The sequence below is a fragment of the Polypterus senegalus genome, chromosome 2 (genome assembly GCF_016835505.1).
Source record: "Polypterus senegalus isolate Bchr_013 chromosome 2, ASM1683550v1, whole genome shotgun sequence".
In the NCBI taxonomy this organism is placed as follows: Eukaryota; Metazoa; Chordata; class Cladistia; order Polypteriformes; family Polypteridae; genus Polypterus; species Polypterus senegalus.
The window spans coordinates 123,520,156-123,664,334 of record NC_053155.1 but is presented as its reverse complement, the minus strand read 5'-3'; the positions used below and the strand labels follow the sequence as shown (position 1 = coordinate 123,664,334).

The 144,179-nt window shown below is 39.6% G+C and overlaps 2 protein-coding genes across 7 annotated transcripts; one reads left to right on the top strand and one right to left on the bottom strand.

Annotated features, from left to right (window-relative positions):
- The first annotated feature begins 40,843 nt into the window (after positions 1–40,843).
- On the top strand, positions 40,844–107,414 carry LOC120523318 (interstitial collagenase-like). 6 transcript variants are annotated; one of them, XM_039744530.1, is made up of 11 exons: positions 40,926–40,970; positions 52,707–52,822; positions 58,706–58,947; positions 69,127–69,275; positions 69,412–69,537; positions 77,143–77,304; positions 91,484–91,613; positions 98,899–99,032; positions 103,023–103,182; positions 103,297–103,400; positions 105,896–107,414. In XM_039744530.1, exons 3-11 carry the CDS (start codon positions 58,799–58,801, stop codon positions 105,994–105,996), a joined length of 1,215 nt encoding a protein of 404 aa, XP_039600464.1. In that variant the 5' UTR covers positions 40,926–40,970; positions 52,707–52,822; positions 58,706–58,798; the 3' UTR covers positions 105,997–107,414. The 6 variants fall into 6 exon arrangements, with proteins under 6 accessions (XP_039600462.1, XP_039600463.1, XP_039600466.1 ...); XM_039744531.1 differs by lacking the exon at positions 40,926–40,970 and adding an exon at positions 46,988–47,000; XM_039744528.1 differs by lacking the exon at positions 52,707–52,822 and having other exon boundaries at positions 40,844–40,970.
- A 2,798-nt stretch (positions 107,415–110,212) lies between these two features.
- mmp13b (matrix metallopeptidase 13b) lies at positions 110,213–125,502 on the bottom strand. Its single transcript, XM_039744527.1, has 10 exons — positions 125,336–125,502; positions 124,703–124,941; positions 123,779–123,927; positions 123,357–123,482; positions 121,772–121,927; positions 117,155–117,275; positions 115,674–115,807; positions 114,139–114,298; positions 111,965–112,068; positions 110,213–110,640 (listed from the first exon to the last, which is right to left on the bottom strand). Exons 1-10 carry the CDS (start codon positions 125,441–125,443, stop codon positions 110,540–110,542), a joined length of 1,398 nt encoding a protein of 465 aa, XP_039600461.1. The 5' UTR covers positions 125,444–125,502; the 3' UTR covers positions 110,213–110,539.
- Positions 125,503–144,179: the final 18,677 nt, after the last annotated feature.

Genomic DNA, 144,179 nt, shown 5'->3' with positions numbered 1-144,179 from the left:
CTGTGATAACTCCAACTGGAGAAGAAACAAGTCCACAAATAATTTAAGATGTTTATTATCAAAGTAACAAAATACTCAAAAAATATATGAAAAATGAGTCAAAAGGGTTTACCTATAAAGGCAATGCACAGCATTCAAGTCCCAAGACAAATCTAGAGATCCAAAACCATAAACAGATGCAAATTTTCAGAAAATCTTGCAAGACAAAGGAGCAGAATACCTTCAATACCACCATAAAGTACCAAAGCTTATTTGAAAGAAACTCTGGAGCTTGCTTTTGCAATATGAATACATTGGCTGGGTGCAGTCCCCTGACAATGACGTCCTGCATCCTGGGGATCCACCCACAAAATACAAGCAACATGTTAGAAAATATACACAAAGAAACTAACCAATCACAAAATAAAATAATATTGATATATAATACATAATAAGACAAAAAATACAATAATATTTACATAAACAAATGTAACTAAAACGTCAAAAATGAACAAAAGACATAAAAAAATTGAAACATACACCAGGAGATGAATTCTGTATTAAACACTACAAATACAAAAGAAAAAGAAAAAACATACACAAGCAAAATAATAATTTTATACTTGGCTTGTTCTAAATAATTATTCACAATGTTGGACTCTGCCAGAAAAATAAGAAAATATCATTGAAATATGTCAGTAAGGACACTTGCTTTTTTCACTGCCTTTTTTGTTAGATGAGTTGCTGTCACTGCTTTGGCTGTTATCTTCACCAGGTGCTGTTGGGGTGTGTAGAAGTGCGGAGTGTCATAATATAGTAATGCTTTTTATAACTTTAATGTTCTTTTTTTATCACAATAAACCAATCAGTGTTTAACATGGATGTTTGCCCCTCCTTTTGCTAGAAATTTCTGCAAACAAATTTCTTTTCAGATCCCATTAAATACTTTTTGTACAGACTAATAAAGCATAATGATAGAAGGCAAGAATGTCTAATGAAAAGCAAGCAATGCAGTTATAATAATGATAAGTAGAAGCAGAACATAAAATAAGAAATTTTAGAAATGAGACGATACCATTCAGTCCAGCAAGCATGTTTTTTTCAGCTGATACAGTAGGTAAGATGTCTTAATATCTCATTTAGAACAGTGCTGTCTGTGAGGATCATTAACACGGGTTTATCATTGTCTGGTGATAAACGGCTGTTTTTCATGGCATATACAGTAGTCATGCAGGTGCTCAACATACACATACAGCTACTCCTTTGATGGTGGTAGTCTGTGCAGAGTGTGGTGAGGGCTCTGCTGGGAGTCCTAGGATGTAAAACACATGTAGGTCCAAGGACTGATGACATGCAGGTATTCTTGTGAGATGGCAGCCAGGTTTTGTGTAACGTAAGTAGTGTTACAATTATTGGATTAGTTATAAACATTTCCCAGTGTCGTCACCACCACCTACCTACTCAAAGCATCATGATGCACCAACATTGATGGACTGAAAGCCAGAAGTCTACGTGACCATCATCATCAAGTCCTTCCATGAGAACCCTAAATACAAAGAGGACTGTTTGACTTATGTTAGGTAGATTGCCCAGAGGGGACTGGGCGGTCTCTTGGTCTGGAACCCCTACAGATTTTTTTTTTTTTTCTCCAGCCGTCTGGAGTTTGTTTTTTTTTGTTTTTCTGTCCACCCTGGCCATCGGACCTTACTTATTCTATGTTAATTAATGTTGACTTATTTTTATTTTTTATTGTGTCTTCTATTTTTCTATTCTTCATTTTGTAAAGCACTTTGAGCTACATTTTTTGTATGAAAATGTGCTATATAAATAAATGGTTTTGGTGTTGTTGTAGGTGCATGCTTAATCTGCCTAAATGTAGTGAACAACTAGCTGTATATGGATGTTGTTTTTTCAAAAATCAGAAAGATGTGAACATAATTACTTTTTATAATGTGTGTACTTCAATATATACTGTATGTGTGAATGTATATGTGCAGCCATATAAATATATATTACATCTTTATGTAGTGCACATAAATTAAACACATTTGTACAGTATAAATGCCATATACTGTATGTGCAATATATGTGGTCCAGTATAACAATATTATTTACAATGAAAAATAAGTATAATTAATTGTATATAGTTGCTGTGTGTAGCAAGCATATGTTCTCCATCCATTCATTATCCAACCCGCTATATCATAACTACAGGGTTACAGGGGTCCACTGGAGCCAATCCCAGCCAACACAGGGTGCAAGGCAGGAAACAAACCCCGGGCAGGGTGCCAACCCACCGCTGGACATACACACACACACACACACACACACACACCAAGCACACGCTAGGGATAATTTAGAATCACCAATGCACCTAACCTGCATGTGTTTGGACTGTGGGAGGAAACCCATGCAGACACGGGGAGAACTTGCAAATTCCACGCAGGGAGGACCCGGGAAGCAAACCCAGGTCTCCTAACTGCGAGGCAGCAGTGCTACCCACTGCTCCACCGTGCCTCCCCAGCATATGTTCTAATTTGTTTAATTATTTTAATAATACTTTGTTTCAGGTTTTTATTTCTCATTACCAGAATTTCAAATTAGGGCACATAGTGTTCATCCTCTATTGAATTCCATGTCTGGCTGTTACCTTTGTGAAGTTTGCACATTCTCCATGTATCTACAAGGGTTTTCCTCCACATCATCAAAGTGCTGCTGCATGTTAGTTTGATTGGTGATTTGAAACTCTGTGTGAGTGTGTTTGTGTTTATGAGAGGGTACTAACTGGCAGCCCACTTGACCCAGAATTGAATTAAGTGTGTTTGAGAATGCCATATTTTTAATCTATTAGTGACTGCAGTTCTAGGATAACATTATTTGTACTTATAAATGTGAATATTGGAGCAAGCAAGTAAGAAAGAAATGAGTTCACAATACAAAAACTTAATATTCCTCCAGCAATGTATGGACATGCGTTGTCCATGCTGGTGATTCTTTCAGACTATTATAACTTTCCATTTTCATCCATCCATTCGTGTAATATTTAAACAGTCTTATATACCAAAGAGATTTATGGGGTGCTGGAGCCCTGCACAACAGCAACTGTCACATGGCAGTGCACATTCCAAAAGCCAATTCAGGATGGTCATTTAAACTTACTGCCTTGGCTTTAGAGTGTGGTCAGAAAACCAAAATATCCTGAGAAAATTCTATGGGAAAAGACAAATGTGTCGACCAAAATTACGTGCTGAATTCTGAAGTCCATCATCTGAAAAACTCAAGTTGTGGTTTCAGTGAAAATCCTGGCAAAAAGCGAGAAACAAATATCTCTTGGCATTTAAACATTTAATGACGACAGGGAGAAAAAATACTTTGCCAACCAATCAAATGAAATTAAATATTTTGCTGGCATAAAGTGAAACAGATGATACTTGAGGCTACAGATTACAGCTTTTCAGCTTAATATTTGAATTAGTTTGTTTGAAAGAATATGCAATGGAATAGGGAAATGCATGTCATATTGTGTGTTTATGTCTGCCGTAAGATGCATGCTCTTGAGAATCCACAGAGAAGAATATTAAATACAGGGAACATATGGCATATTAGTAACAGAAAATGCAAAAGTTCTCCAGACTTCCAACATTCTGATACAAAACAGATGTTCGTTGTGGAAATCTTCTTGAAACAAACTTGTACAAATACTCAGATGATGGCTTGTATGCCCAGAGTTCCAAGCTTATTTTTATTTATTTAGTAATGTGCTCACAAAAGCCATCTTTCAGGATAGGAAAATAAAAAAAATCATCAATACTTTATTTCTTGTTACATGCAGTATATCTACCCAATAAACTATAAAACAGCTGTTATAAAATAGAAATTCAATAGATAAGTTTTATTTGTATAAAATTTAACACACAAACACATTCACTTCATATACAATCTATTAGAATGTTAAAAAATGTCAACACAACTATTCTGTCATGATTTTAGAAATTAAAAAATATATATATACATTTCCTTTTAGTCGTTAGTGAGGATGAGTAAGTATGTGACTGTATTCATGGCTTATAATTGTCTTAAGCATTCCCAATTATTTCAACATATCTCACACACCACTAGTCAAAAACAAATAATGCAGCACTTATTACCAAGAACACCCAGAGCTGTATCTGTATGATCTTTGCACTCTTTGAAACCTTAATCCATTCTTCATTACACATTGGCTCAAATTCTACTAAAAATGATTCTCAGTTGCGTTACAGTCAACATTTTGGATAAGCTTACTAAGGGTCATCTCCTTCTTGATCTAAAGTGTTGCTTTGACTGTATGTTTGTGGTCTTGGTCTGATTACTGCCCCGCTCTATCTTTGACAGGTAACGTGGCTAGTAAATAATAAATAAACATAACAATATTAACAACAATTACATACAAGATAGATAGATAGATACTTTATTAATCCCAAGGGGAAATTCACATAATCCAGCAGCAGTATACTGATACAAAAAAAAAACAATATTAAATTAAATAGTAATAAAAAAGCATGTAAAAGCAGACAATAACTTTGAGTAATGTTAGCATTTACTCCCCCGGGTGGAATTGAAGAGTCGCATAGTGTGGGGGAGGAACGATCTCCTCAGTCTGTCAGTGGAGCAAGACAGTGACAAAAGTCTGTCACTGAAGCTACTCCTCTGCCTGGAAATGACACTGTTAAGTGGATGCAGTGGATTATTCATGATTGACAGGAGTTTGCTTAGTGCCCGTCGCTCTGCCACAGATGTTAAACTGTCCAACTTTATTCCTACAATAGAGCCTGCCTTCTTAACAAGTTTGTCTAGGTGTGAGACGTCCTTCTTCTTTATGCTGCTACCCCAGCACACCACCGCGTAGAAGAGGGCACTCGCCACCACTGTCTGGTAGAACATCTGCAGCATCTTATTGCAGATGTTGAGGGACGCCAACCTTCTCAGAAAGTATAGTCGGCTCTGACCTTTCTTACATAGAGCATCAGTATTGGCAGTCCAGTCCAATTTGTCATCCAGCTGCACTCCCAGATATTTATAGGTCTGCACCCTTTGCACACAGTCAAATAAAAATGGAAAATAATTTAAAATAATGAAAATAGAAATTAAATATACAGTAAGACAGGGAACCAACCCTGGCTGTAACATAACAGACAGATTTTGGATGGTTCAGTATTCTTTGCATTTACAAATAATGGGCCAAACTGCCCTTTTGGAAACTTTAAAAAATACTAACTTTTTCTCTGTTATAGAAAACAGAAATGAGGTCCACATTATGTACTGAAGGATTTCTATTCACTTATGGACAAAGGATTACTCTTTAACCTCAGCGCCCATATAATGGGTACTCCTGGTGGGACTGATCTATAAGGCTAAATTAAAAAAAAAATTCATTTACTCCTATAATTAAAGTTCAATATTTTGCCATCAAAATGCTGTTTAACATGCCTCATTACATTGTAGCAGTTTTTTTTTCTTCTTCTTCCTCCAAACTGGGCATTCTTGAATGTCCTGATTCAGTTGTATTCAATTTTACTGAGAGGTTATTACTATTAAAAAGAATAAACAATACCCCATTCAGCATTCTGCCATGTTTGGTCACCAGATATAATGATCATAATGTCCATTCTGGAGTGTCTTTATTCCCTTCTCACCAATTGGATGTTGGGGTGCTGCAACGACACAGTCACAGTTTAGATGTTTTCATAAATGCACTCTGTCATGTATTAGTGTTCCATTCAGGATAGGTTTGTTCCTACTGATGAAAAGGATTTGAAAGAAGCTTGAACGTACAATAGACAAATGATTACAAATGTGTTGAACAGTAGATACCTAGAACTTTTTTGTCCCCAAGGGGAAAATTGGCATTTATTACAGAAGCTCTATAAATAAATACATACATAAATAGGTAGATGAGTAAGTAAATAAATATACACACACACTTTTTGGTCTGAACTAGAATGACTATGCAATATGTCCATAAACAAAAAAATATACAGTTTAACCAACAACACAGTCATGAATTGTCCAGAGTGAACCACTCACTCAAGTTTTGCTTTATACCCTGTGGTAAATTTTCTGTCACTACTGCATTGATCAAAGGTATGTGCCATACTTTTTGTTATCCACTAGATGGCAGAATAAACCAGAAGTAACAAAAATACATTTTTGCAGCCTCTTCATTTTTAGAAAGCAACACTCTAATCTGCAGATTTTGGCTGTCCTTTTTATTGCAATGTCAAGGGGAGCCAGCATCTATTCAAGCAGTATAAAGAGCAAGATAGAGACTCTTGATGGGATATAGGTCTGTCAGAAAAACACTTTCTACTCTGGAACAATGTAGGGTCAGCAATTAATTTGACACACACATCTTAAGGCTGAGCAATTAAAGAGGAACACTTGAAGAAATCCATTGTAGATCATTCATTCATAAAATTTAAGTCCACTGATCTGGAAGACATGGACTCCAAGTACTGTGCCATTATTTTGAAGACTTAGCACTCACTTTATCTTAAGCATATCAAACCTCGTGACGCAAATCTTTCAATCCTGAATCCTTTGTATACTGTACACATGGAATGTATCATGTACTGTGACTATCATATTTGAATGGTGGAATCTTTTTGTTCATAGGATGACCCTGTGGCACACTGGTTAGTGCGTTTGTTTCACTGCTCTGTGTTTCTCCTTGTGTCTATATCAGTGATTCCCAATCTTTTTCCTGTGGTGGCAAACTTTTTATAACTAAAAACTTCCTAAGGCACTCCACTATTCCACTAATCACAACAACATTACATCTAATATACATACTCAACTTTCCAAATGAATGGCTGGTTACAATGTGGTTAAGATTAGGGGTTTGGGAGGTGTTATGAAGGTGTTGAATAATTAGACTCAACTTGTGACTTCACAGACTCTTTAAATACAGTTTTTTATAGGAACTGCAGTTGCTACAGGTTGTCCGGTAAGAACAGTCAGAAAGAGGAGCTTTCCAAATAATTATTTATAAATTATACAAATCCATGCCTCTCATATCTTCTAGAAGCTGTTTACACCAGTGTTAGATAATAATGATTATATATATGATACTGTATACTGTATGTGTTTGTGGTTTGTTCTTAAGGACGCACAATGATTAAGTTTCGTAGATTATCCTGGAATGTGATGAATATGATATTAATCCTGCTGCAGAGAAGAAGTTGTTGAAGAAGTCTATCAGAATGATTACTATAGAAAATTTAACAAGAGATGCCACAAGTCAGTTCCTCCAGAGTTGGCTGATGCAATAACCCTGGGGCAGATATAAACTCCAGGCCTCATGCATAACACCGTGCATAGAATTCACACTAAAACATGGCGTATGGACAAAAGCGGAAATGTGCGTATGTTCAAAAAAATCCAGATGCATAAATCTATGCATACGCCAACTTCCATGTTCTTCCACTGCATAAATCCTGGTCAGTGCGAAAAGCAACGCACGTGCATGTGCCTGCTGCCAGTCCCCAGCTCCTCCTAGAATTACACCTTTTTGAATATGCAAATCAATATAAATAGCCCTTAAGCTCAATGTTCTGTGAAAAGGCAATGGCAAAAGCACGGGGGAAATAGAAGAAGTTCAGCAAATACCAAGTGGAGGCAAGGAAAAATGTACTATTTGTTGGTTTAAACAGTGGTATAAACAACAAAAGGAAGTTGATCGAGTGACATAGAGTGTCGGAGAAATTAAAAAGTTCAAGTTCACAAAGTCGCACAGTGCCCGAAATAAAAAAGAAGCTGTCAGATATCAAAGGAAGAGTACAGCGCAAGACAGGAACAATCCCTGAACTAGCTAGTGCTGCGACACAGTGTCCTCACATGTTTAATTATTAATAACTAGCAAAATACCGGCGCTTCGCAGCGGCAAAGTACTGCCTTAAAATTTTTATTAAGAAGAAAATTAAACCTTTTTAAACTGAGGGAAAATATACCAATAATTATTTGTTAAGGTTCTCTTTGTATACCACATTTTGAGTTCGGCTCTCCGGTTGTAATATGACCAAGCTGTGCGCTGAGCTTACTCTTGAGCATGCAACGTACAGTTGGCCATGTGAACAGTAATCTTGTTTCAGATTTCACAGCTTGGATTGCTGCTGTCATAATCAGTTTGAGTTTCATGGTTTGTTTCAATTACGGCAGTATTTGCAGGACTTGTGTTGAAGTGACATTCGGCATCTGTTACGTGTTGTAAGCACACAACCGGTTTCATCGATAACTTCACATCCAGCTTTTGAGTGTTTAAACATTCATAAACATCAAAGTGTCCACTACTAAAATCGTCACCTGTCAATCTAAGATGTTTAAGAGGCATTGGCGGTTGTCGAAAGGTGTAAAATATTTGGCCATTTCGGTACACTTGAAAGCAACAACCGAACAATTCAGCGGCAGCCATCAACTCACATGCAGAACCATAGGTGAAGGGCTTCAGCATTTTACTCTTCTAGTGCTCCTGTGTAGAATAATTATCTCCTGTACCGTCATAAGTCCACACCTTGAACCTGTCCCAGTCATTCAATACATAAGACACAATGTTCCTCCGGATATCAAGAGTGAGCCTGATATGGCTGTGCAATGTGTAACAAAGAGAATGGAAAAGGTAGGTGCCATTTCTGGGCATGGAAACCACTCGGTAAGTGACAGTTCTTTGATCGATGGTGATGACCTTGATAGACATGTTAATGGGGGTACGGTTGGACCGATAAAGGAAATGGTTACATGAACAATGTAAAGTAAATCTAAAATACCTACACAGTAACTAATAACAAACAAACAAACAGCAGAGAAGCCGTAGATTAAATAAAAAGGCTGTAGTTATCAGCAGGGAGACGTGAATCCCATGGCGAAGCAAGGAAGGGAATGTAGAGACCGGAGTGACGGACGTCCTTATATAGGCAGGCAGCCAACAATTTGGGAGGCGTTGGGATGGGGGACTAACGCCGCCTCACACGGTGACGGAGCTGCAGGCTATGGACATATATATGTACGTAAGTAGGATTCAGTTAGCGCTGGGAACCCGCGTACCAAATTTCTTGAACATGGGCCCATAAGTAACAAAGACCGTTGGAAAGTTCAATATGGTGGGCGACAGTGGCGTCATACCACCGAAATAAGTACGTACATTGGTTTCGGTTAGTGCAAGGAAGCCGCCTGCCAAGTTTAATGAAGATTGGGCCATAAATAAGAAAGTTCAACATGGCGAACGTTGTCGACCATTATGACTGTTACGCGTAGAATTTCGAAATGAAACCTGCTTAACTTTTGTAAGTAAGCTGTAAGAAATGAGCCTGCCAAATTTCAGCCTTCTACCTACACGGGAAGTCGGAGAATTAGTGACGTTGGAAAGTTCATTATGGCGGCCGACAGTGGCGTCATACCACCGAAATAAGTACATACATTGGTTTCGGTTAGCGCAGGGAAGCCGCCTACCAAATTTCGTGAAGATGGGGCCATAAATAAGAAAGGTTAACATGGTGGACGTTGACAACCGTTATGATCGTTACGTGTAGAATTTCGAAATGAAACCTGCTTAACTTTTGTAAGTAAGCTGTAAGGAATAAGCCTGCCAAATTTCAGCCTTCTACCTACACGGGAAGTTGGAGAATTAGTGATGAGTGAGTGAGTGAGTGAGTGAGTGAGTGAGTGAGTGAGTGAGTGAGTGAGTGAGTCAGTGAGGGCTTTGCCTTTTATTAGTATAGATATACAGTAGATTATTTAAATGATGTTAACATTTCATCTATATAATGTAACTAGCAAAATACCCGCGCTTCGCAGCGGAGAAGTAGTGTGTTAAAGAAGCAATGAAAAGAAAAGGAAACATTTTTAAAATAACGTAACCTGATTGTCAATGTAATTGTTTTGTCACTGTTGTGAGTGATGAGTGTTGTTGTCATATATATATATATATATATATATATATATATACACACACACACATAAACATATATATATATTTACATATCTATACATATACACATATATACATACATATATATCTACATATATACACACACATATATACACACATATACATACATACACACACATATATACACACAAATACATATATATATATATATATATATACATACACACACACATATATAAACATATATATACATATACATACATATCTACATATATATACACACACAGCTATTTCGTATCAGTGCAATACGCTGCTTGTTAAAACGGATAACTCCCGCTCTTACGTGCAATAACAAATCAAATCATTCAGTTGTCTTTGCTCATATGTCATTTTAGAGCTGGTCGCCTGGCATCTTTTTTGGCCACAAGTTCGTTTCTGTTTGGTGTGAGGTTCTGTGTTGTGGAGATTCTCAGGATGGATTGCAGGTGCTCATCAGTGAGGCGTCTCCTGTGTGCTGTTTTGTTAGTCTTTATCACTGAGAAGAGCTTCTCACACAGATATGTGCTACCAAACATGCACAAGGTTCGAGCCGCATGTAGACGGACTTTTTTTGTTCATCAAAGTCACCAAAGCGCCGTGCAAACTCAGTGCGCAGTGCGCTCAGTTTATCAGCAAAGTGCGTATTTGGGAACACCGTAGTGACGACTTGGTTTAACAGTACTTGGCAACAGGGAAAGAGGGGCAAGGTGAACTGGTGCATTTGTGTCTCCCATAAAAGCAGCTTCACTTGAAATCACTTTGTGATTGTGCACGGGTTAAAACGTCCGCTGAAGTGTCAGATTCTTATTTAATTATGCTGTTTTCTGTATCTTCTGAATTGCATTCAGGTTACCCTGATGCAAGGCAGCTGAAGCGCTGCATTATGGGATCTGTAGTTTATTGTGTTACCAGCGCTTCATATACCGGGCTTTAATAACAATAATACAGTATATAAAATGATCTCGCGGGCGGATATAATTACACGCCGGGCGGATGTGCCCGCGCCCTTGAGTTTGACACATATGGACTAAATAGAACTTGAAAAGATATGTTTTTTCAAATGTGATCGCGCAATTCAGATAGAGTTGACGCACTACAGCCTGCATGCCTCAATGAGTCATCCTCCCCTCGCTCTTACTTTTTTACCGTTCATCTAATGAATACACTGAGTATGGCTTTACCAAAACAATCATTGATGGCGAATAAAGTATCCATTATTCGAGTATGTAGAGCGGGATATATATATATATATATATATATATATATATATATATATATATATATATATATATATATATATATATATATATATATATATATACATATATATATATATATACCAGCGTATCGCAGCGGAGAAGTAGTGTGTTAAAAAGGTAGAAAAGAAAAGGGAACATTTTAAAAATAACGTAACATGACTGTCAATATACAGTATTTGTTTTGTGAGTGTTACTGAGTGTTGCTGTCATCAAGGATTTGATTATCATTATTTCTTTCAATCAGGTTCGTATTTGTAGGATGTGTTGTGTTCAAGTTACATTCCGTGTTTGTCAATCGTTGTAAAGATGACAGGTTTCTTTCATCGATTCGTTTCTTACTGCATCAATAAACAGCTCGTCTTCTTCTTTATCTGAGACCTGACACACTGCATGCACGGGTTTTTTACACTGTCTTCCTTTAGCGGGACATTGACTTTTCCACCGTGTGCTTTGTTTCCGCAGTAGCTGGATTTATGAATATGCTTATCAGGCGCTTCATATTTTTGCTGCCTTTTCAATTGTGTAATTCGGTTTTGTTCAGCGCTCTTTGGAACTGTTGCTTTTATCTATGCACTGCGTCAGTTCACGTGAGCCGCTCGGTGTACATGCATCGAAGGTTCCCAGCTGCGCTGGTGCCATCTCGTGCTATGTCCGTGGCTGTATTTAATGTTACCTTAGTCCTGGCACTTAAAACTTTCTCTCGCAGTTTCGCTGAGTTTGTGTCAAACACCACCCTGACCATCTCATCTTCCTCTCCATAAGCACAGTCCTTCACCCGTGAATATTTACTCGTGGCAGTTTGCTATTGGATTGCCGCTGACGGACGGCCTTATATGGGCAGGCACTAAATTACAAGCAGCGCAGCCTGTCTATGAACTTAATTTAAAGTGTAGGTTTACATCGTGCTTTGTTTCCGAAGTAGCAGAACTCATGAATATAGTTGTATATGTCACTCGCTCGCTTCTTATTGTTTCGCTGCCTTCTCAATTATATAATGCATGTTTTCTTAAGCGCTTTTTTGAGCTCTTCCTGGTTTTCTATGTACTGCGTGATTACGTGGGAGGCGTGATGATGTCACACGAAACTCCGCCCCACGGCGTTGAAGCTCATCTCCATTACAGTAAATGGAGAAAAACTGCTTCCAGTTATGACCATTACGCGTAGAATTTCGATATAAAACCTGCCCAACTTTTGTAAGGAAGCTGTAAGGAATGAACCTGCCAAATTTCAGCCTTCCACCCACACGGGAAGTTGGAGAATTAGTGATGAGTCAGTGAGTGAGTCAGTGAGTGAGTCAGTGAGTGAGGGCTTTGCCTTTTATTAGTATAGATACACATATTTTGCTGCATTTCATCTTAAAAATGATATTGTCATCATATGTAAATACACGCTTTATGAAGTGGCTCAGGTAATATATCGCTCAATTACGCGATAGATTTGAGAAAATTCGACCTATATTAAAAAGTCACATGGAAGAGGCGCAAGCAGCTCAGGCCCGCTATTATGACTGTGGCATGATGCTCTGGGAGTGCCAACCGGGGGATCGGGTCATGGTGTTGGTTCCCACCTCACATTCTAAAGTACTTGCCCACTGGCAAGGACCAAATGAAGTTAAGGAGAGGAAAGGGCTTGTCGACTATTTGGTGAAACAATCCATTCGTTGGCCAAGTGAGTGGATATATCATGTGAATCTGCTGAAACTGTGGAAGGAAAGGGACCCTGACCCCTCCTCCAGCCAGCCCCGCTCATTCTTTGCTCAGACCAACACACTTAACTTTGACCCTAATCTGAGTACCCGACAGAGGTGAGAACACTAAGCAGTTATATCATCCGTCCAGGAAGTGGTTGATGAAAAACCTGGAAGGACCTCTCTGATTGCCCACGACATTGTGACCGAACCCGGGGTTATAGTGCGAGAATGCCCCTATCAGCCTCCCGAGGCAAAGAAGGCAAAAGTGGAATTTGAAATCAGATGCATGCTGGACTTAGGAGTCATAGAGGAAAATTATAGTCTCTGGTCCAGCCCAATAGTCTAGGTTAGTAAGCCTGACGGAAGTTGGAGGTTTTGCAATGACTTCCGCCGACTTAATCAGGTTTCATAATTTGATTCTTATCCTATGCCTCAAGTGGACAAACTCCTTTAGAGGCTCAGACAGGCAGAATTTTTGACTACACTTGACATGGCCAAGGGGTTCCTTTAACGGACTCTGCAAAGGTTAAAACCGCATTTAGCACCCCTAGCAGGCACTGGTAGTATCGTGTAATTACATTCGTGTTACATGGGTTCCAGCGACTTTCCAGCGTCTGGTGGACAAAGTGCTTCGACCCCATAACACATATAGTGCTGCCTACCTGGATGACATCGTCATCTGTTCCAGCACATGGAAGGAACACCTACAGCACGTCCAAGCGGTATTACGGACGCTGGGTGAGGCTGGTCTTCGTATCAATCCAAAAAAATGTTTTTTGAGTTGAAAGAAGCCAAATACTTGGGCTACCTGGTGGGTCGTGGTACTGTAAAGCCACAGTGCTCTAAAATAGATGCATTTTTGAAATGGCCCCGTCCACGAACCAAGTGGCATGTCCAAGCATTTCTCGGACTAGCTGGGTACTACTGCCGGTTTGTGCCACGCTTTTCGGAGAGAGCTGTGCCCTTGAGTGATTTAACAAAGAAGGAGTCTCCTAACATTGTGGTATGGACTGATACGACGGAAGCTGCATTCAGTGAAAAGGCCCTGACGTCAGCACCTGTTTTGAAAACACCTGACTTTTCGCTTCCTTTTATCCTCCAGACGGACGCTTCAGACACAGGCCTAGGAGCAGTGCTGAGCCAAAGCGTCGATGGTGCTGAACATCCCGTCATGTTCCGGAGCCAGAAACTGTTGGATCGGGAAACCAGGTGTGTGGCGGTGGAGAGAGAGGCTCTTGCGATTAAATGGGCGATTACACAATTGAGGTATTACCTCTTGGGTCGTGAGTTTACACTTGTCACAGACCATGCACCTTTACAGTGGATGGCCCTGCACAAATAGTCGAACCCGTAAGTCACTAGGTGGTTCCTTGATCTACAACCTTATAAGTTCTCGCTCGTTCATCGGAAGGTTTTTCTCCATTCCAACGCTGATGCTCTTTCTCACATTCACTCTGGGCTGGGGGCTGTATTGTCACACACGCATGTTTAGGAGGCAACTAAAGGGCTCGAATACATGTAATTCCACGGCGGACCAGGGAGTGGCGAAGTGCACTAATTCTCCCTCTCGATCTCTTACAGACCATTCTAGGGAAATCCCGCCCGGATCAGGGGCAGCCAACGACGTCACGTCCGGTTCTAGTCCTAATGACATCACTTCCTGTAATGGCTTTTAAAGCCACCATCTTGTTCATATTGAGTTAGTTCTGTTTTGGACTGAATAGTGTGAACATGGATCTGATTATTAAGAAGTTTTGCAGCCGGGAACAATTATACAGATGGCTGCCCCAAACCTTCACAATGTCTTGTGATCTTTATTGTTACAACGGTTAATTTCAGTGTATTTCATAAAGCCGAGTCAGGGATGTGAATCTAAAAAAGAAAGGGAAACCACATTGGAACAAAAGCATTGCTTTGATGCTGGGTGCCGCCAGTTTGCAAAACCGTGAGGAGAACTTGCGTACACCAGGGATTGATCTAGCGTGAAAATGTGCGTGGCTTTTCACCTAGTTTATTTTTATACATCGCAATGTGAGCATGAATACGGGTGTACGCAACATTTTTGTGTGTATGCACTGTTTATACATGAAGCCTCAGGGCAGGGAAAAGGCTCTTGGGCCAATCCCTTCAGGACTTTACAAATTGACAGATTATACTGTAAAATTACTGGTGGTGCAGTGAATAGAAAACTGTAGGGGACATTCAGGGTTGAAAACGGGAAATGACTGCAGCTGAATTGCGAATCTTTTCTATAGGAGATTTATCCAAGTGACAAAAACCTGTAATGCAATTGCCTGTCCGGTGGAGCTACTGAATCATCGAGCTACAGAGCTCTGCAAAAAAGCTTTTCTAAGATCAGTGTTCATAGACACAGCACTAAGTGAGTACTTTGGCTGCATCTCCCAGCTGCTTTATCCCCTCACCCGCATGTCTCTGTATCAGAGGCAGCTTGAATGCTCACTGTCCACTGGGCCTGTGAGACTTGCTGGTGACCACACACCCAGTCAGATGCACTCTAGCAGCCAGGAGTCTGAAGTGCTCTAAGTGCTGTGTCTGCAACATAGCGATCGCAGAGCTGCTTTTATGCCAGCTTCTCCAGGAAGTTCTGTCCTCCTCTGACAAGTCTCGACCACCTGAGGAGCTTGTCCCTGTTAGGTGCAGACCCAGGTGTGCCATACTATTATTTCCACGACACACCTGGGTAACTCTCACAGTGTACTAAGGTGTTGCAGCACTGGTTGAAAAACACTGGTCCACATTGATATTTTCACCATTAACTGATTTCCTCCATCAACAAAAGACATGCAGTTTAGATTAACACACTCAGTGTGAGTGAGTCTGTCCTGGGCTGACTTGTCTGAGTCGATTCTAACATTGAATTTAGTGCTCCTGGAATGGGCTTCCATATCCATAACCATATCAAGCTCAGGTCTGATCAGGAAACTTTTTAGTACAGGCTGCATGTTTATGATTTCCATTGAGTATAATGTTGCATAAAAATTCTCAAACACCTAATTCTAACCTTGACCCATTTAAGCATCCTCTGTGTGTGTCTGGAGTGTGAAAATTTTATTTGTTTTCTTTTAATATACAGTTATGCAAAAAAGTAAGTGCCATCATGATCTGTAGCTGCCAGAACCACATTTAGTGACAAAAAACTTGAAGTAATCATTTGCTGTTTGAGTTTATCACCCTCTTTCATTGAATGTTGGCCCATTCTTCCTCATACACACTTTTCCAGATCATAGGTCTTTTTTATGCGCCAGTCTCTTGAGGTCCTGCCGTAGGATTTTAACAGTTGATGTCTGAACTTTGACCTCCAAAAATTCCATTGCTTTTTTGTTAGACATTCGATTACCTGGTATTCTTGTGATCATTGTCCATTTGCATGATCAAGTTTTAGGTAGGCTTTCGCTATCAAACAGATGGCCTTGTATGTTTCTGTAGAACACTCCATGGTGGTTTCATTGATTACTCTACATGCCGATATCAAAACAATCCCACACCATCATTTCTTTATGCGCTTTATCGTTGCTATGACTCCTTCTTGGTAAAATGCTGTGTTTGATTATCACCAAACATTATGTTGTGCATAATAATCAAACGCCTGCAGTTTGTCCAGAAGTCCTTGTTCCATAAGTTGTTTAGTTCTTTGGCTTTTTTGTGGCTACCCCTCCATGATAACCTTGCTTACTGAGTATTTTTTTAATGTTAGACACTTTTAACTGTTAACATTTACCACATTGATCAAGGCCTGTTGATCACTGGATGGACCTTCTGGAGTCTTTACAGTTTTCAAGATCTTTGATAAATTTGGTGGGACACCTATTCCTGGTAATTGTCTTGATTTTTCTCCATTTGTAAAGAACTGGATGGATGGACTTCATATTCTTTGGAAATAGACTAGACCAAACTGTCACAACATCTCCTTTGATGTCAATGTCATAGAACTTCCTGAACATCACCTGACTCGTATAATCTACTTAATTGATAAGGAAGTAATAAGGGTGTATTTACGTTACACATATGGCGTCAGTAAGTTGGCTTATTTTTATTTTTATTGAATACATAATGGCAACTAGGTTGTCTTAGTTATGTGTTGTTTGTCGCATCAGGTTAAATCTAATATTAGACTGGTGACGTCCAGATGTTCCTTTGTGTAAAACCATAAGTTTTTTCTTTTTGACATGATTGTACATGATGTGAATGGCATGTTTTAAGTAACACTTGTTTGGTATTTTAAGTACACAAATAGTGCAATGCAAACTGTTTTTTTTAAAAGATCGGGGGTGGCTTTGAGATGAAGTTTATGAGTTTTGGAAGTTTTGCTCAACATGTGGAATAAGATTTTATTCAACTTCTCAGGTACACTTTGAGGGAATTGCACAGAAGTGCTCATTAGATACATTTATTGTTGGAGACTAACTCTACTAAAGTCATCTGTAATGAGACAGCATGTAATAAAGCTGTTGTCTGCAAAACGTAAAATGAGTTAAAAAAACAAGAGCCACATGTAATGCCTTAACATATACAGTATAACATTCTCAATCCCATATATAACCAATGCAGAAATCTATCCAGAAATCTATCTTAGAAATAATCTTTGTCAAATGTATGTACATTTTATGTTTTTTTCATGTGACTTTTTAACTAGTCTTTATTAGTTCAACATGATATATTTGGTTGTCTTTATAGCTCTATCATGAGCCTAGAAGGGGAACTGTGCTCAAAAGATATTTCCAGGCTGACGTCTACAGTATGTTCAATTTAAGGCTCTGTCACATTACTTCAAATTTTCTTAAATCAAATGGTGACAAAACTGAGGTTCTCCTCATTGGTCCAAATTTAACATTATCCAAAACTGATCATTTTTCATTTGTTATTGATAATTCCTTTGTCTCCCCTTAACAGTACTTTATCCTTTCAGTCCCACATCAATAACTTATCCTGGTCTGCATATTTCCACTTGCGTAACATTAATCGTATTCGCCCTCCCTCACTCCCCACATCACGGCTATCCTTGTTTATAGCCTTGTCACTTCTCGTCTGGATTATTGCAACTCCCTTTTCTTTGGTCTTTCTCGCAAATCTCTTTATAAGCTTCAGCTGGTCCAGAATTCAGCTGCCGGCATCATTACTAGAACCCCCTCTATTCACCATATCACTCCCTTTTTGCAGCAGCTTCATTGGCTTCCAGTTCAGTTCTGAATTCAATTAAAAATTCTCCTACTAACTTTTAAGGCTATCCACAACCTTGCCCCTCCATATCTGTCTAAACTCTTCCATGTTGCCATTCCCTCCCACAACCCCAGATCCTCTTCCTCCATCCATTTGACTGTCCCCTTCATCCATCTTACCACTATAGGGAGTAGAGGTTTCAGTTGCTCTGCCCCCCAGCTCTGGAACTCACTACCACCTGAACTTAGAAATATTGAATTATTTTCATTTTTCAAATCTAAACTTAAAACTCATTTGTTTAAGACTGCTTTTTCTCTTTGATTACAATTGCTTTGTCTGACTTTAATTTTTGTATTTTACTTTTGTTTATAATCATTATTTTATCTAATGTTTGGTGTCCTTGAGTGTTTAGAAAGGCGCTTACAAATAACTAAAATGTATTATTATTATTATTACACAACTTTGCAGTCACATACTTCATTTACATAATTTTAACAAGATGGAGACAGTCACAATTCACTCCCCTGACCACCAGTTGTGTAATCTGACAAAGACACCAATTGGGTTGTACTTCTAGACTCCAATTTCCATGCCACCCTGTGGATGTTGTAACTGGGTTCAGCCTGGAGAAACACAGCCACATACTATGTGGGGGAATGAACTGCTCCTGGCTCTCACGCTAGCCCAGATCATTTATCACACCTCTGAATGTAAGGCGTTCAGGCTAGGTCAGGTCTCAATTCCCACCATCCTTCCACTATAAAACCCCCCCGCCGTCCCCCCCTGGTCCAAGCAAGAAATCATCCTCTATTCCAGCTGGGATGCTTGTCCTTCCTCCATGTCACTTACACAAGCAACTCAGCAGATTTACCATTAGCAATGTACAGTGTGAGAGACTTCAGTTACAGTTCCCATTTTGCTCAAATTCTGTATCACACCACCCACAGTCTTTCTATCAAAACTTTTTAGTGATATGTTTAACTCAAGGAAGAAATAGTTAACAGTTAAAGATGATGTTTTGCCCTGACTGTTTATCAGGTAGGGCGGCACGGTGGCGCAGTGGTAGCACTGCTGCCTCGCAGTTAGGAGATCTGGGTTCACTTCCTGGGTCCTCCCTGCGTGGAGTTTGCATGTTCTACCCGTGTCTGCGTGGGTTTCCTTTGGGTACTCCTCCCACAGTCCAAAGACATGCAAGTTAGGTGGATTGGCGATTCTAAATTGTCCCTAGTGGGTGTGTGTGTCCTGCGGTGGTTTGGCGCCCTGCCTGGGATTGGTTCCTGCCTTGTGCCCTTTGTTGGCTGGGAGTGGCTCCAGCAGACCCCCGTGACCCTGTGTTTGGATTCAACGGGTTGGAAAATGGATGGATGGATGTTTATCAGGTATGTGGGGTCCTTAATATGAGCAGGTCTAAAAATAGATTTATTTATTATTCACTTGTTTTACATTTTACCATTTCAGTGTTTGTTATTTTGATTCCACTTTTTATCTGAGGAGTGCTGGTGTTAGACAAAACACAGTGACTAAGAAAACTGACTTCAGATGGGGATTTCATAAATTTCCTCATGTTTTTATATGCTTATCAAGACATCTGTTATTGCACTGAAAGAATCATTATGTTATTTTTACCACAAATGGCAGTAAGTAATTTTATTTAAGCTTGGATCATCCTTACGGGAAGCAAAATAAAAATGAGGATGTTGATGTGCAGTATACTGTGCACAGTGCATAAAAGTAGAAACACCCAGGATTGAAGCATTTTATTATTGGACTTTATACATAGAGGGTTTTTTTTCTGTAATTGGTTTCAATTGGCATGAGGGAGCAGTGATTAGTGTGCCTGTCCCACGTTGCTTGGATTCAAGCTCATTTACCAGATGGACTAGGGCATCTTCATGTACTCCATGCATTTCTAAATGGTTTCTACACAGTGTTATAAATCATATAAATAGGTCTATTTGCATATTCAACTTTCCAGGTAAATAGATAGGAGACACTCTCTCCAATCCAACCATCATACATAGTCTGTGATGTAACTAAAAAGTCGCTTACAACTGTAAAAAAAATGTAGATTGCCATGCCAATACTCCAGATTAATTGGGCAAAACTGTTAAGAGTGATTGGGTGGGATTTAAGGTAGTGTGCACTTCAAAGGTCAACATGCTACAAGTTCAAGATTACTGTCTAGAGTACAGTCAAATTATTACTTGCTGACCTGACTGACATGCAATATGTTGCCACTCCAGCTTTATTATCAGCAAGTACAGTCATTCAGACTTGAAACCAGTAGTGTGCAATTGATTGTTATTGTCATTACCTTGTTTTTAGTAATCAACAGCTGCTTGACTTACTAGTTATGCACCATACAACCATTTATTTCAAGAGCATACATTTTGATATTCATTCATTCACTTTTTTTCACATTTTCTGAGCTCGATAAGTCCAATGCTGGGCAACTGCACATCTTCCTAACCAACAATGACAGCCAAAATGGAAGCTGACTATTTCAATGCACTTTTTTTCCATGCAGAATGTTTGCCTCATATTATTAGTTTAGATAATCAATGGTATGCTCATCTTTATCTGTTTGATCAGATGGGCTTCTCTTATTGCTCTATGGGCAAGCAATATTAGAAAATTGCCAATTCATCGCAATTCATACCTACAGATTAGTAATTTCAGCACAAGTATATTTTTATTCATTACCAAGTTTCTAATTTTAAACATTTTCATTAATATTACTGTCTGATATTTTGTAAAATCATTAGACCTTTTATCCTCTGTCAGTTTTATCCTGCCTTTTTTCTTTGCCCCAGGCCACTACTAATCTGTTCATATCTCTACCTAATATGTCTTCCTTCCTATTTAAATGGACTTCTCCTACCAGAACATACTACAATCATTTTGAAAAACTCCATACTCCATAAACCTGTGATTGTCTATCCTAGGAGATAATATTAACTTCATTTTAGCTTTTTTATCATTTACCTGGACTGTAGCATGTTATCTGCTAAACTTTTGTAAAGACCACTTTGTCAGTTCTATCACTAACCTTTTCACTTATCTTTTAATTTAATCTTGCAGAATTTTCAGTCTACATGTCACCTATTCTAATGTGGACAGTGACCACTGGACCTACCTCAACCCTGATGAAATGCAGAGGGAGAGATCTCCTACCTTTACTCCATCTATATATATAAATCACAAAGGCAAGACACCCATGGAAAGACAAGAAAACCATGAAAAGCACGCCGGAAGGGGCATGGATTCACTAAGCTGCCAACAAGTGAGACACCTATGGCACACGCAGGAAGGAGCCCCGCCCACCAACTCCAAGACCATTAGATACGACGACAACTCGCAGGGCCACGCCCACCAACTCGGACGCGAGAACACAGAAAAAATAGTGTCATTTATATTCGTCTATCGTAGAGGCCACATGCAGTGCAGGTCAGGTTAATGTTTCTCACGGAGGTGAATCGCCATATGCAGTGTGTGAAACGGTTTGCGAGGGGGTATCCCATGGGATCTTTAAAACAATCCTTTACAACGGAGGTTAAAGCACAATGAAGTAAGCAGTCTTTAAAAACTGAGTTTTCGGTTACGACGCATGACCGCGTGCACCATAGCAAACTGTTTTACACGCTGCATACAGCAATTCGCATCCGTGACAAACATGCGTCTTCTTAGATGCTCCTGCAGGAACACGAAAGACGTTTCCCTGCCCACCAACACTCCTTTTTCACCAGCTGGCGTCTACCCTAGGCATTCACACTGCCTGCTCATTTGCCCGGACGCAAAAACTCACCCACCACCCAGTTAGTCACTTTCATCTGTGGTAAGAGTCCACATGCACGTCTGAGCGTTTGTTATGCCACGGGTTCACTATTGTGTTGTATTTTGATCTTTCCAGAGTTCCATCCTGTCATTCACTTACTGTTGTATTCTCACACCAACCCATTTTAGACATCTGTGTCTTTCCAGAAGTGTTTAGCATTCAATAAATAATTATGCATGAGATTGACCGTGTGTCTACTCAGCGCAGAGAGGCGTGGGTAAGCCGTTGAACCCCATTTGGGCTGCAAGTCGTGGAAGTCCCACTAAGTGTGACTCATATGCTCCCACTCATTACGTCCCTACCCTTTGTACACACCCCCCTCCCACCTCGCTACTACCGTGGTCGGGTGTCTTGGTGGATTATATATAGAAAAGCAGCCAAAACCGAGGGGTATCCCATTGGATCCTTAAAACATTCCTTTACAACTGAGGTTAAAACACAATGAAGTAAGCAGTCTTTAAAAACTGACTTTTCGGTTACGACGCACGATCGCGTGCACCATTGCAAACTGTTTTACACGCTACATACAGCTATTCACATCCGCGACAAACATGCGTCTTCTTAGATGCTCCTGCACTTTGTACACACCCCCCTTCCACCTCGCTACTACCGTGGTCGTGTGTCTTGGTGGATTATATATAGTAAGGCAGCCAAAACCGCACAGAGCAATGAAAAGTCTAGAGTTCCATCTTTTCATTCACTTTCTGTTGTATCCTCAAACCCTCCCTTTTTAGACAACTGTGTCTTTCCAGAAGTTTTCAACCATCAATAAATAATTATGCAGCGTTTATTATGCCGCGGGTTCACTATTGTGTTGTATTTTGCTCTCTCCAGAGTTCCATCTTTTCATTCGCTTACTGTTGTATTCTCACACCAACCCGTTTTAGACAACCGCGTCTTTCCGAAAGTGTTTAGCATTCAATAAATAATTATGCATGAGATTGACCGTGTGTCTACTCAGCGCAGAGAGGCGTGGGTAGCCCGTTGAACCCCATTCGGGCTGCAAACCATGGAATTCCCACTAAGTGCGACTCATACGCTCCCACTGCTTGCTTCCCTACCCTTTGTGCACACCCCCCTCCCACCTCGCTACTACCGTGGTCGGGTGTCTTGGTGGATTATATTTAGAAAAGCAGCCAACGACTCAAGTGACGAGTTGGAGGTGGACACATGAGCGGGCAGTGCATACTGAACGAGAATTCAGCAGACTAGCATGACGGAGGGAGCTGAATGGACGTCCTTCTCCTCTCCTCCCGTTCCACACTCCACGCCGTGCACCCCCATCCCTCCATCTGGCAAGAGAAGGCGCGAACGCGTACCTCCAATTTTGATTTGATTTGATTGTGTGTTGGTTCGTTCCGTGCATTGTTACAATGTTGCTTTTCTTGCTGATTTATTACATTACCGATTTTTCAAATGTTAATTTTCTCCCAGTGCTTAAAAATTATTAAAAAATGGGCCTGATTATGCACGTATGGTATGCCGCGGGTTGGCTAGTATACTGTACAATACACTGTATGAAACACCCTTTTGTTGTTGGATGCCTGCATGTTTATCCCACAATACTACAACAACTACTACAATTACTTTTTCTGTGTTGGAATAGAAATTACCAATTTAGAGCTACTTAGACCTGCCTACTACATCAAAGGTCACTATCCACCATACCAAATAGTTGGAAATAGGTGAGCAGCTCTAACTCTGGATTGATTTTATTAGTAGAATATAACATGCAGGGAAAAAACACAAGCACTTCCTTCATGTTCTCTGTAAAGGGGAATCTGGTGTCACTGTGAATAGCAGTGTGTTTCATGTTGTCTGGGATGTTGGCATGTCTGCTGCCTGGCTGGCATGCAAAATCCCACCCAGAGTAGCCACTGGTGCACACCTCAGGCAAGATAATATTGTAAGGAATGGAGGCTGGGATACTGACGTCAGTAATCAGCCAATCCTCAAGATAATGAATAGTAACAGCCTTTGTATTAGAGACTCTAACAGGGTTGTTCTGGAATTTGAGTCTAGACCAGGGGTTCTCAAACTCAGTCTTGGGTATCCTCTGTGGCTACAGGCTTTTGTTCCAATCAGATTCACTATCAATGATAATAACTGATCTCATTTAATTGGTGGTCTTTTTTCTCTTCTCTTATTCTACATTCAGGAAAGCACAATAGTATGATTTTTACATTTATGAAATATTTAGAAATATTTCTATTTTTTCAATATCTTTAAATGCTTAACTCATTTTTTTCTATTATATTATTTTGACCTTTTTCTGTGTAACTGTATCCTAATAATTACAATTAAAAAGAAGCAGAACAGACACCTGGTAAAACAACACTGAATGATGAAAGGCTGCAAGTATGTTAGCATCAGACCACTAATTAGTAAATAATGGATTTAATAACCAGAAAATGCGTAAAAGCACATTGAAATTAAAGGATGAAAATATTACTAAAAAGTAAAAAATACATTTCCATATAACTGCTTAGCAAACCTAATTTAATCTCGTCATGTAATAACAGACCACTTCATTAGGCTAGCAGTCCAATTAAAAACAGAAGTTGGTTGGAACAAAAACCTGCAGCCACAGTGGGTTCCCAGGACTGAGATTGAACACCACTGGTCTAGGCATTCAGCCCTGCCTACAGGAAAACTTGGAGCAACATGGTGGAATGGTCTCTGGGCCTTGTTTGCTTATATTTGGTTGGTACCAGAAAGCTTCGCTAACCTTTAAAAGAAGCTCATAATGTTACCCTGGAGGAGTCTGGAGTTGGGAGCCAGGAACAAATAAGGACTCCTTACCTATAGAGGAGGTTGGTATGTCTTCTTCATAAAAGACAATGAGAGACAACTGAGAGGTGTAGAAACATTATATTAAATTAAGGACAAAGCAACATTTAATTTTAGATATGTATATTTGTTACGATTGAGTGTAATGTTAAATCCTTACCTTGTCTGCTTTTTTTGTTATTACTATATAAACAAAATGTATTATATTTATTTATTATTAACAAAACATCTATTTTGTCTACTATGTGTTTTTCTTTGCAATATTCTGGATTTGAATAAGATGAACAGCTCCCCTAGTGGACACACCTGTAAATAAGTTTACCTTATCTGTTAAATAATAATTATAATAATAATAATAAATAATAATACATTTTATTTATATAGCGCCTTTCCCATGCTCAAGGCACTTCACAGAATTTAAGAAAGAATGGCAGGGTATACATTATATAGCATTGTACAAACCAGACAAATAAATAAAGAAGATTAAGACAGTAAATTCAGAGAAAGCCTAACAGACAACATAATTGATGGTCTAGAACACACACACAGGTTACATGAGCATCTTGACAGAGAGGTAAACTGAGAGAAGAGTAATAAAGTCAAGTAGAGCTAAAGGCCTTCCTGAACAGATGACTTTTGAGTTGTTTTTTAAAAGAATTCATGGAGTCAGCTGACCTGATTAATTTTGGTAGGTCATTCCAGAGTCTGGGCACTATACAGCTGAAGGCCCTGTCACCCATGGAGTGTAGATTAGTGTGGGGCACAACAAGATTGCCAGAATCAGAGGACCTTAGTGGGCGGGCAGGCACATAGTGATGGAGAAGATCACTGATGTAGTTTGTCACAAAGTCATTTAAGGCTTTGTAGATTATTAGTTGAGTTTTATATTCGATTCTGTAAGACACAGGGAGCCAGTGAAGACGGAGCAGGATGGGTGTGATGTGCTCACTGCTGGTGGTTCAAGTAAGGACTCTTGCAGCCGAGTTTTGAATAAGCTGGAGCTGTGATATAAGATTAGAAGGGGCACCTGCCAGTAGGGAATTACAATAATCGATGCGGAATGTGATAAAAGCATGGACAAGTTTCTCAGCATTAGAAAAGGAGAGGAAGGAGCGAACACGGTATACGTTATGGAGGTGAAAGTAAGAAAGTTTCATAATGTGATTTATGTGGATGGAATAAGAAAGGGAGGAATTAAAAATGACACCAAGATTCTTTGCAGTAGAGGCAGGTCTGATGAGATCACTGCCAAGATGGACTGGGAAGGAGCTCATTTTATTAAGTTGCACTTTAGTCCCAATTTGCAGGAGTTCAGTTTTGTTGCAATTTAATTTTAAAGAGTTCTGCTCCATCCAGGTTTTAATTTCACTAAGGCAGGTTGTGAGCTGAGAAAGCTCTGATGAAGTTCCACTTTTAACATTGAAACAGAGTTGAGTATCATCTGCATAAAAATGATAACCCAGTCCAAAGCTACGAATAATATGGCCAAGGGGAAGCATATAAATACAGAAGAGAAGAGGGCCGAGGACAGAGCCCTGTGGAACTCCTTGTGTGACTGGCATTGAGCTGGATCTGCTGTTGCCAAGACTAACAAACTCTTGCCTATCAGTCAGATAGGACTTGAACCATTGGAGGGCAGTGCCAGAGATACTCAGCATGTTCTCCATTCTGGACAGTAGAATGTCATGTCTGACCTGAGTGTCAAATGCTGCACTGACATCTAACAGAATTAATATGCTGGTTTGTCCAGAGTCTGCTGCCATAAGCAAATCATTGGTTACCCGTAGCAGAGCAGTTTCACAGCTGTGCTGCGCCCTGAAGTGGTTAAGTGGTTAAGTAGTCGGTGAGCTGGGAGGCTACAACACGCTCAAGAGCTTTTGGCAGGAAAGGTAAGTGGGAAATAGGCTGAGAAATTGTTAAGATTGTCAGCATCAATACCAGACTTTTTTAACACTGGGGTTACAGAAGCTTATGAAATACATATCTCATCTTCACCACATAAGACTTGTTGTGTAAGCATAATTGAATTAAAAAAAAATGAAAAAAAAAACAGTGAGAAATTTACAATGAAACATATAGATTGCGATTCAGCAATCACATACTCTTTAGACCTTTTTATTAATTATATAATATGGTAGTATAGCGGAATTAATGAAAGGGGTCAAATTAATTATTTACTTGAATTTCACTTTTTTTACTACATGTTCTTAAAAATCAAGGGTATTTTCAGTTAAATCCCACAAAGTTAAAAATATCTTATTAATAAATATTCAATTTGTATATAACAGCATAAAGGTAAAAAAAATTGCAAAGCACATTTTAACCACTCCTCTTGTGAAATGAGGTATACGTTATGGTTGCTCTTATAAAAATGTACACAATTAGCCACATTTAGCAGCTCAAAACCCACATGAAATAAAGGGCATCTTATCATTTCATTTATTCTTATAAACATCTTTCAATTATACATCAGAAGATTGTGAATCATAAAATTGCTTAAGGCAGAAAAGCATGATACCCTTCCGGGAACAGATGAAAACTGTGCAGATGCAGGAAGTGAGTCACTACTGCAGAAACTGCTGTGTAATGTTTTTATACGTTTTAGCTTGTCAGGGAATTTGTAGTTGATCTGACCTTAATTAGCTGGGTCAGGTGTTCTTGAATAGAGTCTGCATTTTATAAATGTACTACTGTGCATTCAAAAAGCAAATACTAGTATAAGCAGTTTTCATGTACTGTAAATATAGCAAATGTTGCAATATATTTGCTTTTTACTAAGAGAGGAAGTGCGGGAAATGCCTTTGCCTCTGAGGAAAACAAATTCAAATCCCAGCTGAGGTACAGTGCGGAGTGTACATGTGCTCCCCATTCCTGCTTGGGTTTTCTCAAGATGATTTGATTCCCTTTTCCATTCAGAAGTTGTGCATATTTGGTTGTGTGGAGACCCTAATCTGACACAGAATGAGTAATTACTTTTTTGCTTGTGCTTTGCTTTACAAAGATAGGTACCATCATCTCATAAACACATTTTTGATAAATTGGTTCAGAAAATGGATTGATTGATATATCACAACAGATTTTTGTGTTAGAACAGTGACCACTATTGGTAACCTATTGGGTTCATGTCTGGGCTGGATTGCCTCCTGTGTGAAATATGCATGTTCTACATATCTACCTGAAGTTTTTCTAATAGTCTGAAATATGTTGTTCAGCTAGACATGGTCTTTAAAATGTTATGGTGAGAGTAAATGACTTTCTTTAAGTGTACTCACAGTCCCCTCTGGCAATCCATTTAGGGCAGACTGACCAGTACAGATATCAGGACAACTTGTTGTGACGGTTTATGTATTTGTATGATATGACTGATTATTTCCTCATACTTTCTGCAAATATTACACTTGTTCTTATCCTAGGGCTTCAAGATGTTCAGCTGATGGCACATGAGGTTTTGAGTGCTCTTAGTCTCCCCAATGAGCCCAGGGCTGTTCAACCATGTTAAATTTGCAATTATGTTCACAAATTGTGTGTCAAGGCCACAGATGTATTGGCCAAGCAATATTTTATGTAATGTTTTATAGCAGCATGATTTTCTTTATATGAACAATTTTCTTGAGTCTCAGCTTCATTGCAGATTGTATTGGGTGGCAAGTTCCTGTATTATTATTAATATTGTTATTATTGTTGCTGCAATTTCAATTTCAGCCTATTGTCAAGGTTTGTCTGAATTTTTATTCAGTGCCTATGAACAACCCCTTGGTCATTGTTATGTCATGTCATTTCCTATCCTGTTTAATCAAGACCTAGGATGCTTTGGAGCCTATCCCGGCTAGCACAGAGCGCAAAGAAGGAACAAATGCAGTGCAAAAACACACTCTCACACATGCATTAGGGTCAACTTAGCATCACAAATTCAACTAACCTGCATGTCTCTGGACAGTGCGAAGAAACTCATGCAGACAAGGGGAGTAGTAATAGGAGATCAGTATCAAAAAAGTCAAATTAAATCCACTGTGATTCAATGTTGCATAATAATCATATATGAGAACTTCCAAGGGGATCATGTCCCGGGTCCTCCCTGCGTGAAGTTTGCATGTTCTCCTCGTGTCTGCATGGGTTTCCTCCGAGTACTCCGGTTTCATCCCACAGTCCAAAGACATGCAGCTTAGGTGCATTGGCGATCCTAAATTGTCCCTAGTGTGTGCTTGGTGTGTGTGTGTGTGTGTGTGTCCTGCGGTGGGCTGGTGCCCTGTCCGGGATTTGTTCCTGCCTTGCGTCCTGTGTTGGCTGGGATTGGCTCCAGCAGACCCCCATGACCCTGGATAGTATATAGTGGGGTGGACAATGGATGGATGGATGGATGGATATTCTCTCATAGTCATATTCACTGTGGTAGGTGCTGGCAGGAGTGAGGGGATCAGGTTCAAATTTATATCTGAAAATGTTTTTACTTTGTTATCCTCGTCCTATTTTTTAAAATCAAATAAAGAAATTTGATTATATATATATATATATATATATATATACACTGTATATATATTGTGAACTTTGACCTGGACACAGACAGACGGACATCTTTGTTTCACCCAACACACGTTTATTTACAAAGTCTATTTACAAAGATCACGTGCACCACAAACCCCAGTGCCTTCTGCACCGATTCCCCAAAGTCCAGGGCTCACAGTTCCTGTGCCTTTCTTTCCTGGCCACCTCCAGTCCTCTCTCCAGCTCTGTCCACTTCCACCCGACATCCACTGCTGACTGAAGGGAGGCGGCCCCTTATATATGCTTCCCGGACGAGCACCAGGTGTTCCCAGCATTCTTCCCTTGGCCACGCCCCAGCGTGGCGGAAGTGCCGGCTGTCCTCCCGGCAGCTCTCCGGGTGTCTTCCAAAGTCTTCCCCCTGGCACTTCCTGCTGTGGCGGAAGTGCCGGGCTCCCGGGATAATCAGGCACTGGGGCGCCGCCTGGCGGTGGCCACGGGTCCCTACAGGGATGGGCTTCCAAGCCCTCTACCCGAGGCCTCCAGTATAACCAGGACGGACGCCCCCTCTCAGTCTGGAGGAGGCACAAGCCCTCCTCTGGTCCTCCTGGCCCCGGCGGGACCACAATATATATATATATATATATACAGTATATATATCGTCATCTACATAAATAGTCTTTTCTAAAAATATAAAATGAATTTTCAATATATGAAGTCACTGTCTAAATACAACGTATAGAAAGTTAAAGCTTTATAGAGTTAATTCTAAATATATAAGATCAAATTCTGAATATATCAGTCAGTTCTGAATAAATTAAGACAAATTCTGAATTTATAATAATAATAACTATTATTAATACATCTACAGTATATACTATATGGTAGTTTGTACATATGTGGTTTGCCATTGATTTTTTCTTTGTTTTTTATAGCTTTAGTCATGTTCATGTTTCACATTATGTGATTTTTTTTTTAATAATGTAATTTGCTTTGTGACTAGCATGACAGTTGTCATATAAAATAAAGACTGACCGATTGATTGGCCCAATTGCCACTGATAGTTGCTGTTGCCCCACTGCAATAGAAGAGCTGACCACTGCTGTTAAAAGTCAATAAATCTTTGATTAGTCGTGAACATTTTTAAAAAGTTTGTATCCCAAAAGCACAAACAGAATTAGTACATGACTGTAAAACAAGCAGAAACATTATACACAGAATTTGAAACATTTTCGGCATTTTTTGAACTGTCTTGTGTTCCAGCTCCAACCCACAAACACATTATTTCTGCAGAGACTGTCTCAGGTGAAGTCAAGTGTAAGATGAAACCTGTCATCATATCGTAGCTATCATGCTGGCTTTGAGCTAATAATAGCCTTAGAGAATAAGGAACCAATCCTCCGGATTTTAAATGTTTTAGTTGTAAAGCCAAGTTTACCTCTGTAACATTTAAGACACAAATTCTGGCAATGTCTATTCATTTCAATATAATTTATACTCATAAATTAGTGCAAAAGGAAGGGTGTTAGTAAAGGGTGCCCTGCTCTCCATCTCATTTCAGCAAGCCTTCTTTATTTGTTTTGTCTTTTCATGTATAGGGTTCCAAACTTACCCTGTTACCAGCAATTAAGTCATTCAACTGTGTAAATCCAATCCAACTCTCCTGAGTATTTCAAAAGTGAGTAACTCCCACATCAGGTGAATATGTTTGAACAGACTGATGTGAAGAGTTATTTGTGTTTGTAAAGTTCAAAGGCTTTCAGCGACACATCAAGTGAAGCAAATATGCATTGCTTTTAAACATGGACCTTGGCATCAAATTAAAACTGCTGACAAGAATAGATTGTTTGTTATGTGAATGGTATAATGACAATGATGATGATAATCTGAAATCGAATTTCATACTGTACATGGAGAAATTCTGTGCAGGCTAAAGAATCCTGGAACAGGTGATATTGGTGGTAGCCTTAGGCACGTAAACACAGAACCAGTCCAACACATAAGATAAGATACAATAAGATAAGATAAACTTTATTGCCTGGGGGAGAATTGTTTTGTTCAAAGGGGTAAGCAGATCTCACAACACTTTATAACTCTAAACAGGCACAAAGATAAAGTAAACTGACATATACTGTATATAGGAACGTCTCAGAGGAAGGAGGTCTGAGTTATTTGCCCTCAAGAGGCATCTTCTCGGAACTGTGTAGGGATATGATTAAGAATATTAGCGACAGCTCCCTCTCTTATCCTGGAGTGGTGCCATATATCTGAGGTGAGCCGATAAGATGATCAACAGATGTGCATGTGTGACTATATATAGTGTCACATGCATTACATTATCATAATTAAGATAATTACATTATGTGAATGTAATTCTTTGCCAAGACATGAGGGGCTACTGTGTAATAATGATTTCTTTTCTTCTTTCCCTTCTGCTGGAAGAAAGGCTGGCGTATTTCCATCCATGACATCACTTCTGGGGTTACACCACCTGGATCTACCTCTTCCTCTCTGAATCCTACATAATAGGAAGCAGCACTTTCTTGGGCTCACTGAGTGAACCTCAGAACAACTCAGCCTTTTCGCACTGTACAACACCTTTTTTATGCCTTTCACGTATCATTTAATATACGGGGTTTGCCTATGGTGCTCCAGACCTCTATCACTCTCTTGTGTGTCTTTACTTTATATATATACATATACATATATATTGCAAATTTCCCCTTGAGATTAATAAAGTATCTATCTATCTATCTATCTATCTATCTATCTATCTATCTATTGTGAACGCTGGCCCCGGCACAGACAGACGGACAGCATACTTTGCTCCACACACTTTTATTTACACTAATATTATTTACAATACGTGCTCACGTGCACCCCAGTGCCTCCTGCACCGATTTCCCCAAGTCCAGGCCCACAGTCTCTTGTGCCTTCCTGGCCGCCTCAGTCCTTCCTCTTGCTCAGTCCACTTCCACCCGACTTCCACCAATGACTGGAGGGAGGCGGCTCTAAATAAGGCCCCGGATGAGCCCCAGGTGTTTCCGTCTCTAGCCGCGCCCAAGCGTGGCGGAAGTATCGGCTGTCTTCCTGGCAGCTCTCGGGTGCCACACAAAGTCTTCCCCGGCACTTCCTGGTGTGGCGGGAGTGTCGAGTTCCCGGATAATCAGGCACGGGCGCCGCCTGGCGGTGGCCACGGGTCCCTACAGGGCTGGGCTTCAAAGCCCTGTACCTGAGGGCCCCTGCCTAACCAGGACGGATGCCCCCACTCTGTCTGGAGGAGGCACTCGCCCTCCTCCGGTCCTCCAAGCGTCCGGCGGGCTCCTGCCCGACCGGCAACCGCCGGGATAAACCGGTATCGAGCGCCGCCTGGCGGTGACCACGGGCCCCTACAGGAAGGGCTTCCATGCCCTCAACCCGTGGCCCCAACAGAACCAGGACGGGCCCTTCGCGGTCTGGAGGAGGCACAAGCCCTCCTCCGTCCTCCTGCGTCCCGGCCGGGCTCCTGCCCGGCCGGGGCCACAGTGCCCCACCTAGCGAGCGACACGTGGGTCGAGCGGCACAACCGAAAGGGCAGCCGTCCCCAGCGAGGCCCTACTATGTCCCCAGGGTCCAACACGGCACCCTGGGACATCTGTCTTCGGCACCCTCGCCCGGCGCAAGCGTCCCCTGTGGTCTCGCGCGCTCGCCCGCCGTTCCCCAGCGGAGTCACTGTAGGCCTCCCGGCGTGGAGCACTCCAGCGGGCGCCGTTCCAGGCGGGCAGGTCCCGTCGGCGTCGGCCTCAGCGCTCGTCGGGGCTTGGGCCTGTAAAATAAAGGAAAAGAGGGCCAGAAGCACTGCCAGGACACTCATCCCGGCGCCCTCGGTCTCCGTATCGACCGTGCTCCTGCCCCCTCCGACAGCCCCCAACTTGCCTGCTGAAGTCCTCCGCGCGCAGGTTCCATGCCAAATAGTCTTTTCTAAAAATATAAAATGAATTTTCAATATATGAAGTCACTGTCTAAATACAACGTATAGAAAGTTAAAGCTTTATAGAGTTAATTCTAAATATATAAGATCAAATTCTGAATATATCAGTCAGTTCTGAATAAATTAAGACAAATTCTGAATTTATAATAATAATAACTATTATTAATACATCTACAGTATATACTATATGGTAGTTTGTACATATGTGGTTTGCCATTGATTTTTTCTTTGTTTTTTATAGCTTTAGTCATGGTCATGTTTCACATTATGTGATTTTTTTTTTTTTTAATAATGTAATTTGCTTTGTGACTAGCATGACAGTTGTCATATAAAATAAAGACTGACCGATTGATTGGCCCAATTGCCACTGATAGTTGCTGTTGCCCCACTGCAATAGAAGAGCTGACCACTGCTGTTAAAAGTCAATAAATCTTTGATTAGTCGTGAACATTTTTTTAAAAAAGTTTGTATCCCAAAAGCACAAACAGAATTAGTACATGACTGTAAAACAAGCAGAAACATTATACACAGAATTTGAAACATTTTCGGCATTTTTTGAACTGTCTTGTGTTCCAGCTCCAACCCACAAACACATTATTTCTGCAGAGACTGTCTCAGGTGAAGTCAAGTGTAAGATGAAACCTGTCATCATATCGTAGCTATCATGCTGGCTTTGAGCTAATAATAGCCTTAGAGAATAAGGAACCAATCCTCCGGATTTTAAATGTTTTTAGTTGTAAAGCCAAGTTTACCTCTGTAACATTTAAGACACAAATTCTGGCAATGTCTATTCATTTCAATATAATTTATACTCATAAATTAGTGCAAAAGGAAGGGTGTTAGTAAAGGGTGCCCTGCTCTCCATCTCATTTCAGCAAGCCTTCTTTATTTGTTTTGTCTTTTCATGTATAGGGTTCCAAACTTACCCTGTTACCAGCAATTAAGTCATTCAACTGTGTAAATCAATCCAACTCTCCTGAGTATTTCAAAGTGAGTAACTCCCACATCAGGTGAATATGTTTGAACAGACTGATGTGAAGAGTTATTTGTGTTTGTAAAGTTCAAAGGCTTTCAGCGACACATCAAGTGAAGCAAATATGCATTGCTTTTAAACATGGACCTTGGCATCAAATTAAAACTGCTGACAAGAATAGATTGTTTGTTATGTGAATGGTATAATGACAATGATGATGATAATCTGAAATCGAATTTCATACTGTACATGGAGAAATTCTGTGCAGGCTAAAGAATCCTGGAACAGGTGATATTGGTGGTAGCCTTAGGCACGTAAACACAGAACCAGTCCAACACATAAGATAAGATACAATAAGATAAGATAAACTTTATTGCCTGGGGGAGAATTGTTTTGTTCAAAGGGGTAAGCAGATCTCACAACACTTTATAACTCTAAACAGGCACAAAGATAAAGTAAACTGACATATACTGTATATAGGAACGTCTCAGAGGAAGGAGGTCTGAGTTATTTGCCCTCAAGAGGCATCTTCTCGGAACTGTGTAGGGATATGATTAAGAATATTAGCGACAGCTCCCTCTCTTATCCTGGAGTGGTGCCATATATCTGAGGTGAGCCGATAAGATGATCAACAGATGTGCATGTGTGACTATATATAGTGTCACATGCATTACATTATCATAATTAAGATAATTACATTATGTGAATGTAATTCTTTGCCAAGACATGAGGGGCTACTGTGTAATAATGATTTCTTTTCTTCTTTCCCTTCTGCTGGAAGAAAGGCTGACGTATTTCCATCCATGACATCACTTCTGGGGTTACACCACCTGGATCTACCTCTTCCTCTCTGAATCCTACATAATAGGAAGCAGCACTTTCTTGGGCTCACTGAGTGAACCTCAGAACAACTCAGCCTTTTCGCACTGTACAACACCTTTTTTATGCCTTTCACGTATCATTTAATATACGGGGTTTGCCTATGGTGCTCCAGACCTCTATCACTCTCTTGTGTGTCTTTACTTTATATATATACATATACATATATATTGCAAATTTCCCCTTGAGATTAATAAAGTATCTATCTATCTATCTATCTATCTATCTATCTATCTATCTATCTATCTATCTATCTATCTATCTATCTATCTATCTATCTATCTATCTATCTATCTAAAACCTTGGTAATCCATCACTCAGTTAGCCGTCAGTCTCCAGGGAAAAAAGCAACTATTACTACTGCCACACGATATGCTGCAAGCTGTGCACATTGGAACAATTCTCTTTTTGCTAGCACATAGTGTTTTCCCCAGCACCACTTGTCATGCCGCATTATATATCTTCAGCTTTAATAGCGTTTCATAGCTTTTCTCTTTTGTTATAACTAAACTACTATGCATTGTTATGGCTGATAAGCATATGTGTGTGGTGTTGGAACTGTCACAGAAAATTTTAATTATTAAACATTTATGAAACAGCAAAAGTGCTTCAAATATTGCTTCAATTTACAGAGTAGGAAGAACAACAGTGAACAATATAAAGCGTGATGCCAACAAAATCGAAAAACGTGTCAAAAATGGAAACCAGTGACGGTTATTTTATATTAATGTTAATGTTCTTCTGCATTGTAATTTTCTATTTATATTCTGTTACGTTATGTTTTTTAAATATATTGTGATGTGTAGGCAGCTTGTGATGCCATTTGTGGGAGCAAAAGGATGGAATGCTGGGTAAGTAATAGAACTGGGTGAAGGGTTTCTGTTCTGTGAGGGATGGACACACCTCTTAGGTGCTGAGTGACAGGTGAAGTTAGGAGAAAAAGGAAGGTGCGGCAAAAGGATACAATAAGCAGGAGTGTTGGCTGTATAGAAAAAGACAATGTGAGTGACAGGAGATAATTATTAGTAGGAAAAGCTTTCTTTTATTGTTTTGGAGATGTGCTCTGTAGCCCAGATAATTGAGCATAAGACAGGGCACCATTTGTTATGGAATGAAGACTCTAAGTAAAATGTAGAAAACTCCAGTACCTCTGAGTTGTATTTTCTTATTATGTCTGTCATCACAATATTATATAAATTAATTAATTTTGTTAATACTATATTATATTTTGTTAATATAGTTTTTTTGTTGTAAATAAATATGACTACTCACTAAATTAATCTACTGTATATCATTTTTAAAGTAGCTGTTCTGTTATCTGTCTTTTCTCTTATTTGTCACCCCCGACAGATAATCAAAGTTTTACTGTATTATAACACTAGAGGGCACTGTCACTCCTCTAACCCAACAGACAGACACTGACAACATGAGTTAAAAGCACCAAGAACACATCTTATTCCTTTTCTTTTCTTCACAGTGCTCTCCACCACCACAGCCTCAAGCAATAAACAATTACACAGCACATATACTATTCTTTCTCTGTTCTCTTTCTCCTCCACACCTCCCAACAAGCTTTGTCCAACTCCACCCGACTCTGGCTCCCTGCTGGGTTCACAGCAGTCCTTTAAATAGTGTCTGTCCTGGACGTACTTCAGTCCTTTTGATCACGTGACTTGCCAGCACTTTGGGTCGGATAGAGAACTGATGTTTTTCTTCAGCCTGGAAGTACTTCTGGGCTTCTGTTCCCATGACATTCTAGTACTTCCGGGTTATGTAGAAAATAAGAGTGTTGAAATCCAAAGTCCATGATGCCCGGCAAGATTCTGGGGCACCGTTATGCAGCAGGGAAGATGTCATTGTGCGTCTGGGGGGAGGCAGTGTCCCAAAGTATATGCCTTCCCCCATCCTTCCACTCTTTGGCCAGCCATCACAGTATATAAATACTGTATATATAGATACAGTATACACATAAACACGCATACACATACACAAACACACACACTTATATATATATATACAATATATTGTGACCACCAGGGGGTGCACAGCTCCCCAAACACCTGACACAACAGACTGAGGCACAGCACAGTCTTTATTCAGCTTTTCTTCATTCCCACCAATGCAGCACGGCACAGTAATAAGCACAATCCCATACACTCTGCTTTCTCTTTGTCTCTTCTTCTCTCTCTCTCTTCCACCTCCACTCCTCCCTCAATCTTTGTCCTCTTCCTCCTGACTCTGGCTCCTTGAATGGAGTGACATGGCTCCTTTTATAGAGCACCTGGAAGTGTGTGGCAGCAGAGTAAGTCCTGTAGAGGTTGAGCTTCCATGCTCCAAACCTGTGGCACCATAATAAACCAGGGGGACTGCCCAGGTCCTTCCATCATGGAGGCATCCCAGCTGGGTAAGATCCCCAGCCATCTGTCACAATATATATATTATGACGAATGGCCTGGGCCATTACCCTGCCAGGACAGCAGCTGGGTTGAAGGACAGAGACAGAGACCATATTTAGGACAATATGTTTTGAGAAACAATAGAAGGAAGACACCCTAGGTTACTACAGAACCACGGATCCTGGCAGTTGTAGTTTGGAACAGCCCTGTTGGGTTCTGTGGGTGCCACCAGGGGGTGTTGCAGGTACAGATGAATCAATTGCGGTATCACTTCCGCCACACCCAGAAGTGAAACTGGAAGAAGGTCAAGAAACACCTGGAGCATTTCCGGGTGTGCTATAAAAGGAGCTGCCTCACCTCTAGTCGGAGAGCCAGAGTTGGGAGGAGGTGGACAAAGCTTGCAGGAGGAGAAGTTGAGAATTCAGAGAAAAAGAGAGAGGAAGAAAAGGACTGTGTACTGTAAATTTGGTGCTTCCTTATTGAAGAATAAACATATGCTGTCTTGAACATGAATACTGTGTGTGTCTGTGTCGGGGTTGGGGGAGCCGTTGAGGTTGCGCCCCCTGGTTGTCCACTACATATGTGTGTGTGTGTGTGTATGTGTGTACAGTATATATATATATACACAGTACATTATACTGTATATGAAACAAACCCCAAGACTAAACTGAGTTTAGTCAGTGCATGACCAATTGGTCCAGGCCCTCAGCCAGAAGCAGGCTTGCAGCATCCAGCATGAAAACAATTTCAGATACTTGAAAAGAATAGTAATTTTCCAAATAAGACATTGTTTTTAGCATATGATATGAAATTGGGAGAAAAAAAAGATAAAGTTGAAGGTTGTTGAAAACATTTTAACAATACACTACATTACGAAGGGAAGCTTATTCCTCATGTAGAACAACATCTGGTGGGGCTGAGCCCAAACAGTCCTTAAATCAGACACACCACTGGTAATTTCATATTGATTTGTCTACAACAAATAACAGGATCCCTGTATAGTCTAAGCAAACATCCTCTTCCCAGTGTGACAGATTGGGAGTGTATCACTCCCTTGAACCCCTGTCCACGACTCCAGACACCAGGTAAAAGTCCAAACAATGACTTTATTAAATTGCCACAGTGCACAAAGCACCCTCTCCTCCACTATATTCATAAACTGTCGCAGGCGGCTGGGGGTGGAGCTCAGCCGGGACGTCCAGGAGGACCGGAGGAGGGCTTGTACCTCCTCCAGACCACGAGGGGGCGACCGCCCTGGTTGTGTTGGGGGCCACGGGTAAAGGTCTTGGAAGTCCAACCAGGTAGGGGCCTGTGGCCACCGCCAGGCGGTGCCCCGGTGCCTGAAGAAACCTGGAGCCCAGCACTTCCGCCACACCAGGAAGTGCTGGGGGGAAGATGACAGGGGACACCCGGAGGGCTTCCGGGTGTGCAGCCGGCACTTCTGCCACACTGGGGCGTGTCTGAACAGCTGGAGCCCATCCGGGTTCCTATATAAGGGGCCGCCTCCCTTCATTCAGGAGCGGAAGTCGGGTGGAAGAAGGACAGAGCTGGAGAAAGGACTGGAGGCGGCTGGAAAGGCATTTGGATTGTGAGGCCTGGACTTTGGGGGATCGGTGCTGGAGGCACTGGAAAGTGCACTGAACTTGTAAATATTATAAATAAATAATATTGTTATTTTGTGTGTGTTGGGTGAACAACGATGTCCGTCTGTCTGTGTCCGGGCGCCCTTTCACAAAACAAATCACAATAATACACAATAAACAATCCTCCAACTCCCAGACGCGTTGCCACCCTTCCACCCAGATCAGCTCACCGTCTGGGAGCTCCCATAGTCTTTTTATTCTCCCTGACCCGGAAGTGTTCCCAATCCCCAGTCCATGTGATTCAATATCACTTCCGGGTCAGGTACAAGTCCTTCTTCTTCACCCCGGATGCACGTTGCTCTTCCTTTGATGCACTTACGGGTTATAGGGCACAAAGAAGTCTTCGGTCCTCCCTGCAGCTCCCTCTTGTGGCCCCTGTGGTATCCAGCATGGCTGAGGATAAAAACTACAAAGTCCATGACTCCCTGCTGGTCTTCGGGGCACCTCCATACTGCAGGGAGGGCTCCATCTGGCGGCCTGGGGGTATTGGCCAGGATGACAAGCCAGCCAAATGCCACACCAGGTATGCAGACCCTCACAAGAAAAAATGTGCAAACTCCCTACATACACCATCCAGCTGCTGGAGTTGATCCCAAGCTGCTAGAAAAATATATATGTTCCACATTATTAAGAGAAAACCCTTTCAGGCTGAAAATACAATGGACAGCATTACAACACTTGAAGGCAATAACCAGGTAAAATTCTTTTGAGATATCCAGCCCTAACTCTAAGTATATTCTAGATGTAAAAGTTTCAACAGAAAACATTCTTGTTACCAGCATAGTTCATAAGATGGTGGACAATCATCCTAAACATGTTGGATTCAATACTGATCAAGCAACTTTATTAATAAAGATGGCATCAAGAACAGGTAGAGAATGTAGGTGATAGGAAGCTGCCTTCAGAGTGCTGTTCTTGGGGAATCAGTTAAACTGCCCCTTTAAATTGATACTAATAATAATTAGGTATGTTATTTATACCAACACACAGTAACTATCTACATGAAGTATATACGTTTGGTGTGGGCTTTTCTTTAGGTGTTCTGATTTCCACTCATATTTCAAAGATCTCATAGTTAAGTTAATTAGCAACTCTAAAATGGCTCAGTCCACAGGCTGATCCCTTATCTCTATTGGCGAAGACTTAAACTGTGGTCCTACACTGAACTGGATTAGTGGTGTTAATAATGTTATGCCATGTTATTTTTACAATTGAGCGCACTTCATCTTATTAAGAACTAACTTAGGTGCTACATGGATTTAATGATTTTTATAAACGATTTTACTCTGATTCCCCTAATATTTTAATTTGGAATGCAAAGAACATTGGAATTCAAAGAGGTGTGATGTCTCAGATGCTTCTGTTGAATCCATTACACTTGCTGTTGTTCCAAAGCAATATTGTTCCAATAAAGCAAAGAATATTTATGCTGTCCTTTTCTCTGGTCACCCATAAGGACTCTAATGACTCTTGGTAATGTACTAAACTGGTTTCTTCATTCCATCCTGCTAATAGTATAGATCTAGCTGAACACTGACCGGCACAATTAAGCTTCTTGTTTTGATGACTCTAATTGAAGATAAATCCTTACTCCAGTACGACACATGAAAGCAGTCCTATTTATTTAAACCTCCAGTAAAATTCTGTCGGATGTTTTGTCAGTTTATCCTATCCGCCTTGACCCTATCTCATAGTTTAAATGTCATTTTCTTGTTTGGACTTGAGCCACTATATGGTGGGCAGGCAGTTACATCTGGTTCACTTGTATTTAAAGTGAGTGCTTGTAGGCTGATAATAAACGGTGGCTAAAATCAAGGGGCCCTGAGGAAGATGAGTAATCGCTGGATCCCTTTATATGTTTGTTTGGAGCTGTCTTTTGTACTAAGTGCACCACTCTTCTCTGTGAGGAGTCAAGAGGACAATGTGAAATATGCAGAGGTAATTCAGTTTATCACTTTGCAGAGTATTCATGCATTTAAGAGATGTCCTCAGATAATTTTGAGGAATGCAATTGAAATTTATAAATGTAAACCTTGGGCAGACTGACTCTGACACAGATCAATGTGTCACACAGTAAGTGTCTTTTGTAAATTTCAGAAATTGCTGTAAATTTACTATACAGATTGATATGAATTTTTAAAGAATGCACTTATTGGAAATAATAACTGTTACATTTACTTTGGGCTTTTCAAGAGTAGATCTTGCTTGAAATATGGCCGCTTCCATCTTATGTGTATGAAGTGAACACAAAGGGAGTGGTATAGTGGACTTTTTTTTATTCTTTTTTTGCTATTTTCAAAGTTAAATATTAAATATATTTTCATTTTGGAGTGTGTATTGCTAGTTTAATTACATAATATCTCTCTAAGAAAGTCAAAGTTAGTAGTAATCATTCAAAAAATTTAATTTGCCATCTTATAAATATTGCATGACACTAATTAAAGTGAATTGCTGATGGGCAACATAGCCATGCGGTTGCTAGATCTGGTGCCTCGCAGCTCCAGGCACCAGGGTTTGGCATTCTACCCTGGTCATTGCCTATGCAGAGTTGAGCAGTGTCCAGATCTCTGATTATGTCCAAATCACGTAGATATGTCTGTGCTATCACTAAACTGAGCCAGTGTAAGTGGATGCCTTGCCACAGACTGGCATCCTGTCCATGGTTAATTTTGCCTTGTGCCTAAAGCCTTCAGGATATGGTCCTCCTTCTCACAACCCTGCATTCAGCATAAAAGGCTGTGTGTGGATGAAAGGATAATGGCTGTTCAGTAATGGATTAATGTTTTAATTCTTCATTTGATGACACTGAATGGTTTGCATACTGAGCGTGAAAATATCAAAATTCCACTAGATCTTTTCTTATAATTTTGTTATTTTTGTTTTCTTCGTCTGTTCTCCCAAAGTTGATATTCATATTCATGTCTGTGGAATGAGTATACAACATATAATCAGTACTGAGTATGACTGTTATGACTAGGCCTGGAAATGAGGACATTTGGGTGAAAAAATGAGGACATTTGAGGACACCTTTCCCTATGATGCCATAATACGCCTTTATACAGTCTTATGGTTTTTTTTAATAATATAAACCTTTAATAGAAGTTTATTACTATAATTATGACATGGTGGCCACAATCACAGTTACTGGCAAACTAATAAGCCATTAAATATTTTGAATACGTCAAGCCACTTAAATTGTCATTTTGCTTGACTTCTTCATTCTTTTATATTTTTCCACTGAAGCTGTTTTTCTCAGTAAATCTGGGTTCTTGGATAAATATGAATAGAAATCTTTACAAAGCATGCTATTAAAATTGAATCTTAGGAGCATTAGCCTCTTAATTGAATCTGTTCTACTCTTTGGAAAACAAGGATATTGCTGTTCATGTAGTCTGTGAACCTCCACTTTCTTTTTGGCATAATGAGTATTCGTGAATTTATGTAAATGAAATAATTGTGAAAATATTATTAAATTGCTTGAAGAAGTGACTTATTACTTGGTCAACTGATAACTAAAATATATTGCATTTATATAACAGAATAAATATGTGATTTTTTTTTTATTTAACTGAAACTTTAATAGTTTTATATTAATTATAAATCCATTTTGGAACAACAGGTGGCAATAACAATATTTTCCATTAAAATATTACAACGCGGGTGGCACGGTGGCGCAGTAGTAGCGCTGCTGCCTAGCAGTTAGGAGACCCGGGTTCGCTTCCCGGGTCCTCCCTGCGTGGAGTTTGCATGTTCTCCTTGTGTCTGCGTGGGTTTCCTCCCACAATCCAAAGACATGCAGGTTAGGTGGATTGGCAATTCTGAATTGTCCCTAATGTGTGCTTGGTGTGTTTGTGTGTGTCCTGCGGTGGTTTGGCACCCTGCCCAGGATTGGTTCCTGCCTTGTGCCCTGTGTTGGCTGGGATTGGCTCCGGCAGGCCCTTATGACCCTGTCTTCGGATTCAACGGGTTGGAAAATGGATGGATGGATATTACAAAGCAGCACTTACACTTAAATACGACGGACTGTATGTGGATGTATGAAATTTTTTGTTTAATGAAGCTGCTGAAAGAAGAATTGAAAATAAGATCTCACATAGAAAACCTGAAATTGTCATTTCGATTTTGAATAAATTTACTTAGTTACAGTGTATTAGGATTACAAATAAATTAATGAAAGGAACAACATTTATAATGAACTACCAAGATGGACGGATATTGACTGTTCTCGTCAATATTTTCATTGTTTACTATCGGAATGGAAGTGAAGATTCTAGGGAAAAAAGTGTGCTTACTACTTGCGCAAATGCAGTGTGCTTACTACTTGCGCAAATGCTAATTGGTGTATGGCTTTCCATTTTTAGCAATGATAAAAATATGGAAATTTTCAAACTGTAGAAGCCAAAATTCCAGACATTTTCAAAATGTTATAAATTCCTCCCAGACAGTCATTGGTCTGTTAAAAATGAGAACAAGCCTAGGAAAATGAGGACCGTTGGCAGCCCTAGTTTTGATTGTTAGTTCAGAAGGAGCTCTCATTCCAACCTGAGCAACATTGTAAATTCCCGAGATTACAGAAGCAAGTGAAAGATGTAAAGTAACTGCTCATGAATTATATTAATGTACAGTCAATCCAGTTTTGTTAGCTACTCCAAATAAATTAATGCTGTACAGAGTTTTGCTATTCACAAGGGTTTCGTGAGGGCAAAAGCTGCACCAGGATGGCATAGGACAGGGTCACTGTCTGGAGATGAGATGAAGGAGAAGTCCTGCATGTGCCAGTGTGGAAATACAGGAACCTCTTGGGGTCAGTGTTTCCTGTGCTCTTGGCAGTTGCACATACACAAGGAAGAGATAGTGGCGGAAGCTTTCCTTGAAGGCAAGTGAACTAGCAACTGTCCCAAAAGCCTCAACCTTTACTAACAGAGAGACCATGGCCAGAGAAGGGAGGCAAGAAATGCCTGCTTCTGAACAAATGGCATGGTGCAGGAACACATGGCACCAGATGTTGCTTCAGAAGGGTCACAGATGTAGGGATACAAGGGACTACAAAAGGGGATTGAGTCTTGGTTTCCCTGAAGCAATGTTATGGGAAATCCTTAACCCCTTTAAGGGATCCTGGGAGTTTTCTGTACCAAAAGCTTTACAGACAGGTGGTAAGTTGGGGTGAAGAAACAGACGATGGGAGGTAGACAGGCCAGAGTTTGGGGACTTCAGAACAGGAGTGGTTGGGTATGGTTTTATGATAAGAAAATAGGTGAGCAACACAAGTGGTAGATATGAGTTCAAACCAAAATATTGCTCTAGTTTTTTGTTTCTGACAATTTGCTTTCTCCTTGTGTCTATCACTCTTGTCTATTAATTTGTTATTAATAGCATCTTTTTGTTTCTAATAGGATGTTATTGTGTAAGTGGAAAGCATTCAGAAAGCAACCCCAATACTCAAAACCCCCCAAACCTCTCAACAACCCTTCAAAAAACAAACATAAATAAAAGCTCAAAATAACAGTGAAAAGAGTTGTGAAAACACAAAGTATTGTGATTTTGTCAGGATCTGCAGTGGCTGTCGATGATTTTTAAATGCAAAACATGGGTTCAGAAAATGGTTGTAACTGCATGAGTGTTCACTGTGAATGACTGGCAGCCCAACTCTGGTTCCTGTCAATTGCCCCATCCTTCCAGGATATAACAAGGTTCCTGCAAAACTGAACTTGATTAAGCAGAGTCAAAAACTGATAAATGGAGGGACTGATGAATGGAAAGGCACTATATAATAGATAGATGTGAAAGACACTATATAATAAAGGCACTACATAATAGATAAATGCTGCTTTAGTATGTCCTCCAAAAACTGAGCCCCCATCCAACTTTTTTTACCATCCACCACTGACAATAATAATGAAGTGAGTTTTGAAGGACTACAAAGTCCTACTCTCTATCACACCGCTTGATAAATTATTCCATGGCTCTGTTGTTCTTTTGTGTGAAGAAGATTGTGCTACAGTATATAACATTACAGCCAATCTGCCTTCTCGATTGCTTCTGTACACTGTCTAGGTGTAGATAGTGATGAGTCCACTATGACTTCTAGATCCCTGTCCTACTTTCAACTTTCAGATTTCTCATTGTGTATTCCAAAAAATTTTAATTCATAGATGTAATAAATTATATTTACTTACATTAAATTTCATCTGCCACATATCTGCCTAAGGCTGCATGCTATCCATATTCTAGTTTGGTATCGTAATTGAACAAGCTTGCTGTTTATATTCTCATTCACAGCATTTATATGACCCCTGAGGGACACAACTTGTGACATCATCTGAGTCTGATAAGGTTCCTCACACTGCAATCCTTTGCAGCTAGTGTTTGTGCTTTATATATACTGTATGTTAGGTAAGAATTCCAGTAATAAACTGGAGTACTGGTGAACAAGACAGGATGCTATAGAGTAGACAAGTCAACATGGTGTAGTGCCTGACCCTTCTTCCACATACAGGTGAACAACATGAGGAAGACAATGAAGACACAACTTTTCGTTTATTAAAAAGAAGCCAACCCTAGTATAAAAGTATTCTCAGCACAGCCTTTTAGCCATTGTGCTGATGGCTGGTAAGAAAAGTGTGTAGAGACTGAAGGAGCAGACAGAAAAAACGCTCGCCTGGCAGAAGGATGAAATGTTAGAGAGTACAGATTAAAACCCAACGAGCTAAGAAGGGGAATGGCTTTGTCAACCGAACTACAGTAGATATAAACAAGGTATGAACTATTGATTTCAAGATGTGTTCCTATAATTATTCTTTTTTTATTAATTTATATTTCCCTGTGTACTAATTATTAGCACCTATATTTCTGTCACACCTTTTAAAACTTGTCTGAGAGAACTTGGATGGTGCATGGAAGGCTCTTGATGATTGGTACACTTACTGTACATTTGTTAGATAAATGATCTCTGATTGTGTGTTTTTCGCCTCCCATGCTTTAATCTGAAAGAAAACTTTTGGCAGGTTAAACTATACATATGGCTTTTTTTAATAACAAATGGTTATTGCAAAATCAGAAAACAAGAATCTGTCTTAATAACTGCCACATACTGGCACCTGGTGACCTCTGAGTGCATTGCATGCCTGATTTTCAACATTCATATTTAAAAAGCCAAGTAACTTGCACTGCTCATAGACTACAGATACAGTGCAGCATGCAAGTGAATCTCCATGTGCTGTGATTTAAATGTGCCTGCTTCCTTTGTTGGTGGTCAAACACAATAGGCTTGTGCTCCTCTAAATAGAGGATATGAAGACATTCTCCTACTGAATTATCCACCATTATTATTAAACTAGCAACTTGGCGCGCGCTACGCTGCGCGTTGGATGACCACAGTTGTAGGACTCAATCGTAAGGACCTCTCGTCGGGTGTCTCATTGGCACGCTTTTGCCTCTTTCTTTCGCGATCACGGAGTAATCTGTCTTCTCTCTCTGTAGGGGTTTCAGTTGCCTTTCGTTGTGCGGCAGAGACACGTTGTTGAGCTTATCTGTGTGAACACTGAGCGTCCGTTTCTTGCGAGCGACTGTCACACCTTTGCCTCTTTCTTTCGTGATCACGCTGTAATGTGTCCTCTCTCGCAGCAGCAGGTTTAGTTGTGTTTCGTTTCGGCATTGTTCCGTAAGGTCTCCTCCGTACAAGTGCACATGGGTAGCTGAAGACAGAAAGGCATAGTGAAACACACGAATTGGTGACCAGGGGAACCATCCAACTCAGACGCGGGGCTAGAAATACTCAAGTGCACATGTTATTTATAATTTTTTTTTTTTTTTATGAACTTCCCCAAAAGAGTTGATCCTTGTAAAAAGTTAATAGTATATGAACAATATAATCAGTTGTAGTACGGGCGTTAATTAGCGTCACACCTCATAACCTGCATACACCACATGTTTGGCTGTAACCCCAGAAGCGCGGTGGACGCTGTAAGGGTAGGTTGTGGTTTCTGTTTCTTTCTTGATTTTTTTTTTTATTTCATTTTATTGGTTATTTAATAGGCAGAGGGGAGAAGACGTTAATGTGACACTCTGTCTATTTCTTTACTTTTGTTTTGAAAAGATTTTCGGGAACAGGAAAAATAAAAGCAAAGGGTAAAGAACGGAGGGCGGTAAACAGGAATTCTGAGAGGGACGGACTGGCGCTTTTCTACGGGGCGGCTATACAGCCAAAAGGAATGCGGACCTGGACACAGACACGGACACCGCGCTGGGCTTTTATTATATAGATGATCAGTGGTCCACTACACAAAATAAGGGCACCACCTCATAACATCATTGATTGCAAGCCACAAATTGGACTGATAAGAAATACACCCTTAGAAAAAAAAACAACATTCAGGATATTTCTGGTGAATTAAAGGTTTTTCAGCTGTGATGGGCTTTTTTCTCCTGCCAGGTAATCTGTGTTTGGATTCTGAGGCTGGTTACTTTTTGGCATCATATGGTACATATGTAAAAGAAAGAAGGGTATATAATGTATATACATATATACTGTACATTTTAAATAGAAAGGCACTGTATAAAACAGATAGATAGAAGAATCCTCCACATTCATTTATTTGTGGTTCTTTCTCATTAAGATGTTGTAGGTGCAATCAGGCATTCAAAATTCTCATTTTAGTATTTGCTACTTCTGTAAAACATGTGCTCCTTGAACTTGAGCCTCTAATTTGACACATATTACATTATTATGTACACACCATGTAATAGATAGATAGAATCCACCCTTTCTCTATTCCTACACCAGCTGTCAAATGGTGTCATGGGGCACTTTTAAACTTGCCCAGTTACTCCATCTTTGTAGGTGGTGAACCAGTATATCTGACACAACAGGCAGTGGTTCTGATGTCGTGTAGACATTTCATGAAATGGGGTCAGATATTGCCTAACTACCAAATGGAAGCTGGCAGAGAAAAAAGTTGTTCCAGGGGTGAAAGTACCTTCTTGATGTAATTGGTATGGTTAGACTCCCTTTGTTTAACATCAGAGATGCAAAAGAGAAATTCATACCATGAAACCTGCATTTTAAAAATTTGGCCTCCATTGTTGGTTAGATAGATAGACAGACATATCTTATGACCAAATCTATCATCTGGACCAACAGCTTTATAGCTTACAGTCTAACATCTCAATCAAGCCATACTACCTGAATAGAATAGCTTTACTGAACTAGTGGTACACCCCCAAAAAAGTACTTTTCACTGGTCTGGGAACCGCTCTCATGCTTGATTAAAATGAAAACACATCTGCTGGACATGATACCAAATGACATCTTTAAAAAAAGAACAATTTTTATATTGAAGATAAAAAGAAAAAAGTTCTCCTGCTGAGCAGCTGGTAAAAATGCTTCCAGCTTTTAATTTATCATCGTCATTTTGAGTCTTTAGTTCACTTTCCAGTGAAACCTGATACAATAATAACCAAGAGAGCTCAAAAGACAGCATAGAAATGTGGTCTGGCTGCAGGCAAAAGTAGTATTGTTCAAATACTGTCATTGGACTAACATGGAGAAGGCATTTACAAAGTCCAGAGGAACACTGTGGCTACTGTATCTCATTTCACGTGACTACTTAGTCAAAGCCCCACACCTGTGTTTAATTTTAATTCAATTTTTGCCTCATTTTGTTACCTTGCCCAAGGCACTGTACAGATTGTTCAAATGAATGCTGTCTGTTGTGCAGCTGTGGAGTTAGCTGTTTCTGCAATAATCAACTGCTTTTGTGGGAATTTTGTTTATTGCTCTATTGTTTGTGTAGAAGTTGTGATTTCTTTTCTTTTACGTTTCAGCATTTCAATTTTTATTTTTAACATTTGCACTCTTGTATGTGCTAGAACAGCTCTTATTGTAGATCAGTACACCAACCAAAGCTGATTTGTGCTTTGCACCCATTGCTGCCAGGATGGGCGCTGACTTTCCCTAACCATCATAAGGAAATAGATGAGTTATTAAAATCCATTCATTCATTATTCATTGGGTGTTCAATATAAGATCTGTATGTGTTCATCAGAAAGAAGAACAGTGCTAAAGGAGAGCCTCCTGTGGTATGCCTCCACACCCAGAGAATGACAAAGAGAGCACAATGAGAACAAAAAGAAAGAAGGAAAGCAGCTATCTTGTGTTTGCCATATCACTATAGGATAGAGAAAAGCAGACTGAGACTGTGGCTGAACTTGCCATACCAGTAAAACATCCATGAAGTACCCAGCCCTCTCAGGCGGCATGTTAATTAGCTATCAAAATGCAGTGAACTTGTAATACTTTTGAAATTGTGTTGAGAAGTTGTGAGGGAATTGTCACCCTCCAGACAACAAGATGTAGAAACTACGTTGTTAAGTGTGACAAACAACATAATTGTTGTGAAGTTTGCTTCATCAGAGGATATCAGAATGTCATTTACAACATGAGAGACTGCCATTTTTGTACTGTGGCTGGTGTGACAGCCTGACTTGAATTTCTCAAATAAATTGTGCTGTGTAAGGTCGTACTGAAGTTGAGTGGTAACTACTTTTTCAAGTATTTTAGAGATAAAGGTTAAATTTAAGATTAGTCTAGAATTATTAAGTGTATGTGGGTCTACCACAGGCTTTTAAAATAATGGTCTGATAAGTAACATTTTTAGTGCATCTGGAACTACGCCATTCTGTAATGAACTATTGATAATGCTAAGAATGGGTGCTGCCAGAGCATTGGTTTTGTTAGGACTGGGTCTAAGGAACAAGTAGTAAGCCTAATTGTAGAAAGTTATGACCAAATTAAAATTACTAAAGTGTGTGCAAAGTGAAACAGTGTTTGCCAATCCAGTATTAAGTGTGCACTGTTAATGCCCATTGGTATTCGCATTGTATTTCAGAATTCCCATTTGTTAGATTAGCCACTGTTCTAAGCAGTACGAAACGATTGCTGCTACCTGTTAATGTAGAATAGTAGTCTGAGCGGGCTATAAAGAGGGCTTTTTTATATTATTTAGCTCTCTCTGTTCATGCAGTTTGAAAGACCTGCAGCTTCATTGCTCTCCATCTACACTTCGGTTTTCAACATTCTAATTTAAGAGCTCGAGCACTCTCATTAAACCAGGATGAGATTCTACGTGTTTTAATCAGTTTTGTTTTAAGGGGAGCTACTGTATCTAAAGCTTTTTCAAAGTCACATTATAATTTGATGTAAGCATATCTAAACTGTTTTCTACAATTATGCTTGAGTTTCTCAAAATATCTACACATTTTGAAGTAGAGTTACTATCTAGATGTCATACTGTCCTTGTTTTAATCTGTGAGTCTATTGATAAGGGTAAAAGCAAGTAACACATAATTAAGTAATGATCAGAAATAACTTCATTTAATGGAGTAATATTTAAATATTTAATCTTAACTACATAAGTAATAATAAGATCAAATGTGTGATTATGACTATGAGTTGGTCCATTGACAATCTGGTAAAACCTTACTGAATTTAACAAAAAAGTTAAATATTTATTGAAAGTGTCAGTTTCCACCTCTAATCTTTATCGTCAACACTAAATGGATGTAATTTATAGCTAAAATCAAATAAAAGGCTGCCTAATTCAGTCACACACAATGAATATGGTCCTGGTGGTCTGTTTTAATATCTAATATGAGTGCCTCAAAGAATAAAAATTACATTTTTAGAGGCAGTTTGTAGTTCTACTCACAGAATTATCCCAAGGCCACCTCATTGACCAGAATCCCTTGATTTATGAAGGAATTTATGCCCATTTGGTGATGCCTCAGCTAAAGGAATAATGTCAATTTTACTAAGCCAGGTTTCAGTGAGAAGACAAAAATCAGAGTGAATAGTAAAAAAACATGAACATAAAAATGATAAAATATAACCAAAAGCACATTAGATACGTCTCTATCATGCTACTTGCAGGTTTTAATTTTATAGCATAAGTCACTGTGTTAAGGTATTGCTCTTCATATTGGCACCTGGCTACCTAGACTAGCAAGAAGAGGCTTATGGGTGTTTGTCTTTGTATGCCCTCAGGAGGTTCCATCTGAGACTGTCTTCTAACCTGTGCCAACCCAGTAGCAATTGTCTTGCAATAATTTTGCAATACTAATTCAATTCAATATATTTTTATTAAGTGCATTTTGAATTATAAGTCCAGCGCATCTTACAACATGGTGTGAAAATAAGTAATCAACATAAGTTAAGATAAATAACTTTTTTATATGTACAGTATGAAATATAACATACTGTACATATTACATTGTGCTATGTTGCAGCCTTGTGATAAAATCAAAATGATTTTTTTCTCCACATCAAGTAACACGCAATACTCCACAAAGACAAAGGGAAAACAGGGTTCTAGAAATGTTTTTTAAGTTAATAAAAAAATAAAAATAAAATATCACATTTGGGGATTTTCTACCATTCTTCTCTGCAGATCCTCTCAAGCTCTGTCAGGTAGGATGGACACTGCTGGTGGACAGCTATTATCAGGTCTCTTCAGAAATGTTTAATTAAGGTCACATTTGAGCTCTTGCTGGGCAACTCAAGGACAGTCTTATAGTTGCTTTCTGCTTAGGGTCATTGTCCTGTTGGAAGATGAACTTTCGACCCTGTCTAAGGTCCAGAGCACTCCAGAGTAAATGTTCATTAAGGATATCTCTGTAATTTGTACCAGTCAGCTTTCTCTCAACTTTGTCTACCCTTCCAATACCTGCCTCTAACAAACAACCCATGGCATTACACAGGTGATAAACTCTGCCTGGTTTACTCCAGACATGACGGTAGTCTTGACCACAGAATCTTGTTTCTCAGAGTCTGAGATTCCTTTAGGTGCTCTTTTGCAATTCTAAGTGGGCTTCCATGCATTTTATTATTGAGTAGAAGCTTCTGTTTGGGCACTCTGTCGTAAAGCCCATATTAATGAAGTATTGCAATGATGGTTATCCTTCTGGAAATTTCATACAGATTCTCTGGAACTAAGCCAGTGTGACAATCGGGTTCTTGGTCACCTCTCTTAGCATAGCCCTCCTTCTGCAATTTCTCAGTTTGGCTGGGTGGCAAATAGTAGAAAAAGCCTTGGTTGATCCAAACATCTACCATTTAAGAATTATGAAGGGCAGCTATGCTCTCGTGGATCTTTTGCCTTCCCCAGATCTGTGTCTTAAAATAGTCCTGTCTCTAAGCTCTGCAAGCAATTCCTTCAGTCTCATGGCTTGATTTTTGCTCTGATGCACATTGTCATCTGTGGGACCTTCTATAGATGGGTATGAATCTTTCCTAAACATATCCCATCAATTGAACTGGTCACAGATTGACTCCAAACAAGATGTAGAAGCATCTCAATGATGATCAATAGAAAGTGATGCACCTGGGACAAATTTTAAGTGTCATAGCTAAGGATCAGAACACTTGATTCAATGTAATATGTGTTTCTAATTAGAAATAAATTAGCAAAATTTGTAAAATCCCCTCTTTGCTTCATTATTCTGAGGCATTGATTGTTACTTGATGCAAGGAAAAATTAATTTAAATGATTTTAGCACAACATTGTAAAATTACATATTGTGAAAAAAACTGAAGGAGTAGGAATACTTTCTGAATCCAATCTATGTTACATGACTACAACACTTTTTCCATCATCTGTATTTTCTTTCTCTTGGTTACAGTCATGGAAGCATATTCTGGCAGTATTGTTCCTGAAACTGGCTCCTACTTACATATCAAGTCTTATCAATGCTATTTAGAGTCACCAATCAACTAGAAAGCATGTTACAGGATTTTGGTAAGAAATCAATACAAACATGGGGAAAATGTGTATAAAAAAAACTAAAATAGATAAAAATAGTCCATGTCTGGAGTGAGTATGTTGGCTAAGCGGTGGAGGGAGAATGAATCATTATGAATTAAACTAGCTGGAGTACCCAGCGTTGCCCGGGAATGTATAACAGGTGAATTTACCAAATGAAAAAAACAGAACATAGAATTAGATCAAACAGTTTTGTGATTGAAATTTTATTGTAATAGGTAATATAAGTGGTTATTCCAGAGCCCCTGGATACAGTATATTTTTTGTTTTGCCATATGGTGTAAAAGTTAACAAATTCTGAGGATTGCCCACTCTAAAACATGATACATAGAGTTGTGCATGTGAAAAGCATGGATTTTCCAAATTGATGCCTTTAACTTGCAGTGCTTGGCCTTGAGCGCTATTAATTGACTTGGCAAAAGCCAAACGAACAGGAAATTGTAGTAGTTTGAAATCAAAAGGTAAATCATTCAGAATTAGAGGAATTGTTGGTATGAAAACATCGTCACGTCATGCACAACGCTTCAGACGCCCTTGAAATAGACTTTTTTATGGCATCGGAAGTGGACTTTTTAATTCTACGTCTTTTGTTCAGGGGCATGGGTATAATAGCGAAAAGCAGGACAATTATAATGTGTTACATGGTATTACGTACGGAATAAACACCACAGTGAGATGAATGCACGTTATTTACAATATGTCGCAAAGCGAACAAATAGCACCAGTCAGTCAGAAAGACCAAGACTGAAATCATACTGTGAGTCGGAAAGCGAGCAAATAGCACAGAAATACGGAAAGCCAGTGGGTTGATCACGTTTTAAATCCATACGGCAGTTCTCCTTCACCCGATGAAAGCAGTCGGCCTACTCATACTTGGACACTGTGAAACGGGACCCAGACACAGACAGACGGACATCGTTGTTTCACCACACACACGTTTATTCACCGCAACTATATACAATATTTACAAGTTTTTAGTGCATGTCCCAGTGCCTCCAGCACCGATCCCCCAAAAGTCCAGGCCTCACAGTCCTTTGTGCCTCTTCTTCTGGCCGCCTCCAGTCCTCTCTCCAGCTCCGTTCTTCTTCCACCAGACTTCCGCTCTCGAATGCAGGGAGACGGCCCCTTTAATTCCACCCCGGATGGGCTCAAGATGTTTCCCGGCACTCCTCCTTGGACACGCCCCTGTGTGGCGGAAGTGCTGGCTGCGCACCCAGAAGCCCTCTGGGTGTCTCTTGTCTTCTTCCCCCCAGCACTTCCTGGTGTGGCGGAAATGCTGGGCTCCAGGGTTCTTCAGGCACTGGGGCGCTGCTTGGCGGTGGCCACGGGCCCCCACAGGGTTGGGCTTCCAAGCCCCTACCCGAGGCCACCAAAGGAGGAAGCACAAGCCCTCCTCTGGTCCCCTCGGGCGTCCCGGCTGGGCTCCACCACCAGCCGCCTGTGACAACACTTATTCCATCTGTTGGAAATTTAAAGAAACATGGTCATAAAGGAGCCCCATCCACAGTTTGGTGGCGATCAGACACCCAGTGTAGATTTATATGGCGAACAAACAAATATCAGTCAGAAAGCCATCCCTTTCCCCAGATGTTTCATCCGCTTTTCCATCAGCAGCCCTTCTCCTGTTGGCAGACAGCCTGGTTTCTCTTTCTTGAGATGACTCATAGGGGTTTCCCTTTCTTGAATAAATAAATTACGGGTTTTTCAAATTTTCATTTTTTTCTCTGTGCTTAAAACTCATTAAAAAAAGCTTTTACAGAGAGCAGTTTGTAAGGCTATAGTGTGAACTCTTGCAACGTTAGTTTTCTCTGTTCAAGGTTTTCTCAGTGTTATTCAGTTTTTTTACATTTAGTTTACTATTACAATGTACATTCTATGGTATAATTGACAATTTTTGTTCTTAAAAAATATATTTATATACGGCTTGTATGGTCCGGAACGGATTAATTGTATTTACATACAATCCTATGGGAAAATTACTTCGGGTCACGACCAAATCGGGTTGTGACCAGAGTTTTGGAATGAATTACGGTTGTGACCCGAGGTTCCACTGTGTGTGTGTGTGTATATATATATATATATATATACTGTATATATTGTGAACGATAGGGGGCACTCTCGCTCCCTTGAACCCCTGTCCACGACTCCAGACACCAGGTAAAAGTCCAAATGTTGACTTTATTTTTCTTCCACAGTGCACAAAGCACACTCTCCACCACAATACTCATATAAATCAACAATTCTCAAATAAACCAATCCTCCAGCTCCCAGACGCGTTGCCACCCTTCCACCTAGCTCAGCTCATTGTCTGTGAGTTCCCATAGTCCTTTTATAATCCCTGACCCGGAGCTGTTTCTGCCCAACAGTCCACAAGTCCTTATTCCTTCCGGGTCAGGGTAAATAGTCCTTTTCTTCAACCCGGAAGTCTGTCGCTCTTCCTATGACGAACCTCCGGGTCACAGGGCACAAAGAAGCCCTCGGTCCTCCCTCCTGTGGCCCCCACGGCGTCCAGCAGGGCTTTGCATAAAAACTCCATTGTCCATGATGCCCTGCTGGTCTTCTGGGGACCTCCACGCTGCAAGGAGGGCTCCACCTGGCGGCTTGGGGGTATTGGCCGGGATAAATGGCCATCCATCCTTCACAGTATTCCCCCCCCAGCGACGAATTATTATTCAGAGCAGCCTGCCCCGAGAGGGAAGTCTTCTTCCAAGAGGACGTCCTGGTTGAGCCTTGATTAATACGAACATCTTGGTCCCTGGAGAACCTAGGGGGAATATTATTCCAAATCGACATCTTGTCTCCCTCTCTCCAAGGACAAATATGGCCCAACCTTCGGCACCCGTAACACTGCCTCTGTCCTCCTGGTATTCTCCCCCTACGGGACTGAAAACAATAAGGAAATGTTAGGTCCTCCCCTTTTACTGGGAGAGAAACCCCTGCCGCCTCTAACGGTGCTTTCTCTATTTCTGTCTCTTTTTCTTTCTTGTCAGGAGACCTCGGTTTAATCTTAGAGCCCTCCTGTTTAATCTGGGGCTTATATACAGTCTGGGTCTCTCTATTACAAGAAGAGAGCCCCTTTACTGTCTGCACCCCTCTTGATTTACAAATTACGGTGGCGGCGTCTTAAGGGCCGTCTCGCTCCGGGAATCAGCACTGTCTAGCTGCCCCGGATCGATTAGCCCTTCCGCTGACCACTCGGTTAACATACCGGCCTCTCTTGTAGGGTACACCGTGTATTGGCACCCGCTACTTATTAAACGCGGGCCCGGATCACACCGCGTCCCTCTATTATGTACGATACGGGTCTCGCTTACCTGTATCGCCGCATCATTTATTACGGGAGGCTCCCACCAAATCGCCGCACGTAGGCCCTCACCTTCTCCAACGGCTCTCTGGCTGCCGCTCCCAAATCCCCGACGATCTTTTCAATGGTCGCCAGGACCTGTAAGACACTCGCTACGGGCTCGATTAGTTTTTCGAGCTCCCGCAAGTTTATATAATTATTTATTTCGACCGGCATAAGACTTACTTCCTTGTCTGTCTTCTCTGCCGGCTGGGAGCCAATGAGCACGCCCGCTTCAGGCATGTGCTCTGACGGGTCTCGCGGAGGCTTCTGGGACTTGGAGTTGTCAGAGGGTCGAGTTGCCTTCTTCGGCGAACTGCGGTCTGTCTTTAATATTTTTGCGACATCCTGATCAGCTACTTCCCAACCCTCCTTACCTTCTTGTGGGTTGAGCGATGCCTCGCTCGCCTCCCCCTTCTCCTTCGGAAAGACCAAGTCCGTTCCTTCGGGCTTGAAGGTGCAAACAGCAGGACGCGGAGCTCCTCCTTCCCAGAATGCACCGGGTTTGCTACCGTGTCCCTCGTCGGCTGCCATCATGCGGAAGTCGACTTCTAGGCGCTCTGGCTTCAACAGGAGAAGGCCGTCGTCGTCGGGGCAGTCTCCTTTTTCCCTCGGAGCCTCCAGGTGGTCATCTCCAAGGTACATGCACGGGACAAGGTGAGAAACAATAAAAGGATTTTTCATGTCGTTTCTCGGCACGTACCTTAGAGGGATCGTTGCTTCCTGGAGGTTTCTCCGGACTTGTAAGGCTTCTCCTTAACTCCTCCCGAGCGTCGGCCATTGCACCTACGGCACTCCCGCTGGCGTTGTCGATTTGCTTGCCCTTCTTCTTTCCCATTTTGGACTCGGTTTTTTCGGGTTTTGGCGATGCTGTGGTGATTCCTGATTCCGTAGTCTTCTCGGGGTTCGTTATCCACAGAAATATTTTATTCAGGTCCTGTGCAAACGACGCTAGAGTATCCTGCCGACTACGCCACTGTGAACGATAGGGGGAGCTCTCGCTCCCTTGAACCCCTGTCCACGACTCCAGACACCAGGTAAAAGTCCAAATGTTGACTTTATTTTTCTTCCACAGTGCACAAAGCACACTCTCCACCACAATACTCATATAAATCAACAATTCTCAAATAAATCAATCCTCCAGCTCCCAGACGCGTTGCCACCCTTCCACCCAGCTCAGCTCGTTGTCTGGGAGTTCCCATAGTCCTTTTATACTCCCTGACTCGGAGGTGTTTCTGCCCAACAGTCCACAAGTCCTTATTCCTTCTGGGTCAGGGTAAATTGTCCTTTTCTTCAACCCAGAAGTCGGTCGCTCTTCCTATGACGAACCTCCAGGTCACAGGGCACGAAGAAGCCCTCGGTCCTCCCTGCAGCTCCCTCCTATGGCCCCCACGGCATCCAGCAGGGCTTTGCATAAAAACTGCATTTTCCATGATGCCCTGCTGGTCTTCTGGGGACCTCCACGCTGCAAGGAGGGCTCCACCTGGCGGCTTGGGGGTATTGGCCGGGATAAATGGCGCCATCCTTCACTATATATATATATATATATATACATATATATACAGTACTGTATATACAGTATATATATATATATATATATATACAGTACTTGACCCAAACCCTAGACACAATATCACCCCACACAACTCCTGGTTTAAAATTACTGTGCACACAGCCATAAATACCTCTCTTTCCGCTCCACCAGTTGAGTGTTGCCCACTGCCTCCTAACTCTGTCTCCCTGATGTGAGGCATTGGCCTCCTTTACAAGTTGAACCTGAGAATACTGTCACTGCACTGTTTGTTGGTAACTCTTTTGGGACCCCATGGAAACCAGTGTTCTCCTTCCCCAACAGTGCCCTCGGCTGGCACTCAAGGACACCGACAAGGCTGCACTTCTGAACTCCAATTCCCATGCAACCTTTTTGGAAGTCCTGGTTGGGATCAGTCTGGAGGAGTACTGCAACCTTTTATGTGGGGGTATGAACTGCTCCACGTTCATTCAATCTGTTCATTATACCTTGATCCCAGAAGGACAAAGATTACAGAATGCTCTGGCTGGGTTGTGTCTTAACTCCTGCATTCCTTCTCTCATGGCCTCTAAGGTGTGCAAGACATCTGTCTCCATACATCTGTGGCACTTACAATATTAACTAACAAACAGATGCAAACAGTAATAACTAGACTGGTTTACAGTCACCATTTACAATAACAGCATGTCTTTGGACTCTGGGAGGACACCTCAGTCCATAAAGGAAATGTACTTGAATACAATAAAAACATGCATCAGAGCTTGGTTGAAATAATCTGACTGATTTTATCATCACAATTATTACATTATGCATTATTTCTGAACCCTTTACTTAATGAAATGTATTCACTCTCTTATACAGTATTTGTTATTCAATTTAACTATTTTCTGTGAGATTGGACTCGTATTAAAGTCAAAGAAAATGTGTATACCTCCAGCACCAGACACACCTTAATTCTATTTCTTCTGTATTTTTTCTTATGCAGGAATATCTGAAAAAGTTCTATAATTATAAACCAGATCAGGATCGTGGAAAATCAAGACGGAGTACCAATTCAGAGAGCTTTCAAGGAAAATTAATGGAAATGCAGAAGTACTTTGGACTCAGGGGAACTGGAGAGCTTAGTGAGGAAACACTAACCACAATGAAAAAACCAAGATGTGGTCTGTCAGATGCAGAAGATTATGGAGACTCTACAAGATGGAAGAATGTTAATTTGACATATAAGTAAGTATTAACAATGACAGTCTATTTCACATTTACACATGACAATTGTCAAAAGATTGTCATAGGCCCCATTACTTATATTTGTAGGCTGTAATGTATTTTTTTTATTAATTATTTTTTTAAACATATCTCTCTATATCAGGAGGCTGGACTCCTTTACAGAACCACTTACAGGCAACTAACAAAGTAATCATGAAAACAGTTTCACTGTTATATCTATCCAGCAGAACTGTAAAGCTTCACATACCAAGTAATTATTAAGATTTAAGAGCTGCATGATTAATTTGAGATTCCAGATTGGCCTCATATAAGCAAGTGTGGGTGTGTGCCGAGTGCACCCTGTGGTTGGCTCACCAGAACCTAAATAGTACACTGTGAAAGGATAAGAAAATGCATGAATGGATGGATGTGCAATGAAACAAGAGCATGATGAGAGCTATTCCAGAATGAAAAAGCTAAAATCCCCTTTTGGGTCAAATAAAGTACTCTTTATCTATCTATCTATCTAATACATAGTGTTTACATAATAATGTAATATGTTTCAAATTAGTGGCTCAAGTTCAAGGAGCACACGTTTTACAGAAGTAGCAAATACTAAAATGAGAACTTGGAATGCCTGATTGCACCTACAACATCTTAATGAGAAAGAAGCACAAATAAACAAATGTGGAGGATTCTTCAGCCCTTTTATCTCTCTCTCAGTAAAGGAACCAGGTAGGATCCTGTTCACAGAATTAAACAGGCATGATCTGATATTGATTTGATTACGGAATTTAACTGATTTTATCAGTAGGAAATTAAAGATTAAATAATTGTGCACATTTTATTCCTATAAATGGTTAGGCTTTTTTACTATATGTTGGTGTAGATTGTCCTCCTGTATCTCCCTGCGATTGCTGTACTCATTATATTCACACCATTAAAGCAAAAAGTGAAGAAAATTGAGACGTTTTATTGGTGAAGATGGTCTCTGCCTGTTAATGTTTGCATATTATAATTTACTCAGTTAGCCAATAGAAGGGGTCATTTTGCTTCACTTCTCATCACTCTACTACCATTAAAAAAGCAAAAAGAAAAGCAAAACATAGTTACAAGAACTGTGGTGGGCTGGCGCCCTACCCGGGGGTTTGTTTCCTGCCTTGCGCCCTGTGTTGGCTGGGATTGGCTCCAGCAGACCCCCGTGACCCTGTAGTTAGAATATAGCGGGTTGGATAATGGATGGATGGATGGATAGTTACAAGCACTGTTTTTCTAGTTTAAAGATTTTTTTTTTTAGTTTAAGTGATTGATTTTATTTAACTTTTAGTTTTTTGCCAACTTTTAATTTTAGTTTTTCATTCTCTTTTGTTTTCATTTAGTTTTAGTTTAGTTTTTCAGTAATCACCTTTTAGTTTTGGTCACTCCAAGAATGTCCATATGGACACAGTTTTGCAAGTGTAAAACACAGTTTTCTTTATAGTTGTCAAAATGTATATCATTCATGTTGTACCTATCAACTTAACACATACAATTTTACTGTCTGTGACAGAATGCCATTTTCTTCTGATTATCTGACAGTTCTGGGCTACCAGTATAATATAATAAAATAAGAAGCATGCTCTGATTTCAAATTTTACTGTAACCTGTAACTACTTTAAGCAAATGGTTATTTAATTTCAAAAATACTTTCTGTATTACTTTTGAGATTCCGTTTGTAAACATTAAGATCACCCCAAACATATACACTTTTTTTAAATTTAATGCTGACTATATGTCATCTACCCATTTTAAAACATTAAAAGGCGTCTATTTTAACAGAATTATTTTTTTGCTTATTTTTTGAAATACTGTTGAAGTCACTAGTTGAACTGTGTTAATTACAACAATGGCAGAAGTCTAGATCGAGAAAGTTGTTCCATGTATATACTGCATTTCTGCATGCACACTGTTTACATGAAATACTGAAAATCTGTTATAGCTACATCTCAGATCATTCACTTAGTGTCGCAGTGCTACCCTCATGTACAGTATAAAAAATATGTCCATGTAATATTCACTTGTTTGTCTTTACAAATTGAATTGAACAACCATTGCTTGGACCTTAATATGAAAACAATCAGGTATTCTGCTATAAAATTTGCTTTCAAAACTTCAATGAATGAGCTTCTGTTGTGGAAAATATTTACCGTAGATACTCGCGTATAAGTCAAAAAATTTATGCCTTAAAATTCATTCAAAAAAACAGAGTTGACTTATCCACGGGGCAACACAATTTTCCATAGAATTTGGGTAATGGCACAGTGCACAGTGCTTTTATTTAAAACAGTCAATTTAAAATCAGTGTTCAAAGTAAACAGTGCAGTGATTCAAAAGAACTCTTCATTAAATAAATAATCCATAAAGCAAACGTGGAGGTTTAAAAATAAATAAAATAGAAAAACAATCCTTTAAAAACCCGAGGTTAAAACATTGCTGGAAGCAGTCTTTAAAATCAATAAGCCCGGTGCCTCTTTTAAACTAGCGTCTCACCTGCTTCTCCTGGTTGGGCTTTATAGCAGGCGAGACGCGCTCTCAGAAGCTGTCCTTTCTCACACACACACACAGGTCTGGAGTCCTCCCAATCCTGGCTTCGGTCTGGCACTCATCCCTGGCCTGACACTTGGAACCTTGGCATCCAGGACGCTCACACAAAGGACTTCACTTCCAAGCCTCCCGACTCCCGCTGCTGTCCTGACCTTACGCGGACAGTCTTTTCTACTTTGTTCACTCCCGCTACATGATTGCTCAGCGGGACCGACTTGTACTTCGACTCCCGGGTGTCGGCCTAACACCCAGACTTCCACACAGCTCTCTCTCTCTCTCTCTCTCTCTCTCTCTCTCTCTCTCTCTCTCTCTCTCTCTCCTGCTTTCTCCAGCCACCTCCGTCTTTCTTACTCTTCCTTGTTTTTTTTTTTTACTTTGTTTTTCCTTCCTCTCTAACTGACTCGCGCTTCTCTTTATATGCAGAGAGGACATAGCAGCTGCAGCACATTAGCCACCTGTGCATTAGGTGAGAAACGCCCACACGCAGATCACCCTGCGGCTCGCTACAGCCACCATGCCCCCACGCTAAGCCGCAAGCGCAGTGATTATTTATTTAAAAACTAAAATGCCCTTTGCTAAGAGAGCTGTGGATCCATAACACTACATAAGCCTTTGCTGGAATTTCAAGCATTGGCTGGCTGGTGTACGCGGTTTATGAACAGATATGGGCTGTGCCTTCGTCAGCGAACAAAAATCGCACAGAAGCTGCCGAAAGATCTAGAAGAAAAGGTCAGTTCCTTTCATAAATTTATTATCAAGCAAAGACAAAAGCATGACTTTGATCTCAGTAACATTGGTAACATGGATGAAACGCCAATGACATTTGATATGCTGGGGGATCAAACTGTAGCAGGTATTGGTGAGAAGACCGTACTTATTATGTCAACGGGCCATGAAAAAACCCAAGTTTTAACTTCGACTTATGGGTCATAAATTTTGTAATTTTCGGCTTAAAAATACACTTGACTTATCTGCGAGATCGACTAATACGCGAGTATCTACGGTAGTGTGGGTTTGGCTCCATGCTCCCATTCGCTGTTCGGGAGTCCTCCAACCCAACACCGTTGGTAATGTCACCGATGAGCTAGACAGTGAGATAACATTTGAGCAAAGGGATGGTTCAAAAAGGTGCATAGTGCTTTTATTAAAAATCAAATCAACAATAAAAAAGCAGTGTTTAATAAAGTGCAGTGATTCAAAAATAGTTCAATAAATAATCCATAAAAAGAAAAACGTGGAGGTTTAAAATTCAATAAAAAGAAAATCTTCTTAAAACAACGAGGTTAAAACGTTCAACAGGAAACAGTCTTTAAAATGATTAGCAAGCCCGGTGTCTTCCACTCCATCGTCTCTCCTGCTTCACCCATCTGGGCCCCGAAACAAGTGAGACGCTCACTTTGCAGCTGACCTTCTTTATACCTGCTTCTGCTGTCAGTTGCCTTACCAATCCTTGGCTCCAGTCGGCTCCTCCGGACAGCAACTTGGGAATTTCCCACGACCAAGGCTCTCACGCAGGGAACACCGCGTCCCAAGTCCCGACTCTCGCTACCTTCCGCGGAGAGTCCTGCGCCTTCCGATCACTCCTGTCCTTCATATCTAACTCTACGGGAGCGACCACAATTTCTCCCAGGTGTTGGCCAAACACCCAGGCTGCCTTCAACTGCCTGCGAGCGTTTACTCGCCTGCTTCCTGCTCCAACCTCCGTTTACTTCTGTTCTTTTACTTTTGTTTTCTGATTGATCTTTCTGTTTTTATCTCTCCATAACTGACTCGTACTTCTTTTATATAGCGAGGGGTCATAGCAGCTGCAGCATATTAGCCACAGGAACAATCACGGATGTGGGCAGCCCCTCACCTGTGCACTAGGTGAGAAATGCCCACACCGCAGATCGCCCCGCGGCTTGCTACAACTACTACGCCTCCTCACGAAGCCGTGAGCGCGGTGATTATTTATTTAAATGGCCTTTACTAAGCGAGCTGTGGACCCATAACACCACAGGTAGTAAATAAAAAAAAGCTTTCAGTCATTGCTATAAATGAAATCCAAGGATGTCTTATATTACACCAACTGCTGGAGGCTCACTATGTGAGCAGCAGAGCCCTCCATAGCAAATCTGGCGAGGCTTAAGAGAACAGCTCCTGTTATCACTTAGGTTTATTTACATACTAGCAAAATACCCGTGCTTCACAGCGGAGAAGTAGTGTGTTAAAGAAGTTATGAAAAAGAAAAGGAAACATTTTAAAAATAATGTAACATGATTGTCAATGTAATTGTTTTGTCACTGTTTTGAGTTTTGCTGTCATATATATATATATACACAAACACACAAACACACACACATATAAACATATATACATATATACATATAAACATATCTACATATACGCATATCTACACATACACATATCTATATATACTCAGCAAAAAAAGAAACATCCTCTGACTTTCAACTGTTTTTACTTTCAGTAAACTTAATGTGTAAATATTTGTATGAACACTAAAAGAGTCAACACCATAAGACATAAACTAAAAATGTTTCACAATGTGTCCCTGAATGAAGGGAGGCTCAAAATCAAAAGTACCAGTCAGTATCTGGTGTGGCCACCAGCTGCTTGAAGTACTGCAGTGCATCTCCTCCTCATGGACTGGACCAGATTTTTCAGTTCTTGCTGTGAGATGTTACCCCACTCTTCCACCAAGGCACCTGCAAGTTCCTGGATATTTCTGGGGGGAATGGCCCTAGCCCTCACCCTGCGATCCAACAGGTCCCAGACGTGCTCAATGGGATTGAGATCCGGGCTCTTCCACTGCGAGGATGATCAGCTGTCCTTCCTGTCTCCCTGTAGCACTGTCCTAGGCGTCTCACAGTGCGGACATGGCAATTTATTGCCCTAGCCACATCAGCAGTCCTCATGCCTCCCTGCAGCATGCCTAATGCACGTTCACGCAGATGAACAGGGACCCTGGGCATCTTTCTTTGGGTGTTTTTCACAGTCGGTAGACAAGTCTCTTTAGTGCCCTGCGTTTTTAGAACTGTGACCTTAAATGCCTACTTTCTGTAAGCTGTTAAGGTCTTAACGACCATTCCACAGGTGCATGTTAATTAATTGATTATGGTTAATTGAACATGCATGGAAAACATTGTTTAAACCCTTTACAATGAAGATCTGTAAAGTTATTTGGATTTTTAAAACATTATTGTTGAAATACACAGTCCTGAAAATGGGACGTTTCTTTTTTTGCTGAGTATATATATATACATATACACATCTACATATACAAAGTATATACATATATATATACACATCAGCATATATATACACATACATATACATACATACACACACAAATATACATATATACTGTCACACACGCGTGCATGGGAGGCAGCTAAAGGGCTCGAGTGAAGGCAGTTCTGAGCCATGCCGGGATGTGGCAGAGCGCACTAACTCTCTTTCTCACTTCCCTGTAGACCTAAACCGGGAGGTTCCACCTGTCTCTCTGGACGTCACTTCTGGGACCGAGCCAATGGAGACAGACCTTGCCAGCTCCGGCCCCCCTGATGTCACATCCGGGACTAAACCAATGAACGATGAACACGTGCCCGATCCCTATGACCTCACTTCCTGCCTCCCCCTTTAAAAGCCTTCCCTTTTCCCTTCTCTGACAGTCTTGTTTTGGACTCTGTTGTAAGCACTTCAGTGCTGGTATTTGAAAGAAAACGACCTTGCAGCCAGGATACCGAATTACATGGGTGGCTGCCCCAAACCTTTTTCTGTCTTTGTCTCGTTTTGTGACAATACATAATACATACAGATAAATATACATATATATACACACATACACATACATATATATATACACATACATACATACACACACATATACTGTGTATACACATATATACATATATATACAGATCTACATATATATACATATCTACATATATACACACATATATATACATATACACATATATATATATTGTCAGGGATGCCAGGGGCCATGACCCGGCCGGGACGCCAGGAGGGACCGGAAAAGGGTCAGAGCCCTGCCTGGATCACGGGGTTCGCCTTCGGGTTGCTTTGGGGCCACGGGTCAAGGGCATGGAAGCCCTTCCCTGTAGGGGCCCGTGGTCACCGCCAGGAGGCGCCCAATGCCTTGGGACTTGTTTCCCCAGCACTCCTGCCACACCAGGAAGTGCTGGGGGGAAGATTTATGACGGCGCCCGGAGAGCAGCCGGGAGGACAGCCGGCACTTCCGCCACACTTGGGCGTGGCCAGAAGAGGATTGCCGGGAACACCTGGGGCTCATCCGGGTCCTCTATAAAAGGGGCCGTCTCCCTTCATTCGAGGCTGGAGTCGGGTGGAAGGAGGACGAAGCAGTGGAGAGTGGAGGCGGCCCGAAGAAAGGCATTGTGGCCAGGACTTTTGACTATTTGGGGTTTGTGCACTGAACTGGGTCTTTGTGACCATTATTTGGGGGTCTTGGTGACCATAATTATTGTAAATATTCGCTGTAATAAACGTGTGGTGGTTTAAAAACAACATGTCCGCCTGTCTGTGCCCGGGTGCCGTTCACAATATACACATATATACATATCTACACATATATATATACATACATACATATATACATATATATATATATATATACTGTATATAACAAAAGCCCGCGCTTCGCAGCGACGAAGAACTGTTTTTAAATTTTTATTAAGAAGAAAAGAAAACCTTTTTAAACTGAGGGAAAATATACCAATAACTATCTGTTAAGGATCTCTTTGTATACCACGTTGTCAGTTCAGCACTCTGGTTGTAATATGACCAAGCTGTGCTAGCTTACTCTTGAGAATGCAACGTATAGTTGTCCAGGAGAACAGCAATGTTGCCTCAAATCAATGGCACCTTTTGTAGGGTCCGTCCCTGAGACTTATTACTTGTCATCGCGAAGCAGAGCCTTACTGGAAATTGGAGGCATCTGAATTGAAATGGGAGATCAGAGGGTATAACGGGGATGTGAGGAATACATTGAGTGTGGAGAAACTCTAGAGACAGCATGTGTATTAACTTGTGGAGTTTTCTGTGAGTATTTGGTGGCAGCGTGACGAAGTTGCTTCCCCAAGACCGCGTTAGCTGTGGAGCCCAGCTCGGAGCATATTCTTTTCCTGCCTTGTCAATTGTGTAATGCGTTTTTTGAACAGGTTTGATGCATGGAAGTAATCACTCGTACTACGTTCAGTTAGTTCACGTGAGCTGCTCTCTTGTGTGATGTTGTGATGTCCACGGCTTTATTTAATTTTAGCTAAGACCCGGCACTTAAAAGTTTTTCGCTACAGCAATTTTAACTATGTTACAAAGTGATCCAAAGTCTCGTTTATACCTTGTGTCTTCTCATTAAACTTGTATCTCGCGAATAAAGTATTCAGCGTTTTTCTTCAGCACTCTTTGGAGCTATTCCTTCTTTTCTACGAACTGCGTTTACAGTCAGTTCACGTGATTACGTGGGAGGCGTGATGATGTCACATGCAGCTCCGCCCCCCCCACGGCCATCGAGCTAAAGTCCATTACAGTATATGGAGAAAAATAGTTTCCATTTATGACCATTACGCGTAGAATTTCGAAATGAAACCTGCCCACCTTTTGTAAGTAAGCTGTAAGGAATGAGCCTGCCAAATTTCAGCCTTCTACCTACACGGGAAGTTGGAGAATTAGTGATGAGTGAGTGAGTGAGTGAGTCTTAAAATTTTTATTAAGAAGAAAATTAAACCTTTTTAAACTGAGGGAAAAAAAACAATAATTATTTGTTAAGGATCTCTTTGTATACTACATTGTGAGTTCGGCCCTCCGGTTGTAATATGACCAAGCTGTGCGCTGAGCTTACTCTTGAGCATGCAACGTACAGTTGGCCATGTGAACAGTAATCTTGTTTCAAATCTCACAGCTTGGATTGCTGCTGTCATAATCGGTTTGAAATTCATGGTTTGTTTCAATTACGACAGTATTTGTAGGACTTGTGTTGAAGAGACATTCGGCATCTGTCAAGCGTTGTAAGTATACAACCGGTTTCATCGATAACTTCACATTCAGCTTTTGAGAGTTTAAACATTCATAAACATCAAAGTGTCCACTACTGAAATCGTCACCTGTGAATCTAAGATGTTTAAGAGGCATTGGCGGTTGTCGAAAGGTGTAAAATATTTGGCCATTTTGGTACACTTGAAAGCGACAACCGAACAATTCAGCGGCAGCCATCAGCTCACATGCAGATCCATAGGTGAAGGGCTTAAGCATTTCACTCTTATAGTGCTCCTGTGTAGTATAATTATCTCTTGTACCGTCATCAGTCCACACCTTGAACCTGTCCCAGTCATTCAATACATAAGACACAATGTTCCTCAAGATATCAAGAGTGAGCCTAATACGGCCGTGCAATATGTAACAAAGAGAATGGAAAAGGCAGGTGCCATCTCCGGGCATGGAAACCACTCGGTAAGTGACAGTTGTTTGATCGATGGTAATCACCTCGATAGACATGTTAATGGGGGTAGGGTTGGAATGATAAAGGAAATGGGTACCTGAACAATGTAAAGTAAGTCTAAAATCCCAAAACGATAACTGTAATCATAATAAATGAACAATAAAACAGCGGAGAAGCTGTGGATTAAATAAAAAGGCTTTAGTTATCAGCAGGGAGACATGAATCTCGTGGCATAGCAAGGAAGGGAATGTAGAGACTGGAGCGACGGACGGCCTTATATAGGCATTCAGCCAACAATGTGGGAGGCGTTGGAATGGGGGACCCAACGCCGCCTCACATGGTGACCGAGCTGCAGGCTATGGACGTATATATGTATGCAAGCAGGATTCAGTTAGCGTTGGGAACCCGCGTACCAAATTTCTTGAAGATGGGCCCATAAGTAACAAAGACCGTTGAAAAGTTCAATATGGCGCCCGACAGTGGTGTCATACCACCAAAATAAGTACGTACTGTACGTTGGTTTCGGTTAGCGCAGGGAAGCCGCCTACCAAATTTTATGAAGATGGGGCTATAAACAAGAAAGTTCAACATGGCGGACGTTGTCGACCATTATGAATGTTACACGCAGAATTTCGAAATGAAACCTACTTAACTTTTGTAAGTAAGCTGTAAGGAATGAGCCTGCCAAATTTCAGCCTTCTACCTACAAGGGAAGTTGGAGAATTAGAGATGAGTAAGTGAGTGAGTGAGTCAGTGAGGGCTTTGCCTTTTATTAGTATAGATACAGTACTGTAGTAGCTAGTAAGCATTTCAATCCTGCCAATGAGCAGTCAGAAAAAGGGTATATTCTAGCAATACCCCTCTGCCATTAAATAACATCCAAAAAGTCTCAAAATAGTACATTATTAAAAGTCTTGTCTAGACATTCGGTTTAAAGAATTAGACTTCTTATGTGTAAACTGTTAACACAGAACAAAGCATAAAGTTAAGTGTTATATGCATGATCTCATTTCCTAATATAAAGTGTGCTGGTAACAATGAAGTCAGGATGTCCTAGCATAACAGGCAGGCAGTTTCAAGCAGTCTTCTTTTTCTTTTTCCCCTTACAGCTTTTTTTATCAGTAATGCTTTCTTCGCAGGATAGAAAATTATTCACCCTCAGTAATCCCTGTGAAAGTAAAGAAAATTTTCAAAAGTGCTTGGAGAGTCTGGAGTGATGTAACACCTTTGCGCTTCAAAGCAAGGACAAAAAAAGATGCAGATATTATGATTTCATTTCGGCGTGGAGGTGAGCAACAGCTGAACTTCTAAACAAAGCTGTCAATGTATTTATCAAGTTATAATCTTTAATTGTGTGTCTAAGTTATAAGTGGAAAAAATAGTCATTTAAGACTTAGATGTTTTAAACAGCTTTTCTAATGTAGATCATGATGACAACTCCCCTTTTGATGGACATGGTGGAATTCTAGCCCATGCCTTTCAGCCTGGAACTGGGATAGGAGGAGATGTGCATTTTGACCATGAAGAAATCTGGACAGCAAATTCAACAGGTGCAGAACAGTTTTAATATTAATAGAAAACGATAATTTTTTAGCTAATAATAAAACTGTTAATTAATGAATTGGGCAGTGAAGGGGATTTCAGATAATGGCAAGTAATGAGAAGTCAAGCGAAAATATGCCTTTTCTTGGCTACCTAAAGATTCCATCTTTCTTGAAGAAGGGGCCCAAGTTGCCTTGAAAGTCTGCATATTTCTTCAGGCAAGATGTAATGACACACGTTACATCTGAACCGGAGGGGCACCAATGTATTGGGGAGGCATATGTGTAGGATAGTCGAGGATTGTTTAAACTAGGGAATGGGGGGGCAGGGAGTTTAGGATAGGCCAGATTTAGATCTATACATGGAAGAACAAACAATGGTGTAGAAATAAAAATGCATAGTAATGTAAATTCTAAGCAAACACGTAAATGTAGAAGGATTAACACATTAAAAATAGCTTGCCTTAATGCTAGAAGTATCAAAAATATGGTAAGTGAGTTGGAGTTGTATGTAGCAGAGCATAATTATGATATTATAGCAATAACGGAAACCTGGCTAAATAACAAAGATGGGGATGAGTGTAACATAGAGGGATACACATTTTTAGGAAGGATAGACAGAACAGAAAAGGAGGTGGGGTTGCTGTTTATGCCAAACAGGGTTTAAAAGTAAGTCATCTTCAGTTGGATGATGAGCCCCATCTTAGTGAGGACATGTGGCTTCGCCTGGAAAATATTAAAGGAAAGAGGTCTTATTTTAGGAGTGTGTTATAGACCACCCAATTCACACAGTAATGTCAACACACATCTTTTTAGTAATATCAAAAAGGCAAGTTTACAGGGAGATATTATAGTCATGGGGGACTTTAATTATCCAAATATTAACTGGGATAACCTTGCAGATGGAGGAGCACAAGAGCAGGAGTTTTTAGAAATAATCAGCGACTGTTTTTTAACACAGCATGTTAAAGCACCAACACAGGGTGAAGCCTGTCTGGATTTAGTATTCTGTAATAATCAGGATAGAATTGAGGGTGTAGAGGTGATTGAACCACTAGGGTCAAGTGACCATAATATAATACAATTCTCAGTATTTTGTAAGAGTAGAGATGCAAAGACTAAAATTGTTAAGTTGAACTTTGGTAGGGCTAATTTTGAGCAGATGCAACAAAAGTCTAAGTAGGATAGACTGGGATAAGCTTTTAAATGTGGAGACAGTCGAGGAGCAGTGGAACAGGTTTAAAAATGTTTTACATGTAATGCAGGACAGATACATACCTAAATTTGGAATTAATAGGAAACTAAAAAAAACTCCACGATGGATTAATAAAGATTTAAAAAAGAAGTTGCAAAGGTAAAAACTGCTGTATAAGACATATAAGACTAATGACTACAAAGTAAATTGCAGTGCGTATGAGAACATGAGGGCAACCATTAAGAAGGATATCAGAGAGACTAAAAGACAGTTGGAGAGGAATATAGCAGATAAGGCGAAAGAAGACCCCAAGAGATTCTTTCAGTATTTTAGTAGTAAAAGAACAGTTAAGGAGGAGGTCAAGTTCATCAGGAATAGTAAAGGGGAATCAAAAGATACAGACAATGAAATAGCAGATGCCTTAAACTTACATTTTTCTGAGGCGTTTACAAGTAAGCAAGTGGATAACCTCCCAGAGGTAAACGCAACTACTAAGGAGGTACTGAGGGATTTGGAAATTGTAGAGGGAGAAGTGCTGCTCAGATTAAATAAGATGAAATCAAACAAATCACCAGGACCAGATAATATTTATCTTTGTGTTCTTAAGGAGGCTAGTGAGTACATATATAAACCCTTGACACATATTTTTAGGAAGTTACTGAGCACTGGAGACATTCCAAAGGACTGGAAAATGGCAAATATCATCTCATTATATAAAAAGGGTGACAGGGCAGATCCAAGCAACTATAGGCCAGTAAGTTTAACATGCATCACAGGAAAATTAATAGAAGGAATTATTAAGGATAAGATTGAGCAACACATGGCAAGGACAGGAGTTATTCTGAACAGTCAGCATGGGTTCAGAAGAGGGAGGTCGTGTTTTACTAACATGTTGGAATTCTATGAGGTTTCAACAAAAGCATACGATCAAAGTGGAGCTTTTGATATTATTTAACTGGACTTTCAGAAAGCATTTGGTAAGGTGCCACATGAGAGGTTGGGCATCAAGTTAAAAGATGTGGGAGTTCAGGGTGATGTTTTTAGATGGGTGCAGAATTGGCTCAGACACAGGAAGCAGAGGGTGATGGTGCGAGGAACCTCATCAGAACTGGCCGATGTTAAGAGTGGCGTTCCACAGGGGTCAGTGCTAGGGCCGCTGCTATTTTTAATATATATAAATGATTTAGATAGGAATATAAGTAACAAGCTGGTTAAGTTTGCAGATGATACCAAGATAGGTGGATTAGCAAATAATTTGGAATCCGTTATATCATTACAGAAGGACTTGGATAGCATACAAGCTTGGGCAGATTTGTGGCAGATGAAATTTAATGTCAGTAAATGTAAAGTATTATACAAGTAAAAATATTAGGTTTGAATACACAATGGGCGGTCGGAAAATCGAGAGTACACCTTATGAGAAGGATTTAAGAGTCATAGTGGACTCTAAGCTATCAACTTCCCAACAGTGTTCAGAAGCCATTAAGAATGCTAACAGAATGTCCATGATCTGTGGAGTACAAGTCCAAGGAGGTTATGCTCAACCTTTATAATGCACTGGTGAGGCCTCATCTTGAGTACTGTGTGCAGTTTTGGTCTCCAGGCTACAAAAAGGACATAGCAGCACTAGAAAAGGTCCAGAGAAGAGCGACTAGGCTGATTCCAGGTCTACAGGGGTTGAATTATGAGGAAAGATTAAAAGAGCTGAGCCTTTACAGTTTAAGCAAAAGAAGATTAAGAGGTGACATGATTGAAGTGTTTAAAATTATGAAGGGAATTAGTACAGTGGATCGAGACTTGTATTTTAAAATGAGTTCATCAAGAACAGTGTTTCAGTTTCACATATTCCACAGACATCCATCATATAGCATATGGTATCTGTGGGTACATTTACAGAGCCCCGTCGATGTCAGACAAAAAAAAAAAATCCATCCGTAATCCGTAGTTTCAGTATATTCTATGTTGTTCAGTGCCATTATCGACTAGATTTTAAACTTACCTTTTCTTCTATTAACATTTCCACCACTAACTCTGGAATACCACATTCTTGGATATTTAAATCCATTTTCGTAACTTCTCCTGTGTTTGAAACTCATTTCAGGATTCCTCAAAAGAACCATTTCAACTTCAGTGATCTTTCTACTAGATCTTCTTCCAGCTCATTGATGTTAACACACACCTTACAGTTCATTGAACTGTATGCCAGGAAAACTGTAATGTAAGATGGAAAAATAATAATAATGTGTTTGAGCAAATTCATACAGAATGTGGCCCCATACTAATTAAATAAGTGTTAGAGAAAAAAAAATCAGTTAAAACAACTTACATAATTTGTTTGAACAGGTTAATCTGTTTGTTTGAGTTAATAAATCGTTCAAACGAGTTACGTAATTCATTCAAAAAAGTCAATAGTTTGTTCATATGAGTTAATAATTCATTTGAACGAGTTATGAAACTCATTCAAACAAGTTTGTAATTTGTACAAACTGATTTTGCTTTTGCATCCTTTTTTTCTTGAAACCTATGGGGCTCCTTGCATTTTAGGATGTCTTCAAAGAATTATATAAGAACAGTGACAAAATTTACTGAAGTATTATTTGTCCTGCTGTGATAGGGTCTTCCTTCTGAAACTCTGAATTGAATGAATTAAGAAGATTTTAAAATAAAATTGAATTTGATGATTTGCCCTGTTGATTTACATCAGTAAAATGCACTGAAGATAATTTAAGGGAGTGGGATTATTGTCATTTTCTACCCTTGATCTTGCCCGTACTGATGCATCTGTTTATCTTCTTTGATAGAGGTTTCAGTAGACATAAAATTCTCATTGAATTTGTGTTTTGTATGCAATGATGGGATGTTACTCAGACTCTAGTTCTCTTTCAACCACTAATATTCCTAGTAGGAAGAGAAGCAATTAACTGATTTTGACCTCATTGGCAGTGGTAATGAGCAAAAAAGTCAAGTTTGAATTTGTATACAATTTAGTGAAACTGACATTAAAATTTTTTCACAATCAATTTTGAAATTTTTGAACCGCAATGCTCAATGAGGAGCTTTTCTGAGGTTTTTAAAGGCTTTTGGGAGTGGGAAACAAGGAATTTCATTTTAATCTGGATTTTTCTTTTCAGTAGCTGCATAATGCATGTAACCTGTCAAGCACGAGTAATATCACTTCTATTTATGCTTCTTGTTCACATCACTGCAGAAGTTGGCGAATGTACCAGCCAGAGTTCAAATTCATGTTTGATGTCTCTTTTGTTCGTTTTTAATTCTGTTTCTTTTGATTATGTGCATCTTTCTTTATTTTTGTTTTTGTCTATGTATAAAACCTGCCTGTGTTATGTTTTGTGGGTGGTCTCCCAAGAGGCGGGGACACCTACCAATCATCACCAGGGACTGCCCCCCACCCTATAAATCTGGAGACTCTCCCACAGTTCCTGGCAGTTCATTTTGAGCATGCTAGAGAGTTGGTGAGATTTTTTCTCTGTGTGTTTCTTGGATTTATAGGATTTCTGAACCTTATTGCTCTGCTTTTGACCTCGTCAAGATTTCTGTATTGGGGCCTTTTTGCTTGGATTGCCTTTTGTTTTAAGCAACTCCATTCTACAGAGCTTCATTCTTGTTACAAGTCATTTTTGTGGAAATAAACCTTTTCATTTTTATAATGATCCTGTGTTACCCTTATATATAGGTGAGGATTGAATGTATACTGCCCTCTAGTGGACTTTTTTTGGAAATTATTGGGATTAATGTGTTTATAGAATCCTAGTCCATGTCAGAACATATCTTCCAGCTGAACAAAATAAATGTCTATACATGACAGGAAATGAATCAAGTGATTTTTGAAATAGAAATCTTAATTTATATGCTCCATAACAGACAAACACATACAGAATCAATGCATGTAAATGTCTCCAGACAGGACTAAACATCTTTCTTCTAGTGTCAATGGTATGAATTTTGCTGGAAGTTAAATTCAATTTGTTTTACTTTTTTGTTGCAAAGTGAATTTAATTTCATGTAAATCGTTTAGCTCGTCATTAACTGACAGCATATGCATTGGTTAAAAGGCACTTATTTCATGATGGTAGTAACCACTAAAGATATGTAACTTGCACCTTTATTCCTATCCTCATATGACATGGCATTTTGAATTAACATGCATACTATGCTCTTTAGTGAATCAGGAACTTGCCTAGAAATAAGCACAAAAGCCCTGAAGTAACTGATAGAATGTTATGTGATAAGTAATCCATAAACTATATAAAATATGAAACAAAATTAACTGATCATAAATAGTACTATGGTAAAATTGAGAAAAGTCATTAAGAATAAGCAAAATATGACACTTTTTCAGCTACAACCAAACCCCATTTATTGCTGAAAAGAGAGGAGCTCAGCTTGCTCTGGTCTAACCGATCCACATTGGACAGTTTAACATCTGTGGCAGAGCGACGCGCACTAAGCAAACTCCTGTCAATCATGAAGAATCCACTGCATCCACTGAACAGTGTCATCTCCAGGCAGAGGAGTAGCTTCAGTGACAGACTTTTGTCACTGTCCTGCTCCACTGACAGACTGAGGAGATTGTTCCTCCCCCACACTATGCAACTCTTCAAGATCAAAGTAATGCTAACATTACTCAGTTATTGTCTGCTTTTACATGCATTTTTATTACTCTTTAATTACATTTTTTTTGTATCAGTATACTGCTGCTGGATTATGTGAATTTCCCCTTGGGATTAATAAAGTATCTATCTATCTATCTATCTATCTATCTATCTATCTATCTATCTATCTATCTATCTATCTATCTATCTATCTATCTATCTATCTATCTATCTATCTATCTATCTATCTATCTATCTATCTATCTATCTATCTATCTATCTATCTATCTATCTATCTATCTATCTATCTATCTATCTATCTATCTACCTCAGGAATGCTTCATTTGATAACACTGTACTGGTCAGTTATCACTTGGCCGACTGCAGGTCATATAGGTTTCTCAATGCATGAAAATCATCGTTTTACCTATTTTGTTCCAGAGTTGTTATTATTATTTCCAGTCTTTTGCTACCATGAGGTAGATAGAAGTTGCAATGCACAATAACATTCAGCCACCATTATAAAACATTAAAACTCACTAAGACTGAGGCAGGCAGAATGGTGTAGTAGATAAGGCTCTGAACCTTAAACCTTGAGGTTGAGGGTTCAAATCACACTAGTAACACTGTGTGACCATGGGCAAGTCACATCACCTGCCTTGCTCCAAGTAAAAAAAAGAAATAACTGATTTTGTCTCTAATTTTGTAAGTTGCTTAGATAAACGGATTCAGTCAAATCATAAGCAATAATGTCGATGTCTCAGTTTCTGGATAAGTTCAAAACAAATTTAATTTGTAGCTTTTCAAAATATTTTTGAGGAATTAGTGTATGTTATTTTTTAATCAGAGATCTAGTTATGTATTAGAGAGGCATGGTAACACAGTGGTGGCACTGCTGCCTCGCAGTAAGAATACCAGTTTGCGTCTCAGGTCCTCCCTGTATCTGTGTGGTTTTCCTCCAAGTGCTGTGGTTTCATCCAATGGTCCAGAGACATCCAGGTGAGGACTGGCGATGCTAAAGTGGCCCTGAAGTGTGTGTAATGTGTGTGTGAGTGTGCTCACGCTGGCACCCTGTCCAGGGGATTGTTCCTGCCTTGCGTCTATGCTTGCTGGGATAGGCTCCGATCCCTACAACCTTGTTAAGTATTAAACAAGCTTAGAAAATGGTATGGTATGCTATGGTTATATATTTGGCTCTGACATTTTGGTTTCATTTTTATTCTCTTGCTTTCTGACCCACACTTTGACTATACTCTCTCTGTAACTGTTCTTCCAGGTACAAGAAATACTTTTTTTGCCATATTTGCTGCCTGCCATTTCCATCTAGCAGTATACCATCGCCTCATCTTATCAACTTATCAGCCAGTATCTACATATAGGGCCACCAGTGATTGGATGTTTTTGATTGGTGGCATATTTTCAACACACTTTTGACACTGTCATCAATAATAGCACCTGCAAGGATGTTCTTCATTCCTACCAACATGTCTTGTAACCTGCTCCATTCAATGTCACTTAAATCTTTCATTTTGGTTATTTAAATAGCAAGGCAGGTTGGATCTAATAAAGTAGCCACTCAGGGCATACTGTATAATGATAAAGGAAAACAAAAATTATAGGAGATGGAAAATTTTGTGTTTTTTTGTACAGCCACACCTTATGTCTAATATATGGTCACTCTTGGCTACCTTAAAAATTATGCAATTGCATAAAATAATAATAATAATAATAATACATTTTATTTATATAGCTTAAAGTTCAATCCAATCCATATGCTCATTAAATCCAATCTTCTATACTCTTTAGATTACAACTTGTTCTCAGTTGCTGTTCACGAATTTGGTCATTCATTGGGTCTCTCCCATTCAAACGACCCTGGATCTGTGATGTTTCCAGCTTACACCTACTTGAAGCCGAATGACTTCACCCTTTCATATGAAGATGTTCAGCGAATACAAGACATGTATGGTGAGCTCTACATTTATATCAGCTTTCATGGGAGGTGGGCCATTATTAGATAATAAGAATATAATGAATTCAATCTGATGTTATTTGGTTGAGAAACACAAAACCCAATTTCTTTATACTTCATAAGATTACACCAATAATCTTCACTTTTAACTTTTATTGCTTTATTGGCAAACGTGCATCTGTCACACAAGATTCTCTCATTCTCATTATATCTTTCGTAGCACTAGGTAAGTTGTATTTTGCCTCTAACATGTATAATTTAAAAGTAAATATACAATAAATTATTTTAAAAAATTATATATAGATAATAACAATGGGCGCAGGGTTTTGTGTGGTTGCTTTACAGGGATTTGTCTAGGGTTATATTCCAGCCCTCTGGAACTACAAGTTCTCCTCATATTTATTCTCAGCACATTCACTTCTTCTTGTGGTTCAAATTTGTGTTATAAAATTATTGCAATGTGAATACATTTTCTCATGTATGTAAATCTGTGAGCCTAGTGATGGACTTTTGTTTAAGCCAGACCACTGGATTAAAATGTAATTCTGGAAATTTGAAATATGAATGAATATTTGCCCAAGATCAGCAAGAGTGAAAGGGAAGGTCTACAGGACAGTAGTGAGACCAGCTATGTTATATGAATTGGAGACGGTGACACTGACCAGAAAGCCAGAGACAGAGCTGGAGGTGGCAGAGTTAAAGATGATAAGATGTGCGCTGAGTGTGATGAGGGTGAACAGGATTAGGAATGAGGACATTAGAGGGTCAGCTCAAGTTCGCCGGTTGGGAGATAAAGTCAGAGAGGCGAGATTGTGTTGGTTTGGACATATGCAGAGGAGAGATGCTAAGGATAGAGCTGTCAGGCAAGAAAGAGGAAGGCCTAAGAGGAGGTTTATGGATGTGGTGAGAGGACATGCAGGTGATGGGTGTAACAGACATGATGCAGAGGACAGAAAGATATGGAAGAAGATGATCTGCTGTGACAAGCCCTAACGGGAGCAGCCAAAAGAAGAAGAATTTCTTAGGGCAGCATAGTGAACCAGTGGTATGCACTATTACCTCACAGGTCCGGGAAACTGGGTTTGATTTCTGGCATGGTATCTATCTCTGTGTGGACTGCATGTTCTGTCCATGTTTGTGTGGATTTTGTGTGAGGCGCTATAGTTTTTTCTCACATTTCCAAGATGTGTGTGTTAAGTTAGTGACATTTAATTGGCTTAGTGTGAATTATAGCTGGTCTGTCTGTGTGTGTGCCTGTGTGTGTGTTTGTGTATGTAAATCGATTGAGTAATGGATGTGGTGCCTTATTCAGGGTTGATTATTGGTGTGTGCCCAGTGCTGCCAGGATATGCAATGAAACTAGTCAGGCTTCACAAAATAGATGGATGCATAGTTCAATGTTAATGTAAACAAATAAACGAATAGTCTACTACATTGGATGAAGTTAAGGTCTATGTCGCATTTAGTTGTAAATACAATGTTACACTAACTGTATATTTTGCCCTTTTTTGGGAGCCAAAGTCAGAGTGGCGAGATTGCGCTGGTTTGGACATGAGCAGAGGAGAGATGCTGGGTATATTGGGAAAAGGATGCTAAGGATGCAGCTGCCACATTAAAAGAAAAGAGGAAGACCTAAGAGAAGGTTTATGGATGTGGTGAGAGGTGTGACAGAGCAAGATGCAGAGGACAGGAAAATATGGAAACAGATGATCCACTGTGGCAACCTGTAATGAGAGCAGTCGAAAACAAAAGAAGAATGAATATTTGCACAAACAGTAAAGATGAAATATTCTAGACACCACGACCATCACCAGCAAAAGTGGATGGGAAGATGAAATGAGATAAGATATTATTCTGGACAGAGAAATCCCCTACAGTATTATTAAAATGGGGGTACAATTTGATGTAAAACCTGAATTGCCATGCCTTGCCTTCAATTTTCAAAAGTCTTAACAATCATTCAAATGCAGGAATTTGGGCTTAAGCTTCAAGGAATATAGGTTTAAGTTTTCAAAAGTATGGAATACAGTTATACATAAGTTAGCACTGGTTAGCACTGTGATGTTGATTGGCGAGTGTAGTTTGTCCCAGTGCTGCCTGTGATGGTCTAGTATCCTATTCAGGGCTTATTCCTAAATTGTGCCAGATGCCTCCAAAAAAGCCGAACACCTATTTGGGGACCAAGAAACTTTAGAGTGACATGGCTAATTAGAGCCATGAGATTGCAGTGGTAACTACTGGACCACTATGCTGCCCATTTTCAATATAAACAAACATGGTATAACTATGACTGTGGGCAAGAAGGACCATCATTAGAGAGCTTATTGAGAAACTTGTGGCATCTTTTATGGATGTTTGCCTTTTCTTGATGAGAAACTGAGCATATGACAAGTAGCCATGTTGTAATAAGTTGAGACTTGAGGCGTGAAAAGGTTTGGGGCAGCCACCCGTTTAATTCGGTTTCCTGGCTGCAAACGCTTTGAGACATCATAGTCAAGTTTACACAACAGAGTCCAAAACAGAACTGCCTGCCAAGCAAAGGCAGTGAGCTTTATAGTACAGAGGGCGGAAATGATGTCGCCCTCTGGGCCGGAGCTGGAAGTGGCATCATCCTTGGGGCCGGAACAGGAAATGACCTTATCCTTGGGGCCGGAAGTGATGTGTCCTTCCTGGAAATGGCGGCTCCTGGTGGGATTTCCCGGGTAAGACCTGCAGAGAACTCAGAAAGAGCGCCAGCGCACTCGCCCCCTGGGCAGATGTATAAACAGTATTTCTAAGCCCTTCAGCTGCTTCCCATGCACACGCAGGTGACAAGACTCCCCCCGCAGCCCAGACCCGCCGGGTCGGGCGACCTGCACCGAGAGGTCGTGGGCCCGGAGAGGGCATCGGCGTTGGCATGAAGAGACCCCTGACGATGAACAAGCGTATACTTGTACTGCTGCAGGTCAAGAAACCACCTCGTGACCCGTGGATTCGACTCCCTGTGAAGGGCCATCCACTTTAGAGGTGCATGATCCGTCACCAGAGTGAACACGCGACCCAAGAGGTAGTACCGCAGCTGAGTCACTGCCCATTTGATCGCCAGAGCCTCTTTCTCCACCGCCGCATACCTGGTCTCCCTGTCCAACAGTTTCCGCTCAGGTACATAACGGGTGTTCAACACCGCCGACGCTTTGGCTCAACACGCTCCCAAGCCTGTGTCCAAGCGTCCGCCTGGAGGACAAAAGGGAGAGAGAAGTTAGGGGAGATTAAGATAGGTGCTGAAGTCAGAGCCCTTTTAAGTCACTGAATGCAGCCCCGCTTATCAGACCATACCACCGTATTAGGAGCTCTTTTCTTTGTCAAATCGGTCAAGGGCGCCTTCTTCGGAGAAGCGAGGCACAAACCGGCGGTAGTACCCGCCAAACCGAAAGGATTGGACTTGCCGCTTGGTTTATGGACGGGCCAGGCCATTATGGCTTGCAACTTGGAACACTGTGGCCTCACAGTACCCCGCCCACTAGGTAGCCCAAATATTTGGCTTCTCAACCCAAGAAACATTTCTTGGGGTTGATCGAGCCCGCCTCCCAATGTCCGTAATACTGCTGTGACCTGCTGTATGTGTTCCTTCCAGGTGCTGGAATAGATGACAACGCCATCCAGATAGGCAGCACAGAACGAAGTTATGGGGCCGGAGCACTTTGTCCACCAGACGCTGAAAAGTCGCAGGCCTCGTAACCCAATGGAAGGACACGATACTGCCAGTGTCCGCTAGGAGTGCTAAACGCGTTTTTCCTTCGGACTCGCTAAAGGAACCTGCCAGTACCCCTTTGTCATGTCAAGTGTAGTCAAGAATTTGGCTGGTCCCAGTCTCGAGGAGGTCATCCACGCGAGGCATGGGATAAGCATCAAATCGGAAACTTGGTTGAGCCGACGGAAGTCATTGCAAAACCTCCAACTGCCGCCAGGCTTAGCAATCAAGACGATGGGACTGGACCAGGGACTACTACTTTCCTCGATTACTCCTAGTGCCAGCATTCGCTGATTTCCAGTTCCACTTCTACTCTTTGCCTCCGGAGTCTGTAGGGTCGCCACGGACGATCACCCCGGTCAGTCAATATGTCGCGCAATCAGAGAGGTCCGACCTGGCTGTTCACTTACCACCTCTGGGACGAGCGGATAGCTGCTTCGAGCTCCTTTTCTGTCTGGGAGATAGCTGCTCGCTGAAATTAAGGGAACTTACTTCAGCAAGAGAGAGCAGGGTTGTCCGGAGGAGGATCGATCCCTCTCCTTCCACGGTTTCAGCAGGTTTACATGATATATTCGCCAGCTGGTCGGCGCATTGGGCTGTTTCACCAAATAGTCACCAATCCCTTCCTCTCCTTAATTTCAGAGGGGCCTAGCCAATGTGCGAGCAGTTTAGAGTGAGAAGTAGGTACCAATACCATGACGCGATCCCCGTTGGAACTCCCGGAGAGTCGTGCCACGGTCATAAAGGCGGCCTGTGCTGATTGTGCCTCCTCTATATGACTTTTAGAATCGGTCTTATTGCATCAAATCTATCGCGAATTGGGCTATATATTCCAAAATATTAGTGGAGGGCTGTGCCTCCCCTTCCCAACCCTCTTTAAAATATCTAATAACCCCGGGTTGTCTTCCGATAGTAATTCAAAGGAGAGAACCCGTAGAGGCTTGAGGAACTTCCCGTAGGCAAAGAGGACAAGGGGGAGGAGTTGGTCCCAATTCCTCCCATCCTTGCTGACTACCTTACGTAGCATTTGCTTGAGAGTTTGATTAAATCTCTCCACTAGCCCATCGGTTTGAGGATGATACACCGAGGTTTTTAAATGCTTTATTTTCAGTAACTTGGCAGTCTCCTTGAACGCTTCCGAGGTAAAGGCGTTCCTTGGTCCGTCAGGACTTCTAGGAATGCCCACCCGAAAAGACTCCTACTAGTTCCCGTGCAATATTTTTGTGGTAGCCGAGCGCAATGGAACGGCTTCAGGGAATCGGGTTGCATAATCCACGAGGACGAGTATATATTTATATCCTCGGCTGAGGGTTCTAGGGTCCTACTATATCCACCCCAATCCTGTCAAAGGAACGCCAATAGGGGAAGGGGAACCAGAGGAGCACGGTCCTCCTAGGAATTTGCCGCAGTTGACACCGGACAGGAAATGCAAAAGCGCTAACCTCCTCATTAATCCCCGCCAAAAAACGGAGCTTAATTCGCTCTAATGTTTTATCGGAGCCGAGATGGCCTCCAAGAAGGTGGGAGTGTGCTAACTCGCAACCTGCCGGTAGGTCGCGGGACTAGCAACAACTTCCGACCTTCCCTCATGTTCAGCGACCCGATACAACAAATCATTATCATGACAAAGTGAGGTCCCTGTGGCATGGGCAAATGAGTGCATTGGCGCTAACGAGAACCACTGCATTCTTTATGTGTTTCAGAGAGTCGCCATTCCACTGTTCTCTTGAAAGAAGCCGGAGTTGCTTTAAACTGAAAGTGCAACTCAGAGAGTGGGTCCGGTCTGACCTCAAGGGGCGGAGATTCCTCCTCGCTGCCGGGCGCTAGTGGATGACGAGTAGCCCGCGACGGTCCGGGAGTGCCTTCTCACTCTCTTGGCCTTCCGCCTGATTACACGGTGTGGAAGCAGCTTGAGATGAGTCTTTGTCATCTATAACGAGGCCATAAGTTTTCGGGAATGCTTTTACTACCGCTGTTGCTATTAGACCAGTCCCGCCGAGGATTACGGGAAACGGAGGATCCGGTGCACCGCCACGTAAGTAGTCAAGGGTTCCTCCGAGACATACGTAACACGGGCGGTATTGTATGCGCGGATATCTCCATGTATACATTTTAGACTGGTCTTTTTTTTAATCCATTGTTGCGGTAGAACAAAACGGCGAAAGCAACGACAGACACGCTACTGCCGGAATCAAACAGGCTGTTACTTTATGTCCATTAATAAGAAGCTCCCCGTATGTTTATCCGCCAGGGATTGCTAAGGGCACACAAACAACCCCGCCATTGTCCCCTACGGTCCGCCTTTGTTCCCCGACAGGTCGCAGCCAGGCGGTCCGCACTTCGAACAAGCTCTGGATTGCGTGGAGGGACTGCTTCAGTGGGACATAACTCCCGGGTAGTCCACAAAGCAGCTGTTCTGACCACCCAGGTTTCACAGCCGGCCTTGGTGTTTTTAGGAGCTGTAGTAGCTCGTCCATTGAATGAAATTCGCCCCAGGCCGGCTGGGCAAAGTCCTGGGGTAGGTGTTGTAACAGCAAAAAACAGGCCACTTGCTGTACTATTTGTAAGGGGTTTAATTCAAATGGCCGTAGCCACTGCCCCACCTGTTGCCAGAGAGCCATAGCCTGCTCTGACAACCCTTTACTTGGGTTAAACTCCCAGTTTAATATTTCTTTTACCTGCTGGCCTGGGGATAACCCATCATTAACAGGGACCTTGGTCCCGATGGGCGGCTCGGCTTTCCTGCCCAGGAGAGCATACTGAGCTACTCGTGTGTGTTCCCCAGAGGCCAGCCCACGCCTGTGGGTCCCCTATACTTTCTCCACAAGATGGGTTGTTAGCCCCGGTTATGCTCGTGGAGCAGAGCCTGCACGCGCCCTTCCTGACCCCCGCGCACTCCCTGCCCCAAACTCGCCCCGTACTCACCCACCTGGTTCCTTGTAAGGTCGTGTCCCGGGTTCTTCAGGGACACCATCCTGCCGGCTACGCCACTGTAATAAGTTGAGACTTGAGGCGTGAAAAGGTTTGGGGCAGCCACCCGTTTAATTCGGTTTCCTGGCTGCAAACGTACTTGAGACATCATAGTCAAGTTTACACAACAGAGTCCAAAACAGAACTGCCTGCCAGAGCAAAGGCAGTGGGCTTTATAGTACAGAGGGCGGAAGTGATGTCGTCCTCTGGGCCGGAGCTGGAAGTGACATCATCCTTGGGGCCGGAACAGGAAATGACCTTACCCTTGGGGCCGGAACCGGAAGTGATGTGTCCTTCCTGGAAATGGCGGCTCCTGGTGGGATTTCCCAGGTAAGACCTGCAGAGAACTCAGAAAGAGCGTCAGCGTACCCCGCCCCCTGGGCAGATGTATAATCAGTATTTTCTAAGCCCTTCAGCTGCCCCCCATGTGATACATTGTGTGACAATGTATTTCAAATTACTTGAGAAAAACAAAATGAAATGTGAAGAAAACAGACTCTTACATCAAGTGAAATAAGATTCTGGGATCTGCAAAGGACAAAATTAACTTTTTTGCCTTTAACAATATTATCTGTTTTTGCCACAACCATAGCACTAACCATCTAAAAAACAGTATTCCTACTGTGAAGCAGCCCAGGCCCCAGAACAATATGGTAAGGAGGGCATTTGAATTGTTAGAGGGGAACATGGTGTGATTAAGTCCTAAAATCCAAATGTAATAGTATACCTGGCAGCAGGGCTGGTGCATTATATAATACAAGTATGAAGCCAGTAACAGTTAGCTACAGAAAAAAGGAGCTTCCACCGGTGAGTGCAATGATCCTGGCACTTTTCATAATGCTTTCTCAGGCAAGGTACATTTTTGCTTTCCATTTGCCCCAATCCCCATATATCCTTTATATGCTCTGGACCACTAGGGGATGCTGCAGCACCCCAAACCCCAGACACAACAGCACAGACAGATACAAATAAATACACATATTGCCACAAATATACCGTATACGGGTTTCTTTCTTCACACCATCAACAACTCCAGCGATACAACTCTTGCCTTCTCCTCTCCTCCCAGGTGAGCTTCGTCTGACTATTCTCCTAACTCTGACTCCCTGGGTGAAGAGGAGCAGCTTCTTTTTATACTGGACCCAGGATGAACGTCCCTTTGACAGGAGAGCCTGCCTTCAGCAGCTCCTCCTATCCAGACCTGGGGCCTCATGTATAAACGGTGTGTGCGCACAAAAATGTTGTGTACGCCTGTTTCCACGCTCACATTGCAATGTATAAAACCTAAACTTGGCGTAAAGCCACGCACATTTTCACAGTAGCTCAAACCCTGCTCAGTTTTGCAAACTTGCGGCACCCAGCATCAAAGCAGTGCTTTTGTTTCAGTGTGGTCTCCCTTTCTTTTTTAGATCCACATCCCTGAAGCGGCTTTATCAAATACACTGAACTTAACTGCATATTGTTTATTAGTTTAAGGAATCTGATTGTAATTAATCTGTAACAATATAACGGTCCATGGAATAGCCAAAGTATTCCAAACACCATAGCTGCTTTAGTGTTGTTAGTCTCACTGCACCTTCTTCTTCTTTCAGCTGCTCCCATTAGGGGTTGCCACAGCAGATCATCTTTTTCCATATTACTCTCACTGCACCACTCAGAGTATTTATATCACTGTATCTGAGTGTTTAATCACAGCTGTACAGCAGCTGATCAGAAAGAGGATTATCGGAATGTAACATCAAGCACACGCTGCCTCAGCCATGCTGTCAGAAACAGTTTCATCCCAAGAACTATAAACGCACTCAATCAGTCCATCAAGTGCTCCTTGAAGAACAATTTGTACTTATAAGTACAATTACCTCACTGTAAACTTGCGATACAGTTATAATATTTCACAACCTGCCCCATTTTATAAAGCGCGTATTTACATATGATGACAATATCATTTTAAAATGAAATGCAGCAAAATATGTTTATTACATTATACAGATAAAATGTTAACATCATTTAAATAATCTACTGTATATTGTTAGTAATTAAATATGTGAGGACACGGTGTCGCAGCGCTAGCATGGAGCTGGTGCCCCATTCAGGGATTGTTCCTGCCTCACACTGTATTCTTGCTGGGACTGGCATGACACTGGAAGGATAGATGGATAGAATAATTAAACATGTACTATGAAGATATTTCAATGTTCCTTAAACGTTTTGAAGAATCTGCATTCTAAGCTTACAGATGGCTTAACATCTATTACAGAGCTGTTTGTATGGCGATTGGGTATTTGGAGAAAGAAAAGGAAGGACAGGAATTGGAGGTTAGTATGTTTGAAAGAGACGGTACTGCTGCAATAAATTATTTCACTGAAGGTCGCGCACGGTGCAGCAAGCATCTTGTGGGAAGCAGGAACAATCTCTGGACAAGGTGCCAGTTCATCACTATCACTGCGCCACCATGTTCCCATGTTTATTACGTGCATTAATCCCTATCATCATGAAAATGATATCACGTATACATCTCAGTATTTAAATTATTCAGAGAGCTCTAATATCATGAATGTAATGGATTCAGTTTCCTGTCGGATGAAGACAAAGCCCATTTACTTACTTTACTTACGATGGGATTTGAGAAACTAGTAAATTAAATGACTTTAAGTTGAAGTTTATGATGTTCTGCTTTAATGACAAAATAAACTACGTGATTAAAGTGGAAATTTTGAGAATAAAGTTGACATTTCGTAGTTTTTTTCTTTTCTCTGTGCCCTAAAAAGCTTTCATATGACACTCAGACAGTGGGCTACAACTCGTCTTTTTATGGCAACTTTAATATCTGACAACTTCTTTTTTATTTCGGGCACTGTGCAACTTTGTGAACTTGAGCTTAAAAGTTTCTCAGACACTCTATGTCACTCGATCAACTTCCTTTTGTTGTTTATACCACTGTTTAAACCAACAAATAGTACGTTTTTCTTTGCTTCCACTTGGTATTCGCTGAAATTCTTCTAATTTCCCCCATGGTTTTGCCATTGTCTTTTCACAGAACGCCGAGTTAAGGGCTATTTATATTGATTTGCATATTCAAAGAGGTATAATTCTGGGAGGAGTTTGGGAGTGGCAGCAGGTGCATGCACATGCTTTACTTTTCACGCTGATCGGGGTTTATGGAGTGGAAGAACGTGGAAGTTGGTATTCGCACAGATTTATGCATCTGGATTTTTTGTGCATACGAACATTTCTGCTTTTGTCCATATGCCATGTTATAGTGTGAATACTATGCATGGCATTATGCATAAGGCCCCTGGAGGACCCCAAAAGGGCTGCCCACCAAAACTGCATCTCCCATGTAGCTCTGCTGATGTCTGAATGGGATGAATGCCAGAGGAATGTCGCCACCCAGTGTACTGGGCAAGCACATCACCCTCTGTCCAGCTATTATAATAGCCTCCTTACCAGGAAAGGTACCACACAGATCAGAATTCCCAGCCACCCATATCCTTCCATTAAAAAGGCTTCCCGGCCAGGTAAGAAGCCATCCATCCAATTTTTACATTACAAGGCATACAGTAAATTCACAGACAATGTATGTTGCTGTACAGGTTTTGCAAAAAAGTGCATTCTCTGAACATCATTAACAAAAAGGAAAGAAGGATGCCTTAATTGTCATTTTAGTTATAAAAACTACATCTGTAAGTAGAACAAAACAATGACACACAAATAATATAAAAAACACACATCATAGGACAAATAAATACATGCATGAATAAATGATGGACATTATTATTGATTACATTAATTATCGTACATAAAGGGATAAACAAATAAATATTTTTTTGGAAAAAATGTAAAACAATAAATATAATATAAAAAACAATAAAATGTATAATACAAATTTGAATGCTAAACAAACCTTGGATATATTCTCCTCCTGCACACTTCTCTAAATGCCTGGGCTATTTTAAACTGTCCTGAAAGATAAAAGCCTCCTGCCCTTTCAAACTAAACACAGGAGACTGTTAACAGACACTGTGACCATCCCCTTAAACAGATTCATGAAATTAACAAAATTTTACAAAAGTAACCTAATCCATAAACATACTGCAGCACCTCAGGGTCGTTACATTAACATATGATGTTTTTGAGCGCGAATCATCATAAACATTGGGATGAGGGGAAAAAAATGATACAGGCCCGCACCTTGGAAATTCTGCGTGAGTAGGGGGTACCAACCTTTCTCTCTTTGTTTCCTACAGAAGAAAAGACGCACCGCCGCCATGACTCTGCCTCCTATAGTTTCCCTCACTACGTTACTTCCGCCCTTCCTCTGGCCTCCATCTATGATGTCATCGATCCCATCATCCACCACGGCTCCTTCCCAGCATTCCTCCACTTCCGGCCCCTCCTCCATAAATACTCCTCCGACACCATCTTACTTTGTCAACTGTTTTAAATGTATTTCTCGACTTTGACCTTGAATTTTTGTGACTAAATTGTGGATTATTTTTCAGTATACGTGGCTGGAAACCCCAAATCTTTATGTTTATTTGTCCTTTCTTTACATGAGGCAAGGAAATTTCACTCATCTCCTCACTTCACCATCTGGTCAAGGCCAACAGCCTTGTGTTGGGGAGCGATTTAACATTAGTAATAATTCTTTGCATTTATATAGCACTTTTCTCACTACTCAAAGTGCTCAGCAACTGCAGGTTAAAAGGCTTTGCTCAAGGACCCAACAGAGCAGAGTCCCTTTTTGGTATTTACGGGATTCAAACCGGCAACCTTCCAACTGCCAGTGCAGATCCCAGCCTCAGAGCCAGCACTCCGCCCAACATTATATTTGTGGGGATTGTGAAAAGATTGGACAGACATAGGAAGAGATTTGGGGGCTGCCAGCCATATACTTGAGTTAGGCAGAGAAAAAAGAAAAGTTGGTTCCATAGAATAGGTTTCAACAGACTTCAGTCCAACAATAGAACAATAATAACAGGCAACAATGGTGTTTTTAATGTCGGGCAGGAGAAGTGATGTCATCGGGGCAGGAACCGGAAGTGACGTTCTCGAGCCCAATCGCAATTTCCTGTGGTTGGTCCACATACCATTGGAGCATTAGAAAGAACTACTGTGCCAAAGAGGCTAGGCAAAGTGGTCCTTGCCCAACATACAGTACTATTCTCACCGTCATAACCCTTTTTATTTTTGTTGGCATTAGGCCCCATTGATATGTTTGTTAAATAAACAGCAGCACAAATTAATAAGCGATAGCACAGAGACAAGATTGCCAGCAGGGGTTCCTAAAAACACCACCAAGATTCCATGCTCAAAGCAACCCAGACTACACAAAAAACCCAGATAGCGTAAAACTCAATAAAACAGTTTTGAATTAAATTATTTTTATCTATTTATTGACAAATACTACATACTTTCGATTTTATTCCTCCTCATCAGAATATGCGCAGATTGTTAGTGCAAATGTACTACTGAATTGGAACTTGGGTTTATGAATGCACACTGCAGACAAAGACAAACTAATTGTGTTGCCGATGACTGAGATGCTCTTTCGCTTGAAAATGTTGCCGTTGCTAGTTTTAGGGGAAGGAAGTTGCATCAGCCAGCCAATCATGTGACCAGGATTTCCCTTCACACTGCCCTGTAGCCAATCACAGGACAAAGTTGGAGAGTGATGGAATCAAGTGCAACTAACACTTAGGTGCAAGCCAGTGTGCAGTCTGAGAGGCTGCTGCCAGTCAATGAGGTGGCTGTCACTTCAGTGCCAGTCTCGCTGCCAAGAGCCTGTGCTTTACAGACAGTGTACGAGTTCAATATGCTTATGACATATGTACTGAACGTATTCACAGTCTGCAGTAGCCTCAGTCAATGTCAATATACTGTACATACAATATAATTTATTGTACAAAAAAATTTCGATTTCATTAAATTAAAAAAAAAAAAATGAGAAACTCTGACAGGGATCGAAAAAAAATGAGTACTGGCAACACTGCAGAGAGGTTAAAAAAAACCCAAAACAAGTCCTAACAGCTTCTGTTGTGCCACTCACAGGTTCTCACCCTTCTTCCAGCGACTGCATGTTGCCTTAATTGCTGCACTCTAATTTTTACACAGTTAAGACCATGTTGAACTTCTGCACTCTGTACAAAGTCTTACTACACATTACTCCACCTACTGTATTTCTATAGTTTAGACCGGGGGTCGCCAACTCCAGTCCTGGATGACCCCTGTGGCTGCAGGTTTTCATCCTGTTAAAGAGTCCTCTGTTTGTGCTGCTAATTAACTTCTTGTGAAATCATTTTAATTGACTTGTTTTTTAAGATTTGTTTCCCTGGATTTATTCATCGTTCCACTGAATTGCTTCATTTCTTTCCTTAAATGAAATGTGAAGTGAGTGAATCAACAGAAGACCAACTAAGTCAGGGCCTCAAACTCCAACCAGTTTCACTCCAACCAGTTGCGTAATTAGGAGCTGAGTCTTGTCGTTAATTAAACCCATTCTTTACTTCCATTACTTGTTGCTGCTCTCATTGTGCAATAGCAGACACTTCCAAAACTGTTGATTTTCTCTTTTCTAAGGGCACTGGTAAAATGTTTTGGGGACCTGAGCAGATCGACATTTCTGACACCTTTGTCTTTCTTTATTTTCAGATATAGTATGATGGATACCAGGTGTTTTGGCTCATTTTGTATTTCTTTATTGTTTGGCTGCTAATTAAGGAAAAAAGAAACAATGAAGGCGTCTGAGTCTTCAAGAGCAAGTCAATTACAATTAATTCAAAAGAATTTCATTAGCAGCCAAAAGCGGTCACTAATTAAGAAAAGGGTTAGAATGAAAACCTGCAGCCATGGTGATCCTCCTGGACCAGAGTTGGCGACCCCTGGTTTAGACTACACAATGTTTCATGCTAAACTCTAGGAACACTTAATGTGTATCGTTATTAACTTTGTTATAAAGCTGTAATATTGATTTACATGTTGATCTGTGTTATTTGTGGACATCAATAGTTAAGACTGAAGTGGTTTTAAGCATAGCTCTAGTGTCACAGAATTTTCACTACACTTTGTTGTATGTTATACAGTTAAAGCTACACAAAATTCAAGATGAGGTGTACTCTCCATTCTATTAAGCATACACAACATTTCAGGCTGATCTCTTTAGTCCAGAATACCAGCTTTTTCAATTTAATGATACATTATTATACAATATACTTGCTGAAGTCTCTGCATTACAGATAACAAAAACAAAATATCTTGAAAATCTACTAAGGAAAACATGAAAATAAAGTTTGCAAAACCAAAGGATGTTGTAGATAAACTCCCTCCTGTGCTGGAAGAACCATACATTGTATAAACACATGCTTAAAAACTATTTTATCTGATATTTTACAAGTAATGGCTTGCACAGTATGTCTAGTCTATAGAAGTCTGTTGTTGAAAGATAAAGGTATCTTCACTCATGCTTGTATTTTTAGGTGCAAATCCAAATAAGGGTATGTCATTCCTACGAAAGGTGCCTCCAAAAACACCAAATAAGTGTGACCAGAATTTGTCTTTTGATGCTGTTATGAGGTTGCAGAATGAAGTCATATTTTTTAAAGACAGGTAAGCGAGAAAAAGCTTTCACTTTATAACCCTGGAAAAACCAAACGCATTGATAAATATGTCTAGAATGACCAGATAAAGGTTTTCCTTTGCTACGTCTATGAGAATTAATCTTGTTTTTTTTTTTTTATTGAGAATAACTTTTTATAGCTAGGTTTAATCAGTTTAGAGCGGCCCTGGGGATTATGCTATTCCAGCAAGACAGGAAAGACTTCTGTTACAGGGCACAGACCCACACTCTCTCATTTACACACACCAATTGAAATAATAGACATGAGTTTGGCATTTGGAAGGAAATCAGGAGTACCTGAAGAGAAAAGCACCAGCCAGACCTGGACGAAACATGTAGACTCCACACATACAGACAGTGACTGGGCCAAAAGTCAACCCAGGAGCTATGTGGCAGAAAAACGAATCATTGCAGCACTAACCCATCTAACCATGAAATTGTTAGAAATTAAATAGAATTGCTTTTGCTTCATTTTTTTTTTTTACTTTTTATTGAATTTATTAAAAGCAAGTAACATTCTATACAAACAAGTTAAACTTAACAAAACTAAATTTAATTCAACCCCCACCCACGAGAAATACAGGAAGGCCAACAGACAGAGTAAAACTTTAAGAGAAGAAAAAAAGGGAAGAGAATTCTTTTCCCCAATATAAATGCTTATTTTAAAATGTTATTGATTAGATCCTGCCAGGTTTTTAAAAGTTTTGAACAGATCCTTTAAGTGAGAATTAGATTTTTTCTAATTTCAAATACTGCAGTATATAACATCGGTTACCCACTGACTTAAAAAGAGGTCGGTAAGGATTCTTCAAGTTGAGCAAACAAGTCTACATGCTAATAGTGAAGTAAAGGCAATGACAGTTTGTTTGTCCTTCTCCACTTTAAGCCCATCTGGGAGTACACCAAACACAACTGTTAATGGGTTAGGAGGGATTGTGACACCAAGGCTGTCTGATAGGTATTTAAAACTTTTAGTCCAGAATGATGTTAATTTGGTACACGGCCAAGACATGTGACCCAGTGAGGCTGGAACTCAATCGGAAAATTTACAGGTTGCATCTTGCCCTGGAAACATTTTGAACAATTTAAAACAAGACAGATGTGCTCAATAAAAGATTTTAAGTTGACTACTTGTATGCTTTGCACATATACAGCTAGAGCGAATTCTGTGCATGGCTGCCTTCCAGTCCTTTTCTGAAATGTTGAGAAAGAGATCCTTTTCCCATTGTACTTTGGCATCTTTGAAAGGAAGGGACTTTACATTGTTTTTATATATTATAAAAATGCAGTCTGAGTCCTCAAGGAGGAGGAGGAAGAGGAGGAGGAGGTAGGGAGAATGTGCTGATTAGACTGATCAGTATTCTTCCGGAATAAAAGAAGGTGGGAGGTGAGGAAAATTGGTCGGATTTGGTTTTTTAGAGTTTCTAATTTAGAAATAGTGGGAAAATTGCTAGATTTGGAGTGTAATTGATCATAGGAAGCATAGACATTATCTATGCACAAATCTCTTGAAGTACTTTCTACATTGGTTCCATATTCTAATTGAATGAAGCACAATTGGGTTGTTAGTATATTGAGGACAACTTGTATTTACTGGGCACAAAATAAGGAATATAATACTGCAGGATTTTATTTCTATTGAGGATTAAGCTTATGCATGTTCATCTATTTGTGTCAATGTCCAGGTTTTTATAGCTTGTTTATTTGCCATTCAGTAATCTAACTGAAAGTTACGTAGAGCCATGCCACCTTCTGGCTTAGGCCTTTGTAGGGTCGCCCTTTGGATACATGGATGTTTTTAATTCCAAATAAATGAGGTTGTGATTGAATCTAATTTCTTAAAAAAAGATTTGCTAATGTATATGGGCATGTGTTGAAATAGAAAAAGAAGCTTAGGACGGATATTCATTTTGACAGTGTTAATTCTCCCTGCTAAAGTGAGATGGACAGTAGACCATCTATGCACATCTTACTTAAGTTTTTTCCATACAGACAGCAAAATTTTGTTGTAAAAGAACTTTATGCTTACTTATGATGTTTACCCTAGGTATTAAACTGACTTGTAATAGTGAAAAGGAAGGTGTCCAATCTAATACTGTGTGCTAGACAGTTCATTGGAAAGAGCACACTTTTATTCAAATAAATTTTGAGTCTAGACATCTTTCTGCTAGTGCTGTTAGGACTGCTTGCACAGTATTTTGTGGATCTGATATATATAGTACCATGTCACAGATGATACGGTTGTAGCAAAAATGACCATAAGACATTGCGAAGGTTTGGGGCAGCCACCCGTAAAATTTTATCTGGCTGCAAAACTGATTCACAATTATAGACATGTTCACACAACTGAGTCCAAAACAGAACTGTCCTAGTATCAACAAGATTGCGGCTTTAAAGGCCATTAGGGGAAGTGATATCATCGGGACTAGAACAGGAAGTGACGTTGTTGGCTGCCCCAGAGCCGGGCAGGATTTCCCTAGAATGGTCTGCAAGAGATCGACACAGAGAATTAGTGCACTTCTCCACCCCCTGGTCCGGCGTGGAATTACATGTACTCAAGCCTTTTAGTTGCCTCCTAAACACGCGCGTGTGACATGGTACTATATATATCAGATCCACAAAATACAGTGCCTGCAGTCCTAACAGCACTAGCAGTGAGATATATATGTGTGTGTGTGTATTATATATATATATATATATATATATATAGTCACAAACTCCACTCACACCAGTGTCAGAAACTTCACTCTGAGTCATAAAAAGATTTGGGGTAGCCTCCGGTATATTTGGTATCCTGGCTGTGAAGTTGATGTGCACAAAACCTAGTCCAAAACAGAACTGAGGGAATAGGGAAAAGGTGGAGACTTTTAAAGGGGAAGACAAGAAGTGAGGTCTTGGTTTCGGATTTATTTTTGTATGAGAGATATAAAATAATCTGTCCTCTTAAAAATGCTTTCAGAGTTTCTCAGAGTATTCCTGCAGAGACTTCTGAGAATGTATTTGTCTCTAAAAAATCAATTTTCTTGGATATAAATTCTGTACAGTTCTCATCAGATAATAAAAGTGGGTTAAGATGCCAGCTGTGAGATTAGTATGTGGGGTATATTGATTTGAGCTCCATGGTCAGAGGGGTGTGGTCAGAGTTGACCATTGCATTGTACTTGCAAGATTTGATCATGGGCAAAGAATTTTGATCTATAAAGAAATAATACATTCTTGAGTAACAGTGATGTACTGGTGAGAAGAAAGAATATGTTCTTCAGTTTTAATTTAGAAATTTCCAAGGGTCTGATAAGTTGAGATCAATTACAAACTGTGTAATTGATTTTGCAGTATTAGATGTTATCGCCCCTGTGGCTGAAGATCTATCCAGGTCTGGATTTAAACACAATTAAGGTCTCCATTATATTTTTATGTGTGTTCAAATTAGGAATGGATGCAAATACTTTTTGCATGAAGTCTCTATCATTCACATTGGGTGCATAGATATTTATCAAAATCAGTATGAAATTAAATTAATACCCATGATGATCACATATCATCCTTCAGAATCAGATACTACATCTGATACTACAAATTAAATTTTTCTTTGTATTAAAATTCCCACACCTCTAGTTTTCCTTGTATAGCGGGAGTGGAATATTTGACCAGTCCAATCTTTTTGCAACCAAAACTGATCCTTGTTTAATAAATGGGTCCCCTGTTAAAATACCGTCTTGGCATTTAGACCTATTAGGTGAGAGAATACTTCCTTTCTCTTGAATTCATGATTGATACCTTTGACATTCCAGCTTGCAAAGTTCACTGTTTGGTCATAGAGACATTGCTTCTGAGCTTTTGTTGACATCTTCTAGTCTTAAATTAAGGTGGTACATTATTACTTAAAATAGCTTTAACCTTAATTTCTGATTTTACCAGGAGTTATTGCTATGAAGCCTATTGTTATGTTAGCACTTACAATTGTAAGGATTAAAAGGATAGATTAAAAATAGTTTCCTCTCTTTCACTCCCCCCAGCCACCCTGCCCCTCATTTTGCCTCCCCACATGAGGGTAGACCATACTTCATAAAGTCCCAGTCCTCTGACATACCTAGAGACAGAGTATGTCTAAAAAAAAACAAGCTCCCCTGCAGGAGTGTAGGAGGATTGAAGTAGTGATATTTATTGGCAATATAGTCCAAATACTATAAACCTAGAATAGAATCTTAAATACTCCCCTTTGGGGAGAACAAAAAGAAAAATTATAATTGTAATTTAAATGTAAAAATAACTGAGAAGGAAATAGATTATATAATTACAGCAAAAATCTCATTGCGAATTGACCAAATACCAAGTAAAATCTTCTTTGCCTTGCCAGAATACAATTTGACTCACAATTGTATTTCAAAAAGTGTTGGGATCAATTTTCTTAGCTCTTTTTCTGCTTCATCTGGAGAATTAAAAATGTAGAACTTGAATATCTATATTCAATTTATCAGGATGCAAGAGACTGTGTCTGATTTTGGCTTTCTGTAAGCTCTGTTTAATGCTGTAAAATGCAGCATGTTTAGCAGCTGTTGAAGGTATGAAAACAGGGAATATAAACTTTTGTTTCAGTCTAAGTGACATCACATTTAATTTAGATTGTAATTTGTCGAAACATACAATAAGTCTTCTAGGTTTTGTGGCATTCAATCCACATATGTAGTAAACTGCTGATATCTCAGTGTCTGATTTGAAGTCCTCTGCAATTATTTTAGAGAATAGTTTAAGTATGAGTTTTACTGGATTTGGACTTTCATGGTTTTCAATGAGACCTTTGATTGTGATGTTATTCCTTCTGTATCCATCTTCCAGTGAAGGTAGCCTGTCTCCAAGCACTTTGCATCCGTTGTTTTTCCGTCAGCGGTAGATGCCAGTTGTTCAGTTATTTCAATACGAGTTGTGAAAGTTTGCTTAATGTCTTCAAGCTGAGTCCCATTAGCTCTAAATTTATTCTCAAACTCGCTCACTTTTTCCTTAATTTATTTGCTCAATTTTTTCCTAGCATACCTTTAATAGTTGCCTCAAAGCAATTACTTAAATGTTTCTCGAAGTCTTTAATATCCTGAAGCAGCTTCTCATTTGCCATGTTTATGTCTTTTGTATTTTTCTTTATATCCTTTGTAACTGTCTTTATATTACTCTGTATCTCATTTACTGTATGCCCCCCCGACCCTAACCCTAAACCTTTTATTCAAACCAGGGGTCATATCTGAGATTTGGGGTGCAATTACTACTACTACAGGTTTTAGAACACCATTATTTTTTACAGTTTTCATTGAAATTTAAATAATCCAATGAATTACTTCAAATAGTAAAAAGGTACCAGTGGTTAAAAAGTGTTTCAGCTATCAAACACTGAAAAACAACATAATTTTTAGAGTTTTACAAAAAGGCTTTTTTCAAGGAACAAGTAATGGGTTAACAAATGACTCCCTTAAGTTTTCAACAACACAAAAATCTGACATTGTCACTGAAGGAAAATGTACAAAGCACTTCCTCCACTTATCGTTGTACATTTGTGCTAATATAGTGCACAGAGCCAATACACAATCAGCATACTAGGAGCTCATTCATTTAACCAGCTTTTGAGTGAAACCATTGATGGCCCTCCAGTCCAATGGAGGGCGCACTCACTCAAGTTCAAGTCACCCATTACTCTAGCACACATATTTTTAGATGTAGGAACACAATTCAAGTATCTTAAGAGAAATCCAAAAGGCATGGTTTTTAAATCTACAGTACATACTGTAGATAATGACATGGTGTGTGTGAGTGAATGCTGTAAGAGAAAGGTGCTAACCACCTTGTTAGACATTCAATATATGGCTCAATTATCACAAAAAAGCTTCATATCTGAGATTCATATTCTTGAAATATTTTAGCAAGTGAGGACATATGTGAAGCTTAACAGCATCAGGTTTCATAAACTTGGTGGAACTGAACACAAACAATGGATGCAGGGCCGTCTTAACGCATTGGCACACTGGGCAGTTGCCCAGGTTCCCATGCTAATCTATTTACTTGCCGAGTGGTTGTGTAGGTAGTGGCCCCAGTATCACTGCTTTGTCCGGGGGCCTATAATGCTGGTAAGACGGCCCTAAATGGATGTACAAGAGTTAATATGGAGCAGCCCGGTTAACACGTCAAATAAGGATTGTAATATGCTAGCCTATTTGCGGTTTGAATACGGCAGAATAATGTCCCTTTTAGTGCTTCCTGCCTGCATCAAACAGAGTCTAATCCGGTAAGTTATGCATACTGTAACCCCGGGATTTGAGTAAATATGATTCCAGTTGCTGTTATCTATATTTCTATGTTAAATAAATAAAATGCATGGATATCCCCTGAAAGCCTACATATGCATACAAAAAATATTTTTCAATGTCACTGTCAATTTGCTATATCTGCGCTTAATTTCATTTCTAACTGACTTGAACAAAAATACTGATATTAATTCCACTGGTAATTTTCAGTTTGCTACTCTGGATTTTCATGTCATTTATAATTCTGCATGTTGCTTTCAGGGTTTGCTTATCAGTTTTTACATGCCACCCAAAGATCCTAGACTATGCTCTGGCTCCCCATGATGTTTAAATTAAATGCTATGAGAACTGATCAAAGAACTTTATTATTTGTCAGTTTTTTTTTTCTTTTTTGTACCTTCTTTTCAATCGGTTTCATTTGTATTCTTGTCTGCATTTTAAAATGGGGATGGCACAGTGGTAGCACTGCTCCCTTGCAGTGAGGTGACCAGGCTTTGTGTCCGAAGTCCTCCCTGCATGGAGTTTGCATATTCTCGCCATTTCAGCATGGGTTTCCTCCAGGTGCTCCAGTTTTCTCCCACTGTCAAAAGCCATGCAGGTTAGGTGAATTGACATTGCTGAATTGGTGAGAGTGTGCGTTCACCCTGCGATGGACTGGCGCTATGTTAGCTGGGATTGACTTCAGTGATTGTGGTCAGGATTAAACAGGTTAGAAAATGTCATGACATTCTGAAGTGTCTTGTGATGATGTGTGTAAGGTAAGACATAATATTAAAAATAATATAACTGATCCTGCAGGGTATATCTTTACCCCTTAGCATATCACCACCTATCTATATTCAAGCATTGCAACACATGCATGCTCAGAATTAAAATTCTCTCCAAGATGTATCATTAAAGAATACCAGCCAGTTTCAGATTTGGTCTCTTCTGTATACCTTGGGAAGTTGCTTTTACTTATCTTTTAAACGTTTTCTTTTGGTTCCAGATTTATGTGGCGCAGACACCCTGAGTTTATAGACCTAAACCTGTCCTTCATTTCTGCCATTTGGCCAGCACTCTCTTCGGGTATAGATGCTGCATATGAAAATGCTGAACAGCGCCACCTTGTGTTCTTCAGAGGTTAGCCTTTTTCAATTCTTCATTCATTTTTCCACCATAGGGTTGCAAGGGGCAGTATTTGGTCCAAGGCTGAACATCCATCTCAGGGCACACTCACATTAACACCCTCACACTAACATCTTTGGGATTTTGAAGGAAACTGGAGTAAAAAACCTTGTGATCATACTGAAAACACACCCTGCACACAGGTAATGGCCAGAAGAAGGATTCCTCACACCAGTTTCTGAGAAATGTGAGACAGGAACAGTAACCATTATGCCACCATGCATTTATATTTTACCTTCAGTGTTGACTGGAGTATTAACACATTTACTTGTACATCCTTCATATTATACTATATGTTTTTATCCATCTGTGAAGAGTAATCAGTAATACTAACTCCACTTCCCTCTAACTAACAATCATAACAACCACTGAATTTTATTTAGTCCAGTGGTTAGTGGGCTACCCGTCCCACCCTGGGAACTATTTGTGTGCATTTTGCATTTCCTCACTGTGTTTGTATAGACTTTTTTTAGGTACTCGTTTTTCTTTACAAACTTCAAAGATTTATTTTTTTGCATTAAATGGAAACTCTAGCTTAGCATGGTGCGTGTAACTGTGCTATAGAACAGAATAGAATGGCTGCCCATCCAAGATTTTTTCTTCCTTGTACTCAGTGCTTCAGAGATTAGCTGCAGCTCCTTGTAATCCTGAAGGTACACTGGTGCAACCTCAGAAACCCCCATCTTCATTCTTTATTACCAGTATTGAATGTTTAAAATCACTGAAAATATAAAGATCACTTTCAAGAAATGGATTGATGAATACATATGAGTCTATATGTATGAACGTTCTTCATTTCTTCGCCCTCTTCTTCCATATGATGCTGCACTTATGCTGTTTTTCTCGCAGCATTGGTGGAATGGTGGTCTTTTTTAAGTTCCTATAATATACACTGACAGCTTTCTAGCATTCCTAAAAGACTTTAAAAAATTCATTGAGCTTAAAACCTGCTCTGTAAAATGAAGAACATCAATCACTTGATGGTAACCATCAGGTCTAAGGATTTAATGAATAAGCAGTTAATAATTATGTGCAAGTGAAAAGCAAATATTGATTATATAATCTTGGATGAACTTCCCCAAAAAAACATGCAACATTATAAGAAAGAGCATGTGATGCCTATTAATCTGCAATGTTAAGCAACGGAGGTGCTTATAGTGGGTCCATCAGCTAAAGCCCAAATTGGTCTTGGACTTCTCGGCTCTTTCTCTGTCTTTTACAAACCTCAAGTCTGCAATCTTAGTGTTATCTTTGACAGTAACCTCTCTTTTGAGAAACAGGTTAAATCTGTAGTCAAGAGTTGCTTTTTCCAGCTTTGTCTATTAGTTAAAATCAAGCCTTTTTTATCATCTAGGGATTTTGAGAAAGTTACTCATGTTTTTATCTTTTAACACCTAGATTACTGCAATTTGCTGTAATCTGGGATTAGCAAATCCCTGATATGCAGGTTACATTTGGTCAAGATTGCTGCCGCTCACTTTCTGGTTGGGGCAAGAAAGTATGACTCTGTTTCTCCAATATTAGCTTCTTTACACTGGCTGCCTGTCAGTTTTCGAATTGATTTTAAAATCTTGCTGCTAGTTTTTAAATCTTTACATGGGCTCGCTCCTGCCTATTTATCTGAATTGTGTGTTTTACACCAGCCATCCAGAGTGCTTAGATCTTCTGGTCAGTTGTTTCTGGTTGTCCCTCGTACCAAATGTAAAACTAAGGGGGACAGAGCGTATGCAGCTGCTGCTCCTCGCCTGTGGAACTGTTTACCTCATCACATAAAGGAGTCGTCTACAATTGAACTCTTCAAAACAAGATTAAAGACTCATTTCTATTCACTTGCATTCCGTGACCTTTATTAATACTGATGGTTTCCTCATTATGTAACATTACTTCTATTTATTATTTATTTTATTTATGTTCATTTATTTTATTTCTATTTATGTTATTTGTTTATTTTCTTTTTTTCTATTATTGTAAAGCACTTTGGCCACAGCATTCCTATGTTGTTTTAAATGTGCTATATAAATAAAGTTGGCATTGACAATTTTACAACTGAGTGTTAAGTACTTTTGTGCTAATCCTGCCTATGATGTAATTCAGCAAAAAAGCATTGACTGTTGGCTGAAAACCCACAAGACAATGCTTTAATTATATGGTCTTGCTTTTGGTCCTTAGGAAGGGGGAATAAAGTTATGAAATGTATATTGAGTAAACCTGACATCATAATGTAATAACCAATTACGTGACAGCATGTAAATGGGCTCACAATTTGATGCCTGTTGTTTCTAAGATGGACACAAAAGAAGTGATACGCACATGCTGTATGCTTCTCTAAAGAATGGTTCTTCTTCTTTCAGATTAAATTGCCAAAAGAGGGTTGTTTTTTACTAACAGATGTCATCGATGTCAAAGGTCAAGCGATGACGTGTGAAAGAAAATCACAGCACCTTTCAAGTGTATTTAAAAGAAAAAATAAAACGAGAGAGAGAGAGAAAAAGGGTCAAGACTGGAGGTGGGCAGTAAACAACATGGCCCCTTTCCTGTTTCGGAGGAATCCTGGGAGAAACTCAAGTGCAGTGAAATACAAACACAGCCTTTCAATTAGAAAAACAAAATAATTATGTAAAACAAAAATGTTGAAGGCCTACCTTCAAACCTGCCTGGGCTACCCTATCTCTAAGATAAGAACTTCTTGACATTTCCAACCTCCATCCCTTCACCCTATCACACTGAGGTGAAAATGTCATGCGACGGTGATCACATAATACAGTATTCTTTTTGCCTGTCTCACCACACTAATGTACTGTTTCGTAATGTTCTTCACCCACAATCTTGTTACAGGTGACAAGTATACGTCAAACAACAAATATGCATGAAAATGATATAATTAGTCAAGTATAAATCTAATTTATAAATTAAAAAAAAAATGTTATGACATATGTGTTGTGTCTGGTGACCTATATCTGTCGGTACAGTTGGCACAATCTTAAGAAACACTTAGCAATTAATGAATGGATTGAGGAGCACATCAGTTGCAAAGGATTTAACGTGCTGCTATGGTTATGATGACTTTTGAGAGACATTTGTAAAATAACAATTGATCTTAAATTCTTTAAGAATTATGATTTTGGAAAAAATTTTTAATCTAAACATTTTAGCACATTTGTTTATATATGCAACCAGCTGTTCTACCCATCTAAGACAAGCTGAAATCAATCCAGATCTCAGTGTTAACATCTGCAATGCATCATTTATTGGAATGTATTTTGTAAAGCATGAAGTAATAAAATGCATTGCATTTGTCATTCCAACAGATGGCACATTATGAACATTTGTAGTAATAAAATGCATTCATACAAATATTTTTGATATGATTTCTGTTGGAATGACAGAGAGATAATTACCCGGCAGAAACACAGACACTTATCCGTTTCCTTTGTGAATTATGGATCAGTAGGCTCATTAGCTCTTGATATCATCTATTTGGAAAAGATTAGCTAGAGCACAAAAGAATTCTGCTTTAAAACAAGAAATCAGGCAACTCTGCCAGAGTTAGAAGTTGTACTGCAAACCTCTTTTAAACTCCAATTACAGTACAGGCCCTCATCTTCTGATTGCAGTCCTGAGTGGGACTTGTCCTATATACTTTCTGTGACTATCTTTAAATGTAAGAGAACAGACTTCGGTGCATCCAGAATACTTAACTCCCTTTATAATTGTCTCCCCTGCATAATATTAATAATAATATATAATAAAATAATACATAATAATATACATAACGGCAAGGAGATAGATCCGGCCTTGACAAGTAAGAAGATAAGTGAAGGTCATTCATGGCATTCTTGTGTTCAAATATAATAATTTCCATTCACTGTAATATTTGCTAATAAGAAGATAAGAGAACATAAGGCAAAGTGTTAATTTTGCTTTCTTTATCATGTGAATGCTCAGGTAATCAATACTGGCTGGTTCAACAATATGACATCCTTGAAGGATATCCCAAAACCATCTACCATCTTGGATTTCCAAAAACTGTCAAGTCTATAGATGCTGCCCTGCACTTCAGAGATACAAAAGAAACATTTTTCTTCACTGACAACACATTCTGGAAGTATGATATTTTAAAAGGAGAAGTGTTTCAATGTTACCTAATGTTGAGTATTTTAATATGCTCGTATAGTAGTGTGAAAAGAAAAATTGGTACCATGTTTTTAATTTTTTTCAGGTATTATGAAACACAAAAGAAACTTGATATGAATTATCCTAAGCAAATAACTGAGATGTGGCCAGGAATGGAAAGCAAAGTAGATGCAGCAGTGCTGTTCAATGGTACAGTATGTCCATTTGGTCACTTTTGTTAAGTCATTTATTTTAAATATTAATAAGATTTCTTGACAGAAATCAATCCTTCACCAGATGGTAATCTATTGGTGGACATAACTGCACATATGTTTTTTTGTTATTTGTGGTATTTGTGCTAAATTAGGAACATCTACCTTAAATATCTATCGATAAAGAATCAGGCTGTCAAGTGACTTTTGATTTATTTCTGAACCAGAGTCTTTCAAAGTTAATAAAAGGTTGTGTGGGGTTCCAGGGGGTACTGCAGCTCCCCAAACTCCAAACAACAAAGGCTCAGAAACAAGTTTGACTCAGTAATTCTCTTTTGATCTCTCTATCTTTTCTCCTCTCCTCCTCAAGGCAAGCTTTGTCTTCCTTCTCCCGACTCTGGCTCCCTGTGTTGAGGCAGGCAGCTCTTTTTATGTAACACCCAGGATCACTTCCAGTGTCCCAAAACTCAGAAGCACTTCTGGGTGAGGTTGGAGCCGTTGGGCTGTCTTGTTCCATTTAGCGCCCTCTGATAGGTCTGACAGAACTCAACAGGGCTGAGCCAATGAATTACAGTTCTCCATGTCCCCTGTGGGAATCTGCAGTTATGACATAATCCAGAGTCCAGAGACAGTGCCCTAAGAAAATTGTCTTCCCTGTCCTTCCGTGCCATTGGCATCCCGACTGGGTAAGGATCCCAGCACTTCTCCAGCTGAAATATCTGTCTTTCACATTATTATTATCTCTATTATAAAACAAAATCCTGGGATGAGACTTTCTCTGAGATAATTTCAGGTCCCGCGACACAAGACTTTTTGCCAAGAGATTTTGACAAGTCCACATCCTCCTTTCAAACATTTACAACCATGGCCACGGTCCAATCACTTCTCATTTGTGTGAATGCTATTGCCAGACACAGTTCCTACGCTCTCAGCTCCAAGCAGGGTTGGAAATAAAAGTCAAAAAGTAGAAGACAAACTAGAACGTCGTAAAGAGGTTCAAAAACACTGCAGAGCAAATTAGAGATTATGAAAGTACTAAAATTCGAAAGATTTGAAAAACTGATAGTAAAGATTGCATTAGCGCTATCAAACAGAAATTATTACTCGGTGAATTAAAGGAACAGTGAAAAGAGATATACAGTTTCAGGTAATTTGGTTTTCAACTCACATCCCAAAGTAGTGTGTGTTAAACTAATTGGTAATGGTCTCCAAGATAATGTGTGGATTGGCTATGCCATGAGCTGGTGCCAGATCCAAGGCTGGTTCCTTGCCCTTAGCTCTTGGACTAAGCAAGTTTGTGAATGTTCTGCTATGTTATACCAAAGTATAAAAGAAATTTTTGTTTTATTCAGATTTTTTTCAAAAAGGTAATATCAAAGTCTAGGTACTAAAGGACAAATGGCTGCCCAGCTGCTTCCTGGTGTTAGAGTAAAGGGCCAGTGATTGTGTTGCAAAACTAATGTTGTGTCTTGTGTTTGTCACATTTAATGATATTGCGTTCCATTTGACTTCATATACATTTCAATTAGCTAAGGAAGAAATACATTAAAACACCATAGTAAAGTACCGAGAGCAAAAACACCATAGTAAGACTGCCACAATTGTACTCTTTAAATACCGGCCAGACGTGTGTGTACTATGAGGAACCACACCACTCTGTAGGAATAAGTTATATCAAAGTAATGGGTTTTCATCCTGTAATAAAATACTTTAGACTACTATGATAGTGAAGGCTGTTTTCTTAAGTTACTATTATAGTGAAGGCTGTTTTCACAGTGACATTATCAGATCATCCATTATCATTGGTGTATTCTTGGGAAGGAGATTTAGAAAGGTAAAATACGATGCAGCTATAGCCTTCTTATGGTGTCTCCATTTCTGTTTCAGGGCCATTCTTTACCAAAATGATAAAGACACCTCCAGGACTTCCTTACTACTTCTATATGACAGTTCTTTAAAAATTAACTTCATTTTTTAAAAATAATTTAAAAGTGCATATTATTATTTTGAGAAAAATGATGAAAATATTAAGAGCTGAAGTAAATAAGTTAGTAATGAGCACAACATATTCAATTATTCACCCATCCATCCATTTCTTTTTTGAATCCACTTCATCCATTTCGAGTTTGTGAGGTGTTGTTGCCAAACACAGCAGCGCTGGGCAGAACTCAGGAACTACGCATTTACCCACATTCACTCACACTAGCACAATTCAGAGTTGCCAGATCACCGTTACATGACATTGGGATATGATTAGATAACCAGAGAACCGAAAGAAAAATCTACATGTTGAGAAAATGAAAGCTCCTCATACACGGCAAATGGGGTGAGTCCCTAGCATTGTGAGACAGTAGCACTTATCACCTTGCTATTACATCTCCTGCCAACTGCAGTTTTTCCAGTTGAATAAATAATTAAATAAACATGAAGAAAGAATCCCAAGACTGTTTGCGCAGGACTGATCTGATTTCACATTTGAATTTTGTCTTGCAGATTTCATCTATTTCTTCAGCGGTGCTTTGCAGTACCAATATGACCCCATAAAAAAATACATTGTACAAACAAGAAATGCTAATGAATGGCTATGCAGTTAAAGATGACCGATAGTGAATAGATGAATGAGAGATCTCAGCAAATGAAGGAGTATGCAGCTCACCAGATGAACTAACAGTATCTCACAAAATCAGAATGCAAACAAGATGGCTGCCATATGTAAATATCAGAACTTTGGTGACTGCCTTTGTTTTTATTTGCCATAAAGCTACTAAATGGAGGCAAAAACGTATTACACGACTGGATTATAACTGAAAAATATATATTTTTTCTGTTTTGAACTTTTTGGAACAATGTGAATCAGTTTTCTACAATGTAAGGACTACTTTTAGTCAATATACAGACTTTAAATGTTTAACCAATGCTAACAAATGATTTTATTTAATTCCTAAGCATTTATTCACATTTAAGTAATTGTGTTTATTTATTGATAGCTAGCATTGTTTATAAGATTACTGATTCATGCTTATGCTGGCCAACACCAGCTCATATAATTTGCTTTGTAATTTTTGTGTGGTAAAGTGTATGCTCATATTCCTTATTTCAGATGGAAAGTGTCACTGAATGGCAAAGCTAAAATGACTCTCATAAAGAGAGTGAAGCATAGTATTAGTGAAGATGTTATTTCTTCACACCTGTTTTTAGAAACGGAACATTACATGTTACGCGAGAGAGTCTGAAAGGCTGATCATTAACAGGAATGCCAAAGTCAGGTCCCAAAATCACAAGCACCAAAAGGGGGCTGATACCCACAGCCACAACTATCTGTTCTCTTGAAGGTGCTTTAATTGATTATAAAAAAGAAAAAAAGAAAAAATTGTCTTTGTTGTAATGTTTAACATGTATTGTCTTGGCAACCAGCTAGTTAATTACAATGAAGACACTTTTAGTAGTGTGATGAAAAGATATAATGCAAACTATAGCACTTGCTTTCCTTTTCTGTACTGTAAAGAGCCAGGTGTTCGGTAAATATCTCATTTGTTGTATAAAAATATAAAATAACCAAAGAGTTTACACCTTTACAGATTGCTGCTACAAGAATCCGTATTTGCATTATCATTAAGGGCCACATTTCCCATGATCTCAAGCCCTTCACTTGTTGCCTGTGTCTTCTAAAATGATTTCTAAAATTCTTTTATTGTTTTATAAATGTTTACATGGCCTGGCTTCTCCCTACCTCAGCAACACGATTGTCAAGTGCACTTCTTCCAGGTCATTTCAATTGTTGCATGACACCCTGTTAGCTATTCCCAGGACTAATGGGGGCATCCAAGCTCTGGAACTGTTTACGTGACCACCTGAGAACTACGGACAACCTCAGCACTTTTAAAAACAATCTTAATACTTTCATATTTAATAATTAATTTTGTTTCTGTCTTTTTGTTTAAATTCTACTTTATCTGTTTTGCTGTTAAACACGTTGTGAGCCTTTCTGTGAAAAAGTTATATAAAGTGTACTATTAATGTTCATGACTGATCAATAAATACATAAATAAAACGATGAATTAGTCAATCAGCACTAGTGCCCTGAGCTTTAATTTATATATAAAGAATCTGCACTGCACATTTTTTAAATAATAATTGTGATTTCTGTTGGAATAATTTTCTTCTAGCAAGGAAACATCAACAATAATGTATAATGACAACATTTATTTATATAGCACATGTTCATACAAATGGTGTAGCTCAAAGTGCTTTACAAGATGAAGAAAGAAACGTTTTTCAAAAAATAAAAATAACACCAGGCAATGCTAAATAACAAAGAATAAAGTAAGGTCCGATGGCCAGGACAAAGAAAAAACTCCAGAGGGCTGGAGAAAAAAAAAAATCTGCAGGGGTTCCGAGGCCACGAGACCACCCAGCCTAACATACTGTAAATAATTAAATCAGTCCTTATGGTTTTCATGGAATAACCATATGAAGGGTCAGAGGGAGGGTTATTATTCCAACTAATTTGTGATTACCAAATAATGTTCTTTAGAAAAATAATACTTGAAATAGCATATAAGGAACATGGTGCACTTAGTCCCCTTGTCATTTGGTTTAAGATAATAAAGTAAAGGGAAACCATGCTTGGCCATCATGTAATGTGATTAAAGACACACTATGGCAGCTCTCCATTCTGTTTAATGTCACCATTAAAAAGGCAACATGCTCTTAGCTTAGCTGACTTCTACAGTTTATTACTATTATATATCAGAACATCCCACAAACTGGCTATCTCATATGTAAAAGCATGTTCCTAACTATCATGGATATTAGGGAAAATGTACTTATTTCTTTTTTGATGATTATAATAGTACTTTGTGTTTCAGCAAAAGAGTTGCAAGTCCTTTTTGGGTTGTGGGCTACCAACAGTGGGTCATGGATTGCCCTCACTGGGTTTACCACAGCTTTTCAGTGGGTTAGGAGTGGCTCACGGTGGGTCACCTTAGTGATCAACAATGCTGCACAAAATGTTCCCTGTCTTTACTTACTATCTACAAATGGGAATCACCCTTCTTTACCTTTATATGCATACTCAATTCTTGAAAGGCAAACCATTATGCCTCACTTGCCCTGCTGTGACATTAGTGCTTTGATTCACCAAGACGGACTAACGCAAAGGTAAACTGGTCATAAAAAGTGAGAAATGCTGCCATAGAGTACTCTAGGTTTGACATTTCATGTTGGATTACATGTCTTGGAAAGAATATTTTACAACCATTTAACTGTTGGACTGTAAATTAAAAGATAGATAGATAGATAGATAGAACCAATTTTATTGGGGAAATCTGTGTTTTTACAGTTTAAATTAATTATCAAAGAAATACATATTCTCATGTTATTACAAACAACAAATCCCCTCTCAAATATACACCAGAATGTCTAAACAGAAACAACTCATGCTTTCTATGGTTCGTGGTCTAGAGGAGAACGTTAACAAGTCTAATGCCCTGAACCAATTTTCTTATTAAATTTTCCCTCTTCCCAGCACCATCACCACTCTACCAATGACCACTACATCAACGACTACTACCACTTAAAACTAGTATGGCCAGCGATGAGTCTATCTCTGGACTTCATTGTGAACTGTCTATAACTGATGACTAAGTGAGGAGACAACTGCTACACACAAGAAAAGTTGTGGGACCAGAAGGAGTCAGTCCTCAAGTTCTTTTACCTGTGCTGACCAACACTTTAGTACTTTGTGACCCTTGCCACCTGTTCAGACCGTCACTACTGTAAGGCAGCAAAAGGTGCCACTGCTGTGGAAAACGTCCTGTGTTGTTCTTGTTCCAAAGAAGGCAGTACCACTTCACCTAATGCTTACAGACCAGTGGCATTTACATCCAAAATCATGAAGACTTTTGACAGGCTAGTCCTGGACTATATGAGTCTTCTTGTGAAAGATCACATGGATTCACTGCAGTTTGCTTATTGAACCAAGACAGGAGTAGTTGATGCAATTATTGATCTGCTCCAGAAGGCTTATTTTCAGCCAGACAAAGCTGGCAAAACTTAGAGGATTATACTTTTTGATTTCTCCTTCAAGACCATTCAGCAATTCTTTTAAAGCAGTACGCTCAGGGATAGGCAGGTGGTGGAGCCTATGTTGTAAGACTCTATGGATGAAAGTATCAGCTAAATAAATAAATATACATGTGATAAGCCACCGGTGGCGCAGTGGTAGCGCTGCTGCCTCACAGTTAGGAGACCTGGGTTCGCTTCCCGGGTCCTCCCCGTGTGGAGTCTGCATGTTCTCCCCGTGTCTGTGTGGGTTTCCGCCGGGTGCTCTGGCTTCCTCCCACAGTCCAAAGACATGCAGGTTAGGTGGATTGGTGACCCTAAATTGTCCCTAGTGTGTGCTTGGTGTGTGTGTGTGTGCCCTGCGGTGGGCTGGCACCCAGCTCGGGGTTTGTTTCCTGCCTTGCGCCTTGTGTTGGCTGAGATTGGCTCCAGCAGATCCCCGTGACCCTGTAGTTAGGATATAGCGGGATGGATGATAAGCCACCATTAGGCATGAATTTAGAGAAACCAGATGTACATTATACAAGGGGATGCTGCTGATGTGCCATGACTTAGTAATAGGAAAAGTGAGTTCAGAAACTGTCTTAATGGACAGAACCTGATACCATCCATTTCATTGTATTTTTCCATCACTCTAAATATTCATAGCATATTTCATGTTTTATTTGACACTATAATCAATAAGTTCTTTTACACTGGAATTCATTCAAAAATAAACAGCATTGAAAAAAAATGCAAAAGTGTGACAAAAAACTAATAGTTTATTAACATACACCTCATTACTATCACTTTAATTTTCAAAATAATAAAATATATACACTGGCTTCAACTTTAAAGAAATTTGTAGTACAGTACATATAATATTTGACTATAGTATTTTTCAACCACCAAAATAATTCTTCTCACCCAATCTGAAATATTTTATAACGTGAGTATACTATGCATGTTTTCCTTTTGTAAAAACAAAGTCATTTATATCAAGTAGTACTGTAGTCTTGCTGCATGTTACACTCAGCCACCTTTGCGAAAGGGCATAGAGTGGGCTTCTACTGGGTTTCCTTCTGAAAATAAATTTTAACAATTAAACAGGCTGTTTGCTCTTAAAATCCGGAGAACTCTCCTGGCTGCATAGTTGTATTCAAATTGTATCGGACCTTTGTACAAGTACAGGTAACCTGGAGGAAGAGTAAAACAAAAAATGATGAGTTTCATTGTAAAATTCAAAATAAATTCTAGAATCTGCTAATAGCAAAATTAGCATGCGTTTCTGTGGGTTTGTATTTGTATTTAGTACTTTGAATACAGAGAGGCCTCTGCAGTACTTTCACACTAGGAATGTTCATAGCTTCTGGTGCTCTCTTGATTCTTCAATTGGACATCTAAAATGTTATCTTCATAAAGATACTCTTGAAATGAATTTTATATGTTTAATTTATTTAGTGGGTGTTTGGCAGTTTCTTCAGTTTAAGTAGACTCCAAAGAGCAATAGATTTTGTAGAATCGATAAGATCAAACATTTCACGAAATACTGAAAGTCACATTCTCAATAAAAATGGCTGAGGAGGGAGAGAACCTCTACCACAGTTTGAACATGAGGACAAGAACAAGCCATTCAGCCCAACAAAGCATGCCAATCCTGTCCACCTAAAATAACATCAAGCTGACTTTTGATTTGTCCTAAGGTCCTACTGTCTACCACATTACTTGGTAGCTTATTGTTTATTGTGTTTATGGTTCATTGCGTGAAGAAAAACTGCCTAATGTTTGCATGAAATTCACCCTCAACAAGTTTCCAACTGTGTCCCCTTGTTCTTGTTGAACTTGTTTGTTTGGATCCACTGAACTAATTCCTATAAACACTTCACTCATATTACATTTTAATCTCCATTTGCTTAAAATTAAAAGGTTGAACTCTTGTCATGTTTCCTCACAACTACTACTCTGCTGTCCAGGAATCAGCCTAGTTGCTCTTCTCTGGAATTTTTCCAGCACATGTCATGCATAGTGAAAGACTCATGCTATGCGAGGTAAACTGACATGCCACTTTCAAAAGATGAAAACGGTCCAGATGACGGGCAGTGCCCATCTGCCGGAGGCTTTCACACCTTGATCTATCTCTACCATAAGCAGAGTTTCTAAAAATCTGAGGCCTCAAGAAGTAACCCTTATATTAGGTGTCATACACATTCTGTGTTAACTCCACTCTCTCATTTGTTAAACTGATGATTTGCTTTAAAGTGTATCATTTTAAAAGAATTCATTATGCATGGAATATGGGTTATGTAAAATTAGAACCTTTACTTAAAGCATACATTTGATGTAATTATTTGTTTAAATTATTACATATTGCACATATATCCATTTACTTGATCACTCATATTGGTATTGCTCAAATTCTTCTTTTAAATAGTCAGACAGACAAACAGTTCCTATGCAATAATAAATAATAATTAATTTATTTTGATTATCAATGTCATCAATGCCCACTAATATCCATACCATTCTCTTGGAAGGCAGCATCAATTTCTTCTCCAATTCCAGGGAAATCATCTTCAATTGATCGAGGGGAATCTTTATCCATAGTGTGACTGTTTTCATCATAACTAAAAATATAAACAATATGATAAATATGTGTTATGTCAGAATTCATGTCTTTTTCAAAGCTAATCAACTTACTTAAATTCACGGCAATGCACTATTAGCACATGCTCCCAACCTCTAGTTTATCCATCCATCCATCCATCCATTTTCTAGCCCGCTGAATCCGAATACAGGGTCACGGGAGTCTGCTGGAGCCAATCCCAGCCAACACAAGGCACAAGGCAGGAACCAATCCTGGGCAGGGTGCCAACCCACCGCAGGACACACACAAACACACCCACACACCAAGCACACACTAGGGCCAACTTAGAATCACCAATCCACTTAACCTCTAGTTTAATGTTTTAAAATTACTGACCTGATATTCACACTATTTACAATAGGAAGCTGTGCTTAACTTACTAATTTTTTTCCTCCCTGAAAATGTACTTTGTCTGATTTATACACATCTATAGTAGGTGTTACATAGAAAATACTTGATACTGAAAAGCAGAGGTTAGATTTTAAATCGTTAGCAGCTTTCATCAGTAAAAGAATGAAAAAACTGGAGGGAATTTCGTGAACATGTACACAACTGAGTTTGACTCTGTGCTTTCCAGTAGATGGCAGTAATGTATATTTTTGTCTCTCAGCACCAATGTGAAATACAAGCCAATACACTTTTCCAAATGAAGTAGTGAGAAGTCAAGTAAAATGACACCTAACTAAAAAGATTACAATATGTAAGCTTTTGAGGCAACTCAGGCCCCTTCTTCAGGCAAGATGTAATTAAACTGAAATTCTCTGTGTTTATATAGACACTAGGACAGATACAGCATTGGAAAACCTTTAACTGAGACATCTTAAATGTAAAAAAATATTAGACCTCTCCAGGCTAAGATTCATTTAGCAAGTGAGGAGAACAATGTATGTTCAATATCTTTGGATAAGATAACTGTGCAACAAAGTCTTTTAAAGTTTCTGATGAGTTTTTCAATACAATGTGGGTCTGTATGTCTTGCCTGTGTCAGTCCAAGAGATGCAAACAATCTTTATATCTGGCCACACAACTCATGTCTCTGAGTTGCCTCCCAATCCCTGCATATAGTAATCATTTTAGTTAGCCAATAAAAGGTGTCATTTTGCTTGACTTCTCATTACATTCATAATGGCTAACATGGTACAACACCCTAGTACTCCAAATGAGGTAAAAATGCTTATCTTATGAAATGTTTCTTTCTTGTTACAAGGACATTTGTCTGCAGTTTAACATGAGCAAAACCAAGGGACTGGTAACTGACTTTCACCGTGCTAAAGAGCCTGTAAACTTGGTCACTAGTTAGTGGGTGCATTTGGAGGTGGTGCAAAACTACAATTCTTTGGTAGGGGTTCTACAACAATGACAGACTGGATTGTTCTGGTAACACAGAGGAACTATATAAGAAATGGCAGAGTGGACTTTGTTTTATTTGATTTTGCTCCTTTAATGTGGACTGCTGGAGGAAATAGTGGAGTAGGAAATGAAGACTAAACTGACAGCCATTATGAATAATGCTGCACATCTTCTCTTTTTGACACACTATCATTTAGTACTTTAAGTACTCTTTAAGTTCATTTTTAAATTTATGCAAAATATACATTTATATATTTAGATATTGATTGATTGATTAATTGGCTGTATTATTTGTCCTGAGTATCTGCATCTGCCTTTATGTTTCTGATGCTTTATGCATCTGAATTTCCCCTTGAGATTAAGTTAAGAAAATGTACCTAATCCAATCTAATTTAATCTGATCTAATGTAATCAAATCTAATATATTAGCCAATGAATTATTCAACAGAAAAATGCCTGTGAAAAAATTTAAATGTATTCTAAGAACAAACACCACCCATTACAGCTATTTAAATGACACTTTCATTTCATCTCCTTTAATTTAACATTTCCCCGAAATGAAGGCTGACTGACAACATAAATAGATATCCATTTCATTAAGTTTGTTAAGTGTGTGGATACCTTGTTGTCTTATATTGTTCTAATAATTCTACCAAATGAGTTTAAATGCGATCAAGTAAGGTGTAGAGACTCCACAAACCTCCAGTAGTCTTCCTCTGTGAACAGCAGAGTCTTTCCAGTTTCCCTTATGTGAACAGCAGCATCAATTTTTCGAACTGATTTAGGGAGCCCAAGCTTATGGATGTATTTTGGGTATCCATCAACCAGGTCATAACCATTCATTGCCCACATTTTGATTCCTGCACAAAACACAAAACAATTTGACATTTTTGTTCGTATCATAACCAACTTTTTTTCTTTTTTATCTAAAAAAAAGGGAGAGACTTTGAATGGAACAGGACAGAGCATACAAAGCCAGCTCTAATGGCTAGTGAGTGACACTGATTCTTTGACATGTGGTGTAGCTATGAGACATTTTGTATTTTTCATATGTAATTGGCCAGATAAGGCAAATAGCATAAGTACAGTTGTAATATGGAGTTTCTGTGATTGAAGACTAGAACTGGAGACACAGTGTATGTTGTGTTGACTGGTAACCTGCGCCTCATGTATAAACACTGCGTATGCACAAAAATGTTGCATATGCCTGTTTCCACACACACTTTAAGATGTACAAAAGCTAAACTTGGTTTAAAGTCACACACATTTTCACGGCAGCCTTCCCCCTTGTGTACGCAAGTTTTTGCTTCGTTTTGCAAACTGGCAGCACCCAGCGTCAAAGCAGTGCTACTGTTTCTGTGTGGTCTCCCTTTTTTCAAATTTACATGAATGACGCAGGATTTATGAAATATGTCAAAATTAATTGCATATTGTTTACAAATTTAAGGCACTTGATTGTAATCATTCTGTAGCAATATAATGATGCATGCAAAGGCTAAACTATTCCAAATACCATGGCTGCTTTAGTGGTGTTATTCTTGGTGCACCAGTATTTTAACTCACTGTATCTGAGTGTGGAATTGCAGCTGTACAGCAGCTGATCAGAAAGCCCTGGAGGACATTTATAGCACACACTGCCTCAAGATAGCCACTAACATCTGCATGGATCCACTCAGCCATGCGCACAGTCTATTTGAACTTCTTCCATCTGGCAAACACTTCAAAGCTTTGCCTGCCCGGTCCTTGAGTCTCAGAAACAGTTTTATCCCAAGAGCTATAAATACACTGAATCAGTCCATCAAGTGCTCCTGATAGAAATGTTTGTACTTATAAATACAATCACCTCACTGTAATCTGGTACTACAATTGTAATATTGCACAACCTGAGCCACTTTATGAACCTTATGCACTATATGTAGATATATATTGTACTTATGCTTTCATACTATATATTTTTCATTGTTTTTATTGTACTATTGTTATTATATCATTTTATATGAACATACGTTTATGAAGGATTTGCATATTGAATCTCATTTACCATACAATGACAATAAAAGAATCTGATTCAATCCAATAGAACAGAACTCTTATTTACAGATGATGATGACTGGCATCTAATTTGATTTAGATTTCCAAGAGCTATCCACTTGGCTCTGTGTACAGTTAGAATACTAGGATGTATACTTGATGTCATTTTTATGATGATTATTGTCATTGTGCTTAGATACATACCTTTAAAAATAAAGACCAGATCTTTTTCTGGAGATTCATAGGCCGCATCAATCTTATTGGGTAGTACTGGCCAGGTCATTTTGATTAATGTCTGTTCTGCATTAGTAAGCTGTGGATGAAGACGCCAATAAAATCTAATTTGCACAAAAAGAGAACAAAAATGGTACATTATTGTAATGGCTCATGTATTGATGATATAAAGACCCTATATAAAGCTATTATTGGCTTATGTATTGATCATTTAGAGACCCTTTATACAACTATTATTATGTTTGTGCTGCAAACTTTTTTTCCACTTCATTTTTGTCATCATCTACCTTAACAAAAGGACAAATGTCTGTGTGTCCATATGGTTGCTATATCGCTTTCATTCCAACTGACGGTGCATCACAAACATTTGTAGTAATAAAAGGCATTGCATTTGTCATTCCAACTAGTGGAGCATCACAAACACTTGTAGTAATGCATTTTATTACAGTAGTATAAACGTTTGTGATGCACCATCTGTTGGAATGACAAATCCAAGACATTTTATTACTACGTGCATTACAAAATACAGATGGAGCACTGTAAATGTTAACGCTAACATCTACATTAATTACTTAGATTTTAAACCCTCTTTGGTAGCATGTCTATTTAAATATAAAAGAACAGAAGAAGTATGACAAACAAAAGGATACCATTCACCCAATCAGCCTTATTTAATTAGCCAATAACTAAATTGTGCCAGTATATACACCATATCATACCAACATTTTTAAAAGATATCTGTGCCTGTGTTTCACCTCCATTGACAAAAACCTTTGAATAGAAAAAGTGCTCCTTTATGTATTAAATGCACTTCCCATTAATTTCCACTATTGCCCTCTAGTTCATGCCTTATTATTTAGCTGAAAGAATTCTCCCGATCCGTTTTATCCATGCCTTTAAGAACATTGAAGTCATAGCTTTTAACTAACTAAGGAAAGCACACACAAAACCAGTCATTCCTATTGGATCAAATTAGAATTGCCAATCAAAATATACGTTTTTGGGAAAGACAAGAACACCTAAAGAAAACCCATAAAGATGCAGAATGAGCATGAAGTACCCACACAGTCACACAGAAGTGCATGTTAAGTTTCCAGTTAACTCAACCCACAGGTTTATTTTCTCTAACAAACTGGAGTTTTTATTTTCCTGTCCTCCCTGGCCATCTGACCATAATTTGTTATTAAGACAGACATTTATGATTCTCTACTGATATAAATAATTGTTTTTTAGTTTTTAGTTTAAATTGTTTGTATTATTATTGTAAAGCACTTTTGAGTTACTTTTATGCATGAAAATGTGCCTTAGGAATTAATGTCTTTGTTGTTGTTGAGGTTTCCTGTGGTGAGATCCACCAGTACTAAACACTTTGCTACCATTTTTCTTTAATTTAGACTTGAAAAAAAATACATAACTGGAATGAAGAATTCACAACATAGGCATTTACGTACCTGTCCTTGAAGATAATTGTTTCACCTCTAAGTTTTGTGACAGCATCAAAAGACAAGTATGCGTCACACTTATCTGGAGCTTCAGGGCGAGGATTTACTTTAGGATGGAATGGATTAGGGCCTGAAGGTAACAACAGGGAAAGTCGTAGTTAAACAAAGTGGTCTTAAAATGATTACCTACCATTATTAATGACCTGGAATATATAGGATAAACCTATTAAGGTCCATTGGTTTCATTTCTAAATGGCAGTCATAGAATCTCCTCTACTGCCTCAAGTTTCAGATGGTTTAGTTTACAGTCAAAAATATTTATTACATGTTTTATTCACTCCTTCAATCTTTAGACTTAATATATTCAGTTTCTGCAAAGTGCTCCATTTGTTTTTTCACATTTACATTTTTATACCTTTTTTTTAATTTAAAGAACTGTTACTTTGTGAAATCAAGAAAACTGTGAAAACATATGTCTACCCTAAACCTGCCTAATTTAGCAGAGCATGGGGGCCTGTGAACAATTATACAGTGTCATACATGCACGTCTATGAACCACTATCTAGGCTCATCAGATGTATGTGCTACCACCCCGGGTCGAGAGGGGGCACTGGCACTAACCTTTTCTTCTTCTATTTTCTGTGAAGCACAGAGAAGATGCCCAGAGAGGGCAACTGGGTCCAACTTTTCCAGTCTCCCACCTATAAATCCTGCAGCCACCAAAAGGAGGCATTCTTGGTGGAACAGAATGCACCACAGTTCCTATCGGGTGATCTATAAAACAGCTGAATTCCAAGCCTCACAGCTTTTCTTTTCATTTTTGTTACCCTTATGTCCCTAAAAGCCACTTTTCTCTTGTTTTCGTTTGTTGGATTAAACAAGGACAACTGGGTAGGCATCCCAACATAACATAACTTGCAGTACTTTCACTTTACCACAACAACATAAGCAAATAAATTAAAGCAATTGTACATTTTCTGTAATACAACTAAAATTAATGACTTCTAAATATAATGAATACAGAATTCCAAGCATGTTTCTTCTTGAGTCAAGGTCCGCCCTGGAGGGAGAAGAATTTGTTTGTTTCAAGGGTTATATGTAACTCTCAGAACAAAGAAAAAAAAGTTTAGGAATTACAGAGAAAAAACTTTGATACTCACAAAACACGGTGACTCACAGGACTGAAACTGAGGTAAGGCAAATTTTCAAAGAATGTGATTGTTGTTTGTTTCACATTGACGGAGCATTGGATGTGTACCCATTAATCCATTTATTTATTTTCTGAACCAACTTATTCAAATTCAGCATTAAGGGGATTCTACAGACAATATTCTGTTGTTATTCTTATTATTACAACAACAACATTCACTTTCTTTTACAATGTTTCAGAGCCTGTAACAGGGACCAGCAAGAACACATTCATGCCATACATCCATTTGTTTATGGAATCATTTTTTTCGAATTTGTTTTAGTAAAAATTTTTGGAACGAGTACAAGGCCAGTTAACAGTAAGAACATTCACACATTCATGTAAGACCAGTTTAGTTAACATGCAGACATGGCACAGGAATACATGTGCAACAGAGATTGACCAAGCTAGGATTTAAACTCGGTTTCCTGAAACTGTGAGACAGCTGCATTAGCCAATGTTCTGATATTTACATGCAATATATAACTATTACTTCATTAAAACAGAAGTTCTACTATGCCATTTCTTGTTTGTAAATTCTGCCTTTCATTCTAAAGCATGATTACTCAATATTCTTCTGCTGATCAACAGATAACTCTTTTAAAAAGCAAAATACCTGTCTTTTACTTAGACTAAGTAAAGTACACAGCCTCGGGCTGCTTCCCACTTGTGTGTGTAGTCCCTCCTATGGTGCCAGTAATGTGTACCTCTGTCTCTGAGATTTAAATCCCTAATAGCCGTGTTGTCTTCCTCATCCATCAAATTACAGCAGAGCTATGTAGGGTTTTATAACTCATCAGAGGTTTACTTGTGGAGTCAGAGGCTGAGTAATGCAGGCCCTTCATGAACTATATAGCCTATCTGTATCTAATGTGCACTTATACACTCTGAAAAGCTGAAAAATAAGTCTTCAGCCTGTGTTCCTGCATCAGTGTGGAGAGGTCTGCAAGACATGACCAACTGCTGGAGCCCATCCTTGCACATTGCTAAGAACAATCAATTGGCTGACGATGTGAATACGTTTTCACTGCTCGTTTGGTAAACCAGGTCACATCCCACATACTGGGCTTCTGCTCTCCCAGTATACAAACAATCATGTCCTTGTCCCCGCTACCTTCTACCACTCAACCTGCACTAAATATCTGAGAAGAGGGAGTGTGCCGACACTTCAAAAGACAAAACAGCAAGAAATCAGCAGGTCCAGATGGTGTCTCCATCCAGGTTGGAAATCTGTGCTGATCCACTGGCCTCTTACTTTACACAGAGTTTCAGCAAGACATTATTGTTGTGTGAAGTTGCTTTATGCTTCAGATAAGCCACAATCATACCATTCTCCAAAAATCCTGCATAACTGGACTGAATAACTATAGGCCTACTGCTTTGATATCTGTGGTCATGAAATCCTTTGAAAGACTGGTGTTAACTCATTTGAAAAAAGGACATCACAATTGCCTTTTTAGACCCCCTTCAGTTTACCTACTGAGCAAACAGGTCAGTGGCCGATGCAGTCAATATGTGTCCGAGCTATGTCCTGCAATATCTTGACAATCCAGGGACCTATGCAAGGATTTAGTTTGTGGACTTCAGCTCAGCTTTTAACACAATCATCCTGGAACTCCTCCTCTCTAAACTTACCCAGCTTTCTGTTCCTGCCTTCATCTGTTCGTGGACTACCAGTTTTTCTGACAAATAGGATACAGCAGGTGAAACTGGTAAAACTTGCCTCTAGCTCCTGTATAATCAGCATTGGTACAACCTTGGGATGTGTGCTCTCCTCACTGCTCTTCTCTCTACTAATGACTGCACCTCTAATCGCACATCAGTTTCTCAGACCCTTTTGTCAAGCTCCTCAAATATGCAGATGACACAACCATTATTGGACTCATCAGAAATAGTCATGAGAATGCATAAAGATGGGAGGCTGAGCAGCTGAACCTAAACATGCTCAAAACTTTGGAGATAACAGTGCATTTCAACAGACACCCCCAGTATTATCTACCCTTTTACTACTCAATACCTGATAATAAAGTGTCAGTTGTGGACACCTTCACATTTCTGGGCTGTATAATCACCCTGGAGTAGACATGAAAGACCAACATAGACTCCAGCAGATGTACTTCCTGCAACAGCTGGTAGGAGTTCAGTCTACCACAGGAGATGCTGATTCAGTTCTACGCAGCAATCATTGAGCCAGTTCTTAGCTCATCCATTACAATGTGGTTCGGATCAGCAACTAAACAAGACAAGAACAGGCTACAACAAATGGTCAGGTTTGCTGAAAAGATCATTGACACCGGTCTTTCTGCCTTACAGGACCTTTGCTATTCCAGAATCATGAAATGGACAGGGAAAATCATCAGTTTGTCCCTCACAGCCAGGCCACAAGCTGTTTTAACTTATCCCATCTGCCAGGCATTAAAGATTAAATGATGCCAATACAAACTGAAACAGTTTTCCTTGCACAGGTCATCAGGCTTATAAATGGTTAATTCGGCTGTCCTTCCTCAGTATAGACACCCTTAAACCCCATTATCTTCCAATATTCTTACATGTAGTTAATGTGTACTTATTTCAGTATTTCTTGCACTGCCTTACACTTTGTATTCATATATATACATTGTATATCTTGTATTTAACGCAGGTGTGCACTTATTAGTTTTGTGTATTTCTGCCATGTAACTATACTTGGAGAGTTATCTAAAAAACACAGTCAATTTCCTTGTGTGCAGCCATACTTGGCCAATAAATGTAATTCTCATTCAGATTTTCTGTCCTTTCAACCATCCACCTGTACATCCATGAATCTTCCGAATTGATAAAATCAGCCCAGTAGGAGAGTGTGAAAGGGGAACAGTCCTTCATGGGACAGCAACACATGACAGAGCACTCTGCACTAGTTTGGACTTCCCCATTAACATAGGGGGATGTCTTTGGAGTATGTGAGGTAGTTTAGTCCGAGGGGAATACCTACATGAACACAACCAAACAAGTAAACCCACTTAGAAGAAACCCCAGCTGCAAAGTAGCAACATAGGCACAACATCTCCTTACTACCCGAATGCTTCTATTTTTTCTGTAAGAGATTTTCAAAAGTTATACTGCACTATATAAATTGTAAAGTACAGTGACCCTTTTACTAGTTTCGTACATTTGTTGCTGCATGCATTTTTCCTCTTTGCATTGGTTGGCATGTATTTTTTGATGCCCTTTTGTCCTGCATGCCTTTGCGGTACCAACTATCTGTAATTCTACTTCACAACTGCAATGTGCCCTTTTTGCTTCTAAAATATTCAACGGGTCTGGGTGCATTTTTAACAACAGGGACCATATGACCTGACCTTAAAATACATTTAATTAAAAATGTGTTATACATTTGTTTAAATTTATGCGCCTTGGGCACCATGTCAACAATTATGCTCAGAATCACACTTGCTTACCATAAAGGAACTGGATCCCCTTCATATCATCATTTGATAGCGGGAAGCCTGTGCTGTAAGAGTAGACTGGATACATCAAGGCTCCAGGGTCCTGAGAGTGAGCCATTCCCAGCGCATGACCAAACTCGTGAGCAGCAACAATAAACAAGTTGTAGCCTAACAATAAACACATTGTGGTAGAAGACTTATGAGTATGTAATTAATTGAAGGAATGTCTAAACAAGGTTAAGGTAAACTTCTGGTGAACTGTCTTCTAAAGTACTCATTAATTCATTCATGTTGTTAGTTTCCAAACCACACTATTAAATTACAATTTTGTGCAGAGCTGGAATCCTTCCAGATCACATTACGCACAGGCAGTAAGTAATTCTTCATGAAGCACAACATCGTCTTGCACACACCTTGCCTTCTATTTTTCTTGGTCAGAACAGAGTCACAAACTTAACCAACATATTTTTAGAATATTGGAGGAGTAAGTATATCAAACAGAGATGAAAATTGTTCAAACATGTGTCTAGTATTCTGAAGCAGAGAGGCAGCAGTGTTAACTGCTATGCTATTGTGCCACCTGGATTAGAAATTTTGTGGGACAGAATTCTTTCTAAAAATTTTTATCAGAAACAAAATTAGCCCTTTGCCAGTTTTAACCTTTGCAAATGCTATCCAAACCAAAATGACTATTTTAATACAGGGGATAAGTATTTAAAAGGTAAAACTACCGTATATGCTTGCGTATAAGTCGAGTCTTGAAATCAATCATAAAATCAGACCCCAACTTATATGCCCATTCAAAAATACGACAATTAATTTTTTTTTTTTCATCTTCTTGCTTCCTCCAATCGCACATCAGTTTCTCAGACACACTGAATATTGTTGCAGCAGTGCAGTTACCAATTTCTTTCACCACTTCAATGACTTTTAACTTTTAATTTAAATGTCTTACGATAAAGGTGTATGAGGGTGCGAGATACAAAAAACACAAATCAGTGCAAATGTCGCTTCAGAATAGTTTGGGTATTACCGCGTGGTGACGTAGGCACAATACATAGAAAAAAAAGGCAGTGTGCTCCATGGTTATTCTCTCAGTTGGGCATTAGCATGTCATAATTTCTTGGACCAATAGCATGAGTTTTCTGCATATATGACCAACATTATAAAATTCTGGAAATTATACGGAAAAATCAAGCCCCGACTTATCCAAGGGAGAACTTAAACACGAGTAAATATGGTAGTCAGGTAAAAAAATGACTACAGAAAGAATCCGTTCATCCATCTATTATCCAACCCACTATATCCTAACTACGGTGTCATTTGGGTCTGCTGGAGCCAATCCCAGCCAACACAGGGCGCAAGGCAGGAAATAAATCCCAGCCCACCGCAGCAGAAAGAATCCCAAGTATCTAAATGTGACATTTATCAAAGTATGTCTTGGTAAATGTCTGTGCACTCCATAAATATGTAAATGTCAGTTAAAGTACATTAATAAATGTAATGAATTATTATTATTAAATATAGAAAATCATTACATTCTCTAAAGTGACTGATTTGCTGATTTTTCCTTAAAGAAGTAGCCCACTTCACATACCACTGGCATCTGCTGACCATGTTTCATCTTCATCAAAATGAGTGTCACCCCCTATCCCTTTACCAGGTGGGTATGCATGGGCAAGAAGACCATTGGGACCATCAAATGGATTGAAATCACCATGTTCTGCAAAAATAAGTAGAAAGTTCAGTTTTCTGAGGTTCACATTTCTTGCTACACTCATTATAACTGATTATTAAGATTTTCATGTTAATTTAAAAATTTATTTAGTCACTCAATAAGACATCAATTTCTATGTCTTTCTTATCTAGCTATTTATTATAATACATTTCAACAGCTTTATATAAAACTGAAATTCCAAAATCTCAATAAAACATCTTTGAATAGAATTATCAATAATTATTACCCTCAACAGTTTCCATGGCTACTACATTACCACCATAAAATCTAATATCTCTTACCTTTCGCACCAAAAGAAATCATAATGTCAGCAGTGCCTTCATGGATTTTTTTGAAAACCAGAGGTGTTACTTCGCTCCAGACCTTCAGAGCATTGTGTATTGCTTTATCAACTTCTGAAGATTTCATATCCGGAGTATAATTTACAATTCTGTAACAATAACAATTATTTTTTTAATGATGCCTTGACTTATATGATAAAATTTGTATAATTCAACTTTCTTCATGTACTGAAATGTGTATTTTTATTAAACTTATCAATATTTTACCTTCTTTTTTGGAAAATTGTCAACAATATGGGACTCAATTCTCTAATAGGAAATAGTTTACATAAAGTAAACTTTTAATTTAAAACTATTAAGTTTGACAGATTCTCCCAATTTTATAGGTTCGAATATTAATTCTTATGTTTATTTTTTCATTATTTATTTTTGGTTTAATTTAATGAATTAATTTTGTGTAAGTCTGCCACCTAAGACCAATCAACTATGAACACGGCATCATTTAAGAGAGAATCTCTGTAACATGGTGAGCTAGAGAGCACTGAAATCACTTGCATTGCTCTTGGCTGAAAATGAGCTTATCTGGCTGTAATATGCTTAACCACATCCAGCACAAAATACTCACTCATGCAAGGTGCTGCATCAGCAAAGTACAAAGAAAGATTTAGCTTTGTTCTTTTTTATTTAATTTACTTCATAGCTTTGATGTTGTTGGTTCTTAGAATCTAAACAGTTGCCCATCCACCCATGTCCTGAAACCACTTAATTAAATTTAGAAGTTGAAAAGCAGGAATCAGCTCTATCTATCTATCTATCTATCTATCTATCTATCTATCTATCTATCTATCTATCTATCTATCTATCTATCTATGAAGTTATTTTCATATATTTCCTAAACCTTTATTGTAAAAGCTTTTTTCTTACCTGAATGTTACATTTGTCGTTTCCCATTTAAGGTTTTTTGGGAACACATTGTACTCAGCCACATCAGGGACACCACATCTTGACATTTTCATCACCTTTATAGTATCATCATCCAGATGTCCTGTTATTTTTAGCCCAAAAAATGACTGCATGGATTTAAGTGCCTCTGTCATTGCACTGGAAGACCTTCTGGTTCCTTCAATTCCACGTGGAAGATTGTAGAATCTTTTAAGATATTCCTGGAAGCAAATCAAAAAGGTTGAAGACAACTGCATGAAATGTCTAATTTGAAAGTTTGTAACATGTTTTGCTTTTCAGCATTAGAGAGGTGATGAATATTAATAACTTTAGTCACAGTTATTGTGATTTTTACATTTTTCATATCAAAAGTTGTAGATGCCGTAAATGTACAATGTGAGATACCCTTTGAAGTTGCTAAATAATATTTTACTGTTCATGCACACATTAACAAATTCATTTTTTGCTACTTCTTCATTTTCAAACATATCCTCCTTATGATGGAGTATTCTGCTTGATTAGTTATGTAAAGCTTGCCTTCAGTTTTACAGCTTAACCTTAATGCCTGTAAACCTAATAAATAACACCCAGTCGAAACTGTAAACCAACACTTACTTTTGCTCTTTGCCATTCATTCTCGTCTGCCTCAGTTTCTTCTTTCAACAGTGGGAAAGCATACAGATGTGCAGCACTCAGCACAAAAAAGAGAATGCTGCTTTTCATCTTGGCTAAGATATCACTTCACTCATTCCACTGTGGGCTGTTGGTGTCAGTGTGTCTGTTTGTTCGAACATTTATAGAGCATGCTAGTTTCTTGGGTCAGGTGATGCCTGTTGCATGATTCACCTTTCTTTCCAAAAAAAGACAAAACTTAAAACAGCTTACTCGTTGCCTGTGGTTTCAAAGAATATTTTTGATTTAGGAAGTCATCAGTCTGTCTGGTTGAGGAGACGTTTATTGGGACTTTACACACCATTACTGAACAAACATTATAGAAACTTTTGATGAACATTACACTGCAATAAATATTGCACTGGCCATGAAAATTTCAGTTGTACATGGGCACATTTTTCTTATAATTTTCACTTTAATCTGACTTTGCTTTTTGCCCAACAACTATTTCTGTGAGAGCATTACAGGATGTCACAGCCTATTCCAAGAGTTCAGCACAGGAATCAGCCCTTTAAAGTTTATCACAGGGCACACTCACCTATACTGGACAATCAGCCACATCTTTGACAATTTAAGGGGGAGACAACATGTGAAAACTTCATACAAACTGGCTGGGCTTGGAATAGAACCCAGACCACTGGGCTACCTGAAGTCTTACCCACTGCACCTCCTTGCCAGACAGGTTTTTGCTTGTTGTCTCAAGTATAAATCAGCTGTAATGGTCTGGTAAATTCCTACACAGAGCTTTAATGCCTACTATTCAGGATCAAAGTAATAGGCCTGTCTGAAATAAATCTATACTTAATCACTCTCTTCTTCTCTCCTCACATTCTTTTTGGCTATTAGCCATCGAGCTGTACCTTTGCTTCTCAGTCTTACATGGATTGTACACTTACAAAGTATAACTTTTCTTGGTGATGGCCTGTAAGAACAAAGCTTTCCCCTTTCTGATAAACTGTGGTGCACAGGTAACTGCAGCCCTGAAAAATGGGAACGCCTTGTTTGTTTTCCTTATTTTCAATAATGAGGTCAGCATAATTTTGGGAACTGTAAAGAAGAGTTTATACAGGAAGGACACCCTATATTGCACACATACAATATTTCATTCCATGCTTACATATATCTTCCAAAACCATTTGATTTTTTGGGTGGCGACAGATCTTATTTTGAAACTGTTCTCTTATCTCTTTTTTGAAAATCACTTGATGTCCATTCCTGAAAATCCTTTCAGTGTACATCAGAGGCCTCATGTATAACACCTTGCCTACAGAATTCATACAAAAAAATGGCGTATGGGCAAAACTAGAAATGTGCGTACACACAAAGAAATTCAGATGCATAAAACTGCACGTAAGCTTTCCCTTTTTAAATCCCAATAAACGTGAATTTTAATGCACAATGTGCAGACTCCTCCCAGGATTCCATCTATTTGAATATGCAAATCAATGTAAATTGCTCCTTCCGTTCAGTTTTCATTAAAAGACAATGGCAAAAGCATGTGTAAAAACAAACAATTTCAGTGAATGAGAAATGAACGTCCTGCTGAATGATGTGTAGGCAAGGAAAAACATACTATTTGGTGACTTATGTAGTGGTATAAGCAACAAAAGGAAATTTATGGAGTGGTACAGCGAGGTGGAGGCACTCACAAGGTCAAGTTCAGAAAGTCACACAGTGTTTGAAATAAAAAAAGAAGTGAGCAGATATCAAAGTCGATGTGAAAAGGTCAGTTGCAGCCAACCGTCTGAAATAAAAGGTCTGCATCAAGATTAAAATTGAAATGTTGACTTTAATCTCGAAATTTCCACTTTAATCTCATAGTTTATTTTGTTGATAAAGTAGAACATTGTAAACTTCATCTTAAAATACCAGTTTAATTTACTAGAGTTTCTCAAACCTCAACGTAACTAAAGTAACGTTAAATGCTTTGTATTATTCATGCTTCTTAAATGGGTTTTCTCTTACGTTGACAGGAGCGCACAGGCAGTGATCACCACACAGAATATATTACATTCATGATATTACAGCTCTCTGAACATTTTAGATTACTAACATGTATTCTTGATATCGCTTTCATGATGAAAGGCATTAAAGCATGTATTAAACATGTGGGGGCACTGTGTTGCAGTGATGGCAATGAGGTGGCACCCCATCAAAGAGATTGTTCCTGCATCACGCACGATGCTTGCTGTGATAGGGGTCACCCTGGATGGAATATTTTATTACAGCAGTACTGTCTCTATGAAATGTACCAAGCCTCAGTTCCTGTTCTTCCATTTTCTTTCTCCACATAACCAATCGCCAATAAACCTAAAACCAGCTGTAAGCTTAGAACACTGATTCTTTAAAACTCTTAAGGAACATTGAAAAATCTTCATTATGCAAGTTTAATTATTCCATCCATTCAGGGTTGCACCAGTCCCAGCAAGCATCAAACGCAAGCCAGGAACAATCGCTGGACGGGGCGTCAGCTCATCGCAGGGTGAATATAAGCATATGTATACACTAGTAGCATCAATTTAGCATCACCACATCCCCTAAGTTGCAGACTGTTGGAAGGAAACCGAAGCACATGGAGAAAACCCACCAGAAAAACATACAAATTCCTGGCAGGGAACACCCAGGATATGACCCCCTTACAGCAAGGCAGCAGCACTTCCGGAACACCACCACGCCTCCACATGTTTAATTATTAACAGTATACATTATTTAAATGAAGTTAACAATGTACAATTTTTTCATAAAATGCAATATACATACATGAATGGATTTCATGATAAAAATGATACCTAGTATTCTATCAGCACACAGCTCCAATAAGCTCTTGGAAATCTAAAGAATCTTAGAAGCCAATCGTCATCATGGGACAAGAAGTCAGTATGATCTGTAAATACACACTCTCTTCTAATTCTTCATTTTGTAGTGTCTTCTAACAACACTAAAACAGCCATGGTAGTTGAATTAGTTTGGCCATTCCGTGCACCATTATATTGTTACAGAATGATTATAATCAAGTGAATTCAATTTGTAAATGATATCCAATTAATTTTGATGTATTTGATAAAGCCTGCATTAAAGTTGCACATATGCAAAAGAAAGGGAAACCACACAGAAACAGTAGCACTGCTTTGACACTGGGTGTCATCCATTTACAAAACTGAATAGAAACATGCATACGCAAGGTCTGACGCTGCCATGTAAATGTGCTTTATGCAAAGTTTAATTTTTATACATCTCGAAGTGAGCGTGAAAATGGACATACACAACATTTTTGTGTGTATTCACTGTTTATACATGAGGCCCCTGGTCTTTTGGTATACCATAGGAATGAAAAATAAAAAAATGATCTCTTTAATATTTTGTTGGTTTCTCCTAGATAATAATGAGATCAGAAAGAATTAAAATGGAGACATTTTCTTTTGTTTCATAAGTGTCTTTACACTTTTTGGCAATTGAATGTCTTTGCATTGCATGGTCAGCAGTATATGGTAAAATGTATTGACAGTTTTTTGTTCTAATAAAACACTTTACCATGCTTACAAAACTGTAGTCCTTGCTTCAGAATAATACTATTAGTTGTGCTAACTTATATTGCTGTGCCCCAATTACATCATACTCATTCTAGAAGAAAAGGCAGGCAGTGGGGCATAATGGTAAAGACTTTGAACTTCAAACCCTGAAGTTGTGGGTTTAAATCCCACTACTGACACCATGTGGCAATGAGCAAGTCACTTCATCTGCCTGTGCTCCACTTGGAAAAACAATAGAAATATAAGAAATTGTATCTCAAATGTTGTAAGTCACCTTGGGAAACAGCATCAGTCAAATCACAAGTAAAAAATATGACGTTTTGAAAAAGATTAAGGCTGAAAAGAAAGCTTACAAAATATAACATGCTTTTCAAACCAATTTCTCAATTTTGACTCCTATTACTTCAGCTGTATGTTATGTCGTCTTTTTGACTAAAGCTATTTCTCTTAAGTCTCATGAGCCATCAAAGATCAACCTTTGACCAGTAAATATTTTCCTATTAGATGGCATATTTGTTTTTCTGAGGAATGACTCCCTGTACTGTAGTTTAGTACACTTGTGCCATGTTTTTGCCAGCTTTGTTCACCATTCTTATCTCAGTGTCCTTCTGCAAATGAAAAAGACTTTGAGGTGTGAGTATGGTTTGGGGATTTTTAAATACACGTATTTCACTTAAATGTTTTGCTGCTTCAAAAATATTGTCTGCCAGGAAAAAGTGTCTACACATTGTCAGCGATCAGGTTGTATCTAGCCATCACAAATATTGATGCTTATGCAGGTCAGATGCCAGAAAAACAAAACATCTGATATGTATGTGGGTCATCTTGCAGAATAAACAAGCAAAAGTAAAAGCCCTATATTTAAACTAATGGAGCAACATTAGCCTCACCAGCATTACAACTAATGGAAAACACATGTTTAAGATCTTCAGGTATGTTCACTTTAAAAAAAAAAGTCATTTTTTTAATAGTTTAAAATTCTTTCTTTCTTTAAAAACAAAATAAAACATCACATTTCTTTTCTTTTCCTTTTTTTACTTTCCTTATATATATATATATATATATATATATATATATATATATATATTATATATATATATATATATATTGTAGCGCCCTGGGTAAATAATAACCGGAGCACTCGCAGCTGTCAGGACCTCTTCAGTTTTATTTTAGTTGAATTGGTCGTATACAAAAGTAATGGGGCAATCTCCTTGACTCCGGAAATCCACGCACTCCCAGCACACACCAGGAACCCCAACACACCCCCAAAACAAGAAAACACACCCTCCACAAGGTGTGTCCGCCCCTCTCAATTAGAAACCTCCCCTTCCAGTCCTCCTTCGCCCTCAGACAAGGCTAGAAAGCATTGCCTGCACGTTACAATATATATATATGTATATATATATAATATATATATACTGTATATTGTGGCAAGCAGCTGGGGGTGGCACCCAGCCGGGATGCCCGGTAGGACCGGAGGAGGGATTATGCCTCCTCCAGACCGCGAGGGGGCAACCGCCCTGGTGGGTTTGGGGACCACTGGAACTGAGCTTGGAAGCTCAACCCTACAGGGGCCCGTGGTCACCCCCAGGGGGCGCCTCGATGCCTGGAAAGCCCTGGTCCTCAGCACTTCTGCCACACCCAGAAGTGCTGTGGGGGAAGATGACCAGGAACACCCGGAGTGCTTCCAGGTGCGCAGCCTAAACTTGGGAATGCCGGCGGAAGATTATCGGGAGGCACCTGGAGCACATCTGGGTGATTATAAAAGGGGCCACCTCCCTCCATTCAGTGGCTTGAGTCGGGAGCGGAGAAGGACGGAGCTTGGGAGGAGAGGAAAGGAGGCTGCCTGAAGTGAAAGACATCATTGTGTATAGAGGCCTGGACTTTGGGGGAGTTTTGGGGTTGTGTGTCACTTTATTTGTAAATATGTATAATAAACATGTGTGGGTGTTTGAACCATCGGTGTCCACCTGTCTGGGCCAGCCTCCACAATATATATACCTTAATACAAGGATAAGTGTCTGTGTGCCTATATGTGTGTCTGTCCAGTTGTTATGTTTCTTTAATTCCAACACATGGCGCATCACAAACATTGACACTACAGTTATGAATCCCATACTAAATGGCACATAACAGAGACTTATGCATTGCAAACTTTTACACTGAGGTCTACATTGATTATTTAGATTTCAACCCATCATAGATGAGTAGCTCAGCTCTCTCTCTCGCTCTCTTTATATATATACGTGGGTACGGAAAGTATTCAGACCCCCTTCAATTTTTCACTCTTTGTTATATTGCAGCCATTTAAATTAATTTTTTTCCTCATTAATGTACACACAGCACCCCATATTGACAGACAAAAAAAATATTTTTTGAAATTGTTGCAGATTTATTAAAAAACAAAAACTGAAATATCACGTGGTCCTAAGTATTCAGTATTTAGTAGAAGCACCCTTTTGAGCTAATACAGCCATGAGTCTTCTTGGGAAAGATGCAACAAGTTTTTCACACCTGGATTTGGGGATCCTCTGCCATTCCTCTTTGCAGATCCTCTCCAGTTCTGTCAGGTTGGATGGTAAATGTTGGTGGACAGCCATTTTTAGGTCTCTCCAGAGATGCTCAATTGGGTTTAAGTCAGGGCTCTGGCTGGGCCATTCAAGAACAGTCACAGAGTTGTTGTGAAGCCACTCCTTCGTTATTTTAGCTGTTTGCTTAGGGTCATTGTCTTGTTGGAAGGTAAACCTTCGGCCCAGTCTGAGGTCCTTAGCACTCTGGAGAAGGTTTTTGTCCAGGATATCCCTGTACTTGGCCGCATTCATCTTTCTCTCGATTGCAACCAGTCGTCCTGTCCCTGCAGCTGAAAAACACCCCACAGCATGATGCTGCCACTGCCATGCTTCACTGTGGGGACTGTATTGGACAAGTGATGAGCAGTGCCTGGTTGTCTCCACACATACCGCTTAGAATTAAGGTCAAAAAGTTCTATCTTGGTCTCATCAGACCAGAGAATCTTATTTCTCAACATCTCAGAGTCCTCCAGGTGTCTTTTAGCAAACTCCATGCGGGCTGTCATGTGTCTTGCACTGAGGAGAGGCTTCCGACAGGCCACTCTGCCATAAAGCCCTGACTGGTGGAGGGCTGCAGTGATGGTTGACTTTCTACAACTTTCTCCCATCTCCTGACTGCATCTCTGGAGCTCAGCCAAAGTGATCTTTGGGTTCTTCTTTACCTCTCTCACCAAGGCTCTTCTCCCCCAGTAGCTCAGCTTGGCTGGACAGCCAGCTCTAGGAAGGGTTCTGGTCATCGCAAAACGTCTTCCATTTAAGGATTATGGAGGCCACTGTGCTCTTGGGAACCTTAAGTGCAGCAGAAATATTTTTGTAACCTTGGCCAGATCTGTGCCTTGTCACAATTCTGTCTCTGAGCTCTTCAGGCAGTTCCTTTAACCTCATGATTTTCATTTGCTCTGACATGCATTGTGAGCTGTAAGGTCTTATATAGACAGGTGTGTGGCTTTCCTAATCAAGTCCAATCAGTATAATCAAACACAGCTGGACTCAAATGAAGGTGATCTCAAGGATGATCAGAAGAAATGGAAAGCACCGAGTTAAATATATGAGTGTCACAGCAAAGGGTCTGAATACTTAGGACCATGTGATATTTCAGTTTTTCTTTTTAATAAATCTGCAACAATTTCAAAAATGCTTTTTTGTCTGTCAATATGGGGTGCTGTGTGTACATTAATGAGGAAAAAATTAATTTAAATGATTTTAGCAAATGACTGCAATATAACAAAGAGTGAAAAATTGAAGGGGTCTGAATACTTCCAGTACCCACTATATATATATATATATATATATATATTGTGAACCATGACCGGACACAGACAGACGGACATCTTTTGTTGCACCCAACACATGTTTATTTACACTATATTTACAAATTAGTTAGTGCACGTCCCAGTGCCTCCAGCACCGATCCCCCAAAGTCCAGGCCTCATGGTCTAAATGCCTTTCTGGCCGCCTCCAGTCCTCTCTCCAGCTCCGTCCTTCTTCCACCCAACTTCCGCTTCTGAATGAAGGAGGCCCCTTATATAGGAACCGGATGGGCTCCAGCTGCTTCCGGCATTCCTCCAGACACGCCCCAGTGTGGCGGAAGTGTCGGCTGCGCACCCAGTAGCCCTCTGGGTGTCCCCTGTCTTCTTCCCCAGCTCCACCCCCAGCCGCCTGCGACAATATATACAGCCTTGTGCCTCCTCCAGACCGAGAGGGGGCGTCCGTCCTGGTTATACTGGAGGCCTCGGGTAGAGGGCATGGAAGCCCAGCCCTGTAGGGACCCGTGGCCACCGCCAGGCGGCGCCCCAGTGCCTGATTATCCCAGGAGCCCGGCACTTCCGCCACACGGGGGTGTGTCCGCGGGAGATTGCCGGGAAGCAGCTGGAGCCCATCCGGGTTCCTATAAAGCGCCTCCCTCCAGTCATTGACAAGAGTCGGGTGGAAGAGTGGCAACGTCTGGAGGAGGAAGGAGGCGGTCAGAAGAAAAGAGAGAAAAAGAAAAGAAGAAAGAAGAGAGAGAGAGAAAAAGAGAAGAAGAAAAGAGAAGGCATTGGAGTGGCCTGGACTGAGGGGGGTTGGTGAGCAGAATTGTACAGAGAGAAATGGAGAATAAACCTGTGTTTGTGGGTGACATTAACGTGTCTGCCTGTCTGTGTCCGGGGCGAGGTTCACAATATATATTTATATATAAATATATATACACATATACATAGATACTTTTGAGAGTATTACTTTGAATTTATGGTTAGTTATTATGTTTTATTGGGGCACTAGATTCATATTTGATATTAATTTTTAGTTTAGTTTTGATTTCCTGTAATTAAAGTTATTATGTCTTTTTCACGCCATTTTGGTTTTCCATGTGCCCCTTCATTTTTTGTTGTGATGGCCATCACATTGCCTTGAAAAAGTGAATGAAAGTACATGACACATGGTGTCACCATCACAATGGTATAAAGGTCAGCACCATGCACTTTCTATTCATCCAAGATTTTGCATCTGCGTTTCTCAATGCACATTTTTGCGTCTGTGTTCTTTTGATTCAGTTTATCTTCTACAGTTTTAATGTTTTAGATATGTTACTTGGTTTTCTTGTTACTCCACTTACAAACTCTGAACCATTATTTTGACTACTGTTTCATCTTCTGGTCCCTATAAAAACTGAAAGTGCAGACACAGGGATCAAATCCAGGATTCAGGCTCAAATATTCAATGTGTTTACCACTGCACCATTGTATAAGCAGAAAAATATTGCTGAACATTTTGAATATCGCTGAACATGTTGAATCTCAGCTATTTTCTCTCACATAACACACATTAATATGCAGTAATCCCTCCTCGATCATGGGGGTTGCATTCCAGACCCCCCCGCGATAGGTGAAAATCCGCAAGTAGAAACCATATGTTTGTATGCTTATTTTTATATATTTTAAGCCCTTATAAACTCTCCCACACTGTTTATAAATATTTCCCTGCACAGTTATACAGCATAATCCCTTTGTATTCTCTTAGATATTAGGTAAGATTCATTGAAATTATGTATATAAACACACTGTTTATATACAGTAAAACCTAAATATTATTTTAAAGATATCGACCGTCTCTGATATCACATATGTTACAGCCATTACCGATAGACAGGCCACCAGCAATGAATACGTACAATGCAAGAAAAATTCTATACAGTAAATGTATGTACAGTGACACTAAGCGTCGTAGCGTACATGTACTAAGTACTGTAAGTAGAAAATTAATTATGGTTACTCACCAACAATGACACGACGACTTGTCCAATAATGATGAGTTTAATTTTACTGCACAACAAAGGAGAGCGTTACAGCCCTTAAAGGAGCCACTTCAGGCGATTGTGTAGCACTGCCGTTGTTCTTCTTCTGGCAGTCTTCAATCCAAATCCCTAAAGCAGATTCCATCCAGACTACTGCCTTATTACATCCACTTACATCCACTCTATTTGCACCCGATTAAAGGACATTTTTAAATAAAAGAATCGTAGCCTCATTGATGCCGTAATGGCGTCATACAGTGGTGTAGCTTTTCCCTTCCTTCAACATATCCAAAACTTTTACCTTTTTGGCAATCGTTAACATCTTCTGTTGACGCGTGGGCACAGCCCCTGAAGCAGTAGCAGGAGCCATAATGAAGGCCTGACTGTGCACAAAGATAAACACAAAAGAGCACAAAAGTTAACTCTTTACACAGCGAAACACGTTGATGCTGAATGAGCAAGACGAGACTTCCTGGTTAACGCCGCAGAATCGAATTTGCCTCTCCGTCGCTGAGCTAATCAGCACACGGGAACTTAACTGCGTGCTCTGATTGGTTAGCTTCTCAGCCATCCGCCAATAGCGTCCCTTGTATGAAATCAACTGGGCAAACCAACTGAGGAAGCATGTACAGGAAGTAAAAAGACCCATTGTCCACAGAACCCGCGAAGCAGCGAAAAATCCGCGTTATATATTTAGCTATGCTTACATATAAAATCCGAGATAGAGTGAAGCCACGAAAGTCGAAGCGTGATATAGCAAGGGATTACTGTATCAAGCAAATGGTAGCAAAGAACAAATCTCATAGAAATTAACTGTTGAAAATATACTAGCATACAGAGCAAATGGTTGCTTTGCCAGCACAGTAATGGGATAATATTTTGGGAGATGGGAAATCCTTAAGTATTGTTACCTTACAAATCAAGGTTAAAAACACACACCAAGTCTTGTCTTGAATTAAAAGACTATATGAAAGGGAAGCAGGGCTATTCAAATTTGACGCCACTTATTTACTGTTCATTTCAGTCTTAGGAAACAGTCCATGCCATAACTTGAACTTTCACAAAAAATACGCCATTTTCAGGCAATGATGTCAATTAGTTGTGGGTTTGTGTTCATTGTTCAGGAAATAATTGCCATTCCATACATAGATTGCACATCTAGACATAGAAGGAGCTCTTGGATATTAATGTAGACTTTAGAAAATATACAAATTATACCTTTGAATGTGTTTCTAATCACAATACAGCCAACCCACCCACAGCTCTTCCTCTGTGATTCCCTTTTGATATTTTCTGAAGATCAGCCTGAGAACACGAGCACTTCCTGGTACCATGCAAGAAAAGTCTAATGCTGTGTTTTGCAAGTAGAGCACTCTTCCCTTGAACCAGCAAGGTAGTGAGTGGACTTTCATAATGCAATAATGAAAAATTTTATTCTATGACCTTCACTCTTTTCACCATAATTGGCAAAGTAGTAGAACACCTCCCCAATAATGCACTTCAACAGAAAATGACAGGAAATGACTCCAGTATTTCATCAACACAGGGGACAACACTGTTGAATTGCTCATTGATACTTTACCTTGTGAAAAACAAATTGTAGAGATGGATAAAGTTAATAAAATTTGTCAAAACCACTCAGAGCAGAATGGTTTTGTTTGTTTTTTCTACTTCTACCAAGAAATATGGAGCCAGTCACAGTAATAATCTTAGGCAGAACAGCAAAGTCTCATCTCCAGAGAACTAACATCTCAGGTTAGATAGATAGATAGATAGATAGATAGATAGATAGATAGATAGATAGATAGATAGATAGATAGATAGATAGATAGATAGATAGATAGATAGATAAATTAAAAAATCCACCCTTTCTCTATTCCTTGGTCAAACAATTGTCAAATGGTGTCATGGGGCACTTTTAAACTAAGTCCACTGCCCAGTTACTCCATCTTTGTAGGTGGTGAACCAGTATATCTGACACAACAGGCACAACCGATGTCATGGAGATATTTCCCGAAATGGGGTCAGGTATTGCCCAACTACCAAATGGAAGCTGGCAGAGAAAAAAGTTGTTCCGGGGTGAAAGCATCTTCTTTATGTAATTGGTATGGTTAGACTCCCCTTGCTTAACATCAGAGATGATAGAAATCCATACCATGAAACCTGCCTTTTAAAAATTTGGCCTCCATTGTTGGTTGTGTTGTCTCCTAGAGTGAATCAGATGGCCCTCTGCCCCAAGATTTAAGTGGAACTCATCACAAGATATATAGTCTTTGACAGGGGGATGCTGTAATTGGGATCCCACTACTCAAAGTTATTGATTTCTAATGATAGCATTCAATAGAAGGAACCAGTTCCACTGACATAGGTGCCAAGGTAACCTGTTAAAACATCACCCAGTCATCATATGGTGTTGATGGTGTTGCTCATCTCGGTCTTCCAGGTATTTCACAGCCCAGGTGAGAACTTTCCTTCAACCATTATTGCCTAGAGAAACTTACAATAAGTTACATGTCCTGCAAAACCAATGAGTCAGCCCCTATTAATCTTTCTGCTTGTACAAACAGACAATGTACAGTATGTGTCCAGGTGTTCTTGGTGTGCAGTAGCAATAGTACCAGAATATTGTAACCACCATGATCCAAATCTGTCTAGTTGTAATCTTTTTATGGCAAGCTGTGATTGATGGCCATCTACTGTTGGACAGAAGTGTAATAAACAAGTAAACATAATGATTGTCTAAAAAAACAGGACCCCTGCTCTTGGACACATTTGTGTGTGAGTGCGTGTGTGTATGAGACCTTCTGCATTTGTGTGCTCACAGATATAATGCTTAAAAACATTCAGTGATACAGGGACTTATGTGTCAACTCTTTAGGTAGTTTAAAGGCATGACTAATGCAGTTCCCTTTTCATTTTCTCATTATCTTCTGATTAAATGACTCCACTTGGTCCATCAGCGTGATCATAACTATGTTTTTGTTCCAAACATATTTAGGTCACAAAACATGAGTCAGGGGCCTCCTTGACATAGCTGAAATACTTCTTTGGAAGTGTTTGCTTCAGCTAGTGCATTGAGATTTTGCAAGATGACAATTGAGCAGACTAATGTTAGCATTGTTGCCTGCCTGCTGCAGGGCCTGAGTTCAATACCTGCCTTTGCTGCTGTCTGTGAAAAAAGTTATAAACATACAGTATTGCTCGTATCTGAATTTGTAGCTTAAATTTTTTAAACTGACCTAGTGTGTGACAAAGTGTGTGAACCAGGATTAGGTTGATGCTGCTGGAAAACACAATGGTTCCCAAAGCACTGAAGTGGACTGTGTTAAGAAAATAAATGGAGGAAGACATTTAATTTATCTTTTGTCAAGGATTAAAAAAACGTACGTTGTTTTGCTTCCGACGTTTTATTGGAACTGTACAAAAATCTTTAATTTCCTATGGTCTGAGGAACTAAGATACAGAGGTTTCAGCAGCAACTAATTCACCTTAATTATTTACAATACAGTAAATGGTGCTAAATAGAAGGAAGAGGCTTATTAAGGTCATCATTCCTATTTAATTTGGATACTAGGTGTGTTACTCAGCTTCGCCTGGGAAATTTGCAAAGACAATGGGCCTTGGTTATAAGAGCACTGGCTAATCAAATGTATCTTACAGGCTACACATTTTCATGGCCTATGCAGTGAAATGAGCGTATATTGAGTCCATGGTGAACCAATTTACTAAGCTGTGCAAATGTTTAAACTGACCAAGGCATGTTGACTCTCGTAGCTTTTGTTGCACCCAGGGCTTTAATTTCTGCTTTGTGATCCAGACTGTAGTGGCACATCATGGTCTGACCTCCAAGGTTACATTCCAGTTTGGTATTATATGTATATAAGAGACAATCAAAAGTCCACCGGCAGCTCTAATTTGCATGTCTTTTATGCTGCATTGTAAGGAGTAAGAAGAGGCCAACAGAACATGGAGTACTATGTGAACCCAAGGATGTCACTTGCATATGTACTTCCCTTTCTCTCTGACCCTTGCTGCTGCTGATGAAGCAACAAATACACTCACAGCCACTCGAGATTTATAGTGCATCGTCGAAATTTCATTCTTCCACTTAGCTTTGGGTAATTGCATTCATTTGCGTAATTCGGCGGCACCATTTCTCAGCACAATCGCTTCTCAGTGCTCAGCCGTAAAAAACATCACCCTGCCTAAGAACAGCCTACTCTCTACAGCAATATTGCCAACAAATATCACAAATAAAAAACATAGCAACAACAACAACAACAACAACATTTATTTCTATAGCACATTTTCATACAAACAGTAGCTCAAAGTGCTTTACATATTAAAGAATAGAAAAATGAAAGACACAATTATAAAACAAAATAAATCAACATTAACATCGAATAAGAGTAAGGTTCAATGGCCAGGGGGGACAGAAAAAACAAAAAAAACTCCAGACGGCTGGAGAAAAAATAAAATCTGTAGGGATTCCAGACCAAGAGACCGCCCAGCCCCCTCTGGGCATTCAACCTAACATAAATGAAACAGTGCTCTTTGGATTTAGGATTCTCACGGAACGGCTTGATGATGATGATGGTCACGTAGACGTCTGCCTTTTAATCCATCCATCATTGTTGGAGCATCATGAAGCTTTGAGTAGGTGGAGGTGGCACAGGCCGGAAAAAGAAACAGAAAAGAGAGTAGGGGTCAGTAGTGATTTTAGAGCCACCATGAATAGTTATTTTGAGGAGATTGAACATATAGATTATCAGGATTAAGTTAAATTAAGTTAAATTGAAGTTATAAAAAGGCCATGTTAAAGTAATGTGTTTTCAGCAGTGTTTTAAAGTGCTCTACTGTATCAGCCTGGCGAGTTCCTATTGGCAAGCTATTCCAGATTTTAGGTGCATAACAGCAGAAGGCCTCCTCACCACTTCTTTTAAGTTTTGTTCTTGAAATTCTAAGAAGACACTCATTTGAGGATCTGAGGTTACGATTTGGAATATAAGGTGTCAGACATTCTGATATATAAGATGGGGCGAGATTATTTAAGGCTTTATAAACCATAAGCAGAATTTTAAAGTCAATCCTGAATGACACAGATAACCAGTGTAGTGACATTAAAACTGGAGAAATGTGTTCGGATTTTCTTTTCCTAGTTAGGATTCTAGCAGCTGCATTCTGCACTCGTTGCAAACGATTTATGTCTTTTTTGGGTAGTCCTGAGAGGAGTGCGTTACAGTAATCTAGTCGACTGAAAACAAACGCGTGAACTAATTTCTCATCATCTTTCAGTGATATAAGCGGTCTAAATTTACTTATGTTTCTTAAGTGAAAAAATGCTGTCCTAGTGATCTGATTAATATGCGATTTAAAATTCAGATTACAGTCAACAATTACCCCTAAGCTTTTTACCTCCGTCGTGACTTTTAATCCTAATGTATCCTTTTTATTTCTAATAGCCTCATTGTATCCATTATTGCTGATCACTAAAATTTCAGTTTTCTCTTTATTTAACTTGAGAAAGTTACTATTCATCCATTCTGAAACTTGAGAAAATTACTATTCTACTATAGGAGAGTTACTTTTCTTTTTTCTATAACATCACCAAATTCCAGTTGTATGGAGTGGAATTTACCATTCAATATTCATAAATCAAAATATTCAAACTTAGAAGATACCAACTCTGATGTTCCATTCTGCCAGATTTCAGCTTTTTAACTAAAAGGGAAATAGTGTTTTTGTTGATAATGGAATGACGGTCAACTTTGCATTATATTATATATATATATATATATATATATATATATATATATTGTGAACTGGAAAAGTAGCAAAGGAGTCCCAAAGAAAATGTAGGGGGCCAACCAGAACACCCCATTTAAGGCTAACCACCACAAAACCTGAACAGAAATAAGCAATGATTTTAAACAAAGTCATTTTCTCCAAAGATTCTGCTCTCATGAGCGTTTCTGTGTTAGGGAACTTCTACGCAGAGGGGTTCCAATTTCAACTGAGATGCCTTCTTCTGTTCTTATAGGGGTCCGAATAGAAATGGGCAGGGTTTTGATGTTTAAGTATCTCAGATGCCCCAATTGGATGTCTTCTCTGTACTAAGGAGGGAAAAAGAGACAATACTATTACCAGCATTGCCCCCTTTCAGAGTGCAGTGATATTAGATGATGACCCTAACATACCCTTCAGTACAGTATATATATAGATTTGCGATCATTTTGATGTCTTTTAATGATCTCAGCTTCATTCCCATGAAGAAACACTTATCAGCATGAAAAATGAGTAAAGATCAATGTCATTAAGGTACAAGTTTTTTAGAAACAATGTGTCTCCTCTCATACCCCTTTCTTACATTTCCAGTGGGGTTACCAAAAATAAATGTCTGGTAAAATCTTTGATTCTACACCATATACAATGTTACAGAATTTAAAGTAACTTGAGTAGGTTTTCAAGCAGACAGTTCAGGATGCATAACGTGCTTGAAGGATTTACACTGGGATGCAAGGGAAATCCCGAAAAGGAAGTCCTCAGGCCTCTGCTACTCATTCGTCTTTTTGAATCAGTTAATGTAATGATTCATATCCTTTTTCTTTTGCCTCTTGCCAACATGAGGCCAGCAAAAAAAGTAAGCATTCTGGCTGTGCACTGTTAAAAGAACACATCTGATAACTCTGTGGATTTACCATTAATTTGTTGTATTTTAAACTCAGTTATAATGTTTTAGTATATACAAAAACACCCTCCCTTGCACTTTTTGCCACCTGTGTTAAAATAATCAGAAAATTTTACTTGGCTTTGTGAGTTTTTATCCATGTACTCCAATTTTTGACTAACTGTCAAAGATGTGCATGTTAATTTAGCTGGCAACTCTAACTTGAGTTAATAAACTCTTATTTATTTTACAAATAAAGTCTGAGTGAGTGAGTGTGTCTTGCAGTGGTCTGGCACACTATTTCTAGCATATAGAGACTAGGTCAGGAATTAAACCAGGCAGGTAGATTTTGAGGCAGAAACCACAACTTCACAATACCACTTGAAAAAAATGACATCAAGGAACAATATAGAAAAAAAAAAAGTCCAGGGAGTGAAACTTTTTTGTAACCTCTTGTATATACATTGAGGGAAAAACAAAACAAAATACTTATTATTGAACTGACATATCAACCTTCGCTCAGACATGAGAGTACTGGAAGTGTCTACAATGAGTTTTAGGTTGCAAGAAAAATGGGGGAAAAAGTTAAGGGTGATACACAGGAGCTAACAACTCTTCTGTTTCCACCTTAAGAAGACCTATGAGATCATTTACATCTGAAAGAAAGACCATGAGTTTGCCACTTCCATCCACACAGCCACATAAGGACAAATTTGACCCAAAGACAGTTTGAATCCAACTTCCCTAGTGGTCGGACTTATTTGAAAATTCACCTGAATTGCTTGCTTGTGGTTCTTTGACACCTTTTCTGTTTTTATTTACTTGCTGGACATTAAACGTGGCTTCCATCTGGACCCCATTTCTTTATTGTCTTTCTTTTGTTTTTGTTCACAGTTTGTTGATGAAATAACAATAACCAAATGATAATAATCTGAAAACAAAACAATAGGAAGACAATAACAATAGTGAACATTAACAAGAATTGCATTGCAGACCCTTTGCATCTTATGTGACCATCTTTTGATGGATGTTAACCCATTCCTGGAGAAGGACCTGACAGACTTGCTGGCCACTGACAGTCAGAAGGTTACATCTCTGGATGTTCCAATCCGGCTATACAACAGCCATACCACATGTACTTCCGAACAGGTAATTCATCTGAAACTAAGCATGTTCAGTACTTGGATGGGAGACCAAGTCTTGGAGGAAAAGCCAGGGTTGCTTGATGTTGGTTGGTGTTGGTGAGTCCAGTCGGGTGTAGCTCACCTTATGATCTGAAAGTTGATCCCAATTCCTCAGTACAGTGATGGGGACACTGTGCTTCTTTCCTAAAGAGTAGGGAGTTTCCCGATGTCCTGGCTAAATGGCCTATCACGGCCTTGTCATTCTGGTCTCCTAATCAACCCTTCGTTTCTAACTGGCTCACCTATTCATCACCTAACAATTAATGTGGGGTAAGTATACTGGAACAAAATGGCTGCCATCACATCATCCAGGTGGATGCTGCACATTGGTGGTTGTAGAAGTGGCTCCACCCTCTATTTAAGCACTTTAACTGTTATGAAAAGTGCTACATAAATGCAATGTCTTTTTCTTCTGGGCATCTGAAAGATGCTTTATGGTAATAAGATCAGGTGAGAAGGTACACTAAGGCACCACCAATACACTGGCCTTCTTCTGGACAATTGTGATCATACTGCAGCTGTGCATGGCCTGGCATTGTTCTGCTGTAGAGTCACATCATGTAGGAGGAATGAGTAGAGGACCAGTGACAGGTTGCACTGGTCTAAGGCCAGCAACATGGAGCCTGTCTAGCAGTGTCCTGAAACTGACGTGGGCATTTGTGTCCAGCAGGACCAAAACCCAAAAGTAACACCACATGCATAATCACTGACCTTGAAATGATACCCCATGTACTTATGTTTGAAATTTGTCATTTCTGACTTTCTAAGAGTGGCTCTTAGAGAGCTAGGACCACTGCTTAAGGATCTAATGTCAAAAATATTATCATAATCGTGATCAGCAACCTCAAAATAGTGTACAGCAACACTCCACATGCCTATATTACAGATCCCCATTTTTTTCTAAGTTTTTTGAAAAGGAGTAACTTGGACCCCTCGTATGCTATTATCGGCCAAACCCTTGGGGTCAGTTGACCTGGCACACACAACTTCAAGTCCTTCTGATCATTTTTGTTGAAGACACCTATTGGCTTACTGTTTATTATAAGGTTGTAATTTCCTGCAGGAAATTTGGCCCAAAAAGAACCTAAATATGAGCATTTTTTGGGTCTAGAGAGAGAGACAGAGAGGGGTTAGAAGCACACATTGATACAGAGCATTGCCGCACCCACCACATGACAAACCAACTCAGGATCCCAGATTATGACCCGAGTGCAGCCATGCAACAGGAGACACCTCAGCACCACATTAGTTCAAAAGGAATGGAAAACTGTTAGGTTTTTATGGGTCTAGAGGGCTAAAAATAAGGAAGAATGTATTACTAGAAATCAAGACGAGCTGAACATTATATCATACTAGCTAGAAACAGGACAAACTTTCAAAATCAATAAACAAACAGGTGTCGCTAGCTAAGTGGAGGCAAAGTATGCGTGGCAAGAGATAGAGCAATTCGAACGGATTCTAGCGTGTGAGTGAGGAGGGCCCTGCCCGGCTCCCCACTCCTGACATCACACTTCCCCCTCCACTCAGCCTGCAGCCTCTGTCTCAGATTAGCATGAATA

What these genes read in the sequence shown, in the direction of transcription:
- LOC120523318 (XM_039744528.1), top strand. Translation starts at nt 40,863, where the DNA reads ATGAGTAATCGCTGGATCCCTTTATATGTTTGTTTGGAGCTGTCTTTT. An exon ending in CTGGACAGCAAATTCAACAG is followed by an intron (nt 69,538 to 77,142) that starts GTGCAGAACAGT and finishes TATACTCTTTAG; the next exon opens with ATTACAACTTGTTCTCAGTT. An exon ending in ACTGACAACACATTCTGGAA is followed by an intron (nt 103,183 to 103,296) that starts GTATGATATTTT and finishes AATTTTTTTCAG; the next exon opens with GTATTATGAAACACAAAAGA.
- mmp13b (XM_039744527.1), bottom strand. Translation starts at nt 125,443, where the DNA reads ATGAAAAGCAGCATTCTCTTTTTTGTGCTGAGTGCTGCACATCTGTAT. An exon ending in TCTGGTCTTTATTTTTAAAG is followed by an intron (nt 114,299 to 115,673) that starts GTATGTATCTAA and finishes TGTTTTGTGCAG; the next exon opens with GAATCAAAATGTGGGCAATG. An exon ending in TGCTGCCTTCCAAGAGAATG is followed by an intron (nt 110,641 to 111,964) that starts GTATGGATATTA and finishes CTCTTCCTCCAG; the next exon opens with GTTACCTGTACTTGTACAAA.